This window comes from Selaginella moellendorffii, unplaced genomic scaffold (assembly GCF_000143415.4).
Source record: "Selaginella moellendorffii unplaced genomic scaffold, v1.0 SELMOscaffold_73, whole genome shotgun sequence".
Lineage (NCBI taxonomy): Eukaryota > Viridiplantae > Streptophyta > Lycopodiopsida > Selaginellales > Selaginellaceae > Selaginella > Selaginella moellendorffii.
This window is the reverse complement of record NW_003314334.1, coordinates 628,037-761,462: the sequence shown is the minus strand read 5'-3', so window position 1 is coordinate 761,462 and position 133,426 is coordinate 628,037. Positions and strand designations below refer to the sequence as shown.

General features: G+C 44.2%; 19 protein-coding genes, 4 long non-coding RNA genes and 1 pseudogene across 43 annotated transcripts; 9 read left to right on the top strand and 15 right to left on the bottom strand.

The window, feature by feature from the left end:
• Positions 1-5,100: 5,100 nt before the first annotated feature.
• Positions 5,101-9,271, top strand: LOC9649201. Of its 12 annotated transcripts, XR_002990360.1 has the most exons (21): positions 5,101-5,263; positions 5,321-5,362; positions 5,434-5,645; positions 5,703-5,785; positions 5,837-5,966; positions 6,014-6,118; positions 6,197-6,257; positions 6,326-6,422; positions 6,469-6,553; positions 6,608-6,720; positions 6,786-6,849; positions 6,895-7,007; positions 7,054-7,457; positions 7,512-7,696; positions 7,752-8,073; positions 8,122-8,265; positions 8,344-8,445; positions 8,505-8,721; positions 8,806-8,886; positions 8,959-9,025; positions 9,076-9,271. It is a non-coding gene; the product is annotated as an uncharacterized LOC9649201 (long non-coding RNA). The 12 variants fall into 12 exon arrangements; XR_002990359.1 differs by lacking the exons at positions 8,959-9,025; positions 9,076-9,271 and having other exon boundaries at positions 7,752-7,874; positions 7,933-8,073; positions 8,806-8,890; XR_002990365.1 differs by lacking the exons at positions 8,959-9,025; positions 9,076-9,271 and having other exon boundaries at positions 8,505-8,536; positions 8,603-8,721; positions 8,806-8,890.
• A 4,809-nt stretch (positions 9,272-14,080) lies between these two features.
• Positions 14,081-14,620, bottom strand: LOC9648900. The gene is made up of 4 exons (XR_002990384.1): positions 14,516-14,620; positions 14,367-14,465; positions 14,229-14,289; positions 14,081-14,160 (listed from the first exon to the last, which is right to left on the bottom strand). It is a non-coding gene; the product is annotated as an uncharacterized LOC9648900 (long non-coding RNA).
• A 4,116-nt stretch (positions 14,621-18,736) lies between these two features.
• On the bottom strand, positions 18,737-19,360 carry LOC112340961 (annotated as a pseudogene).
• Positions 19,361-64,088: 44,728 nt separating this feature from the next.
• LOC9648898 lies at positions 64,089-65,571 on the top strand. Its single transcript, XR_002990383.1, has 7 exons — positions 64,089-64,111; positions 64,197-64,293; positions 64,359-64,565; positions 64,633-64,876; positions 64,942-65,155; positions 65,210-65,394; positions 65,445-65,571. It is a non-coding gene; the product is annotated as an uncharacterized LOC9648898 (long non-coding RNA).
• Positions 65,572-67,541: 1,970 nt separating this feature from the next.
• On the bottom strand, positions 67,542-68,887 carry LOC9648897 (nuclear pore complex protein NUP107). Of its 3 annotated transcripts, XM_024660298.1 has the most exons (9): positions 68,861-68,887; positions 68,749-68,811; positions 68,623-68,692; positions 68,491-68,571; positions 68,419-68,441; positions 68,263-68,362; positions 68,077-68,215; positions 67,921-68,026; positions 67,542-67,772 (listed from the first exon to the last, which is right to left on the bottom strand). In XM_024660298.1, exons 1-6 carry the CDS (start codon positions 68,883-68,885, stop codon positions 68,271-68,273), a joined length of 354 nt encoding a protein of 117 aa, XP_024516066.1. In that variant the 5' UTR covers positions 68,886-68,887; the 3' UTR covers positions 67,542-67,772; positions 67,921-68,026; positions 68,077-68,215; positions 68,263-68,270. The 3 variants fall into 3 exon arrangements, 1 of the variants encoding a protein (XP_024516066.1); XR_002990379.1 differs by adding an exon at positions 67,845-67,863 and having other exon boundaries at positions 68,623-68,874; XR_002990380.1 differs by adding an exon at positions 67,845-67,859 and having other exon boundaries at positions 68,623-68,874.
• Positions 68,888-69,248: 361 nt separating this feature from the next.
• Positions 69,249-70,148, top strand: LOC112340960 (pentatricopeptide repeat-containing protein At1g32415, mitochondrial-like). Its single transcript, XM_024660250.1, has 3 exons — positions 69,249-69,292; positions 69,396-69,617; positions 69,761-70,148. Exons 1-3 carry the CDS (start codon positions 69,249-69,251, stop codon positions 70,146-70,148), a joined length of 654 nt encoding a protein of 217 aa, XP_024516018.1.
• A 5,622-nt stretch (positions 70,149-75,770) lies between these two features.
• Positions 75,771-77,592, bottom strand: LOC9648896 (triosephosphate isomerase, chloroplastic). The gene is made up of 9 exons (XM_002986281.2): positions 77,309-77,592; positions 77,155-77,181; positions 76,994-77,063; positions 76,815-76,938; positions 76,672-76,756; positions 76,474-76,606; positions 76,233-76,406; positions 76,008-76,090; positions 75,771-75,961 (listed from the first exon to the last, which is right to left on the bottom strand). Exons 1-9 carry the CDS (start codon positions 77,528-77,530, stop codon positions 75,905-75,907), a joined length of 975 nt encoding a protein of 324 aa, XP_002986327.2. The 5' UTR covers positions 77,531-77,592; the 3' UTR covers positions 75,771-75,904.
• Positions 77,593-79,521: 1,929 nt separating this feature from the next.
• Positions 79,522-81,272, bottom strand: LOC9649812 (microtubule-associated protein RP/EB family member 1A). The gene is made up of 7 exons (XM_002986280.2): positions 81,055-81,272; positions 80,887-80,955; positions 80,741-80,827; positions 80,586-80,686; positions 80,369-80,532; positions 80,104-80,300; positions 79,522-80,047 (listed from the first exon to the last, which is right to left on the bottom strand). Exons 1-7 carry the CDS (start codon positions 81,163-81,165, stop codon positions 79,628-79,630), a joined length of 1,149 nt encoding a protein of 382 aa, XP_002986326.2. The 5' UTR covers positions 81,166-81,272; the 3' UTR covers positions 79,522-79,627.
• A 1,909-nt stretch (positions 81,273-83,181) lies between these two features.
• LOC9648895 (transcription factor UNE12) lies at positions 83,182-85,236 on the top strand. Of its 2 annotated transcripts, XM_002986372.2 has the most exons (8): positions 83,182-83,288; positions 83,339-83,849; positions 83,950-84,015; positions 84,113-84,250; positions 84,302-84,367; positions 84,486-84,551; positions 84,616-84,687; positions 84,742-85,235. In XM_002986372.2, the coding sequence occupies exons 2-8, from the start codon at positions 83,400-83,402 to the stop codon at positions 85,147-85,149; spliced, it is 1,266 nt and encodes a 421-aa protein (XP_002986418.2). In that variant the 5' UTR covers positions 83,182-83,288; positions 83,339-83,399; the 3' UTR covers positions 85,150-85,235. The 2 variants fall into 2 exon arrangements, with proteins under 2 accessions (XP_002986418.2, XP_024516083.1); XM_024660315.1 differs by having other exon boundaries at positions 83,182-83,849; positions 84,122-84,250; positions 84,742-85,236.
• Positions 85,182-87,508, bottom strand: LOC9648894 (4-coumarate--CoA ligase-like 7). Its single transcript, XM_002986279.2, has 7 exons — positions 86,438-87,508; positions 86,262-86,384; positions 86,016-86,208; positions 85,800-85,945; positions 85,643-85,710; positions 85,448-85,550; positions 85,182-85,380 (listed from the first exon to the last, which is right to left on the bottom strand). The coding sequence occupies exons 1-7, from the start codon at positions 87,506-87,508 to the stop codon at positions 85,279-85,281; spliced, it is 1,806 nt and encodes a 601-aa protein (XP_002986325.2). The 3' UTR covers positions 85,182-85,278.
• Positions 87,509-92,371: 4,863 nt separating this feature from the next.
• LOC9648893 (BTB/POZ domain-containing protein At3g05675) lies at positions 92,372-94,648 on the bottom strand. 4 transcript variants are annotated; one of them, XR_002990390.1, is made up of 4 exons: positions 93,275-94,648; positions 93,128-93,218; positions 92,922-93,024; positions 92,372-92,811 (listed from the first exon to the last, which is right to left on the bottom strand). XR_002990390.1 is itself a non-coding variant. In XM_002986278.2 (2 exons), exon 1 carries the CDS (start codon positions 94,547-94,549, stop codon positions 93,308-93,310), a length of 1,242 nt encoding a protein of 413 aa, XP_002986324.1. In that variant the 5' UTR covers positions 94,550-94,648; the 3' UTR covers positions 93,082-93,218; positions 93,275-93,307. The 4 variants fall into 4 exon arrangements, 1 of the variants encoding a protein (XP_002986324.1); XR_002990389.1 differs by having other exon boundaries at positions 92,372-93,024; XR_002990391.1 differs by lacking the exon at positions 92,372-92,811 and having other exon boundaries at positions 93,016-93,080.
• A 147-nt stretch (positions 94,649-94,795) lies between these two features.
• On the bottom strand, positions 94,796-98,697 carry LOC9649811. 2 transcript variants are annotated; one of them, XM_024660303.1, is made up of 6 exons: positions 98,523-98,697; positions 97,745-98,414; positions 96,841-97,677; positions 96,347-96,772; positions 96,104-96,293; positions 94,796-96,031 (listed from the first exon to the last, which is right to left on the bottom strand). In XM_024660303.1, the coding sequence occupies exons 2-6, from the start codon at positions 98,171-98,173 to the stop codon at positions 95,013-95,015; spliced, it is 2,901 nt and encodes a 966-aa protein (XP_024516071.1). In that variant the 5' UTR covers positions 98,174-98,414; positions 98,523-98,697; the 3' UTR covers positions 94,796-95,012. The 2 variants fall into 2 exon arrangements, with proteins under 2 accessions (XP_024516071.1, XP_024516070.1); XM_024660302.1 differs by having other exon boundaries at positions 97,745-98,697.
• Positions 98,698-99,248: 551 nt separating this feature from the next.
• LOC9648892 lies at positions 99,249-101,335 on the top strand. The gene is made up of 8 exons (XR_002990378.1): positions 99,249-99,324; positions 99,391-99,461; positions 99,537-99,904; positions 99,959-100,123; positions 100,178-100,478; positions 100,528-100,722; positions 100,773-100,953; positions 101,003-101,335. It is a non-coding gene; the product is annotated as an uncharacterized LOC9648892 (long non-coding RNA).
• Positions 101,298-102,138, bottom strand: LOC9648891 (protein YLS3). The gene is made up of 3 exons (XM_002986276.2): positions 101,796-102,138; positions 101,618-101,731; positions 101,298-101,564 (listed from the first exon to the last, which is right to left on the bottom strand). Exons 1-3 carry the CDS (start codon positions 102,130-102,132, stop codon positions 101,458-101,460), a joined length of 558 nt encoding a protein of 185 aa, XP_002986322.2. The 5' UTR covers positions 102,133-102,138; the 3' UTR covers positions 101,298-101,457.
• An 18-nt stretch (positions 102,139-102,156) lies between these two features.
• On the bottom strand, positions 102,157-103,642 carry LOC9649810 (putative uncharacterized protein YDL057W). 2 transcript variants are annotated; one of them, XM_024660292.1, is made up of 7 exons: positions 103,330-103,642; positions 103,176-103,258; positions 103,002-103,123; positions 102,781-102,945; positions 102,635-102,722; positions 102,365-102,566; positions 102,157-102,296 (listed from the first exon to the last, which is right to left on the bottom strand). In XM_024660292.1, the coding sequence occupies exons 1-6, from the start codon at positions 103,603-103,605 to the stop codon at positions 102,368-102,370; spliced, it is 933 nt and encodes a 310-aa protein (XP_024516060.1). In that variant the 5' UTR covers positions 103,606-103,642; the 3' UTR covers positions 102,157-102,296; positions 102,365-102,367. The 2 variants fall into 2 exon arrangements, with proteins under 2 accessions (XP_024516060.1, XP_002986321.2); XM_002986275.2 differs by having other exon boundaries at positions 102,157-102,299; positions 103,330-103,640.
• LOC9648890 (ubiquitin) lies at positions 103,595-104,244 on the top strand. Its single transcript, XM_002986370.2, has 4 exons — positions 103,595-103,643; positions 103,702-103,887; positions 103,958-104,000; positions 104,071-104,244. The coding sequence occupies exons 1-4, from the start codon at positions 103,641-103,643 to the stop codon at positions 104,142-104,144; spliced, it is 306 nt and encodes a 101-aa protein (XP_002986416.2). The 5' UTR covers positions 103,595-103,640; the 3' UTR covers positions 104,145-104,244.
• A 48-nt stretch (positions 104,245-104,292) lies between these two features.
• Positions 104,293-107,050, top strand: LOC112340974 (pentatricopeptide repeat-containing protein At1g10910, chloroplastic-like). The gene is made up of 9 exons (XM_024660290.1): positions 104,293-104,835; positions 104,903-104,987; positions 105,044-105,304; positions 105,361-105,663; positions 105,719-105,823; positions 105,870-105,969; positions 106,031-106,353; positions 106,417-106,707; positions 106,784-107,050. Exons 1-9 carry the CDS (start codon positions 104,324-104,326, stop codon positions 106,958-106,960), a joined length of 2,157 nt encoding a protein of 718 aa, XP_024516058.1. The 5' UTR covers positions 104,293-104,323; the 3' UTR covers positions 106,961-107,050.
• Positions 107,051-107,188: 138 nt separating this feature from the next.
• On the bottom strand, positions 107,189-111,822 carry LOC9648889 (nuclear pore complex protein NUP107). The gene is made up of 25 exons (XM_024660288.1): positions 111,626-111,822; positions 111,411-111,573; positions 111,284-111,359; positions 111,165-111,234; positions 110,998-111,113; positions 110,926-110,948; positions 110,746-110,871; positions 110,539-110,694; positions 110,396-110,488; positions 110,181-110,336; positions 110,035-110,133; positions 109,820-109,986; positions 109,709-109,766; positions 109,573-109,661; positions 109,396-109,527; positions 109,221-109,343; positions 109,074-109,169; positions 108,833-109,015; positions 108,608-108,782; positions 108,412-108,547; positions 108,169-108,365; positions 107,973-108,114; positions 107,757-107,914; positions 107,580-107,696; positions 107,189-107,521 (listed from the first exon to the last, which is right to left on the bottom strand). Exons 1-25 carry the CDS (start codon positions 111,754-111,756, stop codon positions 107,423-107,425), a joined length of 3,081 nt encoding a protein of 1,026 aa, XP_024516056.1. The 5' UTR covers positions 111,757-111,822; the 3' UTR covers positions 107,189-107,422.
• On the bottom strand, positions 111,781-113,634 carry LOC112340959 (pentatricopeptide repeat-containing protein At4g02750-like). Its single transcript, XM_024660249.1, has one exon. It carries the CDS (start codon positions 113,632-113,634, stop codon positions 111,781-111,783), a length of 1,854 nt encoding a protein of 617 aa, XP_024516017.1.
• A 24-nt stretch (positions 113,635-113,658) lies between these two features.
• LOC9648888 (ketol-acid reductoisomerase, chloroplastic) lies at positions 113,659-116,202 on the bottom strand. The gene is made up of 11 exons (XM_002986273.2): positions 115,844-116,202; positions 115,689-115,781; positions 115,558-115,623; positions 115,358-115,498; positions 115,078-115,305; positions 114,899-115,016; positions 114,705-114,844; positions 114,476-114,643; positions 114,251-114,406; positions 114,005-114,196; positions 113,659-113,943 (listed from the first exon to the last, which is right to left on the bottom strand). Exons 1-11 carry the CDS (start codon positions 116,129-116,131, stop codon positions 113,776-113,778), a joined length of 1,758 nt encoding a protein of 585 aa, XP_002986319.2. The 5' UTR covers positions 116,132-116,202; the 3' UTR covers positions 113,659-113,775.
• Positions 116,203-116,254: 52 nt separating this feature from the next.
• Positions 116,255-118,908, top strand: LOC112340975 (auxin transporter-like protein 2). The gene is made up of 8 exons (XM_024660291.1): positions 116,255-116,811; positions 117,010-117,201; positions 117,359-117,471; positions 117,563-117,746; positions 117,801-117,898; positions 117,960-118,167; positions 118,252-118,506; positions 118,567-118,908. The coding sequence occupies exons 1-8, from the start codon at positions 116,587-116,589 to the stop codon at positions 118,750-118,752; spliced, it is 1,461 nt and encodes a 486-aa protein (XP_024516059.1). The 5' UTR covers positions 116,255-116,586; the 3' UTR covers positions 118,753-118,908.
• LOC9648887 (isoflavone reductase homolog IRL1) lies at positions 118,836-120,231 on the bottom strand. The gene is made up of 5 exons (XM_024660293.1): positions 119,959-120,231; positions 119,764-119,898; positions 119,413-119,653; positions 119,148-119,351; positions 118,836-119,080 (listed from the first exon to the last, which is right to left on the bottom strand). Exons 1-5 carry the CDS (start codon positions 120,133-120,135, stop codon positions 118,926-118,928), a joined length of 912 nt encoding a protein of 303 aa, XP_024516061.1. The 5' UTR covers positions 120,136-120,231; the 3' UTR covers positions 118,836-118,925.
• Positions 120,232-120,427: 196 nt separating this feature from the next.
• Positions 120,428-123,958, bottom strand: LOC9649809 (vacuolar protein sorting-associated protein 52 A). Of its 2 annotated transcripts, XM_002986271.2 has the most exons (20): positions 123,690-123,957; positions 123,524-123,618; positions 123,409-123,466; positions 123,259-123,354; positions 123,100-123,201; positions 122,966-123,049; positions 122,835-122,915; positions 122,612-122,755; positions 122,465-122,556; positions 122,297-122,378; positions 122,069-122,248; positions 121,899-122,014; positions 121,795-121,853; positions 121,637-121,737; positions 121,540-121,590; positions 121,311-121,490; positions 121,123-121,257; positions 120,998-121,072; positions 120,885-120,942; positions 120,428-120,834 (listed from the first exon to the last, which is right to left on the bottom strand). In XM_002986271.2, exons 1-20 carry the CDS (start codon positions 123,891-123,893, stop codon positions 120,518-120,520), a joined length of 2,310 nt encoding a protein of 769 aa, XP_002986317.1. In that variant the 5' UTR covers positions 123,894-123,957; the 3' UTR covers positions 120,428-120,517. The 2 variants fall into 2 exon arrangements, with proteins under 2 accessions (XP_002986317.1, XP_024516057.1); XM_024660289.1 differs by having other exon boundaries at positions 123,100-123,354; positions 123,690-123,958.
• Positions 123,959-124,041: 83 nt separating this feature from the next.
• On the top strand, positions 124,042-125,422 carry LOC9649808 (cilia- and flagella-associated protein 73). The gene is made up of 7 exons (XM_024660248.1): positions 124,042-124,175; positions 124,228-124,321; positions 124,394-124,462; positions 124,528-124,688; positions 124,741-124,993; positions 125,049-125,216; positions 125,381-125,422. Exons 1-7 carry the CDS (start codon positions 124,042-124,044, stop codon positions 125,420-125,422), a joined length of 921 nt encoding a protein of 306 aa, XP_024516016.1.
• Positions 125,423-133,426: the final 8,004 nt, after the last annotated feature.

Sequence of the window (133,426 nt, the reverse complement as noted above, 5' to 3'; positions counted from 1 at the left end):
AGACATACCGATGGTTGAGTGCCGAGCAGTGTTGTAGGCAAACTCCGCGAATGTGATCCACTTTGTCCATGAGCCCAGCTGGTCCGCCACGTATCCCTCAGAATGTCTCCAATCGTCCGTCCCGTCTGACCAAAACTGGCTGAGAAACCTGGTGTCTCGGTTGGAGACGATTTCGCTTGGAAACGCCATGGAACCTCACCACCTCCCTCCAGAAGATCTCTGCCACCTTCTTTGAAGCTTGAGGACGAGAGCTGGCGCTGATGGAGAAGGTAAATGCTTGAGAAGACCAATCTCTGGACACTCCCTGATCCAAGTGCGTAATCTCACACTCCATTCCTTTCCACACGACCCCCGGATGCCCCGCGAAAATGCCTTGGTGAAGATGATCTTGCGGAACTCGAGTAGAATCCTTCCTTTCTTCTAGAGCAAGCCATCATGGAAGGAAATCTTCGCGTCGCTGAAGTTGTTGTCTCCTTCGAGTGGTCATCGTTGGATTAGCCCTCTATGATATCTGGTGTGACAACTGACCTCCGGCTTTTCAAACATCCTTGAGAGCGCATCCGGGACGACGTTTGTTTTCCCTGGCTTATACTCAATCGTGAAATCGAGTGATTGAAGCTGCCTCTGCTTTTTGTTAAGGCGAGGCTGCTCGAGTAGAAATTTCATACTGAAGTGATCCGTGCGACCTCGCAGTGCCTCCACTTTGTCAATCATACGCCGGCTGGCGAGACTCCACTTCCAAGAATCTTTTGCTCTCGAACTTCAAGATCGCTCCCACTCCTGCATCCGAGGCATCGTCTCCACGATGAACTGCTTCTCATCTGGAAGTTGAAGAATCCGAGCCGAAAAGTTCGAACGTTGACTGTGCGTTCTCGTCCCACGAAAACCTGCCTGCACGAATGATGTCCGTCAGAGGCGACGCAACGGAAGCATAGTGCTCCACAGACTTCCAGAGGTAGTTGCAGAGCCTGAGAAAAGCATGGAGCTACTTCATGGTGGTGAGAGACCTCTCATCGCCTCCATTTTTGTTGGATAGGCTCACATTTGGCCCGCTCGTATCCGGAAGCCTAAGTACTTCGCTTCTTGCTTGGCAAAGCAGCATGTTGAGAGTTTGACGATCAGCGCATGATCCTCTAGCACTTGCAAAACCTCGTCGATGTGTGTAAGGTGTTCTTCCCAGGATCGACTGTAGACGAGGATGTCGTCGAAAAATACAATGACCGATCTTGTTCATGAGAGACTGAAAGGTGGCCAGGATGGTGAGCCCTCACCTTAAACTGGTTAAACCCTCTGTGAGTCTGAAATGCTGTCGTGATCCTGTCCTTCTCTGCCATGGATATTTGATAATATGCAGATCGCAAATCTAGCTCGGAGAAATACGCTGCTTCACCGAGTTCATCAATTAAGTCCTCAATCCGTGGGATGGGGAGTGACGTTGTTGAGCTGTCTGTAATCAGCGCACAGTCTCCACGAGCAGTCACGTTTTAGCACCAAGATTATTGGTGCCGTGTAAGGACTGAAACTGTCCTCTTTAAGAGATTGTCCATGAGCTCCTTGATCATCTTATCCACCTCCGCTCGCTCCACATGCCTCAGCTGAATGAACAGTCGTGACGATCCCTTTCTCGAGTTGGATCTTGTGCGTGATTGCTTCATGAGCACATACTCGATTGAGGAAGACCCTTGAATGCTTCCTTGCAACCTCACGAATGGCTTCCGTGGTGTACTGCTTCCTCCAACGACCTGGTTCTCTCTGGCTCCCCCTCCCCTGTGACTGGTTCTGGAGATGTCGGAACTTGGTACAAGCATTCAGTTAACCAAATGCACTGATCCTCCTGGTTGGACCTTGCAGCCGATTGAAGGAGAGACGATGCTCATCAAAGTTGACGAGAATGTCCCCAAAGAGGCGAAGTGTTTCGATGCCGAGTACTACGTCCATCGCTCCCGTCTCCAGGATGAAGAACTCTCCTTTCACTTGGTGACCACCAATGAGCATCGAGCATGAGACCCGGGCAGACGCCTCGATGACTCCCTCGTCCGCTATCTCCACCTCTAGAGGAGTCTTCTGTGGACGCGCTGCAAGCTGCAGCTTAGATAGAGAATGTTGGTTGACGGTGTCACTCCCGAGTCAATTAATGCAAAAATCGTTCCTTTGTCTCCGAAACAAGTACCCGCAGCTTTTCCCATAAAGGTCGGATAGGAGATGCATGCCTTCGCCACAGAAAGTTCTCCCTCAAGCCCCGCGTCCTCCTCTTCTCGCTGCTCCTGAGGCCAATGTGGTACATCCGTCTACAGGACTAACAATCCTTGTCATCTTTTGCATTCTCCCAAGTGCACGGAATGAGGTCCCCCTTGTCCGAGACGTGGAATTGCATCACCACGAACTTTGTTTTCGACGTCGGTTGTCCTCTACGCGCCTTGCAAACTTCCCAATGAACATTTCCCAAGCTTGAGGTCATCGCTTCCCTTTACTTGCATTGCTTCCGCTGATCGGGAGTTGGCATACCACTCTGGGTGGCTCCGGCCCTCGTTGTCTCCTTTGGTGGCCCTTGCCTCCATCGGCCGGAAAGACGAGCTTCCCACTCGTGGAACTTGAGATCCGTGTTTAATGCTAATGCCATCGGGACCGAGCGAGGAGATAGCTGAGCTATTTCGGTTGCCATTGCGATGCTAGGTAACGTTGCATCAAAGCATCCTCCGGGATGTTCCACGTCTCGTTGAATTCCTGGGCGTCTGGGACTTAAATCTGTACACCATTCCGCAGAGTTTGTTGAAGGGAAGCTCTCCCACGGACGTGATGATAAAATGCTCCCGAATCCTTTGCTTGAACTCCTCCCAACTTGGAAGCCTGGTTTTACAGTCTCGAGCAAGAAGGGACTCGGAGGCCAGGCTTTCAAGTGGAGAGCCGGCTACCTTGTGCGAATCGCGATGACCACGGCAAAGAAACCACCTCTTCAACTTGCGCAGCCATGACTCCCAGACTCCCTACTAGTTCTCGTGGATTGGAATGGATTCCCCCCACCCGCCCCACCTGTTGTCCTGCCCACTCTGCCTCTCCGGGAAGGACCATTACACGGAAACTCTCGCTCTTGAACCGGCCCTTATCCCGCTGAAAGCTGGCGCCGCTGTGAAGAATCCCCGAGTCTGCATGGGTGCTAAACGATACAGAGGATTACTTTGTATCGGCTCGCTGACCGTCGACCTGTTGGAGAACTGCTCCCCCGCGCATTGGAATGGGAAACTCTGAAGCTGTTGTCCCAAAAGTGAAGGCTTACTCCCCTACCGTGCTCCCGCTGAATGGTGGTACTTGGAACTCGAAAGGTCGGCCCTCCTCTTTCCGGAGTCCCCCATCGGCCTGGTCACTGCAGCTCCTAAGACCCGCAAGCTGTCGTCCAGATCTTCCTGCCGATCGGATATGCACCTTATCATCTTGCGAAAACATCAAGACTAAACCTTGGTAAATCCCCTGAAATCGCCGCCTTCGGCCGCCTCTATGGTGCCGCCATTGCCCGCCTCACACCAAGGAAGAACAAGGGTATATGAATACCTCCCTTTATGCACGACCAGTCCAGAGAAGATCGGTCAACAAAAACTGTGAAAGTGAAACGAAACATTCCGGCCGCTTTACCTGATAGCCGACCTCCAACGACTGGTCTCCTTCACGACGCTCGAGCGTGTGTCCCAGACGAAGTGGCTACGATACCACTGTTATCGAGCAAGGGATAGGGAAAAGAGATCCGAAGGAAAGCTCCAGCTACTCGCCGAGCATGAGATGGGGAGATGTGAGCCTGAGAGCGGGGAGGAAGGACTGCAGGGAGATAAGATGAGAAAGACAGTAATATATCCTCCGTACTCTTTCCCTCTGTTCCCCTGTCCATACGTGTTCAAGTTCACAAACAGCTACCTAAAGCTGAATTTCCCTTTAACATCGACATTTACCATGGGTTAGTGTTGAAGATCGATTGTGAGAACTTTGGAACGTCTGCATGAAGAAAAGCAAACGAATGAGGAACAAAAACTGATCGAGTTTTTCAAAATATCATTAGCTCGGTCCTCAAGAAAAACAAGGAAGAAAAAATAAATAAATCTTGACTCCATATTTCCTGGAAGCTAAGTTCTTCAGGGCAAACTTCGATGTTTAGGGGAAATTCATGTGAACTTTGTATAAAGATGCTTTTAAAACTGCATCCACTATGGACGTGGGAACAGAGGGAAAGAGTACGGAGGATATATTACTGTCTTTATCTCTGTGCAGTCCTTCCTCACCGTTCTCACGCTCACATCTCCCCATCCCATGCTCGCAAGTAGCTGGAGCTTTCCTTCGGATTCTTGCAAACTAAGCCAAGTATGTTGAGTTAAATAGACATTTATTCCTTTTTTATGCTTGTGCAGTATGTGAAGTCTAATTTAGTAACACTTAACAAAAAACAATATCAAAGTTGATTTTTTGCCATTGTGGCATCCAAAATATGCAACCTAGCTTGAATAAAGAAATCATAGGATATCCGATAAACCATGAGTGATTTGAGATGTATAAGCTTGCTAATGTACTAACTATTCTACTAACCAGCATACAGTTAATAACTCCAATAATAATTGGAAAAACACATTAGTAATTTCTATACAAATAATAAAACAGTCTAAGCTATGAAAATTTGATATTATAGATTTATAATTTATGCGTAGATTTATAAACTTGATTATTTCTAGTGACAATTCCAGTTAATTGTAATTTTATAGCTGCTTACATGTAGATAAGTGTATAGACAAGAGCTTCTAAAGTAATTTTAATAGCAAGCATCTTGCTCCGAGTTCCAATCCCAAGAAAAAAGTTTGATTTAGCTTATAAGCCCAGAAAAGATGTTTTGCCCTGTTTGATTATATAAATTATTTATTGTTGCCCTTCAAACGTATTTTGGAAAATAACAGTAAAATAGCGGAACTTATTAATTATTTGATTTGTGGAAGTGCGTTTGAACGGCAGTGGATCGTAAAGTTGGAGGTGGACATTCCGATCCGGCCGCTAACAGCTCTTGTTAGCCTAACCAGACGCGCTCTTACTGGCTTAACTAACCAGACGCTCAAAACCATGAGATTTTTACTTGTAAAGAGGGTTTTTGGTGGCATTGCCGGCGATACAGGTATGTTTTTCTCGTTCTCTCTTCTTCCTGTGAGAATGCTGGTGAAATGCGTCCCGAGCCAAAGATTCCTAGCTTTTCTGAAGAGCCCAAGAGTCCCCATTTGCTGCTCCACGAATCAAAGAGGTGTGGTTTTGGTTTTTGGTGCTAAGTTCTCTCTTTTCACCCGTATCTGGTCTCTAGGAACCAGATAAGATTCATTTGAGCGCTTTGCTTCTGGCGTGGGTACGTGGCTACCCGGTTTACCACTTTTGTTTCTCAAGCCATACAACTCGGCTTATGTTTTTCTTTGACAGGCATCACGTCTCTGCCCGAGCTCTTGAGCGAGTTTGGCCGGGATCTAGCGGAAATGAAACGATTTGTTGAGGACGACTGGAAGTTTAGCGGCTTTTTCTTTACAGAGACGAGGCAGCCATCGAGCTGTAAAAGACAGGGCTACGTCAGAAGGCTCAATTGCAAACTTCCGAGTCTTCATCATGGGTTTTTCATTGGCATTTGTATGGAAAAGGTAGCATCGCTTATTACGTTTCAGTGGGACTGACTTTATTGTTTTTTGAAAGCGCAGTCCGGGTTTACAGGAAACGATCAGACTTGTCTTTGTCTTGTCTCGAGAGTTTGGCGTCCAAGGAATTGGATTTAGAAAAAAAGGTAAAACTCTTGCATGGAGTATATTCGTGTCTACAAATGTTATCGCTACAGGAAGGCGGGCCTATACCCTCAGAAGCTAGGCTCGTGCGATAACACGGGCTATCAAAAAAAATATCGGAACTCACTATGTTCGACATTTGGATCTTGATGCTCCAACTCCAGGTTGCATCCCGAAGATCAGGTACTACGCTCTTACGGGTCTTCTTACGTGTATCGTATTTGTCGCAGAAACTGGAACATAATCTTTTAGAGATGTGCGGAATCTCATCCGAGCTGGAAGAAACGCAGAAGTGCAGGACCTGTGTCCAACAGGGATTACTCTTCGTTGCTCAGGTACATGAAACAAATGTTTCTAGAATTTCTTCAGCAAGCAGTGTTCTAAAACTTTCTTTGTTTTTCTTGTGATACTAGAGTAGAGAAGCCAACTTCAAAACAAGATAAAGCACTCGCGCTGCTCAAATCCAAGCTCCTGGTGATTCTCGAGCAAAAACCAGTTTCTTATTTTCTTGAATTAATGACACAGCTATCTTGCACTATCAGGCGTGGAGAGCTGGCTGCATGACTGCTCATTCCTTTAGACGCTACAGGGCTTGATGGAGGGAGGATACGGAAATGGGCTTGCTTTTGTGCTTCCGAGGTATGGGCTTGAACTTGTGTTTGAGTTTCCAAACAAGGTGTTCCAGAAAATAGCGTCAAGTGAAGGGGGGGAGATACGAGAGTCCCGTTTTTGCTGCAATGTAAACCACGTGTGTTGACGCCAACTGCGAGGTATTGTGCTGTGATTCTAATCTGAAAAAAAGCCAACGTGTTCGCTCTTGTAAGGTCATGGAGAGCTTTCTCACCGCCATCTTTTAAGCGCGATCGATTTATCTTCCACTTGTGCCGAGCCTGTTGCCTTGTGATTTTATCAACTTGTTTCAAAAGCTCTACTCTGGGTACACATTTTGTCTCATCATGACTTGGGAATCTGGTTGTGAGACGCAGCTGTTGTGTTGGACAGATGCACCTCGTGGTCTCTGATATGGCAGCGGTACTGGAAATGTAGACGACAGTTCTAACGTCAAGTACGTAGGCTTTGATCATTGTGCGTTAAGCTGAGTTTCTCTCAGGGCCACACAGGCATCCTCAAATGATTCGTTTCGCCGCACATCTGGTTCTGCGGAAGGATTGAAGGACAATACGGGGACAGGCTTGAATTGGCTGGAGATTGAATCCTGAGCACGTATGATCGATTTCACTTCCACTTATTGTTTATGTTATTCTTTTAGGTACGTGAGGTTTGTATTCACGCAACACAAGGAAGAGCTCGTTGGCCCTCATCCCTCTCAGATCTTTACGTGGATATGATGGAGCTGCGGCAGCCTCCCGTTGTATGGCAGAATTCCAACAGCGTTTGGTTTTCCGAGAGATCTCGCTAACGCCGCTATGGTGCAGTGTTGAGATTTCGGAAGGAAAAAGCAGAGCCATTAAAAAAAAGAACGTTGCTGCCTGTTTTTTTTTTTTTGTTTTTTTTTTCCCGGGACTTCGTTTTTTCAGCAAGAATACGTTTCTTGTGACGCACATTATCGAAGCTGGCTATCAACAATTGAGAACTGCATTTCACCTGAAGAAAGAGCAAGGTCCTTTGCTACTGCAAAACAAGCTCTTGACACAGCTACTGCTTTTCTTCACAGTAAGCTATCTTATTTTGCTTCTTCCTATTTTGTTTTCACATTTTCGTTTTCAGGTAGCGAATGAAAGTGGCTTCTCACCAACGATGAGGCCTTCCAATCCGTGGAACTATTTTCCACTGTCGTTTTATGGAGATCATCGGATCCTTGATTTGCTCCAGATCCTACAGTTTGCACTGCTCCGAACAGCGCATTGCATTTTTGCTCGGGAGAGTTGGCTTCCATTCAACGCAACTTAACGGTAAAGAGAACTTCTATCTGGCGTTTTTTGTAACCTTACGACTTGAGTGAAACAGGTGAATGTGGCTGTCAATCCTCAGAACAATATGTTACTGGATATAGAGCTCAAATGTGCGGCTCTTGAAGGGGAAGGCATTGAATCACTTGTAACAAGTGATGGTGGATTTTTGTCATTGAAGGTTTACTTTTCGCCCTGGACATCAGGATTAATTTCTTCTCTTTTTCCTTTTGTTGCAGGAGAACTTCCACATTTTCATCCTGAAGTTTTTCGAATGGATGCGTTTTCTATTCACTCGGATGGTGTACGCCGGGATGCTCCATTCGTGATTTATTTGCCGTCGTTGCTGCTTTCCAGAACTTGTGCTACGATGCATGGAGGTGCGTCAGGTTTAAATTGCAATTTCTTGCTCTGGAGCTTCGTTTCAGATTCGTGGCTGGCTTCCGGTCTTGAAATGACAGCAAGTGATAATCCTGACTGGTTGCGTCGGGAGCTCTTCAGGGACTGTTTAGCGGCAGTCAGCTAGAGGTATGTTTCTCAGGATGTATTTCAGGTTTGGGAAGCAATTTGGTGTAAGTGTTGTTTCATGATCTACATAGTTTGGTCCAGGCGCTAATGAGGCTGAATGCGCTTTTTCCACATTCCTGCAGGAAAGTACCGCGGAAATACTCATGGAGCTCCTCGTCCTTATGCCTCTAATCTAGCTGGTGCGGATCTTTACGTGCATATGATGGAGCACGGCAGAACGACAGGTACATAGTATCTTTGTTTGTCTAAATCAATCTAACCTCAGTGAGATGGTTTTCCTCAGGAATGCCATGCTACGTCCGTTACGGCTATTTGGTAATGTGATGCTTTTCTAGTTTCTTTGAGAAGTCTCGTGAACTCAAAACATCCGTTAATTGAAAGCTGAAGATACAGAGAGAGTGGAACTTACAGACAGGACATTCTGTGCACTAAATGGACTTTACTTCTCGAGCAGGTCTACCAGATTCGGATACAGTTGCGTGCTCTCTTGACAAACACAGGTATATCGTTGATAATGAAATACTGCTGTTGATTTCCTTGTCGTTCTTGGTCACTAACGTCACTACTTTCTGGACATCTTTCAGAGCTTAAAGAAGTAGTAGACTTACGAAACTGTACTTCTGCCTGAGGACTATCAGGCTTTCTTTTAAGGTTCTCGAGATCTGGTCAGTCTGCTGCCTCAAAGTTTGTGCTTATTTAATCCCAGCACTGTTCTTGCATCTTGTTCTTCTTCTTAGATCATTTCCTGCAATAGAAGAGAGCTTGCTGCGTTCCAGAACTTCTGGTGCGATTGCGATCATTCAGGTAGGCGTGTCATGACAATTCCTTGTACAGATTCGTGACAATCTGTTCAGTCGGGAGCTCGCAGGGACTGTTTCAGCGCAACTAGAGGTATTGTCACATTTTCCACAAGCTTCATAGATGTGCACAGAATGGAGGCTGGAGGCCGGAGAAAGCCACTGGATTTGTGAAAGCCTGAGCAAAAAGCTACATTCTTTTCTACGAAGCCACTCCAAGATATCAAAGAAGGACGCTCTTATTCTTTTTTGAGATCTTGGTCGGTTCTAGGACATATGAGGGTGTGTGTTCTTAAACGCGAAGATCTTGTGCCATTCTCCAAGACCTAATGGAGCTGCGAGGAGCAAGACGCGGTCTGGAGCTGCGGGGAGCAAGACGCGGTCGGCTTGGAGCTGTGGGCGTGATTGCATTTGGGCTCGTGGTCTGGATCCTCTGGAGCAAGATATACTTCCCCACACCGCCAGTGCCAGCATTCTTGGATCCGTTCCAGCATCAGGCACACAAGGTTCCTACAGACGCGATTCCTGCCGAGGAGATCACCAAATCACGAATCTTCTGGCTAGGATTTTTGTCAATGCTGTCTTCTCTAGTGGCTTCGATAGCGCTAGCAGCGTTTTGCCATGGAGTGGATCCAGCGCGCGGTGGTGTTCTGGGCGTGGATCCAGCGCGCGGTGGTGTTCTGGGCGATGGCGCGGCTCAAATTGGTGGCCAAGAGGCGACTAGGATCTTTGTGGATGTGGGAGACGCTGGCGTTGCAAATGTGCTGGAGGGAGACGCCGGTGGCATGCCGGAGGAAGACGCTGGTGTTGCAAATGTGCTGGAGGGAGCCGCCGCTGCCATGCCGGAGGGAGACGCTACCAACATCGTTGTGGATATGCCGGAGCAAGACGCTGCTGCTGGTCCAACTGAGGGAAACGCTGCTGCAGGTGAGCGAGACACTGGTGCACAGGACGAGTGCGAGGGTGAAGGAGATGTCCATCCAGGTGAAGATTTCACGGGGATCATTGTGACGGAGGGAGATGTGCCACGGGAGACAAGATTGTTGAGACGGCTCAGGGAGGAGATAGCGTGTCCATGGGAGACACACCTGCTGAGGGAGATGCTGGTGTGATGGCTCATGAGGGAGACCCTGGTGTGGCTGCTGCTGTGCCACTTGCGGGAGCTGGTGCTGTGCTACTTGCTGCTACTGGCGGCAATGCCCAGGCAGGTGATGCTCAAGCTCGAGGATCTTCAGGTGACGATATGCTGAGGTCGTTGTCCCCTCTCTTGGCTCTCCTGGCACTTTCCACCCTCAACGCGGTTGCTATGGTGGAGAAGTGGAACAGGGATCGCATAGACTACCACCACTTGGCTATCATGTCGGCCTTCGTCGCTGCATTCTCAGGTTTCTTCTGTGTGTTTGGGCTGCTTACGGTGATTGCCAAGCTGCCTGCTGGACGGGGACGAGGAGTCGCGATACTGTGTTCTTCGATGGTGCTCAGTCTTGCGTCTCCTGGGTTTTCGCTCGCGTTTCAGCACCAGCCGCCACGCATCTGGGTCACAGCGGGAATCTACGTCGTAGCATCAGCCTTTCCTCTTGGCCTGCGTGGAGTTCTTCGGCTTGGTTTCCCACGGTCATTTCTGTACTTCGGGTTCTCACTGTTTTCTCTTGTGTCAGCTTTGCTGTGGGGAATTTTCTCCCATTGGGAGACGGACTACGCCCATCTCACGGGAGCCGTTACAACTGGGTTTGCAAATGTAGCTTTCTTCGTTGCCTTCTTTCGCAAGAAATAGAAGATAGAAAGCAGCTCTTCTTGTATGTTTTTTTCTTGCTAAATGCACTCTAGTTTTTTTGTCTATGCAAGTGATTGAAAGCTGGCTAGACGAGGTGTCTTCAATGCCACGGCTGCGAGCAATTCCGAAGTACAATGAAGCTTTCTGCACTATTAGGTGTCCAACCGCGCAGAAAAACATCAAAGACTTGACAAGCCCCATGGACGAGCCTTTGATGCCAAGACTGTAGGACGAAATGCTTGAGCTCCATGTATGCCAATGCTCTTAGGCAAGTCTGAGCTGAGAGCTAGCAAGACAAACAAGAATAAGAGAACAACTAACATGTCTCCACTCGCAAGTAATTCTCAAAGCAATCGTATCCAGCAAATGCAGATGTCCAGTGTCTGAATTATCAACAAAGACACAAGAAAGTTATAAGAGTTTCTAGCAATAATTCTTTTACCTGCACTAACATCCATCAAATGGTGACTGGAGGATGCATCCATCCTCTAGCATTTCCTGGTAGTGTCAACCAGTGACCTGCAAAGATGGCTCACCACCTCTAACAAAGCCTCCACAATCTCTACGTACAGGAAAGCAAAGTTCTCTTTCAAGTATCATCACATCTTGGAGACCAACCGCTTCGGAAAATCCGTGTTGTATGTGTGACTGCAGAAAGAAGCCAAAACGTTTATGCCTTTACTCTTTGAGGAAGTACAAAGCAGTACCTGGCTCGCTCACATTGATTCCAACACCATTGACCTCGTACTGACAAGTGCCTGATGGAACACAATAAACTCGAGGTGAATCCATGATCAAAGCGAATAGCTCTCAGCCTCATCATCCACATCCTTTTCTTGTTATTTATAGGATTACATATTAGGGCTTGATAGGTTGGGTATGGAGATTACTAGTACGAGTGTTCCATTGTGGTGGTTCTTCTTACCTGTTTCAATTATTATGACTTGGGCAATTAGTTTTTATGTTTTCACCATCTATATCACATTTTATCCTCCAAAGTGGAATTGCCCAAATGGTGTTCTTTATTGTCAAAGAGACTGCAATGCACTAAGCCCTAGCTACCATTGGGGTTTTACATCATATTACGTGGCCTATGCAAAAATTGGGCCAAAATACTCTGCCATAAGATATTGGCAACTTGTTTGCTTCACTCGTCATGTATATATATTTCTATCAGTAGGCTATATTATTGGAGGTAATATTAGAACAGTTGTATAAAATGCTATTGCTAAACTGATTTTACAGTTATTATTGGAATCGTTACTCTCTTCCACTACAGGTGCTCTATGCTGGTTAGTATTTTTATTGGAGCAGCTAGTGCATTAGCCAGCACATATGTCTCTAATCGCTCCTGGTTTATTATTTGGCAAGTTTTGTCTGCAATAGCACATTCTTGTGCAGGAACATCAGCTGTAATGAGATGGTTCATGGAAACACCCTGTTTTATTAGTTGGAAAAGATGGCTTTTTCCAAATCATGGATTTGCCGACTGTCTGAGGGAAGATGACAATGTTATATGTGAAGTAATTGGTACATATCCTATAGGTTCTCTTTGTGTGCCAAGTTGCATACCTATCACTTTTGTGTGTAAACATTTATATCCAGACTGGAGGTGGGGAAATAGGATGGTGTGTGTCATGGACTCTATTGTTGTTGTGGTGTTAGTGGGGGAAATGTTAGGACGAGTTCTGATGAACAAAAGAAACAGTGGGAGAGTAGCAAATGTTTCCAATTAAGTTTGTAATATTAAAGTGATCAAGAGAACTTTGGGCTGGTTGAAACTAGAATTCATGTGCCACCACAGATAATGCGAGTATTCAGAGAGTGTGGATTTTTTAATATATAGCAGCATAGACTTCTGCGGTGACATTACGACTTTGCCAGTCATACACAAGAGAGAGAGAGAGAGAGAGAGAGAGAGAGAGAGAGAGAGAGAGAGAGAGAGAGAGAGAGAGAGAGAGAGTTTAGGGTTTAGAGTTGGAATATCAACTTAGACTGTTTCATTATGCTAATGTGTTTTTCCAATTATTATTAGAGTTATTATTACTCTCTTACATTGTATGCTGGTTAGTATTTTTATTGGAGTACATTAGCAAGCATATATGTCTCAAATATGGTTTATCATTTTGTCTGCAACAGCACATTCTTGTGAAGGAAGATCAGCCATAATGAGGTAGTTCATAGAAGCACCTTGTTTTCTTTTCCAAATCATAGGTTTGCAGGCGCCCAGGGGATGATCACAACAATATATGTGAAGTGATTGGTGGACATCCTATAGTTTCTTTATGCGAGCCAGGTTGCATACCTTGTGTAGACGTCTAGGGAAATAGGATGGTCTGCGTTGTGGACTATATTGCTGTTGTGGTGTTAATGAACAAAAGATATATTGCAATCCAATGAGCAATTGAACGAATTAAGCACTTTGAGCTACAATGTTCCCGATCGTCTTCTTTAATTCACACTTTCCTGACAAGCGCAGTTGCAGGGGATCGAACCCCAGTTGTCCGCGTCACACTATACTACAACTTAAGGAAAAGAAGGAATAAGCCTAAACTTGTGCCAACGATTAGCACCAATTCTGTGTTTTCGGATCCTCAAAGCGACACTTGAACAGTTTCTAGAGCTTTTTTCAAACAATAGTTTGTTGAGAATTTTGGTCCTGAACAAGCGAATCGATTTTCTTTCTGAGGGTAAACTTAAGAAAGTGCCGACTGAAGAACGCACCGCTTATAGGTCCCTCAAAAGAAAAAGAGAAAAAAGGCATTTGAAACACATAAAATCTTACGGGTGGAAGCTTGACAATAAGCACAGGGCATTCAGCGTGCTGTGCAGCATAGCCACTCACGCTTCCCAGGAACGTCCTGTCTAAATCCACGGTTTGATTGAAAACAAAGAGCCCATCCTATCATTATCCATACAAAAAATTTCCAAGAAAACATCTCTAGCTATGGATTTCCTAACTACAAGGAATGGAAACTAGAGCTTTTTGGCGATCCTTTTCACCATTCCGAGGCCTCGGCTTCCCAGTATTAACATTGTTGGAGGGAACTCGTTGACAGTCTCTAGCAGCTTTTCTCGGGCATCCCCTTTCTTGGATACAATCATGCAAGGTATCTGTTTTGTAGAAAAAGAAATCACGAGCTAGTCAAAAGTTTATCACAAAGTACCTTAACGGGACTCTCGTATCTCTCCCCTTCACTTGACCCTATTTTCTGGAACACCTTGTTTGGAAACACAAACACAAGTTCAAGTCCATACCTCGGAAGCACAAAAGCAAGCCCACTTCTATATCCTCCTTCCTCCATCAAGCTCTGTAGCGTCTAAAGCGCGCTCGTTGAATGAGCAGTCATGCAGCCAGCTCTCCACGCCTGATAATGAAAGATAGCTGTGTCATTAATTCAAGAAAATAAGCAACTGGTTTTTGCTCGAGAATCACCAGGAGCTTGGATTTGAGCAGCGCGAGTGCTTTATCTTGTTTTGAAGTTGGCTTCTCTCCTCTAGTATCACAAGAAAAACGAAGAAAGTTTTAGAACACTGCTTGCTTAAGATGTCTAGAAACATTTGTTTCATGTACCTGAGCAACGAAGAGCAATCCCTGTTGGACACAGGTCCTGCGCCTTTGCGTTTCTTCCAGCTAGATTCCGCACATCTCTAAAAGATTATGTTCCAGTTTCTGCGATAAATACGATACACGTAAGAAGAGGACCCGTAAGAGCGTAGTACCTGATCTTCGGGATGCAACCTGGAGTTGGAGCATCAGAATCCAAATGTCGAACATAGTGAGTTCCGATATGTTTTTGATAGCCCGTGTTATCGAACGAGCTTCTGAGTGCATAGGCCCGCCTTCCTGTAGTGATAACATTTGTAGACACGGATATACTCCATGCAAGAGTTTTACCTTCTTTTCTAAATCCAATTCCTTGGACGCCAGACTCTCGAGACAAGACGAAGACAAGTTTGAGCAGTCTCATCGTTTCTTGTAAAGCCGGACTGCGCTTTCAAAAAGCAATAAAGTCAGTCCCGTTGAAACGTAAGAAGCGATGCTACCGTTTCCATACAAATGCCAAAGAAGCACCCATGATGAAGACTCGGAAGTTTGCAATTGCGCCTTCTGACGGAGCCCTGTCTTTTACAACTCGATGCTTCTCAGCTGCCTCGTCTCCGTAAAGAAAGAGCCGCTCAACTTCCAGTCGTCCTCAACAAATCGTTTCACCTGACTGCCTCCGCAAGATCCCGGCTAAACTCGCTCAAGGGCTTGGGCAGAGACGTGAAGCCTGTCAAAGAAAAACGTAAGTCGAGTTGTATAGCTTGAGAAACAAAATTGGTAAACCGGGTAACACCAGAAGCAAAGCACTCAAATGAATCTTCTCCAGCGTATCTGGTTCCTAGAGACCAGATACGGGTGAAAAGAGAGAACTTAGCACCAAAAACCAAAACCACACCTCTTTGATTCGTGGAGCAGAAAATGGGGACTCTTGGGCTCTTCAGGAAAGCTAGGAATCTTTGGCTCGGAACGCATTTCACCAGCATTCTCACAGGAAGAAGAGAGAACGAGAAAAACATACAAGTAAAAATCTCATGGTTTTGAGCGTCTGGTTAGTTAAGCCAGTAAGAGCGCGTCTGGTTAGACTAACAAGAGCTGTTAGCGGCCGGATCGGAATGTCCACCTCCAACTTTATGATCCACTGCGGTTCAAACGCAAAAATCTCACTTCCACAAATCAAATAACTTAATAAGTTCCGCTATTTTACTGTTATTTTCCAAAACACGTTTGAAGGGCAACAATAAATAATTAATATAATCAAACAGGGCAAAACCTTTTCTGGGCTTATAAGCTAAATCAGACTTTTTTCTTGGGAGCAAGATGCTTGCTATTAGAATTACTTTAGAAGCTCTTGTCTGTACACTTATCTACATGTAAACATTACTAATCTATAAAATTACAATTAACTGGAATTGTCACTAGAAATAATCAAGTTTCAAAAATATAAATCTATGCATAAATTACAAATCTATAATATCAAATTTTCATAGCTTAGACTGCTTTATTATTTGTATAGAAATTACTCATTAGCAAGCATATACATCTCAAATCACTCATGGTTTATCATTTTGTTTACAACAGCACATGCTTGTGAAGGAAAATCATCTATAATGAGGTGGTTCATAAAAGCACTTTGTTTTCTTGGCTGCAAACGATGGCTTTTTCCAAATCATGGGTTTGCAGGTGGAGGGGATTTTTGTTAAGCTAATGAAAAATAGAGTAACATAAAATTAACAAACTAAGCCAAGTATGTTGAGTTAAATAGACACTTATTCCTTCTTTATGCTTGTGCAGTAAAATACAAATGTTAAGTCTAATTTAGTAACACTTAACAAAAAACACTAGATCAAAGTTGATCTTCTACCATTGTGGCATCGTCTACACAAAATATGCAACCTCGCTCGCATAAAGAAATCATAGGATATCCACCAATCACCTTATACATATATATTGTAACATTGAGCCTAAGCTTGCCAATTGGGTGTGTTTTCATATGGGTTGCTTAAGCTTTATGCGTTTGTTTTATTAATATGGTTTTGTAATTAATTTTTTAATTAGCGCTCCACCTCCATTTTCTCCTGCTGAAGCTGGCAAAGCTGGAGAATCAGTGGAGACAGACCTATAGTGCTTCAATCATGACTATGGTGCTTGCTATTTTGCTAGCCAGCACAAGGGCCGTGCTACCTGGATCAAAAAAGAAATGAGCTAAGCTATCTACTCTTCCTTGCGTGTAGCCAACACTCCTGCTGCACATCCTCCTCACATAAGAAAAGCAACCGTTATGGTACAAAAAATCTCAACTCACTATATTGACAATGCCAGCCTCTCTATTCACAATGCTAGACCAGCTGAAGAAAAAGAAAAAAAGAAAAAAACAACAACAATCTAATGTACCACTAGATCACTTACCACAGATGATCCCTCAGACTGACGAGCCATTACTGGATCATCATGGAAAGAGAAGCAACTCTCCTCTGCGGCTGAAGCGGGTAATGGATAAACTAGTACTGATAGGTGATAAAAGAATAATCAGACTGCATGTTCGGATAACAATCATGTGGCTTTTCTTGCCCATTTGCGCAGGATCATAGCCGATCGTCATCAGGAATCCGCGCATGCTAGGTCGCGATCTTGGTTCTTTATTTTCTTGTGCTGCCATGAGAATCAGTCTTATTTCCAAAGGACCAACTCTTAAAAAGTTTTTGAAGTTTAGATGTGGTATGGTCTGGGAAAGACTCTATCCGAGCAAGCAGCACTCGAGTTTGGGAAAGAAAGTGGCATAGATGTGATCACAATCGCTCCCAGCTTAATCGCTGGAGAACTTCTCTCGTCCAGGGCCACCGCGCTCCAAGGCAAGCCTTTCTATATCGGAAGAAAAAAAACGGGACGTTTTTGAGATTCCAAACTCATTGCAGGAGCCAAGCAGTGGATAGATCACGCTGGATACGTCCATCTCGACGACGTTGCTCAAGCTCACCTCAGGATTAAGGTCCGGTCGCCGGCAAATTTCAAGGGATTCAGCTCCAGAAAGCTTCAGGACGACCTTGGGATCCAATTCAAGTCGCTGGAGCAAATGTTCGACGATTGCGTTGAGAGCCTGGAACGCAAAGGCCTCTTAACTTGAGTTTGATAGTTTACTTCCAATAAAGTGCTATGGAAATAACACGAGCACCTTGAATCAGTCAAGCTTCCAATAAAAAACAAAGAAGATAGAAGTGCAAGAGTAGAATATCTTTCTCTGCATTTACAAGACATTCTGGGGAATTTACCCTCAATCACCCATTCAAACCAGAACTCGCACGTCTTCAATGCCAAATTCGTCCCGATTGTCTGGTCTACTTTCTTTATGCGTTTGATTGAGTTTGCTGGATGCATCAACTTTGTCTTTGCATAATTGCATAATTGCATTACCTCTGTTTGATCTTGGTCTTGCTGACTTCGCTCCATTGTTTAATTTTTCTTGGTCCGGGGTTTGTCTCCTGAGATCATGGGATTTGGGCAAGTTAGACCGAAGAAATCGATATTGGAAAAATAGAGAATCTAGTGAGGATGGCAACTGAGTCTTCCTAGATCTCCAAATCCATAATCGTCAGCAAGCCACGAAGCCGGTTCACAACGTCCTTCTTGCTAGAGGATTGGCTGTAATTGTAAATTGTATTAAGCTTTGACTCGACAAAAGAGCTCCACACCGATTCATCCAAGACGTCATCGGGCTTGAAGTCGTTCCTCACGCGAACAGCAGCCACGGCTGACGTGCACACCACTCGCTTGACTGTCGTGGATCTCTTGCAGGCATTGAGCACCTTTAGAGTTCCAAGCAAGCATGGATCAACAATCTCGGCCTGGAAGAAGAACCGAAAGCAAAAACAACCAGTAAAAGTGATACAAGGTTAGACCGAATCGAAGGAGTCAAGCAAAGTTACCTGTGGATCCTCCTTGTAGCTGATAGTCATGGCAGCCGCGACATGGAATACTCCATCGCAGCCTTGAACAATATCGTCAAAGGCCCCTTGCGTGACAAGGTCGGCCTTCTTGAGCTCCAGCCTCTACTGGAAGCTCCCACAGGTGGGAAGTCTCGCTCGCATCGTCTAGTACCACAAACAAGAGAATTAGACTATGTTTCTTCTCGTTTCTATGTACCTGGATCGCGCACAGTCCCGACGACGTGATATCCCTCCTCCAATAGCCGCTTCACGAGCCAAGATGCCAGGAAGCCAGAAGCGCCGGTGACACACACCTTCTCCTCGTTCGCCATAATGATCCTAAAGTTTGACCACGGCTCTCACTCACACAAGAACGATCAAATACTACTTTCAAACCTTGTCAATGCTGGACAATGTATAGAACTTCGCTTGAGCGATGATCTTCCAGAGATTTTCTATCAACCTGTGATAGAAAAAGCTTCCTAGAGCTTGAGAAACACGAACTCCTCCACCGCCGGGATGGCCCTGACCCTGTGCAGCACTTCCTTGCTCGGCTCCTCATCCACGCCAATCGCCATCACCGCCTGCTTCCTGGGCGAAGTCCTCCCCACGCTCATGAAGCTCACGTTCACGTTCCCGTCGCCCAGCAGCCCGCCAACTTTCCCGATGATCCCCAGCTGATCCACCTGTTTGGACAGGATGACCGATGCCTCCAGGCTCACTTCCATGCTAAACTCCCCGACCTGCGAGAGGTGTGGAAGCACGTCCTTGATACTGCCCGCCACCGCCACCGCCACCCTTCCACCTTCGGAGACTGCACTGGAGAACTTGGACTCGAAGTTGGAGATCTTCACTGCGAAGCTCTCCAGCGGCTGGGCCTGCGTGCTCCCCCCCTTCCTGATCCGGATGCCACACTACTTTTCGACGTAGTCCATGTTCACGAGGTTGATGAAGGTGTCCGACACTGGCTCCACCAGGTCCTTGACGATCATTGCAGGTGTCTAGATCGTCCAGGGACCGGGCGGACGTGTAGCTGTGTGCCAAAGTTATTAATGTGCCTTTAGCAACTGGCCATTGTAGTGGAGCACGACTGAATATCATTTATATAGAACCAAAATGTTTAGATGCTATATCATGTTATGCTTGGTGCCATTGTATTTTTTGGAATTGACTTCTTACAATGTCTGTGTTTTGCTTTAAGCCATCCTATGCATGTATCACGTTTATCTTTCCCAACACATCGTAAAGCCCAGAATGAGTCATCAATGTCCTTCTCCACAATGTTCACTACACCCAAGTTTGGATCTCTAATTTGTGTTGTTGTGGTTTCAGTATTGGCAAAGTTTAAATTCTTTCTGGATGAGTAGTCTTGAACTGATGGTGTCCAGTTTATGTATATCATCATTCCCAACTATATATAAAGCTATTGTTGCCTACTTTCTAGAATTTATTTTTTATTTTTCTCTACAGGCACTTGGATTTGACATAATGCCAATCTACCTAGCTTGTATGTTAAAGTTAAGCATATCAACCACCCATTTCTGTGCACTACTAGGTGTGCCACTTTTTCTTGCATAGACTTCTTACTAGCCTAATTTCAAACTAACATACCTTCCTTCTTAGAACTGTTTATAGATGATGCATTGTTCAAATAGCTCTTCACAATAAGCATTATACAAACTTGTTTTTGTTTTGAAACCCCTTCTAGCCAGTTAATTTATATGTTTAATCCCATAATGGTTTATGTTTGGTATGAATGTTGCTTCTTCAATCACCTTATTCTGCAGTGAACAATTAAAAATTCCACCATTCAAAAATTAGTAGGGGCTGAACCTTGAAAATGATTGTGCAAAGATAAAAATTGATGGTATAAAGAGGAGTTTTGCTGCTAAGAAACTTATGATTCCTTTTATTGATGATTTATTTCCTGTGAAGATGTTTCATGTTGGAATGCTTTTTGATGTGATGAAGAAGATCAGGATTCATTATGACAACAAACCTCTCTTTGTTCCTCTTTTTTTGATGCTATTTAATGAGGTTGTGCAAAAAGTTTTTATTCTAAATGAGAAGATGGTTAACAAATTTTATCTTGAAAGCTATCTTCATAAAAAGGATAAGTTCACAAAACAGTTGCAACAAACCACTTATGTTATAAAGAAATCAAGGCTAAATGAGAATAATGTTGGGTAAACAAGAATAACGAATTTGAGAGAGAGCTAGATCATAATTAAAATTAAAGTTGGCTCAAGGGCATTATATTCCATGTATGGGATGGGAACAATTGGTTAAAAGTTTAGAATATTGTGATTAATCATTTCTTTGCTTTTAACAAGAAGAAATATGTCCAAGTTGAGGTGTTATTCATCAACACGAAACACAAAGATGCACTACAATTATATTAAATTATGCATCATGTGAATAAGTAAACCCCCTTTTCTTTTTTGTCTCTGTTCTCATAAAAAATTTCAAGTTTGTTGGTCACTAAATGGAATTTAACCCTTATATACTTATGCCAAGAGCAATAGAGCAAGACCCAAGTAAATAATATTTTATATTAGTCGGCCATACCTATCCTACCCACTTTCTCTATTATACATTTGGAACCCTTATAGAACCCCTACTATATATAAAAAATATATTTAGAGCTTTCGCCCAATCTTTAGGACAATCTAGAAAACTTATTAAATATTGAATGATACGAGATTGTGAATTTGAATATATGAATAAAACTATTATATTAAGGATAATCTTTACATTCTGTAAATATGCTAATAGATCTAAATACCACATTTTACACTTCCAATTTGTAACACATATAGTTTTAACCCTTTATCCTATGGTGATGTACCATAGGATAACCATGAAGTGGAACTTAACCCTCCATATACTATGTGTCACATGCTATATGTTTAAGGACAGTGGTGTGGAACTCGAGTTTCATGGCCCTATGCCACTGAATAAAAGAACAAAGCCAAACTCCCAAGCTTTGCAGTCAAAGAGTGAAAGTACTAGAGCACAGAGTGATTCCTAAGTATTCAGCTCAAGGAGCGAAGGGACAGGAGCACAAAGTGACATAGGAACTATTTTAAAGCATCCAGCATCCCAATGCGAGGATCAACATACAAAATGAAGTCAAACAAAGTTTGGTGTTATTTCAACATACCAATAGCCTAACGTGAGGATATAGGTATTCCACCAATTAGCATGGTGTGGAATTTGGGCTTAAACTCAAGCCAGAATAGAACAAGTACAAACACACAAGTCGGAGGTAGATTATGCTTTAGATTGGTCAACCATACCCAACTTACCCACTATCCCTACTATACATTTGGAATCCCACAACTCCACAAAACACTTTCCATAAATAACAATTGAAATCAAATGGTACTAACATAAGGTACATGATAGCAAAGGTGTTTGGCAAACACGGTAAGGTATCATTTGGCAATATTGAGGGATTAATCTCAATATGTGAAGGTTTTTATCAAGCCAATGCAAGATAGAGCAAAAAGAAACTAAGAGCCAATATCCAAACATGTAGTTTGTATTATTCTTTTATCACCGATCAATACTAGTTTAATCTATTAACCCACTCCAAGCCGCAAGAGGAGAAGTTGCTACTTCTTCATGATGATCCAAGTAATGGCTTAATTCAAGTTTGAGGGATTCATGTGTGGGTAAGTGGATCTAGTGGTACATTAGATTATTGTTGTTTTTTTTTTTTTTTCTTTTCCTTCAGCTAGTCCAGCATTGTGAATAGAGAGGCTATCAATATAGTGAGTTGAGATTCTTTGTACCATAACAATTGCTTTTCTTATGTGACGAGGATGTGCAACAAGAGTGTTGGCTACACGCAAGTAAGAGTAGATAGCTTACCTCATTTCTTTTTTGATCTAGGTAGCACGGCCCTAGTGTTGGCTAGCAAAATAGCGAGCACCATAGTCATGATTGAAGCACTGGTCCGTCTCCACTGATTCTCCAGCTTTGCCAGCTTCAACAAGAGAAAATGGAGGTGGAGCGCTAATTAAAAAATTAATTACAAAACCATATTAATAAAACAAACCTATAAACCCACATGAAAACACACCCAATTGGCAAGCTTAGGATCAATGTTGAGGGGATTTTTGTTAAGCTAATGAAAAATAGAGCAACATAAAATTAACAAACTAAGCCAAGTATGTTGAGTTAAATAGACATTTATTCCTTCTTTATGCTTGTGTAGTAAAGTACAGATGTTAAGTCTAATTTAGTAACACTTAATAAAAAACACTAGATCAAAGTTGATCTTCTGCCATTGTGGCATCGTCTACACAAAATATGTAAACTAGCTCACATAAAGAAATCATAGGATATCCACCAATCACCTTATACATATATATTGTTGCCTGCAAACCCATGATTTGGAAAAAGCCATCGTTTGCAGCCAAGAAAACAAAGTGCTTTTATGAACCACCTCACTATAGATGATTTTCCTTCACAAGCATGTGCTATTGTAAACTAAATGATAAACCATGAGTGATTTGAGATGTATATGCTTACTAACTATTCCTTGCTCCAAGTTCCAGTCCCAAGAAAAAAGTTTGATTTAGCTTATAAGCCCAGAAAAGGTTTTGCCCTGTTTGATTATATAAATTATTTATTGTTGCCCTTCAAACGTGTTTTGGAAAATAACAGGAACTTATAAAGTTATTTGATTTGTGGAAGTGAGATTTTTGCGTTTGAACCGCAGTGGATCATAAAGTTGGAGGTGGACATTCCGATCCAGCCGTAGCCTAACCAGACGCGCTCCTACTGGCTTAACTAACCAGACGGTCAAAACCATGAGATTTTTACTTGTGAAGAGGGTTTTTGGTGGCATTGCGGGCGAGACAGGTATGTTTTTCTCGTTCTCTCTTCTTCCTGTGAGAATGCTGGTGAAATGCGTCCCGAGCCAAAGATTCCTAGCTTTCCTGAAGAGCCCAAGAGTCCCCATTTGCTGCTCCACGAATCAAAGATGTGGAGAAGTGGAACAGCGATCGCATAGACTACCACCACTTGGTTATCGTGTCGGCCTTCGTCGCTGCATTCTCAGGTTTCTTCTGTGTGTTTGGGCTGTTCACGGTGATTGCCAAGCTGCCTGCTGAACGGGGACGAGGAGTCGCGATACTGTGTTCTTCGCTGGTGCTCAGTCTTGCGTCTCCTGGGTTTTCGCTCGCGTTTCAGCACCAGCCGCCACGCATCTGGGTCACAGCGGGAATCTACGTCGTAGCATCAGCCTTTCCTCTTGGCCTGCGCGGAGTTCTTCGGCTTGGTTTCCCACGGTCACCTCTGTACGTCGTGTTCTCCGTGTGTTCTCTAATTTCTGCTTTGTTTTGGGGAGTTTTCTCCCATTGGGAGAAGGACTATGCCCATGCAGGAGGAGCTGTGAGTGCTATGTTCGCGAATACGGTCTTCTTCTTCTTCTAGTACAAGAATATAAAGTAGAAAGTCTTCTTGTATCTTTTTCTAATACAAATGACTTGGATTTGAGAGAATTGGCTACTTCCCTGCTTTTTGCAAGTGACTGCAAACACCGATTCTGAAGTAGAATAGAACTTCTGCACTCTCAGATTGTCCACGAACCACGTCAACCGCTGCTAGGACAATCTGCTCTCCGCAAGCTACAGTGTTTTGCATCAAGCGCTCGTGTCACGTCTTCGATGTTTTCTGGCTCGCAGTCCATGTACGCCATGCTCTTAGGCAGGCCAGATGGCAACACGAACAGAAAAAGCAACAAGCCATGTAGACTAACAGCAAACTAACGTGACTGGACTCGCAAGTAATTGTCAGAGCAATCGTACCCAGCATAATCCGAATCAATCCAGTGTCTGGATTAGCAACAAAGACACAAGAAGTTTCTAGCAACAGCTCTCTTACCTGCGGTACCGTCCTTGATAGAGGGCGCCCATCCTGCTAATCCCCATTTCCTGGGAGCGTAAACCAGCGACAACAGCTGAAAAAGATTGCTCGCGAACAAAGCCTCTACAATAAGTTCTCTAACAAACCGGTCTTGGAGACCAGTCGCTTCAGGGAAATCCGTGTTATTGCTCCAGGTATGAGTGACTGCAGAAAGCAGCAAGAAAATTTTGTTTTACTATTTCAGTACAAGCATGAACAGAGGCTTGCGTACCATTGACTTCTTTACCCGTACATACAAAGTCTCTCAAAGAATACATTAAACTCAAGGTGAGTGTAACTGTGATAGCTGGCAGCCTATGAGAAAAAAACAAAACGGTGAGGAAGGACTGCAGACAGATAAAGACAGTAATATATCCTTCGTACTCTTTCCCTCTGTTCCCCCGTCCATACGTGTTCTGATGCAATTTTAAAAGCATCTTTATTCAAAGTTCACAAACAGCTAGCTAAAGCTGAATTTCCCCTTTAACATCGAAATCTGGAAAAGAAATTTAAAGTCTTTGGTTGGAAGCAAATTAAGAGTTTCCACCATGGTTTAGTGTTGAAGATCGATTGTGAGAACTTTGGAACGTTTGCATGGAAGAAAAGCAAACGAATGAGGAACAAAAACTGACCGAGTCTTTCAAAATACCATTAGCTCGGGCCTCAAGAAAAACAAGGAAGAAACAAAAAAAAATCATGGCTCCATATTTCCTGAAAGCTAAAACTTGACACGTTAGGCACTGGATAAGCTTTCGATGTTAAAGGGGAAATTCAGTTTCAGTTAGCTGTTTGTACTTTTAAAACTGGGAACAGAGGGAAAGAGTATATTACTGTCTTTCTCATCTTATCTCCCTGCAGTCCTTCCTCACCGCTCTCACGCTCACATCTCCCCATCTCATGCTCGGCGTGGAGCTTTCCTTCGGATCTCTTTTCCCTCTCCCTTGCTCGATAACAGTGGTATCGTGGGACACACGCTCGAGGTCGTGAAGGAGACCAGTCGTTGGAGGTCGGCTATCAGGTAAAGCGGCCGGGATGTTTCGTTTCGCTTTCACAGTTTTTGGTGCTCTGGACTGGTCGTGGATAATGGGAGGGAGGGAATTTATATACCCTTGTTCTTCCTTGGTGTGAGGCGGGCAATGGCAGCACCATAGAGGAGGCCGAAGGTGGCGATTTCAGGGGATTTACCAAGGTTTAGTCTTGATGTTTTATCAGCACAAGAGAAGATGATAAGGTGCATATCCGATCGGCAGGAAGATATGGACGACAGCTTGCGGGTCTTGGGAGCTGCAGTGACCAGGTCGAGGGAGTTATGCGCCGACCTTTCGAGTTCCAAGTACCACCATTCAACGGGAGCAGTGTTGCCTACAACACTGCTCGGCACTCAACCATCGGTATGTCTCCATACCAGGCGCTTTATGGACGTGCAGTAGCTTCCCCGATCTTGATGACAACTCCCATTTCATCAAACGACGTCAGTGACCAAGTGGAAGCCATCAGGAAGATGCAGCAGCTGATTGGGCAACGGTTGGAATCTCCTAGTGTAGTCACAGCTCCATCCCAGATTCTTCGGCCCACTCAGGATACTCGAAAAGATCAACGAGCTCGCCTATATGTTGGCATTACCACCGAGGTCGCACCTACATAACGTTTTAGATCTCAAGCTTTTGCGGACCAGCTCCCGGAGTTTTTTCCTGCGCCGGAGTTTGTCTCCTCCGACAGGCAGCCTATGCTGCAACCGAAAGCACACTAGGAGATACAAGGTCAGGTGGCACGGAACGGATGACGAACAGGAACGAACCAGAGCTCCTCGAAACAGACCTGTTAGGACGTACTATAAGCGCATGAGAGTACGGAGGATTTATTACCATCTTCATATCTCTTCTCTCACATCTTACCTTCTCTCCCCACATCCATCAGTTTAAGGAATTTAAGCACTGTCGGGATGATGGATGTCGAGTTTTGGCCTGGCACCTGGGTTAAAAATTCACTCGCTCTCGCGATCACCTTGATGATAGACTATGGAGTTACGCATCAGAAGAACTTTATCAACGCTCGAGATACACTAAAAAGACTTGCCATATACAACATTGCAGATCAACTTCAAGCAAGTGATGAGGTTGATCACTTGCAAGTTTTCCGTCAGTTTACTTTGGATATTCCCCTACTCTAAATCTCCAGCGCCATGGATGCTTGCATCGCGACTGGGAATCCCGCGGTATTCAGCAAATCCTCACGTCCCGCTCTAAGCTGAGCTGGCATTCTTGTGATTGAGCAATATTTCTTCACAGAGGCTGTGAATTTCTGGATGGCGAATCAGCTGTGTGGGACGACGATGCCGTGCCAGCTGCTCACGATATCGCCAGGTTTTGGTGTGCGGGATCCTCGTCTTTGATTTCACTCAGAAGATTTTCCTTGCTTCCAAGCCGGAGAATTGTTTGTACAAGAATCTATTCAATGACAGCAGCTGAAAGACACTGTCCGGTGAGTGTTTCCACGTTCTCTTGACATCGATTTTGCTTCAATCGTTGTGGAAGTGTTTAACCCCGGTAAAGGGATTCTTGTGCTTAAATTCCTTTCTTTTTGCATAGGATCTATTAGGGCTTGAGAGGTTGGGTATGGAAATTACTAGTAAGAGTGTTCCATTGTGGTGGTTCTTCTTACCTATTTCAATTATTATGACTTGGGCCATTACTTTCTATGATTTCACCGTTTACATCACTTTTTATCCTCCAAAGTGGCACTGCCCAAGTGGTGTTCTCTATTGTAGAAGAGACTGCAATGCACTAAACCTTGGCTACCATTGGGGTTTTACGTCAGATTACTTGGCTTATGTAACAATTGGGCCAAAGTACTCTGCGATTCGATATTGGCAGCTTGTTTGCTTCACTGACCACATATATACTTTTTTATCAGTGGGTTATATTATTGGAGGTAAGACAGTCTCATAAATATTATTTCTAAGATGTTTTTTACAGCTATTATTGGAATCGTTTCTCTGATGCACTCCAGGTGCTGTATGCTGGTTAGTATTTTTATTGGAGCAGTGAGTGCATTAGCAAGCACATATGTCTCAAATCGCTCCTGGTTTATCGTTTGGCAAGTTTTGTCTGCAATAGCACATTCTTGTGCAGGAACATCAACCATAATGAGATGGTTCATAGAAACACCCCGTTTTCTTGGCTGGAAAAGATGGCTTTTTCCAAATCATGGATTTGCTGACCGCCAAGGGCAAGATCATTACCACATATGTGAGGTGATTGGTGGATATCCTATACTTTCTTTATGTGAGCCATGTTGCATACCTATAATTTATGTCTGTAAACGTCTATATCCAGACTGGAGGTGGGGAAACAGGATGGTGTGCGTCATGGACTCTATTGTTGTTGTGGTGTTAATGGGGGAAATGGTAGCACGGGTTCTGATGAAAAAAAGAGGCAGTGGGAGAGTAGCAAATGTTTCCGATTAAGAAAGAAATATGGCTTCTTTTGTGTAATATTATGTGGTTAATGCGAAAGTTTGTAAAGGATTTGAAGTACTGTCAAAGTGCGAGGGGGACATGGGGAAAATCCTTGCCACTTCTCCCAGTGAGCCTGATATTATTGTAGTTTAAAACACAAATAAGGTGGCCAAATCCCACTCCGTTGGCGAGCCCTGTCTGAGTCTTCCAGGAATCCATTCTGGGCGTAGCACAGCAGTAGATTCGTCCATGACACGAGATCCTTGGCCGGCATTCTCCCTGGTGCGCGAGCTCCGTGATCATCGAGTTCCCTGTCACTCTGAGACGCGATCGAACATAGCCTGGCAGTCGCGGATCCGGGAGGCTGCCACATATACGAGACAAGATCGCGGAACGCCATCCCATCAAACGTGTTCTTGGCGAGCGCAAGATGCCCGGACTGAGCATACAGTGTAATGAGCGAGTTCCAAGAGACCACGGTGATCCGGCATGGAAACGAAGATCTTCTTCACTTGGCCGAGATTGGAGCTCCGGATGTAGGATCGTTGCAGGACACGAGATTCCACTGTGGCATAGGAGGCTCTTGGATTGCTCCCTGGCAAAGCGTCGCGATGGGGCATTCGATCGAAGAGCCGGGATGAACTAAGACCTCGGCGGCATTGGATGGATTTCGGCGATCCATCTCTTGTATTCCACCAATCCGCCGATGGGAGAGGGCAGGCAGGCACGAAAGACATCGTCTCGAGCAAACTCTCGGCGTCGCAAAGCCTTCCGATCTCTCGAGAGTAGTGATCCCATTGGAACGATGCCATAGTCAGCGATCATAGGCGACCATAGACACGAACTGATCGCGGGCGATTGGGATCTTGCAGGCCGAGAGGACGGTGATGAACGAGACGAGATCGATCCTCACTCCGCCATCGAGCGTGGTCGTGGATGGCTTCCCTGTAATGCGCTTTTTGGGCATATGTTTCCATCATCAAGTTCCAGGCAGCAAGATCTCTCGTGCGCATTGCGGCAAGAACAGCTCGAGCCTCGATCACACGGCCATTGCGAGCGTAAGCGTGCATCAAACTCGTCCAGCACTGGCAATTCACTATCTCGTCCGGGATGCTGTCAAACGACATTGGATGGCGTAGCCCGAGAGGATCGCGTTCCAGGTAAAAACGTTCCATATCTCGGCATTTTGTGCTGGATCATGAGCGCGTCCTCCATTCTCCCAGCCTGGCCGAGCATCGCGACGAGCATATCAAGTCCCTTGCGGGCATTTGCTGGTGGATCCCGTGGGCATAGGCGGCGGCGATTGATGTAGGCAATTCCAGGACACGAGAGTCCGGCATCCGGAAAAACATCCTCTTGACCTCTTCTACAAGGCATAGCCAAGTTCCTCGTCGCCATCGTCTCAAACCTCCACCAAATTCCGGATTTGCACGAAATCTCCGACAGCACGAGACCTTTCTCGGTCGTAAAAAGCCTTAATTATACCCATTTGCCTCATCTTGGCAATGGCTGGGATTACAGCTAGGCATTTGATCGAATAGAAATTTACAAACGCTTCAATGAAAAGAATACAATAAATTCCTTTTAGCATATGCCCTGCTTGGCATATCCTCTGGTCCAATACTCATCCTCAGTGCAATGTCTATAGAATCAATGAGCGAGATTATGGATACGACATATGTTACTAACACTTGGTTTTTAACCAAAGCTGCTAAAGTAAAAAGTTACTAGAGCATCAGAATATTTTTATATATCCAATATCCATTATCAACATAACCATATGATAAATACCGGATCAAGGGTAAAAAGTAAATATACCTGATATGAAACATATGGTATAGATTCGTCCTCAGTGCATTCCTGTATCTCTATCTACACCTCATAATTTGATGATGTCCCTGCATAAGCATGTGCTACTTGTAAAGCAATGAATGTAAAACATATGTGAGCTCCTCCAATAGCAAAGCTAACTAGCATGGATAACTTGTATTTGAAGTAAGTAGCAGACAACTGAAACAAATTGCTTAACAATTATCCATAAATAAATCTAGCTTACCTCCAGCCACATAGCCCAGTGATAGCAAAGTATATAGATATGGAGTGAAGCAAGGAAGTTGCCAATATTAAATTGCAGAATAATTTAGCCCTCGGAAAAAAGAAAGAGCCAAACAAACAGAAGTGGTAAACCAAGTAGCCATGTATCTACGCCAGAAGAAAAGCGCTCAAATGAATCTTCTCCAGCATGTGAAAAGAGAGAATTACCCTAGCACCAAAAACCAAAACCACACCAGTACATAGAAGTCCTTAGCAGTGAGGTTGTCTTTGGAAGATATCTTTTGAAGAACTTCTTAAGGCATAAAGCACTGGTGTTCTAGACTGGGTGACTCTCTCTCTCTCTCTCTCTCTCTCTCTCTCTCTCTCTCTCTCTCTCATTTTCATTTAGAGGGTGTGCAATGTTTAATGTTTAGAGGTGATTTCTTGTCTATGCTGCTATATGTTAAAAAAAACCTGTGAACACTTTCATTATCTGTGGTGGCACGTGAATTCTCATTTTAACCAGCCCAAAGTTCAAACTCTTTAATATTACACACTTAATTGGAAACATTTGCTACTCTCCCACTGTTTCTTTTGTTCATCAAAACTCGTCCTAACATTTCTCCCACTAACACCACAACAACAATAGAGTCCATGACACACACCATCCTGTTTCCCCACCTCCAGTCTGGATATAGATGTTTACATACAAAAGTGATAGGTATGCAACCTGGCACACAAATAGACCATATAGGATATTCACCAATTACTTCACCTATAAGGTTGTAATCTCCCCCCTGGCAGTCGGCAAACCCATGATTTGGAAAAAGCCATCTTTTCCAACCAATAAAATAAGGTGATTCCATGAACCATCTCATTACGGCTGATGTTCCTGCACAAGAATGTGCTGTTGCAGATAAAACTTGCCAAATGATAAACCAGGAGCAATTTGAGACATATGTGCTAGCTAATGCACTAGCTGCTCCAATAAAAATACTAACTAGCATAAAGCACCTGTAGTGGAAGAGAGTAACGATTCCAACAATAACTGTAAAATCAGTTTAGCAATAATATTTTATACAGCTGTTCTAATATTACCTCCAGTAATATAGCCCACTGATAAAAAAGTATATACATGATGAGTGAAGCAAACAAGCTGCCAATATCGGATGGCAGAGTATTTTGGCCCAATTTTCACATAGGCCATGTAATTTGATGTAACACCCCAATGGTAGCCAGGGTTTAGTGCATTGCAGTCTCTTTGACAATAAAGAACACCACTTGGGCAATTCCACTTTGGAGGATAAAATGTGATATAAGTGGTGAAGTCATAGAAACTAATTGCCCAGGTCATGATAATTGACAGGTAAGAAGAACCACCACAATGGAATGCTCCTACTAGTAATCTCCATACCCAAGCTGTCAAGCCCTAATAGGTAATCCTATATAGGTTATTTAAATAACATGAAAAGGAAGGAGTGTTGAACTTTTTGGGCTGCCAGATCCAGTCAATTGCAGCCGTCTGATTGGGGATTAATTGTAAAAAGGTTATTTCTTTAACCACATCTTAGCAATAATCTGTCAAGCCCTAATAGGTAATCCTATATAGGTTATTTAAATAACATGAAAAGGAAGGAGTGCTGAACTTTTTGGGCTGCCAGATCCAGTCAATTGCAGCCGTCTGATGGGGGTTAATTGTAGAAAGGTTATTTCTTTAACCACATCTTAGCAATAATCATGTTGATGTTTGCTCTGGAGGCAGCCATTTGCCTGAGGCGAGAGAAAAAAGTGTTGCAACACGTGTCACATGCAAAATGTTAACTGAACTGCATATGAATGGAGCACCCTCCACAATTGCAAGTCTGGAGGTGGCACACAAAGCATGATAACAATCCCAACTGTCAAGCTACACGTTTTTGAGATGGATGCTGCACTTAAAGAGAATACGGTAGTGGTATATCAAGTTCTCTTTTCTTTTCTTTATTATGCTGGTAAACTAAATATTTTCTATGTAGCTGAGCTATGATGACAAGACCGAGTCCCTTCTCGCTTGAGACTGTAAAACCAGGCTTCCAAGTTGGGAGGAGTTCAAGCAAAGGATTCCGGAGCATTATCATCAAGTCCGTGGGGGAGCTTCCCTTCAACAAACTCTGCGGAATGGTGTACAGATTCAAGTCCCAGACGCTCAGGAATTCAACGAGACGTGGCTTAAGGCGAGATACGAGGTGACCAACATCCCGGAGGATGCTTTGATGCAACGTTACCTAGCATCGCAATGGCAACCGAAATAGCTCAGCTATCTCCTCGCTCGGTCCAGCAAGCGATGGCATTAGCATTAAACACGGATCTCAAGTTCCACGAGTGGGAAGCTCGTCTTTCCGGCCGATGGAGGCAAGGGCCACCAAAGGAGACAACGAGGGCCGGAGCCACCCCAGAGTGGTATGCCAACCCCCGATCAGCGGAAACAATGCAAGTAAAGGGAAGCGATGACCTCAAGCTTGGGAAATGTTCATTGGGAAGTTTGCAAGGCGCATAGAGGACAACTGACGTCGAAAACAAAGTTCGTGGTGATGCAATTCCAGGTCTCGGACAAGGGGGACCTCATTCCGTGCACTTGGGAGAATGCAAAAGATGACAAGGATATCTTAGTCCTGTAGACGGATGTACCACATTGGCCTCAGGAGCAGCGAGAAGAGGAGGACGCGGGGCTTGAGGGAGAACTTTCTGTGGCGAAGCCATGCATCTCCTATCCGGCCTTTATGGGAAAAGCTGCGGGTACTTGTTTCCGAGTCAAAGGAACGATTAGCAGGAAGCATTCGCATTAATTGACTCGGGAGTGACACCGTCAACCAACATTCTCTATCTAAGCTGCAGCTCGCAGCGCGTCCACAGAAGACTCCTCTAGAGGTGGAGATAGCGGACAAGGGAGTCATCGAGGCGTCTGCCCGGGTCTCATGCTCGATGCTCATTGGTGGTCACCAAGTGAAAGGAGAGTTCTTCATCCTGGGCATCGAAACACCTCGCCTCTTTGGGGACATTCTCGTCAACTTTGATGAGCATCGTCTCTCCTTCAATCACCAGGGGAGGAAGATCGTCTGGAGGGGGGAGTGGACATTGGAAAGAAGACACGGGCAACCGCTGGACAATGCCGGGGGTTGATCGCGAGAGGAGGATGTCCCATGGCGTATGATTCAGAAACAGGGATTCTTCTTCCAATGGATGGGAACCAGAAGAGATCCTTTCGAAACGACATCTTCAGCTTTCTCAGGCCTAGCTGCAAGGTCCAACCATGTACCAAGTTCCGACTTCTCCAGTCACAGGGGAGGGGAACCAGAGAGAACCAGGTCGTTGGAGGAAGCAGTACACCACGGAAGCCATTCGTGAGGTGGCAAGGAAGTATTCAAGGGTCTTCCTCAACCGAGTTTGTGCTCATGAAGCAATCACGCACAAGATCCAACTCGAGCAAGGGATCGTCACGACTTTCATTCAGGTGAGCCATGTAGAGCGACCGGAGGTGGATAAGATGATCAAGGAGCTCATGGACAATCTCTTAAAGAGGACAGTTTCAGTCCTTACACGGCACCAATAATCTTGGTGCTAAAACGTGACGGCACTGTGCGTTGATTACAGACAGCTCAACAACGTCACTCCCCATCCCAACTTATTTCTCCGAGCTAGATTTGCGATCTGCATATTATAAAATATCCATGGCAGAGAAAACAGGATGAAGACAGCATTTCAGACTCACAGAGGGGTTTTACCAGTTTAAGGTGAGGGCTCACCATCCTGGCCACCTTTCAGTCTGTCATGAACAAGATCGGTCATTGTATTTTTCGACGACATCCTCGTCTACAGTCGATCCTGGGAAGAACACCTTACACACATCGACGAGGTTTTGCAAGTGCTAGAGGATCATGCGCTGATCGTCAAACTCTCAAAATGCTGCTTTGCCAAGCAAGAAGCGAAGTACTTAGGCTTCCGGATACGAGCGGGCCAAATGCGAGCCGATCCAACAAAAATGGAGGCGATGAGAGGTCTCTCACCACCATGAAGTAGCTCCATGCTTTTCTCAGGCTCTGCAACTACCTCTGGAAGTCTGTGGAGCACTATGCTTCCGTTGCGTCGCCTCTGACGGACATCATTCGTGCAGGCAGGTTTTCGTGGGACGAGAACGCACAGTCATCGTTCGAACTTTTCGGCTCCGATTCTTCAACTTCCAGACTTTGAGAAGCAGTTCATCGTGGAGACGATGCCTCGGATGCAGGAGTGGGAGCGATCTTGAAGTTCGAGAGCAAAAGATTCTTGGAAGTGGAGTCTCGCCAGCCGGCGTATGATTGACAAAGTGGAGGCGCGAGGTCGCACGGATCACTTCAGTATGAAATTTCTTCTCGAGCAGCCTCGCCTTAACAAAAAGCAGAGGCAGCTTCAATCACTCGATTTCACGATTGAGTATAAGCCAGGGAAAACAAACGTCGTCCCTGATGCGCTCTCAAGGATGTTTGAAAAGCCGGAGGCCAGTTGTCACACCAGAAATCATAGAGGGCTAATCCAACGATGACCACTCGAAGGAGACAACAACTTCAACGATGCGAAGACTTCCTTCCATGACGGCTTGCTCTAGAAGAAAGGAAGGATTCTACTCGAGTTCCGCAAGATCATCTTCACCAAGGCATTCTCGCGGGGCATCCGGGGTCGTGTGGAAAGGAATGGAGTGTGAGATACGCACTTGGATCAGGGAGTGTCCAGAGATAGTCGCAACACCTGGTCTTCTCAAGCATTTACCTTCTCCATCAGCGCCAGCTCTCGTCCTCAGCTTCAAAGAAGGTGGTAGAGATCTTCTGGAGGGAGGTGGTGAGGTTCCATGGCGTTCCAAGCGAAATCGTCTCCAACCGAGACACCAGGTTTCTCAGCCAGTTTTGAAAAGACCTTTTCACAACGTTAGGGACAACACTGAGCTTCAGCACCGCCTACCATCCCCAGACAGATGGTCAGACGGGACGGACGATTTGAGACATTGGGGATACGTGTGGACCAGCTGGGAACATTCGCGGAGTTTGCCTACAACACTGCTCGGCACTCAACCATCAGTATGTCTCCATACCAGTAGCTTCCGATCTTGATGACAACTCCCACTTCATCAAACGACGTCAGTGACCAAGTGGAAGCCATCAGGAAGATGCAGCGGCTGATTGGGCAACGGTTGGAATCTCCTCGTGTAGTCACAGCTCCATCCCAGATTCTTCGGCCCACTCAGGATACTCGAAAAGATCAAGGAGCTCGCCTATAAGTTGGCATTACCACCGGGGTCGCACCTACATAACGTTTTCGACGTGTCGGATCTCAAGCTTTTGCGGACCAGCTCCCGGAGTTTTTTCCTGCGCCGGAGTTTGTCTCCTCCGACAGGCAGCCTATGCTGCAACCGAAAGCACACTGGGAGATACAAGGTCAGGTGGCACGGAACGGATGAGGAACAGGAACGGACCAGAGCTCCTCGAAACAGACCTGTTAGGACGTACTATAAGCTCATGAGAGTACGGAGGATTTGTTACCATCTGCCTCATATCTCTTCTCTCACATCTTACCTTCTCTCCCCACATCCATCAGTTTAAGGAATTTAAGCACTGTCGGGATGATGGATGTCGAGTCTTGGCCTGGCACCTGGGTTAAAAATTCACTCGCTCTCGCGATCACCTTGATGATAGACTATGGAGTTACGAGGCATCAGAAGAACTTTATCAACACTCGAGATACACTGCAGATCAATGTTGATTGTTGATCGCTTACAAGTTTTCCGTCAGTTTACTTTGGATATTCCCCTACTCTAAATCTCCAGCGCCATGCCGTGCCAGCTGCTCACGATATCGCCAGGTTTTGGTGTGCGGGATCGTCGTCTTTGATTTCACTCAGAAGATTTTCCTTGCTTCCAAGCCGGAGCATTGTTTCTACAAGAATCTATTCAATGACAGCAGCTGAAAGACACTGTCCGGTGAGTGTTTCCACGTTCTCTTGACATCGATTTTGCTTCAATCGTTGTGGAAGTAAGTTCCATCGAATTGGCAGATGTTTACCCCTGGTAAAGGGATTCTTGTGCTTAAATTCTGCATAGGATCTATTAGGGCTTGAAAGGTTGGGTATGGAAATTACTAGTAAAAGCGTTCCATTGTGGTGGTTCTTCTTACCTGTTTCAATAATTATGACTTGGGCCATTACTTTCTATGTTTTCACCATTTACATCACTTTTTATCCTCCAAAGTGGCACTGCCCAAGTGGTGTTCTCTATTGTCGAAGAGACTGCAATGCACTAAACCTTGGCTACCATTGGGGTTTTACGTCGGATTACTTGGCTTATGTAACAATTGGGCCAAAGTACGCTGCCATTCGATATTGGCAGCTTGTTTGCTTCACTCACCACATATATACTTTTTTATCAGTGGGCTATATTATTGGAGGTAAGACAGTCTCATAAAATATTATTTCTAAGATGTTTTTACAGCTATTATTGGAATCGTTACTCTCTTGCACTCCAGGTGCTGTATGCTGGTTAGTATTTTTATTGGAGCAGCGAGTGCATTAGCAAGCACATATGTCTCAACTCGCTCCTGGTTTATCGTTTGGCAAGTTTTGTCTGCAATAGCACATTCTTGTGCAGGAACATCCGCCATAATGAGATGGTTCATAGAAACACCCCGTTTTCTTGGCTGGAAAAGATGGCTTTTTCCAAATCATGGATTTGCTGACCGCCAAGGGCAAGATCATTACCACATATATGAGGTGATTGGTGGATATCCTATACTTTCTTTATGCGAGCCAGGTTGCATACCTATAATTTATGTCTGTAAACGTCTATATCCAGACTGGAGGTGGGGAAACAGGATGGTGTGCGTCATGGACTCTATTGTTGTTGTGGTGTTAATGGGGGAAATGGTAGCACGGGTTCTGATGAAAAAAAGAGGCAGTGGGAGAGTAGCAAATGTTTCCGATTAAGAAAGAAATATGGCTTCTTTTGTGTAATATTATGTGGTTGATGCGAAAGTTTGTAAAGGATTTGAAGTGCTGTCAGAGTGCGAGGGGGCATGGGGAAAATCCTTGCCACTTCTCCCAGTGAGCCTGATATTATTGTAGTTTAAAACACAAATAAAGTGGCCAAATCCCACTGCGTTGGCGAGCGCTGTCTGAGTCTTCCAGAAATCCATTCTGGGCGTAGCACAGCAGTAGATTCGTCCATGACACGAGATCCTTGGCCGGCATTCTCCGATCATCGAGTTCCGTGTCACTCTGAGACGCGATCGAACATAGCCTGGCAGTCGCGAATCCGGGAGGCTGTCACATATACGAGACAAGATCGCGGAACGCCTTCCCGTCAAACGTGTTATTGGCAAGCGCAAGATGCCCGGACTGAGCATACAGTGTAATGAGCGAGTTCCAAGAGACCACGGTGATCCGGCATGGATCTTCTTCGCTCGGCCGAGATTGGAGCTCCGGATGTAGGATTGCACGACCTCGTTGCAGGACACGAGATTCCACTGTGGCATAGGAGGCTCTTGGATTGCTCCCTGGCAAAGCGTCGCGATGGGGCATTCGATCGAAGAGCCGGGATGATCGAAGAGCTCGGCGGCATTGGAGGGATTTCGGCGATCCATCTCTTGTATTCCACCAATCCGCCGATGGGAGAGGGCAGGCAGGCACGAAAGACATCGTCTCGAGCAAACTCTCGGCGTCGCAAAGCCTTCCGATCTCTCGAGAGTAGTGATCCCATTGGAACGATGCCATAGTCAGCGATCATAGGCGACCATAGACACGAACTGATCGCGGGCGATTAGGATCTTGCAAGCCGAGAGGACGGTGATGAACGAGACGAGATCGATCCTCACTCCGCCATCGAGCGTGGTCGTGGATGGCTTCCCTGTAATGCGCTTTTTGGGCATATGTTTCCATCATCAAGTTCCAGGCCGCAAGATCTCTCGTGCGCATTGCGGCAAGAACAGCTCGAGCCTCAATCACACGGCCATTGCGAGTGTAAGCGTGCATCAAGTTCGTCCAGCACTGGCAATTCACTATCTCGTCCGGGATGCTGTCAAACGACATTGATGGCGTAGCCCGAGAGGATCGCGTTCCAGGTGAAAACGTTCCATCTCGGCATTTTGTGCTGGATCATGAGCGCGTCCTCCATTCTCCCAGCCTGGCCGAGCATCGCGACGCATATCAAGTCCCTTGCGGGCATTTGCTGGTGGATCCCGCTGGGCATAGGCGGCGGTGATTGATGTAGGCAACGATGTTTCTGCGTTCCAGGACACGAGAGTCCGGCATCCGGAAAAACATCCTCTTGACCTCTTCTACAAGGCATAGCCAAGTTCTTCGTCGCCATCGTCTCAAACCTCCACCAAATTCCCGATTTGCACGAAAGCTCCGACAGCACGAGATCTTTCTCGGGCTCAGTGTCTTAATTATACCCATTTGCCTCATCTTGGCAGATGCTGGGATTACAGCTAGGCATTTGATCGAATAGAAATTTACAAAGGCTTCAATGAAAAGAATACAATAAATTCCTTTTAGCATATGCCCTGCTTGGCATATCCTCTGGTCCAATACTCATCCTCAGTGAAATGTCTATAGAATCAATGAGCGAGATTATGGATACGACATATGTTACTAACACTTGGTTTTTAACCAAAGCTGCTAAAGCAAAAAGTTACTAGAGCATCAGAATATTTTTATATATCCAATATCCATTATCAACATAACCATATGATAAATACCGGATCAAGGGTAAAAAGTAAATATACCTGATATGAAACATATGGTATAGATTCGTCCTCAGTGCATTCCTGTGTATCTCTATCCACCACCTCATAATTTGATGATGTCCCTGCATAAGCATGTGCCACTTGTAAAGCAATGAATGTAAAACATATGTGAGCTCCTCCAATAGCAAAGCTAACTAGCATGGATAACTTGTATTTGGAGTGAGTAGCAGACAACTGAAACAAATTATTAAGCAATTATCCATAAATAAATCTAGCTTACCTCCAGCCAGATAGCCCTATATAGATATGGAGCGAAGCAAGGAAGTTGCCAATATCAAATTGCAGAATAATTTAGCCCAAACTTCCCAGTTCCAATGTAGCATGAATAGAAACCCCAGTGGTATTTAGGTGAGAAACACCTCTTTAAAGGGCTATAATTTAAATACACTAGTGTTTGGTTTTCTTTCATCTTAGAACAAATAGCTTTTCAGAAAAGATCTCGGAGACAGTGAAGGCTGTTTTCGTTCTCGAATCCATATAGCTAGAAACGCAATAGCGACCACAAATCTTTTAGTGATATTTAAAGATAAAACCAAGCGCGAACTTTTTGTAATGGTCGGCAAGCAGCTCGCGCGCAGATTGAGCTGACTGGACACATCGCCTCTCAAATGATGTATATATCCTTTTTCCAATCTAGCTTTATTTGTGGAGATCTTGGCCGTTTTCGATCTAGTAGCTACGTCTTGGAGCAGCTCAAGAGCCGGGAGCTTGAGCTGCACAGGAAGTGTTCCTGCCATTTTTCCTTCCATTCCTTTGAGTTTTGTTATACCAGAAGGAAGGGAGCTGAAGCTCTAAAGGTAGGCTTTCGCTTCTCCTTTTTTCTGATCATTCTTTTTGTTGTTTCTGCATGTGATGGAACCGGTTAGCATCTCTCACGGTTATAGATACCACCACCTTGGATACAGACTTGATAGCCGAGTGGCAATCCCCACACACCCGCAAGTTCCTCAGCGACGAGATCAATCCAAAAGCCACAGCCATCTTTTTGCAACAGCTCCTCCTTTTGCTCCTCGCCAACGTCATGAAAGATCTCCTCCGTGTCGGGAACGTAGCATCAGCCTTTCCTCTTGGCCTGCGTGGAGTTCTTCAGCTTGATTTTCCACGTTCACATCTGTACTTCGGGTTCTCACTGTTTTCTCTTGTGTCATCTTTGCTTTGGGGAATTTTCTCCCATTGGGAGACGGACTACGCCCATCTCACGGGAGCCATTACTACTGCGTGTGCAAATGTAGCTTTCTTCATTGCCTTCTTTAGCAAGAAGTAGAAAGATAGAAAGCAGCTCTTCTTGTATGTTTTTCTTGCTAAATGCAAACTCTAGTTTTTTATCTATGCAAGTGATTGAAAGCTGGCTATATAAGGTGTCTTCAATGCCACGGCTGCGAGCAATTCCGAAGTACAATGAAGCTTTCTGCACTATTAGGTATCCAACCGTGTCAAGCATTTTGTCCTACAGTCTTCGCATCAAAGGCTCGTCCATTGGGCTTGTCAAGGCTTTGATGTTTTTCTGGCTCCATGTATGCCAATGCTTTTAGGCAAGTCTGAGCTGAGAGCTAGCAAGACAAACAAGAATAAGAGAACAACTAACATGTCTCCACTCGCAAGTAATTCTCAGAGCAATCGTATCCAGCAAACGCGGATGTCCAGTGTCTGGAAATTCAAAAAAGACACAAGAAAGTTATAAGAGTTTCTAGCAATAATTCTTTTACCTGCACTAACATCCATCAAATGGTGACTGGAGGATGCCTCCATCCTCTAGCATTTCCCGGTAGCGTCAACCAGTGACCTGCAAAAGATGGCTCACACTTAAATAAGGACCTCTAACAAAGCCTCCACAATCTCTATGACCATCACGTCTTGGAGACCAGCCGCTTCAGGAAATCCGTGTTGTATGAGTGACTGCACAAAGAAGCCAAAGCGTTTATGCCGTTACTCTTTGAGGAAGTACAAAGCAGTAGCACCATGACTTCTTTTACTCGTACCGACAAGTGCCTCATGGAACACAATAAACCCGAGGTGAATCCATGAGACTGTCTGAGTGTAACTTTCAGTTCAAAGCGAATAGCTCTCAGCCAGTTAGAAAACAAAATGAATCTAGGGAATTAGCAGGCTCAATCATGAAAAAAAATCACGATCATCAAGTCAAAAGACTTCATTAAGCATCTTATCTTCATCCACAATACTAACTTGCTCCTTGAACTTAAAATCCGTTAACAGGGAAGAAAGAATAAGAGCTGGTTACAATCTACCTCTGAGCACACATCTAACTTCTCAAGGGGGCATAGTTACTGGGTAATAACAAATTTCCCTAGGATGCCATTATAAGACTTTTTAGCTTACTTTCTATCAAAACGTTGAGTTCTTGCTTCCCATTTAATGTTGAAAGCTTGCTAAATCCCCATCCAGGATAAACTGTGTTCCTGGTCCCCAGAGTTATTGCCTCAAATCTATCTAGCTCTTGACTCTAGAAAGATTTCAAAGTCAAATCTCAACTGCCAAATTGTCAGGATGCACTGAAAAGCTTTACCTCATAACACTTGTCTAGCATATGCTGTGCTATTAGTAAAATATTATTTTGATTTTTTAATATATTAAAAAATAAATTGGAATAGTATCAAAATAATGTGAGTGCTTGAAATATAGAAAGGGAATACATAAAATGTGCCTCTCAATTAACCCAAAAATCCTAACTTATATACAAGAGCGAATGGTCCGGATTGAAACCAATTCGACAGCTACCAAAATCCCACTACGCTAATATTAGCATACGGCATCGTAGCCGTACACTTGGCCCTCACATCATCCCCTCATCTCGGAATAATGGAAGACCATCAGGGTTCTCTTGTAGACAGGCCGGGATCTGGAGGAACGTTAGGAGGAGGCATCGGCGGATTTGTAGGTGGTATTAACTACTCATGATCCTTTGTATGAAACATTTCAACTGCTACACATGTACAACCTCTGGAGGATCGGCCTACTGGACATTATGCTGAACCTCATAAACTTGTGGTCCAACTTGCCACAACACTTGATATGGTCCTTTCTACTGTGCAAGGAGCCCCTTAGATAAACTATGTACCATAAGATAGAGAAAACATACTAACACCAAATCATCCACTTTGTATTCCGCAGGTGGACGGTGATGGGAGTTGTACCGCCATTGTTGTCCTACTTGTATGTGGCCTAAGTATTCGGCAGACTCCACTCGAACAAGTGGAAGAATGCTCGTCAAATACTAATCCCATGACCTAGCATCCGCAGCTCGTGGCAATCGCAAAGGTAAACCCAGCTTCGTTAGTAATATTGGATCATGACCATATAGAAGTTTATATGGTGAAGCACCAATAGAACTCTACACCCCTGTGACATATGCATACCGAATAGACGGCAAATAACCATCCCAATCCGAATGCTAAAAGTTCACATACTTTGCAATCATCCCTTTGAATGTCCGAACGAGCCGTTCCACCAGACCATATGATTGTGGATGATAAACACTCGTGAAAGTGTGGCATATCCCCAACCGAGACGTCAAAACATGAAATGCCTCAGCCATAAATGCGGGACCATTATCCAAAAGAATCCGCTTTGGACAAGAATGCTGGAGCACCACTCGATTAAGGAGGAAGTATTTAACAGCAGTTGCAGAGGCGCTAGCAAGAGCATCAACTTCCACCCAACAAGTCAAGTAGTTAAAAGCAATAATAACATACTCATTGCTAGCAGTTAACTGTGGAAAAGGTCACATAAGATCAAACGCCACCAACTCAAATGGACGGGAAATTGCAATTGACTCCAACTGTCCTTCTGCAGCTCGAGGGGGAGTATTACGAGCTTGGCACCAAATGCAACTATACACATACCGAATAATATCACGTTGCATCTCCGGCTAATAGAAAGACCTGTGTAGCTTCTTGGTTACACAACGATGTCCCATATGCCCACTTAGAATAGGAGAATCATGGTAGGCATGGAGAAACTGTGGAATAAAGATAGAAGGCACCACCATCCGTAAATGATCATCATGATCCATCCTCATAAAATAAAGAAGGCCGTCTTCAAGGCGATATTAAGAATGTAAATGCCGGAAAGGCAAGTCATTAGTAAGTGATGTAGGATTCTTAAACCCATCTCGAAGCCTTTGAATCCACGGCTCAATATTTTGAGCCTTGCGAACCTCATGAAGAGAAGGTAAATCTTGCTCTGCGCCTTGTGGACACTGAATGTCAAGTACAACAACCGCCGACAGCACAGAATCCTCGTCTAGAAAATCCACAAAGGCTGGAACAACAGGCTCGTCAGAAACATGAGAAGAGAATGGAGAAGGAAGAGGAGCTCAAGAAAGGGCATCAGCATCAGCCATAGAACTCCCTAAGCGATGAACAACATCAAAATCATATATCTGAAGTTTCAAAGCCCATCGAGTAGTACGACCAACCAAGTTCTTCTGCTTCAATAATGAAGTAACAGCAACATGATCATCTTCAAGTAACGTCCAAGAACCATGTAAATATGTATGAAGTTTTTCGAAACCCCAAACTGTTGCTAAACACTCTTTCTCTGTAGTAGAGTAGTTCATTTCCGCTGGTTGTAATGTACGGCTTATATACGCAATGGGATGGCGCTGACTAAGCACACTTGAGCTCTCTTGCATCAACACACCTCCAAAACCAATGTCAGAAGCATCCATGTGCAAAATAAAAGGTTGAGTGTAGTTAGGATATACCAAAACCGAAGAAGTTGTTAACAACTCTTTGAGATCCCCAAACGCCTGCTCACAATCCAGAGACTAAATGAAAAATGATGTTGATGACTTCAGCAATGCTCGCAATGGTGCAGTAAGATCAGAAAGATGATCCACAAAACGACCGAGATACTGCACCTTGCCCAAGAAGCGCTGCACATCATTCACACATTTCGGAGTAGGGAACTTTAGAACAGCCACAAGTTTGTCAAGATCAACTTACAAACCCTCACGAGAAATACGGTACCTAAGATAAGTTGTATCCTTGGACCCAAACACGCACTTCAACCGCTTCAGCTTTAAACCAATATCGCGTAGCCAATCCAACGCTTTACAAACATCACGAACGTGCTCCTCCCACGTCTCCTCCGAGTGGATCAAGACATCATGAATGAAGTCAGTAGTCACTTTCGGCATATCGCAAAGAACCTTGTCCATTATCTTCTGGAAAGTTGCTAGAGTATTATTCAAACCAAACGGCATCACCAAGAACTTATACAAACCAAATGGTGTATGAAAGGCAATCTTAGGAATATCTTCTTCGGCCATCAATACTTGCCAGTACCCAGAAGCAAGATCTAGCTTGGTGAACCAACGACTTCGCCCCAGACAATCCAAGAAATCAGCAGTGTGAGGAAGAGGGTACACATTTGGGATAGTCACTTCGTTTAACGGACGATAGTCAATGTAGAAATGAATACTCCCATTAGGCTTCGTCACAAGATGAGGTTCACATGCCCAAGGACTCCGCAACTTCCAAATAACACCCTTCTCCAACATCTCCTTGACATTTGCACGTAAAATCCGAATCTCCTTGGGTGACTAACGACGAACAGGAACCTTGATTGGACGAGCATCCCCGATTGGAATTGGATGACGTGTGGCAATTTTGGCCCCAGATGATAGATCAAATTCAAAGAGATCAAAATACTCCTTCATGAGCTGGTCTACCGCTGCAACACAAAGATCGTTGGAGGGATTGGAAAAAGGAAGAGAAAAACAAGATGGAAATATAGGAGGAAATAGTGGGGGAATAAAAGTAATGGAAGCAAAGGTAAAAATAGAGGGATAAAGAAAAGGAATGGATGAAATATAAGAAAGTATGAGACAAGGGGGAGAAGCCTCAAAATCACACTTTGACAATATAAACTTTTGGAAGTAATTACATGGCATGATTGCGCTACAATCAATCCATACCAAGAATGAGGTCAAAAGCTTGACTCGGCACCACCCACAATGACTGCAACTCAAGCTCGAGATCGCTCATACGCACAACTAGGTCCACCTCATCTAGTGCACATGCATGTGTACGGCTGTTGCTATAAAGAATGTAAACTGGTTCCGCCATACGACACAAGTGTAGACAGCAATGTGTGGCAACAGGTCGAGCAATAGAAGATAAACTCGAACCTGTATCAATCAACACGGAGAGAATAATAGGAGATCTCTTGTTATAAAAACGAGCTTGGAAAGTAAACATTGGATGAACCGGTGCCGAGTGAACCCCTTGATGATACTCCCGAAAGAAAGATGGAGGGGTCCCTGACTTATTCACGCAATGTCCCTCCGTTACTCGTGTGACTCTTCGTTTCCCGAATGTATCTCGGTGTCCAAACCATTCACTGCAGCAGCACCAACGGGACGTTGCTGACGCCAAGGTCTCCACCCAGGAAATGGAGGTTACCAATCCGAAAACCGCCGACAATGCCGATAAGTATGACCAACTTTATCACACGCCCAGCAGCGAACATCATGGCCACGACCACGTCCTCGACCTTGTCCTTGGACTCGAGCAGCAGCAGCATCAACCTCCATTGGAACAAGACCATCAAAGGAAGTGAAGCTGAAGGACGTGCAGCGAGAAGTGGAAGAGGCGACATCTCATAACGTTGTGCCAAGCGAAGAGCATCGTCAAGGGTGGTGGGAGCAAGTGCATGCACAAGTCCAACAAGATCTTGACGAAGTGCTGGCCACAACATTCTTAGCTTGATCCGCTCCGACATATTTGGCTCCGCACGAAGTAAAAAACTTCGGAAACGAATGCCAAATTGCATCATCGACTCAGAGGGCCTTGGCAAAGACGATGCAATTGTTGGAAGGCATCATCACAGCCATCGGCATGTCTGAAGGCACGTTTGAAGACGTTTGGGAGAACACTCCAATCCTCACGAGTGGTTGTGCGCAGACTATTGTACCATTGCAACACCGTCCCTTGGAGACATGTGGGAAACTCATGCAAACGTCGAGCATCATCCCAAGAATGATATGTGGCAATCACTATGAAGTGATCAAACCAATGGTACACATCATCCCCAGGATTCCCGTGAAAGAACTCTAGCCAAACGTGAGGGTTAGCACCAAAAACAAGATGAGTTGTACCACGTGCCGTGAATACTGCCATCAACTGAGTTTGGTTGTTCAATTGCAAATGCATAACATCAAGCAATTGTACCAACTACTGCTCCAAAGTCAAAGGAGGAGATTGTTGATCTGCCATGAAGACAGACGAAGAAAGAGCAAAAAGAAGAGAAACGACAAAAAGCGAGAAGGAAATGGGAGATCTAGACAATGCAAAAAGCTAGATCTAAACCAAAATCCCAAATTCAAGCACTCCTCAGGGACAATCAAAGCTGCCCTTCACTTCCACCAATGTGAGTGCTTGGAATATAGAAAGGGAATACAGAAAATGTGCCTCTCAATTAGCCCAAAAACCTTAGCTTATATACAAGAGTGAGTGGTTTAGATTGAAACCAATCCGACGGCTACTAAAATCCTACTACGCTAATAATAATATACGGCATCGTAGCTATACACTTGGCCCTCACAATAATAAATATTGTATTCCATTTTGAAAGAAGAATTGAGGGAATTATGCAAAAAAATGCTAGATTAATACAAAATCTAATCTTGTAAATTTGATAATATAAATATCTAGAATAAAATATATTCCTAAGCATAAGTAAGAATAAATATTTATTAATAAAATATAAAATACAAATTAATATTTGGAAATATAAATATATGTTGAAAAATACCTGACCCAGCAAAAAGTATAAATGAATTTTCTATTATTAATAATATGTTATATAAAAATTATATTTTTACTTGGGATAAACTTAACTTAAGATTTTATCAAACAAAAGAGAATAATTACTGCAAGACATTACTTAATTATGCATTTTACTTAGAATATAAAATAATAAGTTTTTATGAACATTAATATATTACTACTTGTGAGGGCCAAGTGTATGGCTATGATGCCATATACTAATATTAGCGTAACGGGATTTTGGTAGCCGTCAGATTAGTTTCAATCCGGACCGCTCGCTCTTTGTCGCGAATGTGACTTTGGGTATCGAAAGTTAGGCTAGTCCTTTCGGATATTCTTTCCTTACTGCCACGACGGCAGGAAGTCGGTATTGTTGGACCCGTTATCAGTTTCCCACTTGAGCTAGTTGAGAAACTGGTCAATGACCATGCACTTATATTAGATAAACATAAGGTAGAAACCCTATGTGTTTGTTGTTGAGCATACTCGGGCTGGTTTGAGAAACTTGAGTCATTGGCTTGCACTTGCTAGTATCAAGAACCCCCGCGATATTAAGATTGGTCCCTCAATATTCGCTAGATGATAGTTTACCGTGTTTGCCAAACACCCTCGCTATCATGCCCTTTGTGTTAGTCTCATTTTGGTCCCAAATGCTAATTATGGAAAGTGTCTAGATTTGCTTATTTGGCATATCTACGGAATGTAGAGATTGGTCTAAACACAATGGTGTTCGTCCCGTGTCTAAATTTGCATTCTAGCACCATTCCATATTTAGTAAGTTTTAAGCTTGTCCCAGAGACTAACTCTTGATACTAAGGGAGGCTTGGGGTGAAAGCCTAAAGCATGTGTTCCTCAAGTGGGGGGGGGTAGGGGACTCCAAATATATAGTAGGGATAGTAGGTAGGTTGGGCATGACCAACCAAACCTAAGGCATAGTCTAGCTCCCGCTTACGTGCCTATCCTTGTTCTACATCCAGCTTGGGTCTAAGCCCAAGCTCCACACCATACTAGCTGGTGGAGTACCCATGTCCTCACGTTAGGCCACCGATATGCTGAAATAACACTAGACTCCATATGGCTCCGTTTTACGTGCTAGTCCTGGCATTGGGATGTTGGTTGCTCTAGGACTATTCCAAGTTGCTCCGGGCTTCTATCCCTTTGCTCCTTGGGCTTTATGTTCGGGAGTTGCTCCGTGGTTCGGTTCCATCACTGCTTAGCTCCATGCTTGGGAGTTTGGCACCATTCCTTTATTCAATGGCCCAAGGCCCTGAACCTCGAGTTCCGCACCACATTCCTTTGGACACGTGGCATGTGACACATGGCATCTGTCATGTAGCACAAAGAGGGTTTAGGTTCCGCTTTGTGGTGTTATCCTATGGTAAATCACCATAGGATAAAGGGTCAAAACCACGTGCGCTACACTCTTGTATATAAGCTAGGTTTTTTGGGCTAATTGATATATATATTTTCTATATTCCCTTTCTATATTCCAAGCACTCACATTGGTGGAGGTGAGGGGCAGCTTTGATTGTCCCTGAGGAGTGCTTGAATTTGGGATTTTGGTTTAAATCTAGCTTTTGCATCGTCTAAATTTAGCTTTTTCCATTCCCTTTCTTTTATTCTTCCCTTTCAGTATTTTAGTTTAGATCTAACTCTTTGCATTGTCTAGATTTACCATTTCCTTGTAGCTTTTTATCATTTTTCTTTTTTTGCTCTTTCTTTTCCATTCATCTTCATAGTAGATCAACAATCTCCTCCTTTGACTCTTGTAGTACACGTGGTTTTTACCTTTTATCCTATGGTGATTTACCATAGGATAACACCATGAAGCGGAACCTAAACCTTCCATGTGCCATGTGTTATATGCCACATGTCACATGCCATGTGTCCAAAGGACAGTGGTGTGGAACCCGAGTTTCGAGGCCTTGGGCCACTGAACAAAGGAACAATGCTAAACTCCCAAGCATGGAGCCAGGGAATGATGGAATTGAACCATAGAGCAACTCCTGAGCATACAGCCCAAGAAGCAAAGGGACAGAAGCCCGGAGCAACTTAGAATAGTCCTAGAGCAACTAGCATCCCAATGCCAGGACTAGCACGTAAAATAGAGCCATATGGAATCTGGTGCTATTTCAGCATACCGGTGGCCTAATGCGAGGACATGGGTACTCCACCAGCTAGCATGGTGTGGAGCTTGGGCTTAAACCCAAGCCAGATGCAGAACAAGGACAAGCACACAAGCGGGAGCTAGACGATGCCTCAGGTTAGTTAGCCATGCCCAACCTATCCACTATCCCTACTATACATTTGGAACCCCCATATCCCCCCCCCTTCAGGAACACATACTTTGGGCTTTCACCTCAAGCCTCCCTTAGTACCAAGAGTTATTCTCTGGGACAAGCTAGAAACTTACTAAATATGGAATGACGTTAGATTGTGAATTTGGACACGGGATGAACACCATTGTATTCAGGTCAATCTCTACATTCCGTAGATATGCCAAATGAGCAAATCTAAATACTTTCCATAAATAGCATTTAGGACTGAAATGAGACTAACACAAAGGGCATGATAGTGAGAGTGTTTGGCAGACACGGTAAGCTATCATCTAGTGATATTGAGGGACCAAGCTCAAGATCACGAGGGTTCTTGATACTAGCAACTGCAAGCCAATGACAGGAGTTTCTCAAACTAGGCCGAGTATGCTCAGCGAAAAACACATAAGAGTTCTTACCTTATGTTTATCCTATATAAGTGCACGGTCAATGACCAGTTTCTCAACTAGCTCAAGTGGGAACTGATAACGGGTCTAGCAATACCGACCTCCTGCCATCGTGGTAGTAAGGAAAGAATATCCAAAAGGACTAACCGACAGGTAACTATTGATACCCGAAGTCACATTTGCGACAACTCTGGAGCAGCAGTTGGTACAATTGCTTGATGCTATGCGCTTACAATTGAACAACCAAACTCAGTTGATGGTGGCATTCACGGCACGTGGTACAACTCCTCCTGCTCTTGGTGCCAATCCTCGTGTTCAGCCGGAGTTCTTTTGCAAGATCTACAAAGCAAGATCTACCTTCTCTTGATGAGGTTTGTGATGCTCAAAAGATTGAGCCATAGATTCAAAGGCTTCGAGATGGGTTTGAGAATTTTGCATCACTTGCTGATGACTTGCCTTTCCGGCATTTACATTCTTAATATCACCTTGAAAACGGCCTTCTTTATTTTATGGAGATGGATCATGATGATCATTTACGGATGGTGGTGCCTTCTCTCTTTATTCTGCAGTTTCTCCATGCCTACCATGATTCTCCTATTCTAAGTGGGCATATGGGACATCGTCGTGTAACCAAGAAGCTACGCAAGTCTTTCTATTAACCGGAGATGCAACGTAATATTATCCGGTATGTGCATAGCTGCGTTTGGTGCCAAGCTCGTAATACTCCCCCTTGGGCTGCGGAAGGACAGTTGGAGTCAATTGCAATTTCCCGTCCATTTGAGTTGGTGGCGTTTGATCTTATGGGACCTTTTCCACAGTCAACTGCTAGCAATGAGTATGTTATTATTGCTTCTAACTACTTGACTTGTTGGGTAGAAGTTGGTGCTCTTGCTAGCGCCTCTGCAACTACTATTGGATACTTCCTCCTCAATCGAGTGGTGTTCCAGCATTCTTGTCCAAAGTGGATTCTTTTGGATAATAGTCCCGCATTTATGGCTGAGGCATTTCATGTTTTGACGTCTCGGTTGGGGATACGCCACACTTTCACGAGTGTTTATCATCCACAATCAGATAGTATGGTGGAACGACTCGTTCGGACATTCAAGGGGATGATTGCGAAGTATGTGAACTTTCAGCATTCGGATTGGGATGGTTATTTGCTGTCTCTTCGGTATGCATATGTCACAGGGGTGCAGAGTTCTATTGGTGCTTCACCATATAAACTCTTATATGGTCGTGATCCAATATTACCAACGGAGCTGGGTTTACCTTCGCGATTGCCACGAGCTGCCGATGCTAGATTGTGGGATCAATATTAGACGAGCATTCTTCCACTTGTCCGAGCGGAGTCTACTGAACACTTCGGCCGCATACAAGTAGGACAACAACAGTGGTACAACTCCCATCACGTCCACCTATAGAGTACAAAGTGGATGATTTCGTGTTAGTCCATTTTCCCCATTTTACAGTATGTGGTTTATCTAAGGGGCTCCTTGCACAGTGGAAAGGACCATATCGGGTGTTGCGGCAAGTTGGACCACAAGTTTATGAGGTTTGGCATGACATCTAGCAAGCCGATCCTCCAGAGATTGTGCATGTGGAGCGGTTGAAATGCTTCATACAAAGGGATCAGGAGCAATTAATACCACCTATAGATCCGCTGATGCCTCCTCCTAACGTTCCTCCAGATCCCGGCCTATCTACAAGAGAACCCTGATGGTCTTCCATTATTCTGAGAGGAGGGGATAATGTGAGGGCCAATTGTATGGCTACGATGCTGTATACTAAATATTAGCATAGTGGGATTTTGGTAGCCATCGGATTGGTTTCAATTTGGACCACTCACTCTTGTATATAAGCTAAGGTTTTTGGGCTAATTGAGATGCACATTTTCTGTATTCCCTTTCTATATTCCAAGAACTCACAACAGTATTTTAAATTTTTTTTCCTAATTGCAAATATAAGTTATTAGTACATGATTCTATGGAATATAATATTTGAATTTATAGTTTCTATAACATATATATGTACAAATAATTATTTTCTTGACTGAATCTGGGTATATGAGTGCTTGGAATATGGAAAGGGAATACAGAAAATGTGAATATCAATTAGCCCAAAAACTCTAGCTTATATACAAGAGCGAGTGGTCTGAATTGAAACCAATCCGATGGCTACTAAAATCCCATGACACTAATATTAGTATATGGCATCGTAGCCGTACACTTGGCCCTCACATCATCCCCTCCTCTCGGAATAATGAAAGACCATCAAGGTTCTTTTGTAGACAGGCCGAGATCTGGAGGAATGTCAAGTGGAGGCATTGGTGGATTTGTAGGTGGTATTAACTGCTCATGATCCCTTTGTATGAAGCATTTCAACTGCTACACATGCACAAACTCCGGAGGATTGGCTTGCTGGATGTCATGCCGAACCTCATAAACTTGTGGTCCAACTTGCCGCAACACCCGATACGGTCCTTTCCACTGTGCAAGGAGCCCCTTAGATAAACCACGTACCGTAAAATGGGGAAAATGGACTAACACGAAATCATCCACTTTGTACTCTGTAGATGGACGTGATGGGAGTTGTACCACTGTTGTTGTCCTACTTGTATGCGGCCTAAGTGTTCGGTAGACTCTGCTCGGACAAGTGGAAGAATGTTTGTCAAATACTGATCCCATAACTTAGCATTCGTAGCTCGTGGCAATCACAAAGGTAAACCCAGCTCCGTTAGTAATATTGGATCATGACCATATAAGAGTTTATATGGTGAAGCATCAATAGAACTCTGCACCCCTGTGACATATGCATACCGAAGAGACGGCAAATAACCATCCCAATTCGAATGCTAAAAGTTCACATACTTCGCAATCATCCCCTTGAATGTCCGAACGAGCCGTTCCACCAGACTGTCTGATTGTGGATAATAAACACTCGTGAAAGTGTGGCGTATCCCCAACCGAGACATCAAAACATGAAATGCCTCAGCCATAAATGTGGGACTATTATCCAAAAGAATCCGCTCTAGACAAAAATGCTGGAACACCACTCGATTGAGGAAGAAGTATTCAATAGCAGTTGCAGAGGCACTAGCAAAAGCACCAACTTCCACCCAACAAGTCAAGTAGTCAGAAGCAATAATAACATACTTATTGCCAGTAGTTGACCGTGGAAAAGGTCCCATAAGATCAAACGCCACCAACTCAAATAGACGGGAAATTGCAATTGACTCCAACTGTCCTTCCGCAGCTCGAGGGGGAGTATTACGAGCTTGGCACCAAATGCAGCTACGCACATACCGGATAATATTACGTTGCATCTCCGGTCAATAGAAAGACCTATAGCTTCTCGGTTACACGACGATGTCCTATATGCCCACCTAGAACAGAAGAATCATGGTAGGCATGGAGAAACCGCGGAATAAAGATAGAAGGCACCACCATCCGTAAATGATCATTAGGATCTGTCCCCACAAAATAATGAAGGCCATCTTCAAAGCGATATTGAGAATGTAAATGCGGAAAAGGCAAGTCATCAGCAAGTGATGCAGGATTCTCAAACACATCTCGACAATCTTTTGAGCCTCGCGAACCTCATGAAGAGAAGGTAAATCTTGCTCTGTGCCTTGTGGACACTGAACGTCAAGTATAGCAACCGCCGACAGCACAGAATCCTCGTCTAGAAAATCCATAGAGGTTGGAACAACAGGCTCATCAGAAACATGAGAAGAGAATAGAGAAGGAAGAGGAGCTCGAGAAAGGGCATCAGCATCAGCCATAGAACTCCCTAAGCGATGAACAACATCAAAATCATATATTTGAAGTTTCAAAGCCCATCGAGTAGTACGACCAACCAGGTTCTTCCACTTCAATAATGAAGTAATAGCAACATGATCACCTTCAAGTAACGTCTGAGAACCATGTAGATATGCATGAAGTTTTTCGAAACCCCAAACTATTGCTAAACACTCCTTCTCTGTCATAGAGTAGTTCATTTCCGCTAGTTGTAATGTACGGCTTATATACGCAATAGGATGGCGCTGACCAGGTACACTCAAGCTCTCTTGCATCAACACACCTCCAAGACCACTGTCAGAAGCATCCACGCGCAAAATAAAAGGTCGAGTGTAGTTAGGATATGCCAAAACCGAAAGAGTCGTCAACAGCTCTTTGAGATCCCTAAACACCCGCTCATAATCCGAAGATCAGATGAAAGATGATGTTGATGACTTCAGCAATGCTCGCAACAATGTAGTGCGATCAGAAAAATGATCCACAAAATGACTGAGATACTGCACCTTGCCCAAGAAGCACTGCACATCATTCACACACTTCGGAGTAGGGAACTTTAGAACAGCCACAAGTTTGTCAGGATCAACCTGCAAACCCTCGCGAGAAATACGGTACCCAAGATAAGTTGTATCCTTGGACCCAAACATGCACTTCAACCATTTCAACTTTAAACCAACATCACGTAGCCGATCCAAAGCTTTACAAACATCACGAACGTGCTCCTTCCACGTTCCCTCCGAGTGGATCAAGACATCATCAATGAAGTCAGTAGTCACCTCTGGCATATCACAAAGAACCTCGTCCATCATCCGCTGGAAAGTTGCTGGAGAATTGTTCAAACCAAACGGCATCACCAAGAACTTGTACAAACCAAATGGTGTATGAAAGGCAATCTTAGGAATATCTTCTTCGGCCATCGGTACTTGCCAGTACCCAGAAGCAAGATCTAGCTTGGTGAACTAACGACTTTGCCCCAGACGATCTAAGAAATCAGCAGTGTGAGGAAGAGGGTACACATCTGGGATCGTCACTTTGTTTAACGGACGATAATCGATGCAGAAACAAATATTCCCATCAGGCTTCATCACAAGATGAGGTTCACATGCCCAAGGACTCCGCGACTTCCAAATAACACCCTTCTCCAACATCTCCTTGACATTTGCATGTAAAATCCAGATCTCCTTGGGTAACCGATGACGAATGGGAACCTTGATTGGACGAGCATCCCTGGTTGGAATTGGATGACATGTGGCAATCTTGGCCCTAGAAGATAGGTCAAATTCAAAGAGATCAAAATACTCCTTCATGAGCTGGTCCACTATTGCAACACAAAGATCATTGGAGGGATTGGAAAAAATAAGAGCAAAACAAGATGGAAACATAGGAGGAAATAGTGGGGGAACAAAAGTAACGGAAGCAGAGGTAGAAATAGAGGGATAAAGAGGTACAGAAGTAAGAGGAATGGATGAAATATAAGGAAGTATGAGACAAGGGGGAAAAGCCTCAAAATCACATTTGGCATGATTGCGCTACAACCAATCTATACCAAGAATGAGGTCAAAAGCTTGACTCGGCACCACCCGCAATGACTGCAACTCAAGCTCAAGATCGCCCACACACACAACTAGGTCCACCTCATCTAGTGCACATGCATGTGTACGGCCGTTGCCATAAAGAATGAAAACTGGTTCCGCCGCACGACACAAGTGTAGACAGCAATGTATGGCAACAGATCGAGCAATAGAAGATAAACTCGAACCTGTATCAATCAACACGGAGAGAATAATAGGAGATCTCTTGTTATAAAAACGAGTTTGGAAAGTAAACACTGGATGAACCGGTGCCGAGTGAACCCCTTGATGATACTCCTAAAAGAAAGATGGAGGGGTCACTAACTTATTCACGCAAGGTCTTTCCGTTACTCGTGGGACTCCTCGTTTCCCAGATGTATCTTGGTGTCCAAACCGTCCACTACAGCAGCACCAACGGGACGTTGTTGATGCCAAGGTCTCCACCCAAGAAATGGAGGTTGCCAATTCGGAAACCGCCAACAATGCCAATAAGTATGACCAACTTCATCACATGCCCAATAGCGAACATCACGGCCACAACCACGTCCTCGACCTTGTCCTTGGACTCGAGCAGCAGCAGCATCAACCTCCATTGGAACAGGACCATCACCCAAAGGAAGTGAAGTTGAAGGACGTGTAGTGAGAAGTGGAAGAGGCGACGTTTCATAACATTGTGCCAAGCAAAGAGCATTGTCAAGGGTGGCAGGAGCAAGTGCATGCACAAGTCCAACAAGATCTTGACGAAGTGCTGGCCACAACATTCCTAGCTTGATCCGCTCCGACATATTTGGTTCCGCACGAAGCAAAAGACTTCAGAAACAAACGCCAAATTGCATCACCGACTCAGAGGGCCCTTGGCAAAGATGATGCAATTGTTGGAAGGCATCATCACAGTCGTCGGCATGTCTGAAGGCGCGTTTGAAGACTTCTGGGAGAACACTCCAATCCTCACGAGTGGTTGTGCGCAGACCATTGTACCATTGCAATGCCGTCCCTTGGAGACACATGGGAAACTCACGCAAATGTCGAGCATCATCCCAAGAATGATATGTGGCAATCACCGTGAAGTGATCAAACCAATGATACACATCATCCTCAGGATTCCCGCAAAAGAACTCTAGCCAAACGCGAAGATTAGCACCAAGAGCAGGAGGAGTTGTACCACGTGCCATGAACGCCGCCATCAACTAAGTTTAGTTGTTCAATTGCAACACATAGCATCAAGAAATTGTACAAACTACTGCTCTAGAATCAAAGGAGGAGATTGCTGATCTACCATGAAGATGGACGAAGAAAGAGCAAAAAGAAGAGAAATGACAAAAAGCGAGAAGGAAATGGGAGATCTAGACAATACAAAAAGCTAGATCTAAACTAAAATCCTAAAAGGGAAGAATAAAAGAAAGGAAATGGAAAAAAACTAGATCTAAACGATGCAAAACCAAAATCCCAAATTTAAGCACTCCTTAGAGACAATCAAAGTTGCCCCTCACCAATATGAGTGCTTGGAATATAGAAAAAAATGTGTATATTAATTAGCCCAAAAACCCTAACTTATATACAAGAAAGAATGGTTTGGATTGAAACCAATCCGACAACTACCAAAATCCCACTACCCTAATAATAATATACGGCATCGTAGTCGTACACTTGACCCTCACAGACTATTAAATTGTGGTAGCATTTTACTTATTTATTGTGACTTAGTCTTTATATCACAAGAAAATTGCCCAAATGGTCTTTATTGTCAAAGAGATTGCAATGCATTAAACCCTAGTTGAGGTTTTATGATGGATTTACTGGCTTATGCAAAAATTAGGCCAAAATTCTTTGCAATTCAATTGTTTTGTTCACTCACCATATATATTCAGTGGGATATATTATTGAAGGTAATATTACACTATCATAAAATATTATTCCATTATTGGAATTCGTTGATTGAGCCAGAAGCCATGCCACGATCCTCAACCGAAGCTTTTCCCCATGATACTAACATACGAGGAACCTTTGCATTGCATTCTGGAACAAAGTTGAGGCCATGGAAATTCGGAGTCACAGAACGATGGAAAGCAGCATCCACAGCTTACAATTGGACTATTACAAGGGATGTGCTGGGAGGTGAAGAAGACTTATTACCTCATAAAAGTAAGGATAGTGGCGCTTTATGGCGCTGAGATATGGGGCCAGGAAGGAGTAGGACAAAGTCGAGGCTGTGCAACGAAGTTTCATTTGGGAAGAATTCAGCATCAACCTTATGCCATATGTGATCATGGAAACAGGCCTCTTTTCCCTACAAATACTCGCCTGGCGGCACACAATCATCTACATCTGAAAGAGCAGAAGTTGGCAGTCACAGGACAGCAACTCGACCAATCACAGACAGGCTGCTGGTGGCATGACATGAAACAGGACCAAAAGAGTCGGTCTGAATCTCAACATCACAGAACGATTCCATGAAGATCTTGAATTCTGGACACACATCGTGCTAATAAGATGGATCCAAGCCCAGAAGAACCACTCAAAATACAAGCTCTATGTGGAGGAGATCAACCCAAACGAACAGGTGGGAACGGCTCTTTATGATCAGCTCTTTCCCTGGCGACAGAAACTCCTTGCACGTTACAGAACAGGTGATCATAGACTACTCGTGGAACTAGGACGAAGAACAAGACCAGCAAAGATTCCGCGACATCTACAGCTTTGCCCAGTGTGTGGCATGTCCGTCGAGACAGTAACACATACGGTCAAGGAATGCTCAGGATACGATGAGTTCCGACTCAGGCCGATCCCATGGGATATGCCTGTAGCTAACATCCTTGGGACACCTGAAAACGCAGCGGAGATAACCAGGTTCCTGGAATAGATGGAGGTCCAGAGGCAAACACTTGTCAATGAAAGCATACACGTGTTGTTGGAGCTGGAAAATGAAAGGAAACAACAGAACAGATGACACCAAACTTGCAGGGCCATACTCCAATCACCACAAACAAGCAACACAACAGATGGGAGTGGGAACAATGATAAATGGGCAACAATCCGTGGCAGAAGAGGCAGCAGGCTCCCAGCAGCGACATCCAGATCACCATGTCTGGAAGGAATGGCATCGAGTTGATGAACTCCTTCGTTCTTCATGAAGCAATAGCGCTCTCTCCTCGGCACCATCTCAAAGTCTCGGCTGATTGAGACGAAGTGCTCCCAGCCCTTGGCAATGGCTGCACGAAGTTAAAACGCTCCGGAACGTCACCTTGTCCAGCTTGACGCCCTCGAGATTCATAAGATGGAAGACTTCCACTGCTCGATCGTAGTGCCCGTCGTCCCAAGCTGAGCATCTTCATGCTCTTAATCACACTCCTGGTGGTGCCGAGATCGCCCAAATTGACGTAAACTTTCATGAGAGCTGTCCAGCAGACGATGGTCTTGTGTGGGATCTCGTGGAAGAACCTCACGGCCCCGTCAAAGTGCCCATTCTCGGCATACGCGAGAAGCAGCTCCACGAGACTAGATTCTTCTCCGACACTTGATCAAAGATGTTCTTCGTCCTTGGTGGCAGTAAGCCTGCACCATCGCCCACCACGTCCTGATCCGGCATGGAATCAAAGATCTATCTTGCGTTGGCAAAATCTCCTCTTTGGGTATTCTCGTAGTTGTAGTTCTTGCCACTGCGTTGGTGAAGGGGAGCCGATGGAACGCCCTGTCCAATTTTTCCAGGAATCATTCTGCGCGTAGCACAGCAGTAGATTCGTCCACGACACGGCCGGCATTCTGTCAAAAATCGATTTTGCTGCCTCGTTTTGCCCCTGCGCGAACGCAGTGATCATTGAGTTCCATATCACGGCCTGGCGCTCTGGGACACGATCGATCATCGCCTGACAGTGGATGCTGCCACATATCCAGCGATCATCGAGTTCCACGAGACAAGATCACGAAACTCAATTCCATGCAGCCGATTCAACTTGATCTCGTGAGGGCTGCTGGGAACCGGCTGATTCTTCCATGGACGAGATCCACCGGGAAATGCCGCTCTCTAGCCCTGTGATCGCCCGACATTGGTCTCTGGGAAGAACCCAAAGTTTTGGTTCTTGCGATCATAGGCGACCATTGATCGCGGGCGATTTGGATCGTCCCCAGATGGCTGCAAGCCGAGAGGATGGTGATGAACGACACAGGATCGATCCTCACTCCACCATCGAGCGTGGCCTCGTGGAAGAGATGGATGTCTTGCTCAGTTTGGGCATATGCTTCCATCACGCAAGATGCGATCGTTTGACAGCGTCCCGCAGGAGAAGTTCTGGACGAGTTTGATGCACGATTACGCTCGCAATGGCCGCGTGATCGAGGCTCGAGCTGTGCCCGCCGCAATGCCCACGAGAGTGGATCTCTCCCGCATAGCCGGAGAGGATCGCGTTCCAGGTGAAAAAGTTCCATCTCGGCATTTGCTGCCGGATCTTGAGGGCGTCCTCCATTCTTCCGGCCTGGCCGAGCATTGCGACAAGCATATCAAGTCCCTTGTGGACATTTGGTGGTGGATCGCCATCGACATGCCCGTCCTGGGCATAGGCGGCAGCGATTGATGTAGGCAACTGTGGCATTCGATCAAACAGCAGCCTTCGCTCTGTCCAGGATGCCGTTTTCCATCAGCCCATTCCAAGGCACGAGATTCTACTGGGGCATCCGTCTTCTTGGCCTCTTCTACAAGGCATAGCCCGACACTATTGTTGTCCACGAATCCAAGTCCCTCGTCACCATTGTCTCAAACACACCTCGAGCCTCCACCAAATTCCCGATTTGCATGAAAGCTCTCACCAACGCAGTTGATAGTATTGAGGTCATGGGCTTTCTTTTTCCTTTGATTTTGGCTTCCTTGCCCAAGTCCCTCCGAGCTTGCTTGCTTCCTTACAGACAAGAAGCATCGAGCTGTAGAAGACAGGGTTCTATGCCAAAAGAGCTCAATTGCTACATTCCGAGGCTTCATCATGGGCACTTCTGTGGCATTTGTGTGGAAAAGGTGGCAGTGTTTCTTAGAGGATAGAATGGAAGACAATCAGGTAGTCTGAGTTTGTAAGAAATGATAGGACTGCTCAAACATGTCCAAGGAATTGGATTTAGAAAAGAAGGTCATTTGAGTATATGCGTGTCTACAAATGTTATCCTTACTGAGGAAGGCATGGAATGTGGACTCCTACACTCAGAAGCTAAACAAAACATGCAATCAAGATCAAATATCAGAACTCGCTATGTTCTACATTTGGATCCTGATGCTCCAACTCGAGAAGGCTTACAGTTGCATCCTGAAGATCAGGTACTACGCTCTTACTGGTCCTCTTCTTACATGTATCATATTTATCACAGAAACTGGAAGATGGTCTTTTGGAAAGCTGGAAGAAAAACAGAAGCACAGGACCTGAGTCCAACAGGGATTAGGTAATGAAAACGTTTATAGACATCTTCAGCAAGAAGTGCTCTAAAACTTTTTCGTGTTTCTTGTGATACTAGAGGAAAGAATCCAACTTCAAACAAGATAAAAGCAATCGCACTACTCAAATCCAAGCTCCTGGTGGTTCTCTTGTATTGAATTAGTGACACAGCTATCTTTCATTCTCAGGCGTGGAAAGCTGGTTGCATGACTGCATGCTCACCTCATTTAACGAGCGCGCTTTAGACGTCAGAGCTTGGTGGAGGGCTTGGACGCCAAAGGAGGCGGGTTCGTTTTTGTGCTTCTGAGGTATGGACTTGAGCTTGTGTTTGTGTTTCTTAATAAGGTATTCCAGAAAAGAAGTGGGGATGATATTAGACTCCCGCTTTTGCTGCTCAGTGTAGCAATGTAAACCATGTGTTACCGGTTTACACTGACTGGGAGTCTAGTCTGAAGAAAGCCAACGTGCTTTTGGAGTCGGCTTATTTTGCTCATATTCTTGTATCTGGTGCTGGGCCGCACTAGATAAGCCTCTGAAACTCCTCTAATGTAAGTTGACTACAGGTTTATGCTCACTGAGTCCTCAAAGTGATTTTGGTTTTCGTGAAACTCGGAAAAAACGCTTTGGTCAGGACACATGGCCCAGATCAATTTGCTTGGGGAGTTTTCTCTTGGCAGTAAACATTCTGTGGAAGTTCCATATTTACGCTACAAGGAACACACCATCTTTATGACTTAAACATGCTTTAGTGCTATGTCCACTATGCTTGACAATTTTTCTCGAAGTACAAAGACAGCAAGCAAAGATGGTGCAGTGTACCAGGGCGATTGACAGTGCTCATGATGACCACCCCCGAGGCAAGGCGGCAATTGGCTTATAAGGCTGTTGCTCAACATTTGAACTATTGCAATAATTTTAGATATTATGTAGAGAATTTATAATAATTTCCAGTGCATCAACGTTTGGTTTGTTATTTCTAATCCACTTGATCAATAAATAATAAACATGTTTGTAATTTATAAAAACAAAATAGAATAAAACAGAATATACTAGAAAGTGTTTAGAAAAATTTATAAATTATTAACATGTTTATAAATTAATAGATGCAATATTAATTTAAATTAATAACAACATTAGTATCTTAGAATATCCATGCATATTCTAGGTATATTCACTTGTAAATCTACCCTGACCTTAATGTTAACTATAACTAATATCACCATAATACAAATGTATACAAGAAGACTATTTCTGAGAACATACCCCAAAATGATATGGAAGAAGTTATTGGATATGGTTGTTCTCTGAGTTTCTTTAGCTCTAAATACCACCTTATAACTGATGATGTCCCTGCACATGAATGTGTTACCGCAGAGATCACTTGTAAAGCAATGAACCATCACCGATATAAAACATATGTGCTTGTAAACGCAGTAGCTCTCCAATAAGAAAGCTAATCAACATGCATAACTTGTATTGGAATTGAGTACGGATTCCTATGGCAACTGGAACAAATTGTTATAAAGGTTCATAAATAAATCTAGCTTCTCCAGCCACATAGCGAATTGATAGAATGGCATATAGATATGGAGTAAAGCACAGTATCTAATTGCAGAACAGTTTGGCCCAATTTTTCTAGTTCTGATGTAAGGAGAATAAAAACCCCAATGGTAAGTAGGATGTAGTGCATTACAGCTCTTCTGACAATGAGAAACACCACATAAACGCTAATTCCAATGAAATTAGTATGAAATTATTGGTGTTTGTCATAAACCTTAACCTTATAAGAAGATCTTTTTATAAGCTTTAGGGAGATGGAGGGATGTGAGTGCGGGATGGAGGGAGCGAGAAGACCCTGACAACAAACTTACAAACTTGTTTGCACAGTCTCATGTTTCTTGTTGGGCACCCCATGACTGCCAAAACAGAATATTCAATTCAATTCAAGTTAGTGCTCATCTTTTTTCTGTCTTTTCAAATATTTCTTCCTTGTTCTGTTATGAAGGTTGAAAGGACGATAATTGATGCTCTCAGAAGTAAGACCAATTACACAGGCCATTAGGACGTTTTTGGTTATTTGCATGCAAGTCTTCCCTCAATTTTGTTCTTTCTTACTTGACGCAGCCTGTTCACGATTCCTCAAGCTCATATTCAAGTGCCAAGGGCAGGACTATCAAGTAAAGAAATTAGCCTCTCAAACTAATGAAGCTGACCACAGATTTTTTGAACTTAAGCTGGTTTTCGTGTTGGAAATTATCAATGTCTAACGCGTCCTTTTCAGGATGGCGATCAGTTTGCTTAGGAATCAATTTGCCATCAGGACGTTTTTGGTCATACATGTAAGTCTTCTCTCGATTTTGTTCTTTATTACTTGATACAGCCTGCCAAGTAAAGCAAATTAGCCTAAAATTGACTACAGGTTTTTGAACTTCTGCTTGCCAAGCCAGCAAAGTGATTCAAGTCGTTTTTGTGGAGTTGGAAATTATTGACGTCTAATGCTCCTCTTTTACAACACATAACATGCGAGAAGACCATCCAATATACACCTATGTATCAAGCTATCAACCAGGTCTGCTATGGTTATTGCTATTCAAGATCAAGTAAGATTCTTAGGGAATAGAGCCTTTTGTTCGTGTCTGGACGGTGTATCAGGGCTTAGAGTGCTCATGTTTCAGCTGAAGCCACTAAAAGAGATCAAAGGTGATGATAGACTACTTCTAAGCTCTCAATCCAAATGCTTACATGCTTTCCTGTGGCAAAGACCTTGTACTTTGGGATATAGGCAGTTGGCAGCTAACACTCTTAGCGAGATGCTAGGTTTTTCGAAATGAAATGATCTCTTGACTTGCATCATCTATTTTCACACAACAAAGAACTCATTTTATCCACAACTGGAAGAAACAAGCAAAGAAACATTTGATTTCCACGGCAAACAGATGTTAGTTCTTTCAAGGAAAGAGTGCATATAGACCTGAAAGATCATAATATAGTTCATAGAGAAACTTTAAATTTTTGCTCACCTCCATAGCAAGTAAAGACTATCTTGGAAAAACTTGTGAAGCAAAGTAGCTGAACTGTGATAGTTAGAAATGCTCCAATGAGATGTAAGAGCTGAAACTAGACAATCCAGCTAAAAATCAACCACACATCTCATTTCTTGGCTTGTCTTCCAAACTTCCCATATTGCAATGGATTGAGCTAGGAGCAAGATAGGATTGATTTTCCACAAACTTCAGTTAATATATCCACTAATTGTAGATTCTAAAATATTTACAAACAGAATTTACTATGTTACAATTCGTTAGCTATTCTTCCATTGTTACTTCTAATATTAACTATAATTAATACCACCATTTCCACCACCAGCATCATGGTAAGAAATGAGTCCATAATAAATATCAGCCTATTTCCCCACCTCCAGTCAGAATACATATGAATACATATTGGGACCAAGGGTAGAAAGAGTAATTCAATGAATATAGCCACTAACGATATGGCATAAGTTCTTTTATATGGTTCTTCGCTGCGCTTCTTTATCTCTATGCACCACCTTATAGCTGATGATGTCCCTGCGTAGGAATGTGCTACCGCAGAGATCACTTGTACAGCAATAAACCATGACCGATGTGAAACATATGTGCTTGTAAGCGCACTAGCTCCTCCAATAACAAAGCTAACCAACATACATAACTTGTATTGGAAGCGTGCAGCAAATCCCATGGCAACTGAAATAAATTGTTAAGTGTATTCTTAAATAAATCTAGCTTACCTCCAGCCACATAGCCCAGTGATAGCAAAGTATATAGATGTGGAATGAAGCAAGGAAGTTGCCAATATCGAATTGCAGAATAATTTAGCCCAATCCTCGCAGCTCCGATGTAGCAAGAATAGAAATCCCAATGATAATTAGGATGTAGTGCATTACAGCTCTTTTTGCAATGAGAAACACCATGTGGGCAATCCCATTTTGGAGGGTAAAGAGTGATAACTATGGTGTATACATAAAAGCTAATTGCCCAAGTCGAGAAAATTGAAATAAGAACGAAATACCACCAGAAGTTTGCCATCCTTATTAAAGGGATATAATCTAAGATCTATTTATAGGGTTTTCGGCATAATCCTCCTTTTGGAAATTGTCTATAACTTTTCAAAAAAGATCTCGGTTTTTCCAAAAGAAGCGCGAACTTTTTGTAGGGTTAGGGTTTCGGCTCGGCCAGTCTCGAAAGGTATGGCGCCGCAGATTGAGCAATACATCGCCTCTCGAATGGTCTCTAAATCCTTTTCCAATCTAGCTTTATTTATGGAGATGGCTGTTTTCGATTTAGTAGCTATGTGATTACTATAACTGTAAAGGTACTGTGAGGCTGTTTCTTTTCTTTTTTTTCCTTTATTGTGATGCTGTAGACAGCCGTCTAAGTTTCTGACGATACTGTGGCAGCATGTCTTCTCTGCAGACCTCGGAGCTAAGAAGTCTTGTACGAGGTAGACTTGATCTTTTTCGCAGTTGAGATTCGACTTCGAAAAGCAAGAGCATGGTATGAAATTTAATTTTCTGTGCTTATTGTAGATCCAGAGGTATTGATGATGGCTTTGAATCCAGTGTCAAAGGAGGCCAAGGCGTCCAAGACAAGGTTGGTCTTTTTCTCTTTTCCCGACTTAAGACGATGGGACTGAGCTTGAGAAGAGAGGTCGTACCGTCGTTTGCACGAATCCTTCTTCACACGTCCCTGGGACGTCAAATGCTGAGACCGGTGCTGCGCTCGGAGATCGGACATTGCGTGGCATGACGACCAAGCTCGGGATCCCAGTAAGGAGTTTTTGCTCTTTTTTTTTCTTCTTTCTCGTGAGATGATCTTTGTTGTCGTCTATTCTAGTGGAGGGTTTCATGGATGCCGAAATGGATCACAAGCTTATGGTATCCTCTCCCGCATGAAGGAAATTATGGGTGATAAGTTTTGACTTGAGCTTCTCTATGACTACAGTGATCACTTCTTGTATCAGACTCTAATACGCTTCGCCAAGAGCAAAAGGTATAATTTGACCCGCAGTCTTGAGACAGTGCCGTGGTTTAGGTGAATCTAACCTGACATTATTGGTTGTTGTTATGTACCGATCCGGGTAAGCTATTCTTTTTTCTCTTGATTTCCACAACACTGACAGTTTATTATGAGGAGCTTAACCAGTGTTGCGAGAAGGAACCTGGAACCAGAGCAAAGGCATATTAAAACACGATTCCGGGCATAGCTGACATTGTCGCCAGAGTAGCGCTTGGACGATTTGTCATTTTCGTTTGTACATCATCACGCAAGTCATTTGATCATATTCTCTTGATAAATGCTTTAGAGCTCTTTCAAGACGATCACATCATCTTGTGAAAGGTACGCACGGACATGAAAGGTGAGTCTGATTAGCGCACTACTTTGTTGGCGAGTTCTCATTTCTTACTTACAGAATGCCGCTTCGATTCGGCCGTCACGTCGTAACAGGAAGAGCCGACGCTTCGATTAAGCTGCATTTGGTCTTTTTTAGTGTTCATCTTTTTTCCTCATCTTGACCTGCTCGTTCGGACGAGGACGATGCACCAGAGTCTTCCACCTTGTTTATTTAATCTCAGGACATCTCTCGATTTCACTCAAGTAAGCAAATTAGCCTTTGAAACTCCTCTAATGTGAATTGATGACTACAGGCACTTGCCGAGCTGTCAAAGTGATTCAAGTAAGCTGGTTTTCGTGGAACTTGGACAGTGGTTTTCCTTTTCAGGATGGGGAGTTTTTTCTTGCTGGTAAGGAAGTTCTAAGTTCACGCTAATAGGATACACGCTTCAGTGGTATGGAAGCATTCTCAACCAGGTGCGCTATGCTTGATATTTCTGTGTTACAGCAAGCAAGTTCGGGATGGAAAATTTTCAGATGAAGCCACAAGAAAAGATCAGAGACTACTTCTTGCTGGCCACTTTGGGATGTAGGCAGCGAATCAAACGTTAAACCAGTACTCTGCACTCACAGCGAAAAACGATCATCCAGATCCAGTGACGCCTTGTTTCCACTACAATTGTCTTTTACTTCTTTTAAAGCATGATTGATTGTTCCTTCTCGTTCAACACAGTGCGCACAGGCCTGTTAATTCAAAGATCGCGATATAGAAACAAGAGAGTTTTCGGATTTGCTCACCTCCATAGCACTTTGAAACGAAGCTTACAAAGTAGATGACCTGAACTGCAACAGCCAAACAAGCTCCCACGATATGGAGAATTTGGTACTCGACGATGGAGCTAAAAATCAACCACGCAACTCCAGAGAGCAACGAGCAAGCAGAAGCTATCACCGTGGAGGCCTCATGAGTGAACAGGAGGAGACATATCACCCTCATCACGAAAGGAACTACAGCTGAGACCGTGTAAACAGCTGTTGTGGCCCAGCCCTTCTTTCGTTTCAAACGACGACATGCGAGGCCCATGAAAGGGTAGAAGAACGCGATGAGAGCTGTGAGCAGTATCGTCATACACCCTTTCCTCCGCTGCTTCTCGATGTGTCCAAGCCCTACCAGGAATGAATGCAGGAAACAAAAGGCCGATGCGGCACAGATCGCGGTGGCAATGAGAGCGAGATCGTGCCCGTCTTGTGTCCACTTTTGACACATCGAGATGGCATTTGCCAGTGACAAGAAGGAAGTAAGCAGTGCGAGTGCCCTCTGAGATTGTGAAGGGCTGGCAGGGATTACCTCCGCTTGGGACTGTGCTGTTGCGGCCTGGTCCATCTCCACTGCCACCAATCCTCCAGCTATGGCTTGGGGCTCCTCCCCCGTCTCTAGCTCCTCATTCGTGGCCGCCGTTGTGCCATGCTTGCGCCTCCTCAGAATGTTCCTTGCCTGAGCTGTTGCCCTCGCAATGCAGCTCTCCACAGCTAGTTGTCTGGCACGCAGCCATAGCTGGATTGCCGCTACCGTGCTCTCAACCCAACTGGACAAAACGATCACAGAAGACGAGAGAAACGTAAATCCTGATGCAGCAAGACCGAGAAGGAACCACCGCGAAGATGTGATCTTGTCATCGCTGATGCTAGATCTCGCCTCATGGGCAAAGACATCCAGATCCACAGGCGAGGAGAATCCAGGAGAGAATCTAGGTAGAAACTAGCCATGGCCACAAGCGAGAGGAGGAGCGTCTTTGCTAAAACCCCCATCCTGCGATACCTAGGAAATGCTGTGTAACCTCGGAACTGCGTGTTATGTTTCTGTGAAGAAACGCACTAGATCAGCGCGAGTGTTTGCAGCTCATCCAATCTGCAAGAAACCTCCACTCCATCAAGCAAATCCACGCTAGCAGAGCTTATTTTTTCTGCAGCAAAAGACCTTTGCTTGTTCTTCATGTCGCTGGAGTTTTCATTTGTTGATAGTGTGTGTGAAAAGAACAAAGTTTCAATGACTGTGAAGAATTGAGAGGCAGGCAGCAACGTACCCAATCAAGAAAAATCTTGGTAGTTGCAGTTCTCGGGCAGTACTGCAGAAGTACAGAGCTGCTGTTGCTAAGCATCCAAAAAGCGAGAGAGATCCGGCCTTTTTGTCCGCCACGACGTGGACAAAATGCTATTGCAGGAGGACGAGAAAAATCAAGATCAGTATTGTCTTTCATGAAAGATATAACTGTGTAGCTCTATCTCGTTAGCTCCAAATCTCGTAGGATCATCCTCGTATCCGAGGCACTGCACGGAAGTGATCAGCGTCTTCTTCCAGGATCTCTCCTTCTATTGGTGGCCTGAGGAGTAAAGAACAGAAAGTTGCTGGATGCGAAGGCAAACACAATATGTTATCCAGTTAAATAAACACAAACTTTGAGGCACAGGCACCAAAGTACAGTATCTTAACGTGTCTAATAAAAAAAGTCTTCATTTCAGATATCTGCAGAAGTTCAGTCTGCTGCTTCATTTAATGACTGCTTCAGGTGTCCAAAAAGTGCTTCCACACCTCCCGGAATGTCTACGCCATAGTGACGTTAATTCTCGCTATGGACTTCTTACTGCCAAGAACAACAAAAAAATCGACAGCAGTAATTAATGATCGTGACCTGCTTGAGGAGTAAAGCACATACATTGCAGAGAATGTCCTGTCTGTATGTTTCCAGTGTGAGACAGGGAAGTAAGATGTCTAGAAACGTTTTCATGTACCTGAGCAACGAAGAGCAATCCCTGTTGGACACGGGTCCTGCGCTTCTCCTTTTCTTCCAGCTCGGATGAGCTTCCACGCATCTTCCAAAAGACTATCTTCCAGTTTCTGCGATAAATATGATACATGTAAGAAGAGGACCAGTAAGAGCGTAGTACCTGATCTTCAGGATGCAACTGTAAGCCTTCTCGAGTTGGAGCATCAGTGTCGAACAGAGTGAGTTCCAATATTTTTTTGATAGCCTGTTTTGTTTGATCCCACAAGCCTAGCCTCTAAGCCCGCATCCTATCCCCTCCTCTGTAACGATAACATTTGCACACATATACTCAATCGAAGAGCATTACCTTCTTTTCTAAATCCAATTCCTTGGACGCCAGACTCTCGAGACAAGACGAGGGCATGTTTGAGCAGTTGCACCGGTTCTTATAAACGCGTGGTTGCTTTCTGCCAAACATTTTTTCTTAGGTGAAACCACAAAAGGAAGAGAACATAGAAAATACCTGATTCTCTTCCGTGATATCCTCTAAGAAACAGTAAAGTCAGTCCCGTTGAAACTTAATAAGCGACGCTACCTTTTCCATACAAATGGAAGTGCGCATGACTGAAGTAGAGCCCTGTCTTCTATAGCTCGATGCTTCGTAGTTGCCTCGTCTCTGTAAAGAAAAAGCTGCTGAGTTCCAGTCGTTCCCAGAAAATTGTTTCACCTGACTGCCTGCGCTAGATCCCGGCAAATGTCTTCAAACTCGCTCAAGAGCTCGGGCAGAGACGCGAAGCCTGCCAAAGAAAAACACAAGCAGAGTTGTATGACTTGAGAAACGAAAGTGGTAGACCGGGTAGACATGTATCCACGCCAGAAGCAGAGCGCTCAAATGAATCTTGGAAGATGCCGTGTCCTGTGGATTGTCGCATTTCACATTCTCAGAGAGGACGAGAAAAACATACCTGTATCCCCGAGATTTTTGTCCATCCTAAAAGCCCTAAATCCTAGATTTACTCTTATTTTCCCGTTTGCAGCAATATCATGATTTTAAACGGAAGAAAACAGAGAATTTCTGGGAAAACCCTTATTCAGTATAAGCTAGCTAAAAGAATTTATAATTTAAAACATTTTAATTATTTATTTAATGCGAAATATTTTTTCAAATTAGAAAAATAAATTAAATTGTATTAAAACTGTAATTCTCTGAAATGCTTATAGAATTATATATTGTTTTAATATTTTAAATTAACCTCTTTGATCGAATGCACCACTGGAATCTCGTGTAACGTGGACGTGAAATCCTATATCCGGAGCTCCAATATCGGGCAGGACAAGAAGATCTTCAATTCCATGGCGGATCATGACATCGTCTCTTGGAAATCGCCAATTACACTGTATGCCCAGTTCGGGCAACTTGAGCTTGCCAAGACACGTTTGACGGGATGGAGTTTCATGATCTTGTCTCGTGGAACTCGATGATCGCTGGATATGTGGCAGCATCCACTGTCAGGCGATGATCGATCGTGTCCCAGAGCGCCAGGCCGTGATATGGAACTCAATGATCACTGCGCTCGCGCAGGGGCAAAACGAGGCAGCAAAATCGATCTTTGATAGAATGCCGGCCGTGTCGTGGACGAATCTACTGCTGTGCTACGCGCAGAATGATTCCTGGAAAAATTGGACAGGGCGTTCCATCGGCTCCCCTTCACCAACGCAGTGGCAAGAACTATGAGAATACCCAAAGAGGAGATTTTGCCAACGCAAGAGAGATCTTTGATTCCATGCCGGATCAGGACGTGGTGGCATGGACGGCGATGGTGCAGGCTTACTGCCACCAAGGACGAAGAACATCTTTGATCAAGTGTTGGAGAAGAATCTAGTCTCGTGGAGCTGCTTCTCGCGTATGCCGAGAATGGGCACTTTGACGGGGCAGTGAGGTTCTTCCACGAGATCCCGCACAAGACCATCGTCTGCTGGACAGCTCTCATGCAAATTTACGTCAATTTGGGCCATCTCGGCACCGCCAGGAGTGTGATTAAGAGCATGAAGATGCTCAGCTTGGGACGACGGGCACTACGATCGAGCAGTGGAAGTCTTCCATCTTATGAATCTCGAGGGCGTCAAGCTGGACAAGGTGACGTTCCGGAGCGTTTTAACTTCGTGCAGCCATTGCCAAGGGCTGGGAGCACTTCGTCTCAATCAGCCGAGACTTTGAGATGGTGCCGAGGAGAGAACGCTATTGCTGCATGAAGAACTCTGAGTGCGAAGGAGCTCATCAACTCGATGCCATTCCTTCCAGACATGGTGATCTGGATGTCGCTGCTGGGAGCTTGCTGCCTCTTCTGCCGCGGATTGTTGCCCATTTATCATTGTTCCCACTCCCATCTGTTGTGTTGCTTGTTTGTGGTGATTGGAGTATGGCCCTGCAAGTTTGGTGTCATCTGTTCTGTTGTTTCCTTTCATTTTCCAGCTCCAACAACACAAGTATGCTTTCATTGACAAGTGTTCGCCTCTGGACCTCCATCTATTCCAGGAACCTGGTTATCTCCGCTGCGTTTTCAGGTGTCCCAAGGATGTTAGCTACAGGCATATCCCATGGGATCGGCCTGAGTCGGAACTCATCGTATCCTGAGCATTCCTTGACCGTATGTGTTACTGTCTCGACGGACATGCCACACACTGGGCAAAGCTGTAGATGTCGCGGAATCTTTGCTGCTCTTGTTCTTCGTCCTAGTTCCACGAGTAGTCTATGATCACCTGTTCTGTAACGTGCAAGGAGTTTCTGTCGCCAGGGAAAGAGCTGATCATAAAGAGCCGTTCCCACCTGTTCGTTTGGGTTGATCGCCTCCACATAGAGCTTGTATTTTGTGTGGTTCTTCTGGGCTTGGATCCATCTTATTAGCACGATGTGTGTCCAGAATTCAAGATCTTCATGGAATCGTTCTGTGATGTTGAGATTCAGACCGACTCTTTTGGTCCTGTTTCATGTCATGCCACCAGCCGCCTGTCTGTCCTGTGACTGCCAACTTCTGCTCTTTCAGATGTAGATGATCGTGCGAGTATTTCTAGGGAAAAGAGGCCTGTCTCCATGGTCACATATGGCACAAGGTTGATGCTAAATTCTTCCCAAATGAAACTTCGTTGCACAGCCTCGACTTTGTCCTACTCCTTCGCTAGCAGGCCTGGCCCCATATCTCAGCGCCATAAAGCGCCACTATCCTTACTTTTATGGTCTTCTTCACAGCACATCCCTTGTAATAGTCCAATTGTAAGCTGTGGATGCTGCTTTCCATCGTTCTGTGACTCCGAATTTCCATGGCCTCAACTTTGTTCCAGAATGCAATGCAAAGGTTCCTCATATGTTAGTGTCATGGGGAAAAGCTTTGGTGGAGGGCTATACTTGATGATCGTGGCTCAATCAACAAATTTCAATAATGGAATAATATTTTATGATAGTGTAATATTACCTTCAATAATATATCCCTGAGTGAACAAAACAAATTGACAATATTGAATTGCAAAGAATTTTGGCCCAATTTTTGCATAAGCCAGGAAATCCATTATAAAACCCTAGCCAAGGTGCAATCTCTTTGACAATAAAAACCATTTGGGCAATTTTCTTGTGATGTAGATGGTAAAAACATAAAGACTAAGTCAAAAAGCTACCACAATTTAATAGTCTTATTTGTCAACCCTTAATTATAGAGATCTTATATTAATATATAGAGTTTTTGTAGGGCTAAGGTTTGTAAACCCTAGGGCATTAAATCTGAATTTGCATATACATTGAGTTGAAAATGATATAAATGGTAGTTTTTGTTTTTAAAATAATTTTTTCTACTATAAGATGTGTTTTGTTAAACCAATATATATTTTATATTCTTGTTTTACTGTTTCTTTCTTTTTTTAAAAATTAAGTTTTGTTTTTCTAAAAGCTGCATGATCCCTTGGAATATTGGATATAAGCTTGAAATACTTAAAATTTTAAGTTCAATTAGTTCTTGGAATTCAACTATTGAGTTTTTATTTTATTTTTTATATATCTTAACTATTTTGTCTTATCTAATTTCTTCAATCAAATTGATATCAGTGCTAATATATGATGGGTAAATGCTTGTGCACGTTATTTAAATATTACATTTGTTTATACAAGAACTAACGTCAACACTATATTACAAAAAGGAAGATAAATTTTTTATTTTTTATTTTATTTTATTGCAATGTCATTTATAAATCTCAAAGTTTGAACATCATGTGAAAGCATCCATTTACCTAAATATTGCCACCATAAATTGTAATAGATAACACACTATTATATTTTACAAGTGGCATAACAACAACAAAAATTTTCTTCATAAGTCATTAAATGAATATTTCCGTTAATTAATTAATCTATCATTTCTTTTAAGGCTACACTATTTCTTTTTCAAGCCAACTCAATGATCTTATCTCATTAAACACTAACATTTATTGTTGCATACAATTATATAATAATTTTGGTGAAATTTTTTCTTTATGATAAACATTTCCTTCACAAAAAAATTTATTGTATACATTAATATGTCACTCACTTGCATCCCTTTGTGGCATTATTAGTAGTGTTTCCCTCTAGCATATTTACAATAATTTTAACACTTTTTAATATATTTATAAAGATTTTAACATTATCCAGATTGATTTTGGTTGCTTATTGACTATTAATTTGAGCTTTGTGATACCCCTAAATACCATTGCATACTAAATTTACTCTATAGCAAAATATTGCTAGCGCCATAAAAATAACAAATGAGGAGAGCATTGAAAGAAATCATAACCAGAAGATTCATGTTTCAGTGTTTTCATTGTTAAAAAATATATGTGTTTAGTGTTGAAATAGATCAAAAAAATTGTTAATATCAATGGTATATAAAAATATAATTTACTCAAATAATATAATGAAAATTGTAAATGCAATCATACCCACTCTCTCTTTTAATTTTAACATTTCAATTAAATATGATAGAAAAAATAATTTGAAAAACATGAAAACCATCATTTATATCATTTTTTAATTCAATTTACATATAAATCATATTTAAAAGTGTGCATTAAATATTGCAATAATGAACACAAATCCGCTAGCCTACAAAACTCCATATATTAGTATATTATGAAATATGAGTTCTTTCACGTTTTTTTTCCAGTTATTTAAATTATTTATAATTAAAACTTTAAAAGTTGGGTAATAGGACTTTTAGATTTTTTTTCACTATTCACATCAAAAGTGGTCTTAACAAGGAATATAGTATTATGATTCTTCATCCTCATTTAGCAAAAAACTTGGCAATCACTTTGAAGAGCCCAAAAACAAAAAAAAAACTTTAAAAAATAATAATTAAGTGGTAAAAATTATTATAATCACTACTCCACTTCACTATGATAATCGAATTGAGAGTGGAAAGTCCTAAGAGTATCAAAAGAGGGGGATAAAGGATTCACTAAATTATCACTTATAAATCATAAAATTTAAACATATATATGAAGAGTATCACTTACTTAAACATTGGCACCATCAGTAACAATAAATAACATATCACTATTTTTTGCAAGTGGTATAACAACAATAAATGTTTCCCTCATAAAATATTTCCCTTTATTAATTAATCCTTTTTTTTTATGGTTGCACTATCTTCTTCACTATCTCTTTGAGCCACGTTATCTCATTGAGTAATTAAATAATAAAAATCAATAACACTATTATTAAGTAAATTAAATGTTGTTGAATGTAATCATATAACAATTTTAGTGAATTTTTTATGTTTTGATGGATATTTCTTTCACAAAAAAACTCATTACATATATTAGTGTATCATTTATTTGCATCTTTTAGTGGCACCGTCATCTCCCTTTAGCACATCCACAATAATTTTAACACTATTGAATATATTTATAATGATATTTTCCTAAAAATCCAAGAATGAAATTGAATTCATCTTTAGAGAAAACTATTATTCATCTTTACAAGTATTTTAATTAAATTGTTTTCATTATTTCTTTTAATAACTTGATTGAATACATTTAGTACTAGATATGAGTTTGATATATGTAAGTTTTAAAATTCAAATAGTTCTTGGTTTATCCTTCAAGTTTTTAATTATATATATATATATAAACAATACTTTTATATATAGTTTAGTTTCTTGCTAAGCACTTATAAATCTGAATGGTATGATAAATTTTTCCAAAGATGATTTCAACCTGAATTTTGCAAGAAAGTACTATAAAAGTACTTATAAAAATTAGTAATAACAACAATTCATAAACTTATAACTAAAGTTAACTTATGTTTTGCAATTAATCCAAGCTAGATACTTAAATAAAGTTGGAACTTTCTCATTGTCATCCTTGAAGCACAATTGATTCATCTTCAACTTGGCTTAAACTTGCTATTGTCTTATAATTTTATTAATAATTTTTAAAACTCTACTTTGGGTATATATCTTGTTTCATCATGAATTGAATTATCAACTAAATAATCTAGTTTCTTATTTACTATATGTTATTATTATTTTGTGTTAGATTGATATAACTGGAAATGTGGATTTTTCTTAGTTGAAACACATTAGGAGATGGACTATGCAATGTCATAGAAGTTATTACTATTGCATTTGCAAATGTACTTCTCTTCATTATCTTCTTTTTAGAAAGTAGCTCTAATGTTATCTCTAGTTTAGGAGTGTTTAGCTTCTGAGTGTAGGAGTCCACATCCCATGCCTTCCTCAGTAAGGATAACAATTGTAGACACGCATATACTCAAATGACCTTCTTTTCTAAATCCAATTCCTTGGACCCCGAGCTCTTTTGGCATAGAACCCTGTCTTCTACAGCTCGATGCTTCGTGTCTGTAAGGACACAAGCAAGCTCGGAGGGACTTGGGCAAGGAAGCCAAAATCAAAGAAAAAAGAAAGCCAATGACCTCAATACTATCAACTGCGTTGGTGAGAGCTTTCATGCAAATCGGGAATTTGGTGGAGGCTCGAGGTGTGTTTGAGACAATGGTGACGAGGGACTTGGATTCGTGGACAACAATAGTGTCGGGCACAGCTCGAGCCTCGATCACGCGGCCATTGCGAGCGTAATCGTGCATCAAACTCGTCCAGAACTTCTCCTGCGGGACGCTGTCAAACGATCGCATCTTGCGTGATGGAAGCATATGCCCAAACTGAGCAAGACATCCATCTCTTCCACGAGGCCACGCTCGATGGTGGAGTGAGGATCGATCCTGTGTCGTTCATCACCATCCTCTCGGCTTGCAGCCATCTGGGAAAGATCCAAATCGCCCGCGCAATGTCGGGCGATCACAGGGCTAGAGAGCGGCATTTCCCGGTGGATCTCGTGAGGGCTGCGCGGCCTATTTTCTTCGATCGAATGTGCCCGACGTGAGGGAGGGATTCCCAATACTTTGGCTTTGGTGTTGGAAACAACATGACATTAATATAATATACATATAATCTCACTTCTTATATAGATAAGTTAAATATAATCTCTAAAATTAGCTAATAATATCTTACCTGTATATATTTATGGTTTTACTTTTATTGGATTTTTCATTTTCTTGTAATTCAATGCCTTTTGTGAAAATATTTTAGATACTAAATTATACATAGTGACTTAATAGAAACACAATACTAATTTATGATTAAATAGATAGATAGATAGCTGTTTATATTATAAATATCAGGGAATACAAATGAATAAATTCAGTCATGATTACAAGTGATAGGTGCACAATTCTTATGCAGGGACACCATCAGTTATGAGGTGAGAAATGCAGTAATGGTCTTTTTACCCTATTTCCATAGCACTTCAAATTTTGAAGGTCATAAACGAGTATATAAGTATTCTCAATTTGATTTTATTTATTATAGTCTTTGGTAAGTGCATTGGTTTACCTTCTTTCGTTCTTGGGGTCTCTGCTGGGGTGAAGAAGGCAAACCGAGAAACAAAATCCCCTCCATTCGATTGCCTCACACGGTCACTTTCTTTGCCGTGACAGAGTTTATGATCGTTGCAAACTCAGCCCCCTGCAAGAAGTAAAGATAATTGTCACCACTTTCACAAAGCTCATACCTTTAGAGAAGCGCCCCCTACAAGGAATCCATCAATGTCCGCCTGCTTTGCCAATTCGCTGGAGTTGGCTCCATTCACGGAGCCTGTCAAGAAATTAAATAATGGATCAATCAATCGCCCAAAAGTGAAATGGACATCTTTCAATCATGCAAGCTTGGAAAAACTCACATCAATCATGCAACCTTGGAGAAAACAAGATAAGCTTGGGCAAGAGAATTCACGTACCTCCGTAGATAATGCGGGTCTTCGAAGCAACTTCAGTGGATGCGTTGTCCGTGAGCCATTTTCTAATGGCAGCATGGACTTCCTGCGCTTGCTGCGGTGTTGCGACTTTGCCGGTACCGATAGCCCATACAGGCTCGTACGCAATGACCACGTTGTCCCAGCCAGAAATCGCCTCTACAAGAGAGTAACGTTGCAAAACAAAAGCTTCAGCGAAACAAACAAAAGAAACAAGTTTTCATACCAGCGAAAGCTTTGAGCTGCTCAAAGACCACATCAAATGTCTTTCCAGCCTCGCGCTCTTCCAGTTTCTCTCCGACGCATGCGATCACTCCGAGGCCCTTTTCCAGAGCATAAGCGCTCTTCTTGCCAATAAACTACACAGGAAAACACGATGACCAAGTCAATCCAAAACAAAAAAACAAGTTAAACAAAGACTTACGTCGTTTGCCTCGCCAAGGATGTGACGCCTTTCAGAGTGACCATGGATGACCCACTTGCAGCCGATGTCACTCAATTGCTCGGCACTACCAGGCAAGAAAAATTAATACAGGAACAACAAGATAAAATCGCTTTCCTGCCTACCTGATCTCTCCAGTGAACGCTCCTCCTTTTCCAATCCACGAGTTCTGGCCAGAGACCTCAATGCCATTGGAAATGGACCCGATAACTTGGTCGAGATAGACAAATGGAGGTGACACAACCACATCTAAAAAATATATCGAGTTACAACCTGATTGATCGAGATAAACAACAGTACTCACCAACATCGCTTTCAAGCTTTGCACTATTTAGCTCGGACACGAGCTTGGCAATGGACTCCTTGGTACCGTTCTAGAAAAGCCAATAAAGAAAACGTTAAGACCCACAGTGGATAGACACGAAGCACCAGAAAAAAAAACGCAAAAAAGAAAAAGCTACTTACGCATTTCCAGTTTCCTCCAACGAAGAACTGTCAAGGAAAGAAGAACGCATCGAATCAGAACGAGCAAAATCGAAGAAGAAATCTACTAATGTAAGATCCATGAGCCTAAATTTCATCCAAAAAGCAAAAGAGGGATCCATGCACGCATGCTTGCCTTTCCGGATCCGGCCATGGACACAACGCCTCTGGTCGAGGATGTAGAAGCTCCACACGCGATTGATTGCTGGACGAGGCGGAATCCCAAATCGGCGCACTGAGAGGACGCGCTCCGGAATGCAAGGCGCTGGACGCCGAGTCCGCAATGCCGAGGGCACGAGAAGACGCCGCTAGAAACCCTAAGCTTGGCAGCCTGAGATAGAGTGGGAGCTGCCGCCATAGCCTATCTAAGAGCTAAAAAACTTCTCGTCTTAGCTCTCTAAGCTTTTTCCGGGGCGTCAGGTGGACCTTATGTTTGAGAATCGCGGCGCATCTCCACCGCAAGACGGGGAGAATGCACGGCCCCGCCTTGGAATCTCCATCGTCCATCCTGTCGCGTTATGGACAGCCACCAGATACACCCATTCCTCTCAACTATCGGTCAAGGAAATCGTTTTTAAACTTTCTTACCAATGCCATGGTTCTTCATTTTCACCTGGGTGATAACAGACTTACCGAAGTAATCCCGGGGAAATGCGACCCATCCTGGCCATTGACAAGCTCGGGGAAGGGCCGATCAACGGTCCAGCCGGTCGCGATGGAATAGTGTGGAGGATCGCTTGGGCACGATGAAGATAGCGAAGGCTCTGGAAGAGGAAATATGTCGCCAATCCAAGACCCTCTCGAGCAGCTGGGGGACGCTGAAATATTTTATCCTCACCTCTATGGGAAGATCGAAAAAATCATTAGCCGCCTGCAAGGTCAATCACCGGATTTGAGTCCCGCTTGTGCCTCTACTAGCAAAGTCGGGATTCCACGCTTAAAATGTTTGCTACTCAATCAACCATAATCTAGCGATCATGAGAAGAGGAGGAGCTTAGACATTCTCTTGCAAAACCATTCAACGAGACATGGATCGCTAAGATAGCTTCGAGAGCTTCTACACCTACAGTTGCGGTCACTTCCTGCATTGTGAAGACGCTGCACACTTTTGGTTGCCATGCAAAAGCCTGATCATTATTAGCTATATGCTAACTTCTTGCTCTTGTGAACTGTTCAACAATTGAGTGCCAGTGTCCATGACATAAGCAATGCGATCTTTTTGCTTCTTCATCCAGTTTCTCTGCTCTCAACTGCCTGCATAGAGGGTTCCTTGCCTGTGAACTCTCAAGTTCTCACACACTCCTCAATTTATTAGTTTCTTTTTTATAATATTTTCTTTTATAAACATAAACTATTTAGCTTTTCTAAAAATTATATTATTCTAAATTTCATGCTCCTCAAAAGATGTCCTTTTCTCAATATTGTTGATCTCTTTTTCTATTATTTGAAGTTATATTTCTTCAACAACTATCTTTTAATATTTTTGGTAAAAACATATGACCAATTTTTTTTTCATGTCTACATACTATATTCTTCCATTATTAGTATATTTAATACAGCCATACATGTGTTATTTGATTTTGACATTGCTCATATCAAAATTAGTCTTACTCATCTTTATAAATGTAAGGTTTCTAAACTTCCTTTCATAAAGGGATTTATAAGTAAAGTTTGATAAATAATGTAGATCCTTTTTATTTTCTTGCAGTTCAATTAGGGAATACAATTGTCAAGTACCTATAATTAGACCATACTTCCACAGATATTTGTGTAGTCAGAATTGAATATTCTAATAATATTTATATGTAAATATGGCAATTATTTGGTTTAGTATCTAATCAAGTTCAGGCTAAATATAATTTGTCATTTCAAATGTTTAATATTAATCCTTCCTATAATAAAAAACAGGATTTACTACCACTTACTTTAACAAAAAATCGTTAATCTCTTTTTCCTTATAAGATTAAGCTTTGTTTAGCCCTAAAATCGAAACAATGTGCTTCTTGAAAGCACATAAAACAATAGCCACAAAATTTTCCGGTTCCCTCAGTTTGTGCAAAAAGCTTTCAATTAAACTTGCAAACCTAATTCCTGAATTTCTCTCTTGTGACCAAGAAAAGGTTCCCAGGTTTCTTTAGCGCTTGTGATTTTATGTTTAATGCTATACCACTATCAAAATTTTACATTTCCGTCATTAATGAAAATGATGTTGATAAAAACTATTATTCGAATCTCTATCTTGCTAATTCATGTTGTGAATTGGTCAATGCTGTCAAATGTTTGCTGATTGTACGGCACCTACATGGACGACTTGGCATCCTCGTTTTTAGCAAAGCTCCGCTTTATTGATTTTTCCGCCTGGTCAGAGAAGTCTGCAAAGTACAGACTTCCTTATTTCAGAAGAGTTCTAAAAACTCCTAGCAAGAAAATGAATTTTTCCTCGTTTTTTCTCGTGCTACCAGACGCTTACTGGCGATCCCATCTGTAAGAACTCGGTGGAGCACGAGAGTTGTGGCCTCTGGGGAGATAGCAGCGACGACGACGAGTCTTCCAGCTGATAGATCGAGTCGTCAAGATCGAATATTGAACTCCGCCGCTCTTCCTGTCTTGTTTGAGGAGTTTTTGATGCATCGTCGAGTTGCAAAGCTGACTCCATCGAAGCGTGTCTCCTCTCGGCGTCGTCATCGTCTTCATCCGGACCTCCTGCCTCGGACGCTGGCGCCGACGACTGATTGTCGACGCTCTCGCTTCTAGGAGTTTGCAGTGGTCCAGCCGGAGCTGTCGAGTGCTGCTGCGGGATCATGGCTTGAGCCTGAGCGATCACCGAGGGACCATCGTCTTCCGAGTAGAGAACCTTTTGGACAGCCATCACCACCTGCGAACGTTGATCATAAAAGGTCTCTAGAGACGAGAGGAAACTGAAAACCTTACCGGGGTGTTTGCAAGGCTTGGAGTTTGAGACAGTATCTCAATATCGCGAAGCTTTGAGAAGTAGAAATCTCTCTCCTTTTCGAGCGTCTCCATTGTAAGCTTGAGCTCCGTTATTTGCTCGTGGAACGCATGGACTTGAGCTGTTAATGGCGGTGGCGTTGGTGCCGGTGTAGATGCTGGCCTGTAAGGCTTCGTTGCTGCACACAAAAGATTCACAAGTTTGTGAAGTCCCATTTTATGGGTTTTGGAATGATGATCAACTTACCAGAGTTTTGGAGACTCTCCAGTTTTCGGATTGCACTAGCCGGTGTTTTCGCGAGGTTATTAGATGATTTCGAGGTAGCTAGATTAGATGAACTGGAAGAAAGAGTTTTTCGATTCGCTTCCTTCCCTCCCTTCGCCATCTCTCGTCTCTCCGCGGCGTTATAGCTGAAAAATCTTGTTTTTGAGCTGATGAAAAATCTCTAAGCGATTGTACGTACCTTGGTCTTCCATGGACAGAATCGCAGTAACGTTTCAGCCATTGCATAAACTCCAAATTGTCCAGCGGTCGTCCCTTCATCAACTTTGCCACCTCGATATGCTGTAGATAAAAGCTCCAGAGTGAACTCCCGAATACTCGAGCATGAGAACCAACCTTGCTTATCTTAAGCTTGTTGAAAACCTCTTGGAGAACTTTGTAGTTCTGTATCATCTCATACTCGTTCTTCGCATCAAAATTCACCTAGATCACAAAAAGAAGATAAATCCAATCCATTCCTCGTAGCAAATAGTAAAACAAACCTTATGCATTGCTACAACTCCAGGGTGCGTGGCATCTATCAGCTGGCAATACACAGCACCTGACGAAGCCTATAACAAAGAGAAATTAAAATAATGACCTACACTATCTCCAGTTCCTTCATCAATCATCAATCAACCAATCGATTCGAGAGAGAGCGGAGCTCTTACCTCTTCCACTTTGCTGAGATTGAGCTGCAGAATCGAATTCACCCATCCCAGGATCTCGTTCCGCCCCACGAAATAGGCGCCATCCATCATGCCAATGCTCGCTGCCGCCATCTCGCCTCCGATCGATCGAGAGAGCAGAGAAAAAATCGCCCCTGAAATGGATCACAGCGCCGCCGCGAGCTAGGATTGGAATCGATTAGGGCTTTGCCTTTCCCTCTCCTCGCCTCCCTCCCTCCCCTATATCCTGGCGCCCCGCCTTCCCATTAAAAAAATTAAACTCTTTGTTAATTCAAAGGGCGAGCCGTTGGGCAACGGCCAGTACAGGGGATCCTGTCTTCGATTCCTGGCACCGCCTGAAAATATTCCAGTAAAAAGTAGATTCGTTTAGGTTAATCCAGGTTAATAGGGCTAGTAATGTTTAGGATTTAAGGTTAGTTTAAGTAATCTCTTAACCAAATTCCCTGGATTTGGAGATGAAATGATAAGACACCACTACAAGCTAGAGCTCCCTGGGGAATCTCTGGAGGCCAAATTTTTACTCAAATCCATGAAGTCTATGCTTTTTGGGAGGGAGTGGAGTTTTCTTCCTTCTCTGTCCTCTCTTCCCTTCTTTCTTCCATGCCTAAAGATCTGATCTTTGGAATCATGGGGAATGAGTGTGGAAGAGTGGTCCTTCCTTTCTTTTCTAGCCTAAAGTTCTTGTAGCTTATGGTGTTGCCACTGCCAACATGACACATAAAAAATTCGGGGCATTGAAAGCTTGCCACCCCAAAATCCATTGAAATTGATATTGATTGATGAGTTTTCTCCTCTTTCCCTCTGGGAATGTATTGTATATGGAGCTTCTTGCAAGACAAAATCATGGTGTAGAGGACTTGTAGACATGACCTGATGAACAGAGAGGGTACGCGCAACAAGAATTTTGAGCCGTGGGACCTTGCAAAGTCCAGGAGAGTGATTGATTTTTCCGTAGTTTTTTAGAGTTTTTTTATGCTAAGTTCTGCTAAGGACTGATGGATCTATCTTGCAAACACCAGGATTGCACCCATTGGAACACCTGAAAGAAATAACTACAAAAGTTGATGGACTAGTAAAAAACTCACAAATAAAAAGAGGGCTTCTTGAGCATGTCACAAGCCAATTGATATCTCCAGCCCTTCTCAATGATGCAAGAACACAGAAGCAGCAGGAAGCAAAATAATGCCAAAAAAAAAAAAAAAAAAAAAAAGTGAGAGAAATTTGCACAATCTTGTGTGAGCGAGCAAGATACATACATATGACAAGGAATGAACAACTCCTTCAGGGAGTGGCCGACCACCATCTGTCCAAGCTTAAAAAATTCCATGCACAACACTCTACTCAATTCCCACTATCAGATCAAACACAACCCAAGAACAAAAACAATGGCGGATTTTTTTCTTGGTTCTAAGTATCAAACATTCAATCCCGGAAGTTAAAATTTTTCCGTGTCGAGGGCCGAGGTTTTTAGTGTCGGTGGAAGCATTTTGTTTGGGTGTCTTGGTTCCAGCCACACAAGAACTAGGTTCTTGCTCCCCAAGTTCTTTGTTTGTTTTGAGTTGCGAGGCTTCTTCTTGTGTTTTTTTTTTGGTTTCTCTCGACAGTTCTAGCTAAGCGTCGTGCGATCGAGAGAAAAAGAAAGAATGGCTGCTCTGACGGGAGGAATTGGAGTTTTAGTTCTTCTTAAAAAGATCTCCCGATAGAAAGAGAGAGAGAGAGAGAGAGAGAGGGAGAGATCGATCAAACGAGGAGGAGGAAATGATAAAAAATCTCCTTTGTGGACCCTTTTGCATGGGTCCGGCGTGCCCGCTTTTGGTGTTAAAGCGTGCATACAGTTGTTTGTATGTTGCGGGGGAGCCGGGGAAAAGCGTTGGAGCTGGGCTGGAACAACGAGAAAGAAGAAAAGAAGTTATTCGCCACTAGACAAGGTACTTACATTCTTTGGAAGAAGATCTATTAAAGCATTTGCCTGGTAGAAGAAGAACTCTCTTATAGTTCCTTAGCTTAACTTCAATGGAGCGTTAGAAACGACCGTCAAAACTCTCTTTTTTTCCTGTGCGTGCGCGACTGTGTGTTCTTCGTCTTGGCTACGGACTTGGTCTTCTAAAAGCGTGTGTGTGTGTAGTCTTTGGTGTTCTATAGTTAAGTTTTTCTCTCGCGCACTTGGTGGTGATTGATCGTTGGTTTTTTTTCTCTCCTTTTTTCTCATCTGGCTGGTCTGGAATTCTTTTGTTTATATCGCTCATGACTAAGAATTTCTATGCAGCCTGGCGATCCCAGTGCCGACACAAATGATACGAGCTTAAAAATCGGGGGTCGATGATGCGATGATGCTCGACTACTACACTCCAAGCGCCAAGAAGAACAGAAGCAGCAGTAGCAGCAGCAGCATCCCGGATCACAGCTCTTCTTCCATGGACGAGTTCCTAGAGAACATCATCTCGATCCCATCCTGGCCCGATCAAGACGGTGTTGCTGGAAGGAGCTGGGATCACGACGAGCAGCAGCAGCAACTGAGCAACGAGATGCTCGTTGCTGCTTCGTTCCAAAACCAGGTGGGAGGAGGGGGAGCTGCTAGCACTAGTCAAGCTGGATCAAGAAACCACCAAGGATTGGCAGCTACATTGGATCACAGCGACAACACCGGTCAAGTTTCTTCGTGGAGTCACCACTTCGTTCCTGGTAATGCTCTGAGCTTTGCGAAACTCGGCGATGGGGGAGCGAGCAGCGATCCAAATTCTGTCAAGAAACGATATAGAGACGAAGAACTCCAACAGGTACACAACAAAGTTCCTCTTTTCCTCCATCGTTTGGATAAAAAACTAGCTTTTGCTTAAAAACTTCGGAGGAAGCACTGAAAATTCTCGTTTTTTGCAGATGTATGGAGCAGCGGGACAAATGCAAATCGATCAGCAGCAGAAGCACCAGCAAGATCAGCAGCAGGTTCGTTTAATTCAGTCGAGTTTCTACAGATTTTCTTTTGGTTCTCTCTAGTTCATGTCTCGCATTTCTTTTGTCTCTCTCTTGCAATGCTGTTTAGAGGTCTCAGGCTCCACTAGCTTACGATTCGAATGCTCCAGTTGCCCCTGTAAATCCTCCTCCTGCGGGAATCTCTGCGAGACCACGAGTGCGAGCTCGCCGTGGTCAAGCCACCGATCCCCACAGCATCGCCGAGAGAGTAAGAAGCTTCTTCCACTTTAAGTGATCGATTCACCTGTTTTGATCGCAGCTTCGCCGAGAGAAGATTGCCGAGAGAATGAAAGCTCTCCAGGAACTTGTCCCAAACGCGAACAAGGTAAGATCATATCCCATCCATCACCAGTTTTGGTTTTTAGTTCTTAAATTTTTTGCTTTCTTTATATGATCATTTGGATGACTTCCACTGAGCTCTGATATACTCGCGTGATAAACAGACTGATAAAGCCTCGATGCTCGACGAAATCATCGACTACGTAAAGTTTTTGCAGCTCCAAGTCAAGGTAAGTGATATACTTCCCTTGTTCTTCCAGGAACTAAGACTAAAAAACCACCTTTCTTTGACAGGTATTGAGCATGAGCAGACTTGGCGGCGCTGGAGCAACCATGGCTCCACTCGTCGCAGACTTGCCTCTAGAGGTATCAAAACAGTTTTTATCCAAGTTCTATTCTATAACTTTTTGTTTCTTCAAGGGTGCTGGGCAAGAACTAGTATCTTCTTCACAACTTTGTCGACAAATCTCCGTGAATCTTTCTCCGCAAGATGGTATCGCTCTCACAGAGCACCAGGTTGCTCGTCTCATGGAGGACGACATGGGCTCAGCGATGCAATACCTCCAGAGCAAAGGCCTGTGCTTGATGCCGATATCTCTCGCGACTTCGATCTCGTCGTGCTCCACCAAAGTTCCCACAACCATGTCACTTGCAGCAACAGCAGCAGCAGCAGCAGCAGCAGGATCATCTCCCACGACCGCAGCCATCGCCGGAGCTCTCCAGCACGCAACACTGTCCGACTCGGAAGCTAGCGCGATGGAAGGGTGCAATGGACGAGCAGCGACCAAGGATTTCCCGGAGCAAAGCGAAGAACAATGGCTCAAGTGATGCCAATCCATCTCCGGCTCGGTATACATAAATAAGTCTGGATTTTGCGAGAGTTTTCGTGTAAAAAAGCTTATAGATCCCAGCAAAGGGATGAAAAGAGAGAAAGCATTGCAAGTACTTGCTTAACTTTTAGAGTTGCTTTACGAGCTCTTTTCTTAGGATTTTTCCAGACGCTGTTTTGGGAATGGCGTTTGTGAATGCTACTCTCCTCACTCGCTTGTAAGGCGCAACCTTTAGAAGATAGAAAAGACGAGAAAGTGCTATAGTGAAATTATAAGTTTATATAGTCGTGACTTACGTGCTCGGCAACGAAAGCTTTCACTTGGTCCTCTGTCAAGTTGCCATCCAGCGAAGGGACGATAAAAGCCATTGGAATTTCACCAGTTTCCTTGCTCTTGTACCTATAAAGAAAAAGGTATTTTGTTCTCAGACTGTGTTAATCTGTTCCCGGTGATGATAGAACAAAGAAGAACTTAGGAAAGAAATCACATACGGTATCACAGCAGCGTCCAAGATCTGAGGATGTGACAATAGCAGTGCTTCAAGCTCCGCGGGAGCAACCTGTTAAAACAAGAAAAAAGAGTTTTTTCTTGAAGGATAGCCAAGAACTTGGGACTTAGACTTGGAACTAGATCTGAGAGATCACACACCTGGAGAGCTTTGTACTTGATGAGTTCCTTGATCCTGTCAACGACGAACAAGTTCCCGAGCTCGTCGAAGTAGACGAGATCTCCTGTACGAAGCCAGCCTTGAGGATTCATGGTAGAGCTCGTTGCTTGAGGATCGTTCATGTAGCCTGCGAGAGAGCTTTGTAGATTTGTATTGATCAATTAGTGGTTTTCAGCGAGCTTGTGAAGCAATATTACCGATCATTGTTGTTGGACCTCGAACCAGGAGCTCTCCTTTGTGATTTGGAGGCAAAGGCTCGCTGTTTTCCACGTCCACGACTTTGGCCTCCATGTCCGAGAGCATCGTTCCCACGGAAGCTGCTAGATTCTCATTTTGTCTAGAATCCTTGATCAGCGTGAGAGCTCCAGTGACTTCTGTGAGACCATATATCTGAAATGAGAGATTTCTTTGTGATTTCAAGATTTCTCAAGATCATAGTGTACTTGCGAGAAGGACGTGTTTGGAAGGTATTTGTAGCACGTCTCGATCAATTCCTTGCCTAGTGGAGCAGCTCCACAGAGAATGTTTTGCAAAGAGGAGAGATCATATCTTAAGCTTCCATTGTTCTGCAAGAACACGAACATCTATTCAAGTAGCAACTTGAAAAAAGCTTGCAAACCTTTTGGAGAGTTTTAGCGAGAGCCAAGACCACCGGAGGAACTACATAGATGTGAGAAATATGGTAGCGTTCGATCGCAGCAAGCATCCCTGAAAGCTCAAATCCTCGAAGAACTACCGTTTGGTTTCCACGGTAGAGCTGCTGGAGCGTGATCACCACCGAGCCAAATATGTGAGACATTGGCAAAGCGCAGAGATGGACCTCCTGCTCGATGATGTTTCCATGATCTGGGCCTTGATGATGGCAAGAACTGGCAAGCTGCATGATTTGCGAGCAAATGTTTGCATGAGAGAGCACCACTGCTTTGCTCATGCCAGTGGTTCCAGACGAGTAGAGCACGGCTGCTGGATCATGGAGGCTCCGGTTCTTCTTGCCAGAGTTTAAGGAGGAGAGCGATGAAACTTTCTCCAGGATCGTCGAAAGTAGCACAACGCTGGGTTGTTCTTCGCCATGATCAGAGGAAGAAGCATCGTTGTTATAGTCGATGACAATCGCTGGGAGACTCAAGCCTTCGATCTTAAACAGGAGATCCCGCGTGGACATGACCAGCTTCACGCTCGTGAGCATCGCTTGGTGCCGGACATCGTCGGGAGTTCCCAGAGGATTGGGAGTAGCAGCGAGAGCTCCGATGGAAGAAATAGCGAGCAGCGCAACAGGATAGTAGAGCGAGTTTGGAGCCAGGAGCATGACAACGTCGCCGTGCTCCACACCAAGATCAACGAGTCCCTCCGCGAGCTTGAAGACGAGCCTCTCGAGCTCGCCATACGTGAGCTCTCGCCCGGAAACTCCATCGATCAGCGACACTCTGGATGAGAAGCTCTTCTTCTTTGAGAAGACGAAGCTCGCAATGTCAGTGATACCATCATTCCTTGAGAAGTCCAAGCTTGGCCTTTGGCTGTGGAAGATCCTCGACTGCTCGTCATAGCATTTGGAGCTCGATCGTGCTGACAGACCTCGTCGTGTGGACCTGTGATCGTAGTACGAGCCTTTCCATCGCTCTTGACGAGCGAAAAGCCTGGAGAAATTCAAATGCCCGTGACTGCTCATGATCATAAATGTCGAGCTCGCCATGACCGCCCTCTCTCGCCCATTCAAAAACTATTATAAGGGTTTAGAGAGCCCGTGAAAGTGGAGTAGATCGATCTGATGCGGCGTCTCAAATGGTCTGACACACCTAGAAATGACTTTTTTTTCACGTGAGGCTTGTGTAGCTCTCAGTTTGGGTGTCGAAATAGACTGGAGTTACCATACAAAACCTTTATGTTTGCCTTTTCAGCTTCTTGATTTTCTCGCCCAAGTTGTTACTCAGGATAAAGTTTTCCCAGGCAATATCATCTACGACGAAATACTTCACATAAGTTCCCTTTGTTTGTAAAGTCATTACCTCAATACTATAGCCTAGCTTGATAGCAATCTTCTTTTTGTTGTGAGTTTCAATCACAGTGAACCTTGTCAAGTCTAAAACAGAGCTAGAGCACTAGAGTAAAATCGGTGCCGTTGTGAAAACCACACACGACCTTCCTGCATAATGCGATGAGTGTGATGAGTGTGAGATTTGCAACGAAGTTTTTATAGAACAATCGTGATCTGGGACTCTATAACCTATCCCTCTCTCTCTCACTCACCATAAGAACTGTTCACCGCAGACATTGACTTTCCAAGCGTAGAAAATTACGACGACAAGGAATATTCGGCATGGAAGAATCAATGACAGGGCTCTCTAGAAAACGAGAGAACATAGTTTATAAAGGTATTGTATTAAACTATCTCGGTCACAAAAGTGGTAATCAAATTCATCCGGCAAAAGTGTGTCATCTCTTCGGCGGTTCAATCTAGCTCCACATAACAAGCCCTGCTAAACATCACAGCAAGGGAAAAGGGGTTGTAGAAAGCAATGCAATTTTTGTCCAGCAAGCTGCACTAGAATCTAGAGTGGCACTAGATGGAGAACTCTGTAAATGATGATGCTGAGGAGGAGGATGACCCAGAGCAAAACGCAAGAAGAACTGCAAGGAGAGAAGAGAGAGTGAGTAGCCTAGATTAGATCCTCTGGCTACAAATGTCCAAGATAAACCAAGTCCTTGATCCCAAAATAACTACCCCGGCTAGGGTTCTTGATAAGGTGGAGGTGTTATGTAAGAAGTGGAAACAGAGTGCTGAATTTGAAAATGCAGCTTTACAATATTCTTCAAGATTTGGATAGTTATCATATAAGAACTTATCATAGATCTTAGTTCCCCCTGTATAAATGTGGAGTTGCAAGGCGAGCTAATCTGTCATGCTGTGATCAATGGTAGAAATGGGGTGAATATTTTGCCTGAGGAGACATGGCAAAAGTTCAATCTTTTAGAACCAATTCCAGTGCCATTTATGGTTAAAATGGCAAACTAGAGATATGTCCAGCCAAGAGGAATCATGACCAGTGTTCACACTCAGATTGTTGGTTTAGTTTTCCACTTTGATTTTGTGGTCTTGAAGATGAAGGAGGGCATGTTGGGCTATCCACTTCTGCTCAGACGTCCTTGGGCTATCCACTTCTGCCCTCCTTCATCTTTAAGACCACAAAATCGATGTGGAAAACTAAACCAACAATTTGAGTGTGAACACTAGTCACTATTCCTCTTGCTCTGGTTTGCCATTTTAACCATAAATGGCACTAGAATTGGTTCTAAGAGATTGAACTTTTGCTATGTCTCCTCAGGCAAAATATTCACCCGCAATCACAAAATGGATCTTACATTCTCTCTCTCATTTCTACCATTGATCACAGCGTGATAGATCAACTTGCCTTGCAGCTCCACATCTATACAGGGGGAACTAAGATCTGTGATAAGTGGCTACTTCTTGATGTCCCTTTATAGCCACAGCCAACACCTTCCTCATGCCTAGAGCCAATTGCATGAGCTGAGTGAATGTGATGTTCGGGTGTTGATTGTCTAAGTCTTGAAGAATATTGTAGGGCTGCATTTTCAGATTTAACACTCCGTTTCCACTTCTTTTATAGCACCTTGGAGACTCCCTGGCCCTTATCAAGAACCTTAGCTGGAGTAGTTATTTTAGGATTAGAGACTGGTATATCGTGGTCATTTGTAGCCGGAGGATCTGATCTGGGCTGCTCACTGCCCAACATGCATCTTGGCTTTTCCAAATGCAAGCTGCTCATGACTATATGACTAGTACTCTAGTGGTGGAAGATGATAATCATCAATATCAGATGATCATCTTGTTTGATATCAATGCACTTGACTATGACTTTTCTTACATGTTGAAAGTCTAGAAGGCTTCAAAGTTAAAAAGCAAAGATGGTAACCTAAAGAGGCCAATGTTATGATCCAGCGTGAAAAGACAAAAATCTAGTCTCCCTAGACTACGCAACACCTCCAGTATCAAAGGCAACATACAAGGATCATAATATGTTGGAGTCATCAACAACAGCCAATTCGAATCATGGATGGACCTCAAGAGCTAGATGGTTGTCAGCTTTCAGTGGATATAGTGCCGAAAGTTGATTCAGATTATTTTGGGAAGCAACCCTAGACACAAGTTGTTTTTATGGTGATGAGCAATGTGAGTTACTAATGGGACACCAACTCATTAAGGGGGAGATGGAGATTGTCAACTATTTTTGGAGTTTCAATATATGTTCGCATGGAGCTATGCTAAACTTGCTAAAGTAGATCCTGAGCTGGTGCAATATAGGATTCCCAAGCTTCTTGATGCACTATAGGCTTATAGAGTTGCTTCCAAAGTAACTACATGGTTCTCACCATTCCAATTGGTTTATGAGGTTCCTTCTTTACAGACAGCAGTAGCTCACAATTATGATTGGGATGAAGCTGTTCAGCAGTGGCTGAAGCAGTTGGAGAAGCTGGATGAGACTTGCCTCCTTGCCTTCCAAGCTTGTGAAGCTCTCCAACATCCAGGATAAGGATGGGATACGGAAAACCTGCTATACTTGCAGCTCTTGATATGTAAACTAAACATTCAAATCCTCTAGCATATCCCATATGTTGGACTCGTGAGATAGCATAAAACTTGTGTGTGGTTTCACAACACTGATATCCTTCTGGTGCACTCTCGCAGTTTACAATCCATTTTACACTTGACAATGTTCACTGTGATTGACAAAACTTCTCGCACTACACTGTCCACTGTCTGCAACCTGGCTAGAACCGAATCATCGCCGGAGCAAATGTCTGCGGACAGTGCTTGTAACATCTCCTCCTCAGGAAGGAGATGTTTCCACCGTCTAGAAACTCGAAGCATTTCTCAACGATAGCCTCGCACCCCAGCTCCATGGCCACTTTCACCACACTGATGGTTCATGTTGCAGCATTCGTCTGTCACGATTGCGCAGGAGAAATCCTCCTGCATGTGCCGCCAGGTAGCTGCTGCGAGGCTAGAGCACTGCCGAGTGAGCATAAAAGCTATAATCCCTAGCATGTGTCCCAACGCACACAACCCCGTGGCTAGTGTTGTGATCCCCAAGCTTAAAAATATCTCTGTCCCGGGACCTCCTGTCCCCATCTTGATCTTCACATATTTTGATAGATTTGACGATCTAGAGGTCCTTGTTGCGCGCAATCAGCCGAACCACGCGCATAAACCCAGAAATGTAGTCAAACGAGAGGGATATTCTTGCTATATATTTTAAATGGACGTAAGCAACCAAGGTTTTGTGGTCTAAAACAGGAAAAACATGTTGAACTGTAAGTATTCCATCCTTTAAAGTTGGAGATGAGGATGAATGAATAATACAAATCAAATTCTTACCAACGTCGCATGAAGTATCCCAAAACCTTATCGAGAAAGATGATCATCAAAAGTATAACTTCATATTCATGATAAAAAAAAAGTCCATTTTCATGACCTTGAAGTTGAGGATTTTGTTATTGGCGATCATATGTATGCTTACTATTGATGCACCATGTGGCTTAAATTTGCAAGTGATTGATAGAGATTCTTGCTGAAAGATTCTGCCAAAGAACTTCTGATGATAGAGTATACTCTGGTATAATCATCTTGAGAAAACCTTAATCCAATTGATTATTTATTAGATTACGAAAGTCTCAAAATTCTCTTGTAATCGTCACCGAATCACCTTGCCAAAATATAAGATGTGAGTATATAGGCTGGAATTTTATGCATAAAATAATTTGAAAACACTTGAGCAACAAGCTAGCTTGATTGAAGCAAAGGACTCAGTACCTGCGGGGCACACTGCATAGCTCACACACGAAAGTGAGTGGGAATCCATTGTCTTGCAAGAGCGCTAGCGCCTAACTTAAAGAGCTTGCTCTGTTAAACTTCTCAACTGTCAGACCTTAGCAAATCGACAAATGATAGTGATTAAGATTTTAAACCATAAGTGTTGGGTAAAAAATAGGTTGATTTGTTATTTTAATTTGGTAAGTTTTCTGATCAATCAATCAATTATCAGTTCATGAGGTGAGTTAGAAATCCTTCTTCACTAGGAATCCTCCATTTTTTTGCATTTATCCTTGTTTCCCTTTCATTGATTCATCAAAGCACTTGTATAAATTGAACCAGATCATGTGCAGCTGCATCGTGAGAACTAGAGAAGGTTGTGGAGGAATGGTACTCAGTGTGGTCTAGCTTCCATGGCTAAAGAAGAAGAGCAAAATGAGACAATCAATAGTCAATAATTATATGATGCTAACTTAAAGAGGTGGCAGAAAATTTTGTCGGAGAATCCAGCTCCCTTTTCCCAATCCCTGTAGCTAGATTAAAGCCTGGCAATTCCTACACGGATTCAAGCTGCTCATGTTGCTGGAGCTGACAAAGCTCAAGCAACACTGGCGGATAATTGGGGTAAGTTCTCCTATTAGTTTATAAAAGTTTATAAATTAGAAACATGTTTATATAATCTAATATATATTAACAGTTATAAATTTTTATATTTATAAATTACTATTAAGCAAACCAACATGATTTTATTTCAAACTCTGCTTGTAAATACTGCTGGAGCCCAATGAAAAGAATTTGGACAAGGCAGCTACCACGTTCCACACAAAACCTTTATCTATTTCCTCTTCTTCTTGGTGAGACAGGGTGCCACTCCTGATTTTCTCGCCCAAGTCGTTACTCAAGATAAAGTTTTTCCAGGCAATATCATCTACTTCGAAATACTTCACATTTTCCTTTACATCCTGCATCCTTATGTACAAACCTGTTGATAATCTCCCCTTGTTTGTACAAGCCATTACCTCAATACTGTAGCCTAGCTTGATAGCGATCTTCTTCTTCTTGTGGGCTTCAATCACAGTGAACTTTGTCGAGTCTAAAACAGAGCGTACACTGCGATAGAGCATTAGAGTAAAATCGGTGTTGTTGTGAAACCACACACGAGCTTCCTGCATCTTGCGATGAGTGTGAGATTTGCAAATCACTCCCTCACAAAAATACGAAGTGTTTATAGAACAATCGTGCTCATCTGAGACGCTATAACCTTTTCCTCACTCACCATAAGAAGGGGTTTGAGAGACTGAGAGAGCTCGCGATTGAGGTGCCGCCGCTGCAATCCCTACTGTTCACCGCAGACATTGACTTTCCAAGCGTAGAAAAGTCTGAAGTAGATGACGACGAGGATTAATCGGCGTGGAAGAATCGATGACAGGACTCTCTAGAAAACGAAAGAAAAGGTATTGTATTAAACTACGTAATGCTTACCTCCTCAATCAAACTCATCCGGCGAGGGCGTGTCATCTCTCCGGAAAAGTGTCGGCGAATGCGGTTTACTAGCTCCACGTAACAAGCTCCGCTAAAAATCACAGGACGCTTCTTAGCATTAGAGAACGAGAGAAAATGGCAGCATACCTGCAAGCCGTCGAGAGAAGCCAATAGTCCTTTCTAGCCGCAACTGAGTCTGCGTTTGGCTGCTTTACTCCGGAAGCACCACACCTCAAACGCTTCGCTTAGGTCGGGATAGCTCGCCCTCTCGTTCTTGAGCCACTCGGCCAAGATCACGCCTTGATCGTCCGACGGCAGTGACAAAACGAGGGAGTTTATGGCGGCCTCGATGCTGTTGTAAAGCAGCATCGTCTCTTCCACGCACTCGGCTTCCAGCAGCACCATCTTCATGTCTCTCACGAAAGGAAGCCAAGCTTTCACGAGCCCAGTCCTTTGAGTTGGCGGTATCAAAACGTTGCCATAGCCGACGGCTTCCAAAACCTTTGAGGTGATCTCCATCACCTTGAGTTTGATCCCACTGCTCAAGGCTGGGTCCTGGAAGACGAACACGATCTCCGGGGAGAAGTCCGACCAGGCCAAAACAAGTTCGTCGAGCGAGCCAAGCCTCGACAGAACACGCGAGGCCCAAGCAACGTCCGCTAGCTTTTCCAGAATAGCGTCTTCGAAGGTTTCAGCACCACCGCCCTCGATCGTGATCACGTCCTTGAAACGATGGAAGAGCTCGCAGAATTTTTCCCGGAACGCCAACTTGATCTGGCTGTCGGAAGTGATGAGCGGAGCGTCGTCGTCTTCCACCAGCATGTACTCGATTTGCTCCTGCGCGGAAACTTTGCGCTTGATCGAGACGCCGGCATCGCTCTCCCGGGTAGCAGCGATGATCGCCGAGAGAAAAACTTCTCGCACCACAGCACTGTCCACTGTCCGCAACCTGGCTAGAACCGGATCATCGCTGGAGCAAATGCCCGCGGACAATGCCTGTAACATCTCCTCCTCCTCACCCTCGTTCCATGGAATTCCCTCTAGAAACTTGAAGCATTTCTCGACGATGGCCTCGCACCCCAGCTCCGTGGCAACTTTCGCCACGCCGATGGTCGCCTTCACGTTGCAGCATTCCTCTGCCACGATCCCGCAGGAACCAGAGGAGAAATCCTCCTGCATTGCATAGAAAATCCGGAGAAGAATCACGTAGTAGTCGAAATCTTCCTCGCAGCACCCCAGCAGGATGGAATCGCTGCCCTTGGCAAGATTTGCCGCCAAGCAGCTGCTGCGAGGCCGGAGCACCGCCGAGTGAGCGTAGAAGCTACAATCCCTGCCGGGAGTCCCGACGCGCACAATCACGTCGCTAGTGCTGCGATCCCCGAGCTTGAGAATCTCCCTCTCCCCGGCGCCTCCTATTCCCATCTCGATCTCCACATATTTCGACCGATTCGACGATCTAGAGGCCCCTGCTGCGCGCGATCGGCCGGGCCAGAGACGCCATACCTTGCTCCCTTCGTTCGCTCGCGCGTAAACCCTAGGTAGTTCGCTAGGATAAAATGAGCTTTAAAATGGTCAAGAGGTCAACGGCCTAAAATTGTCAACGTATATTAGTCAACAGAGGGATATTCTTGTTCAAAGGCTGGAAAAGTCAATGAGTCAACGCATTTATACTGGGCCAGTCAACGAGCGGGATGGTTTTGTTCTTGTGAAATTCAATACAAGACCACTGCCTCGATTCTTCCAACCAGTTTTTAGTCGGCAAGTAGACCACTGGTCTTTAATGCTAGCTTCTCTCTCTCTCCCTCCCTCTCTTTTTTTCTCCTTCCTTTTGTCTTCCTATCGATCTCGTTGTCGTTGAATCTTTGTAGAACGAGCTCAGCTCTCCTCAAACCTTGGAGAAATCAAAGGACTTCTTGACGAACTTCGAGGCCATGGAATGGCAGCGATAGCCCAGCGCGGTGGCGAGCACATTCGTGTTCGTCAAGTGCTGGAGACCCTGCGGCACCGGCGGCGACTTGGACGACTTTGTGAACATCACCCGGAGATTGGCCTCGAAATCCACCACCGCCTTAAAGCCTCCACCGCTGCTCGGCGATGACGACGAGTCCCTGCTCTCTTCTTCGTCCGCCTCGATTTGCTCTTGCTTTGCCGGCTTGATGAGCAGTAGCTTGAGGAAATCCAGCACTGGCTCCGCGGTCCTGTCCACGAGGTCGTCCTGCAGGCCCTCTCCTCCGGCCTTGAACAGTTCCACCAGGTAGCCAAACTCTTCCTCGTACATCTCCACCTCGGGAGCTTCCACCGCGTGGAGCTTGCTCTGGTGCGAGACCACCTGGACGAACGCCTCAAACGAGGACTTCATGATGTGCTTGACTAGCCGGTCCCGGAGCCAGTCGGAGCTCGACTCCGCCACCTTCAAGAGCTGCGTGTTGAGATAGTCGATGGCCGGCTTGATCCTGTAGTGCTTGCTGCTGTACATCACCTCCCAGTGCTTGTCTCGCATGTCGCAAAAGACCGTCTGGTACGCGATGAACTCGCAGAGCTTCTGGATGCCGTTTTGACAGTAGTGCCGGGCCCCCGAGAACTTGACGTCTTCGTTTGCTTCTAGTTTGGTGCCGCTTGTCAGCTCCTGCCACCCGTAGCGGATCTTCTTCTCCAGGAACTCCATCTGTGTCTCGATGTAGTAAAGCGTGTTCATGCGCACGCACAGGTGCTCCACATCTGTCGCGGCGATGTCGTCACCCGCATCAGCCTCGTTTAGCTGCGGCCAAACTTTGTTCCTGTACAGTGTCAGTGTCTCCGATCTCTTCTTCCAAACTTCGCCGACTCTGTTGAGTAGCGACGATGACTTGAGGAGCGACGGCGTCAGGATTTTCCGTTCCGAGAATAAATTAACCTCCTTTGGCTCTAGAATGTAACAAAAGACAAGAGTGAGCTTGACAAATTTGACAGCGCTAGAAAACAAAAGAGCAGTCTTACCGCATCCGGCCACTGTTAAAAATGCGTAGCGCTCCAGAACCGAGCTTACTCCAGAGATAAGATTCCGAAGAAAGTTCGGGTTCTCATATACTGGAAGCGCAAAAAATGCGTCTAGTAAGTCCTCCACCATTCGTAATACTTCCACTCCAGACATCGCATAGTGTTCTCGCAAAGCGTCGGAACTCCAATCCTGTAAAAGCATTATCGTCAGGCCACTGCACAAGACAAAAAAAAACGACTTGCCTCTTGCTGGACATTCCGGTGCACCCATTCCGCTAGCTTTTGTAGATTCTCCTCGAGCCAGTCACTTACCAGCTTGTCAATTGCCGCATCTGCAGCAATTGAGCTACCGTGAGTGAACTCGCCAGAATTCAAGCTGCTTTCCGAGCACATCCGCATTAGTTTCTTCTCCAGCATGGCGGCCGATTCCAGAGCTCGCAGCACATCCTTCGTCGGCTCAGTAGACTTCGACATGAAATACTTTAGCTCTCGGGTATAGCAAGTGTGCAATGTAGACGCGGCCAGCCTTGCTGGACACGGATGCCACTGCTTAAATATAGGCGAGAAGTTCTCCTCTTCATCCGAAGCAAGCTGAGCTACATTCTTTGCGAGCTCGACTAGTGCAGTAGAGCAAACTTGGCCACATTCGCCCAGCACATTATTGTACACCTGAATCAAAACAGAAAACGATAAGAAACTTTTATGTCGGCCGAAAAGTCAGCATGATTGAGACTTACATGAGTGAAGCATGCTTGTACAGATCCTTGGATATATTCATCTGATCGAAGTCTTGCTATATGGCTATTGATCTCTCCGGCTTCCTGTAGAACGTGCTCATTAAGCACTTCGTCCACGAGAATAGAGAGTGACGCCAAACCGTCCATCGCCCTCACTTCCTTCTTTGTAAAGTGTACGTGATAGGAAAGTAGCCTCATCTCGGACCACCCCTGTATGCTTGTGAGTACCGACGAAAGAAGATCCGATTGCAAGGACGGCTCTCCGGGATGAGATCTCCTGGCCTCTCTCAACTCCACCTCTGCTGTTCTCAGCAGCTCGGCTTCCACCTGACCCGTTAGAATGAACTGCCGGAAGAGAACCCACATGAAGCACACATGGTGCAAAAACTCTGTAATCCCCAGAATTCCCCAAGTCTTCTTTACCAGGTCCATCATCTGGTCGATCTCAAAAATAAAGGAGCCTTCTTCCAAGCTGTCGAACAGAGATCTGAGTAGCATATCGTAGAGGTGAACGTTGAGTGGAAAACCACTCGCCCAGTGGCATTCATCACCCTCTGCCAACCCCGTAGATGCCGCTCGCAAAGCCTGTATACCTTCCTTGAGCTTTGAGCCTCTGGACTGTCTATCTCTAATGTCAGACACCGCCTTTCGAAACTGCGCTGCGAAAGCATCAGAGCTCTCGTGAACTCTAGCCGGATAAACCAAAAGACCAGCCTCAAGCACCGTCAGCTGACGCTTCTGCCACTTTCGGTACTCTTGGGAGTTTGAAAAATCGGAGGAGCTGAGGTTGGCCAGGAGCTCCAGAGGAACCAGCAGAGCTTCAAGACGATTTCCCGACTGATTCAAGAAGAAAAAGCAAACTTTGCATCAGTCAAGCAATATTTGTCAAAGGACCAAGTCTTACATGCTCAGCCGCTCTCGAGAGTGCCTTCCTGATGCGTCCATCCCTGCGCTCGGAGATCTCCATTTGGGACCTTGCGATGTCGAGGTCCCTGGAATGCGAATCCACCCCTCCTCTTCTTCTCGATTTGATTGTCAGTGCCTTTTTGAGGCGGCGCACCGCGAAGTGAGCGGGCGAGTGTGGCGATCCAGGTGACTTCGAACCAGCAGCAGCACTAATGGCCTCGTTCACCACAGTCGCACATACGAGTACTTCATAGGCAGTCTCTCGAAGATCACTGGCAGACAAATCCACTTCGAGGCCTGGAAATGGGGACTCAACTTCGTCCACGGACACGAGCCCCTCCTCCCTGCTTCTCATACTTGACCATGTTCTTGATCTCATGCTGCCCCCAGGCTCCCCCTCCGACCATCTGTCCGAATCCATAGCCATAGCGAGCGCTTCCCGGTCGAGGACGCCGAATTGCCTAGAGAACCTGAATCATCATCGCCCAAGAACGCTCATCCCGGATCGAGGGAGCCTGGGCTGGACGGGCGGAGACGAATCCGGAGGATCTTTAGCCAGGGAAACAAAAATATTTCTCAGCGGCAGCGCTGCCCGTCGGGGCGATCGATCCTCGTCGCGGCCAAGGGATGACACATTCAGCCAAGAATGCCCCTAGGCAATGCCGCCGCTGCGTAGAGCCAAAGATCAAAGATCAGCCATGGAACAGTTACCGTTGAAGATCAACACGGCAGTGCCGCATATGTGACCGATTCTTCCACCGCAACAGTGGCAGCACCTTGTTGTCAACCCTGGGATCAATCACAGGACGCAAGCGCGCCGATCCTGCGCCGCTGCCGACGATCCGGAAGGGATATTACCCTCGCTGATGCAAGGATCGACGCCATCGCGATCGATCACGCTCCTCCTCCGCGCCGCTTCATCCCAGCCAAGAGCCCTAGCTTTAGGCCTCGAGAGAGCGTGGACAAAACAACAAAGGATGGTCACACAAAACAGCATAGGAAGAGCGTGTTTGACGGCTGCCCGTCACTTCCCGTCAAAAGCCCACGTGGCCACATGGCAACGGTCAGATGTGCCAGATAGGACGCGCGGGCCGGAAAAGTCGGCCGGATATTCTCGAGTAAAAGCCAAACGGGCGGCTGGCGTGTCCGCGTCTTAGCCGTCCGATCGCCATGGCATTTGGTACTTTTCCGCGTGTGAAAACGTCAACGCCCGGCACGGCATTTACGTGCCCGTCAAGTTGGCTATGGCGGAGTGGATATACCCTGTGCAAATCACTCAATCCGGGGAATATTTCTCTATATAATAACTACCTGGCATGGCGATGGCCACGCTTTGTATCAGCTGACACATTAGCTAGGCTTTGTCCCCCAGTTCTTACACAATGGGTGATTTTTAAAGGATTTCTAAGGCTTGCTCGATCATAGCGTACTCCACTCTACAATAATAAGATAGCGTGATGACGTTGACAGGGTTGTTTCTACATTACAATGGTAAAGATAGAGAAAGGTGAAAAGGTTTAGGGTATCCCTTTCGATATGGAGGAGAAGAGCGATGGCGCTCGGCGACAATGATGCTTTGTAAGTGGCAATGCGGAGGATTTTCTCGTAGATTTATCGTTCCAGTGATTGAGAGCGTTGTTTCAGGCCGCTGGGATTCGACATGCGTGGTGCATTGAACAAGAGCGGCTATGGCGATTCAGCGATTCGATTTGGATGTAGGTGTTGGTTTTTCAAGGAAAATCCTTGCCTTGTTCACGATCGAGACGCTCATCCTTCTTTGATTTCTACAGAGAACTTCCGACCAGATAAATGCTCGACGCGTCCGATCTCGTTCGTTTTCCTGTCAATGAAGCAGTAAAGTTTGAGACGCTTGCATCTCATGTTCTCACAAGTGGTCTTTGGACCACATTGAGAAGTCCCAGGTACTTTAAGTAGCATTACTTCACAGCATTGGTTTCCAAGGTGGAAGAAATTCTTGGGAGGTCCAAAGAAGCCACGTTGAGTTCTACACTAAATCTGAGTGCTGGAAGCCGGGTTTGCGTAGCTGGATGGTTTTTCGTTTAAGCTCGCTAGCAGCAGCGTCGAGAATTTGGAACGAACTCTCGCTGGTGATATATGTCGGTATCAGATGTTTGAGGAGGTGTTGCAGTGCATTAAGGTATGCTTTCTTTCACTATGAATACTTCACTTTACCGACTTTGTGGACTGTCAGGGGCTCTGGACGGATGGAGCAGATGTTGAAACTCGTAGTGTTTCATTGCAAATCCGAACGATGTTTGCTTATTTGAATAACTCTCAAGTGAAAGCCGTATCGAGTACGGTTGCGGCACTTGAGGCGAACGGAGAGCCTTACGTGGGCTAATACAAGGACCACCGGGTACGGGTGTTGTTAGCTGTTTTACTCTCGGTGTTCTAAAATTCGGGAAGGCAGGTATTAATTTGGTGCTCCCACCGATGCTGGAAGTTAGTTCACGCTTTGTGAAGGTGAACGGCAGCTCCTGAACTACTATTTGACAGGCATGGTAGATTCTCGCGACGTTTTCTAGACTTCGTGCGGAGGAGTTTGATAACCTCGGACACGAACTACTTGGGACTATTGAGCTTTTTATACAATGATCTGCCGAGAATCGAAAATGCTATTACGAAGCTTACAGGACTTATCAGCACCAATGCCGGGTCGTTTTTGGTCCCACAAAAGTAACCAACTGTTACCTCCTACTGTAATCAGCAAGGTATGCTTTGTGCATTGATATCGTGTTATAAAAGCTTGGGTCTCCGCAGAGTCACAGAATGCTAGATATAGTGGGCTGTTCCAGAGACTCCACGGCCATCTACAGGTTCTCGAACTATAGTTTTACCTGCGGAAAGTTCAAGATGGCCCGAATGTCATCTTGAGTTCTGCCATACAAGTTCACAGCGATAGGCAAACGAGGGAACTCTTTAAATCCTGCCGAAGTCTTTCCAAAGTGAAAAGAGGTACGAATCTTCTTGTAAGCTGGTTGACGTTCTAATGCGAGCTTTTACAGAAACTACTGCAATCTTGAGGTTGGAATAATCTCACATATAAAAGTCAAGTACATGCATAAATGCTCGCCTAGATTTCCTTTTCAGAGGCTGAAACTGTGGACGAAATGGATATAGTGATTTATCCATTGTGCTTTTTGGAAGATTATCGACGTCTGAAAGTCGCGATAACTCGAGCAAAAGGTACTACATTCCGGTTTACGTATACCGGTCTTAAACTGTTCCTAAGCAGGCGGACGTCGGCCCTGCGGTGCTCCAGAGCTTACGTCTTTTGCTTCGTCCCGGATCCTCCATTTTGGACTTACTTCCACGGGTGTTTGAAAGCGTTGATGGCTTGCTCTCAAGGAAGACTTGCCACGGGTCATGACTTTAACGGAAGATCCTTTCGTGATAAGCAGTGCTACTGCTGAACGACGACGGCAGCGAGCAGACAAAGAGCTCGGGTTTCCTGTTTCAGCAGAAAACGATGGAAAACCTGGGAAGAACATCTGTATTATATCAAAGACAGGATGGTCGAACAAGTAGGATTTGATCGAGTGGTAAGAAACTAGTTTTATTTCGACGATTTAGCATTTCTACACTCTAACATGTTTGTGTTTGAAGAAAAGCAATAGTGCCTGCGTAGAGTAGAGCTCTTGGGGGATTGTTCTTTCATCAGAACAGAAACGAAAAAAAAATAGACCTTCTCTACGCTACGTACGTGAGGATCGCTGGTAGAACGAGTGCTACTGCCAGATGATAAAGCTTTGGGATCGTCATGGAGGTGGAGGATGGTGTAGGCGCTGGGGGAGCGTCTGCAAAGCAAAAGCCTTGAGGAAGAAAAGAAGGAAAACTAGAGGGACTTTACCTCCTCCTGGAATCATCGGTGGCATTCCTGGCATCCATGGCATCGGCGGCATCTCACCTCCCGGTACCATTCCTGGCATTGGTGCCATTCCAGTCCCTGGAAATCCTGGAAAGCCTGCGAGAAGAGAAAGCAAAAAAAAAAACTTTGTCAAAGAGCTTACTTGTGTTTCCACACTTACCATCACACTTGTGGACGTCCGCCTTGAGATTACAGAGCGCTGGGAGCTGCAAAGCAACAGTAGCGTTGATGTTTGGATCGTTTCTCTGCGCAGCGTCCGCGGCAACATAGCACAGGCAGATGGGATCGTCCTTCAAAAGCTCCGCGATCGCACTGCAGCACTGAGGAGTGGGAGGACTCCCGCTTCCCTTCACCGCTGGCATGCATGGAAGCAACGCGATTATGTCCGGAGCGCATTGCTTGGCATAGTCTGGAGCTTGAGCCACCTCCTCGGCCGCGGTCACTGCAGAAAGAAACGTTACGATCGCTGTGACAATCACCAGGCCTGTGACTTCCATCTCTGGGAAATGAAATGAAGATGGTCGGTCTCAAAGCTTCGGATCTTATTACCGCGGTAAAGGACAGCGTCGTCACCTTGGACGGTCCGTCACAATGCCGGTTTTCTCTATGCTGAGAACATATAGGATGAAATTATAATACGCGTGAAGGAACCAGCTCGCTCCTACTGGCAAGAAGGAAAAAAACAGTGAATTAGTTTGTAAGATCTGCAAAGATGGCTACGACTACTACCTTTTACATCAAGGCCCGGCCCTGGCAGCTTTCACCTTGGACGAACTCCAGCACGGTTTGTTTTAGTTCCGAGTGATGAGAACTATAACCGTGATCAGCTCCCTCCACGATTCTGAGAGTGTGATTTGGTACGTGCTTGTCAAACTCGTATGCATCTTCCACGGTCACAACCTCGTCCTCCGAGCCATGTATCGTTAGCACTCTGTGAAGCGGTGGAAGCCAAAAGATTAAAACCAAAGAAAGGAAGAACGAAGGCAAACTTTTGAGTACCTGCAGTTGCTTGGGATTTTTCCCACCTCGCCAAACATATCGATGGAGAGTCTTTGCATAAGGTTCTCCTTTGTGACATTGAAGTCGCCTGAAAAAAGCAATACATAGATGAAACCATGCATTTTGATAGTTCGAGGAGATCTTACCTTGTTTATCTCTAACGGTGACGAAACCTTCACGATCCAGGCGCCCCATAAAGTCACTTCCAAGCCGTGACTTGAGGCCTCTCTTGAGCAAACCACGTCCACTGCAATTCACGACGAGAGGAACATCGCCATACTTGGAAGAATATAGCAACACCGCATTGCCACCTACACGGCCAAGATCATCAAAACTCGAGAGCCAAAAGAGAGAGAAACACACACACCTTTGCTGTGACCGATTATACAATTCACGAGCCGGGTATGAGCCCTCCAGTGAAGAACCACAGCACGAAGATCTTCTACTTCTTGCCAGTATCCTCCATAAGAAAACTCACCCTCGCTTTCCCTGTGACGAAGAACAAACAATCTCGTGAAAAATCTCATTGCAATCGGCTCACCCATTGCCAGAAAAATCGAATCGGTACGTGCTTAAGCCGGCTTCCGCTAGAGCATTGGCTAGAACAACCAAACCAGTAGACTCCTGAGATAAAAAGAGGCCAAAAGAGGCCAATCTCTCGCTCTTGTGAAGAAGCAATCGAATCGAAAGCATACCTTGCTCGATCGCAGTCCATGGCAGAGAATGCAGAGGTCTGGAGATCCAGTATCATCCAAAATACCTACGAGCTTCTTGCCCTGGAAGTTGGGAACCACCACTCGCGATTTGCGAGAAGAGAGCCCCGATTCGACTGCTGGAGTTGCCATTGCGACGGTGGCGCCAAGGATCCGGCGATCGGCTGCGCGGTGGAGTGGAAAAGCTCCCGGGGCGCTAGCAAAAGATCCCTTGTTAAGCAGGCTAGCATTCATCGTGTTTAGGGTTCTTAGTCTCATTCTTGAGAAGGCGGCGATTCGCGAAGCCGCGCGCCATGGTAAGATTTCCTCTCGAAATCTCGCTCTCTTGCGATCGGATTTCTTTGCTTCTTCCAGTCGATGTTCATCCGAGTGAAGCGCAAGAAGACGACTTACTTCCTGCATTGCGATCCTTCCGAGACCGTGCTGGAGATCAAGCAGAAGCTACAGGCACTGAGCGAGAACCATGTCGATGATCAGCGCCTCATCTTGATCGCCAACAAGCTCGTGCTGGAGGATCACAAAACTCTCGCTGATCAGAAGGTTCGCTTGCAAATATTTCCCTCCCTTGTAGAATTTCGATCCAAATTTCTCCGTGATTTCTCTTAACCAGGTGGAGAACGATGCGATCGTTGCGATGACTCTCAAGATTCGTGGTAAGAAACTAAGCTAGTTTTTTTTTTCCTTTCTTCTTTTCTTTCTCACGAGAATCGCTGCTGTGTTTAGAAACTGGTGATTGGGAGGAAGTCGCGATTGACAAGCCCGGCGAGCATCCAAAGCCAGACACCGATGCGAGCTGAAAAAAGCAAAGCAACTGTATAGTTCTTCCTCACTCATCAGGTCACCACTCGAGGTTTTTGTAAATCTCTTTCAATTGGAAGCTTTGAGGTTCTTGGTATATACGCTGGCTTTCGTCTGCTCTGTTCCTAGGGGTTTCTAATCCTCTGTAATGCAGTGATTCTTAAGAGTAGAGGAGACAATGGTACTCCTGCTGCTGCCTGGAGCAGCAGCAGTGCTTCAGTCGTGCTGCTCGCAGCTCCAGTTTCAATCCAGGTATCCATTCACTTCCCAGAGTCAGAGAGAAGTTTCGTTTTTGGGAGGTCTAGGACAGTGGGAAGGAACAGGATGTAGAACTAGTTCTAGTGGTAGTAGTAGTAGTAGCAGGGTCTCGTGCTCCGAAGGATTTGTGAATGGAACAGAGGTACCGGTTGGGACTCTTAGTGTGGATAATGACAATGGCGGTGATAGGAATTCATTGGTAGCTGAGGAGCAGTGCTCTAGCTCTCCAGGGGCCGAGAAAGATAATCCTTGGTTAGAATTGACGAAGGCTAAACCGGGTACTGAGGTGAGGAAGAGTACGAATACTCTGAGCAGTGCTTTCAAGAAGTTTTTGTTCGTCACTGGGGACTCGAAGCAGCCAAAGTGGGCGGATAGGCGAACTGCGGTGCTCGTCGTTCAGAATGCCAGCAATTTGGACTCCGCGCTAACGAGGTACATACAGATCCTTTTTGTTTTCATTTGCAAAGCAAAAATGCTAACACTTCGAAATGGATAGCAGAGTGGGTGATAAACTGGAGGTTTCGGATTTAAATCTGCTGTTGCGGAGATTTGGAAACCACGGACGTTGGGACGATGCTTGCGAAGTAACTATTCTTTCCTCTTTACCTTTCTTTCTCCCTTGCTTAAACGTTTCATGTAGTTGTTCGAGTGGATGGAGAAGGCAGGCAAGTGTTCTGGGGCTTCGTATTCCACTTTCATCATCTTGCTTGGTAAAGTGGGAAGGACCCAGAAGGCCTTATACGTATACAATTCTCTGAGCGAAGAGCTTAAGCTGAATCCTTTTATTGCCAACTCCATCTTAAGTACGCTTGTCAACAACTGGAAGGTCACAAGGGCTTTCAGGTTGTTTCGCAAGATGAAGGAATCGGGATTTCATCCAGACAGCATTACATATTCCACGGTAAGCTAATTTAGCTGTGTTCTCCGTTGCTCATCATCCTACATTTTATTTTTCAGATATTTTGCGCCTGTTTGAAGATCCACAATGGTTATGAAAGGTCTCAAGAATTACTCGAGGAGATGAAAGCCAGGGGACTGAAGCCTGATGCCTACGCATACGGCTCGCTGTTGCGCGTCTACTGTGCTACTGAAATGGAAGACAAGGCCAAGGCGCTCGTGGAAGAGATGCGGTCTGAAGGTGTAACATTGACGCTGTACCACTACAGCTACCTTATCAACCTCTACGCACGCAAGAGAAAGCCAGCAGAGGCGGAGAAGATTTTTGCAGCTATCAAAGAGTCGGGTCTAGAACCAAACGAGGTACGCATGTTCGATTCGATGGTTCATGTCATGCATACTTCCCTCTATTTTACAGATTGTTTATCGCTCGCTGCTTAACGTTTACGGTCGTAGCGGTCTTCTCGAGAAAGCTAGAAAGACAATTGCTGAAATTCAAGCTTCAGGAATGCACCCTGACATGGTATGTATTCTGCAAAACTTTTTATTACCTTCTCATCATCCTGCAGATTATGTACTCGTGTGTGATGGATGCGTACGTCAGTTTGGGGAAAGTATACGAGGCTCACGAGATCCTTGTTGACATGAGTCGTAAAGGAGTTAGGCCAGGTAAGTTCTAGTTTCTTTGTTTTGGACAGAACAATTGTTTCAAGATCTGTGCTTATTCCAGGTGGTAACGCGTATAGTATATTGATATGGGGCTACGGAAGCATTGGCGACTTGGACATGGTGGACAAACTGGCCGCCGAGAGCCAGACTAGACGGAAAGGCAAACAAGACGTGAGACTCTTTAACTCGCTCTTAAAAGCGTACTCCAAACTCCAGCATGACGATGGCATCACAAACACACTGGAGAAAATGGACGACGAAGGGATAATGCCGAACAAAGGCAGCTTCAACATCTTGATTGAGCACCTTTGCGAGAGAAGAATGTTCGGCCTGGCGTTACGAACGTACAGGGACATGAAAAACAGGGGTCTCAGACCAAATGCCGTAAGCTCGTCAGCTTCTGTGCTTTGAAAACTCTCACACACTTTTCTTTTGTGGCTTGCTCAGGGAACGTATTCGAGGCTCTTGTCCGGGCTGACGAACGCGGCGCACCTAGAACAGGATCGTCCTCAGTCACACCTCTCGGAAATCCTCTCAGCAGCCGAGCACCGACACGAAAAAGGCGTCGATCTGCTGTCCGAGGCCTACAGGATTTTCAAAGAGATGCAAACTTCGGAGGTTTACTGCCATGAGCCAGCACTGGAGCAATTCATAGAGGCCAACGCGGTAGCCAAGAACTGGCCAGTGGCCGTGGAGGCACTCGGCGAGATGAGGAAAGCTCGCCTCAAACCCAGCAAGGTTTGTATCAATGCGTTTGTTCTTGTTTGTTGAAGTTCGGTAGTTTCGTGATCTTTTTGCTCTCTCTCCTGTGTAGGTGCTCCTGGAATTCCTCTTGTCTAAAGCGGCGGAGGACAAACACTATGGAGCGATGAGCGAATTGCTGAGGCATGTCAAATCTCAGGGCTGCGCTCTAAATCCCGAGCTTTTGGAGATGGTGAAGCAGAAATTTGTGGAGCTGGATCAAGTAAAAGGAGTTCTTGACAACTTGTAAGAAAAATGAGAAGCACAATTGTATTGTATTGTATGTTCTGATTTAGACCTTGCAGCATAAGAGAGAGTCTATGACATTTCGACTTTATAATTCTTTTCTAGAAAAGGTGTCTGGGCTGATGCTGAAAACTTCCAGTCAAGTGTACGCTTTCATAATTTTGTAAGCCGAGTTTCTGGGATCTGGCTTCTAGTAAGATTTCGCAAGTAACTAAAATACTTTTGAGATAAAAACTTTTGTTAAGACATGTTTTCTTTTTATTTCAAATTTTACTTTTTACTTCTCGATGCTGATAATTAAATCAGCCTCTGCAAATTTGACTGGACATGATAACATGTCGATTTAGTTTCAGTAAATACTGCATGACGCTGAACAGGTCGACGGTTTCAACCGCATTCCTGCAGAGAAGTACACTTCTCGAAAAAACGGGCTCAAGAATACTTTCCCATCTCCCCAAGAGCTGCGTTACTCATGCAGCATATCCTCGGCCTCTGAAACCCGTGGCTCGTCTTCTCCAGCCTCCATTCTCCGCAAAACAATCTCCCGTTCTAGCAACAAAAACTCCTGCACATTGTACAAAGCTTCCCTGTAATGTAATCTGTTTGGACAAATGCGATAATACCTCTAGCTGACTGCCGCTAAACAGTCCCTGAAGAGCTCCTGACGCAACCAGTTGTATTAGATCGTCCTCAGGATCATCACTAGCTGCCATTTCAGAGACCGGAAGCCAGGCACGAATCTGAAACAAGTTCCAGGATGAGCACGATGGGCAAGGAATTGCAAATTAAATTTGACGCACCTGCATGCATCGTAGCACAAGTTCTGGAAGGCAGCAACGACGGCAAATACCCCGCGCCACGAATGGAGCATCCCGGCGTACACCATCCGAGTGAATAGAAAACGCATCCATTCGAAGAACTTCTATCGCAACACCAGGATGGAAATGTGGAAGTTCTCCTGCAATGAAAGAAAAAAACAAGGAAATAAATCCTGATGGCCAGTTTGAAAAGTAAACCTTTAATGCCAGCAGCCATGATTGCTGACAGAAATCCACCATCACTTGATACAAGTGATTCAATGCCTTCCCCTTCAAGAGCCGCACATTTGAGCTCTATGTCCAGTAACATATTGTTCTGAGGATTGACAGCCACATTCACCTGTTTCACTCGAGTCGTAAGATTACAGACACACGAGATAAGAGTTCTTTTTACCGTCAAGTTACGTTGACTGGAAGCCAGCTCTCCCATGCACAAATACAATGCGCTGTTCAGAGCAGTGCAAACTGTAGGGTCTGGAACAAAGTAAGGATCCGATGGTCTCGATAAAACGACAGTGGCAAAAAGTTCCACGGATTCGAAGGCTTCATCGTTAATGACTTCAGATCCCAGAAGCCACTTTCCTTCGCTATCTGGAAACAAAAATGTGAGAACAACATAGGCTGAAGGATAACTTACTGTGAAGAAAAGCAGTGGCTGTGTCAAGGGCTTGTCTCGCAGTAGCAAAAGACTTTGCTCTTTCTTCGGGTGAACTGAAGTTCTCAATTGTTGATAGCCAGCTTCGATAATGTGCGTCGCAAGAAAAGTATTCTTGCTGAAAGAACAACTTTTATACATACCAGGAAAGAAAAAAAAAAGCCAGGCAGCAGCGTACCCAATCAAGAAACTCTTGGTAGTTTTCTTTTGTGTCGTAGTTCTCGTGCAGAAGTACAGAATCTGCTTCTTCTTTTAATGGTGCCGCAAGATGTCCAAAAAGTGCTTGCGAGCCTTCCGGAATCTCAACACTACGCCATAGTGACGTTAGTGAGATCTCTCGCAACAAAATGTTACTGCACATGACAGGAAAATCAATAGCAGTATTCAAATATCACACATATACCTGTGCTGTAAAGCAAGAGCAAGTAACTCTATCCTCATTAGCTCTGAATCTGGTAGACCTGCTCGAGGAGTAAAGCACATCCATTGCACAGAATGTCCTTTCTGTAAGTTTTCCACCCTCTCCGAGTCTTCAGCTTTCACATTACTAACGGATGGTTTGAGTTCACGCGACTTATCCAAGAAACTATAAAGTAGCAGATAGTTAGACTGGTGAGCAATATTTACAAAAAGAGTCAGATTACCTCTTACATATAGCCGACACGGATCCCTTTTTTCCGTCATCGTAGAATGGCAGATATTCCATTGCTGAGGAGAACAATTTACGTTTTACCATCTCGCTGATGAAAATGCAGGTCAGATTGAATTTAACAAACAGATAAACCACTTACCTGTCATTCTGCCGTAGCTCCATCATATGCACGTAAAGGTCCACGCACAAGTGCGGGGCTAGATGAGAGGCATAAGGGCCAACGAGCTCTTCCTTCTGTTGCGTGAACAGAAAAATCACGTACCTAAAAGAATAACAACCATAAACAAGTAAACGGAAGTGAAAATCGATCATACGTGTTCAGGATTAAATCTCCAACCAATTCAAGCCTGTCAGCGTATTGCTCCTTCAATCCTTCCGGAAGAATCGACCGCAGCACCAGAACCAGATGTGCGGCGAAACGGATCATTTGAGGATGCCCGTGTGGCCTAAGAGAAACTCAGCTTAACGCAAAATGATCAAAGCGTACGTACTTGATGTTAGAACTGTCGTCTCGACTGGGAAGAATCCACGTTTTCAGCATTTCCAGTAACGCTGCTATATCAGAGACCACAACGTGCATCTGTACAACGCAAAATCAATTACAACGTAAAGTAACAAGAAACTTGCCTGTATAAGTCGATGTTGTTCCTTACAGCTCCGTCTCACACTTTCACTAACCAGATTACTGAGAGACACATAAAAGGTCAGCACGGATTCATGATAAGACAAGATGTGTACCCAGAGTACAGCTTTTGAAACAAGTTGATAAAATCACGAGGTTGCTGCTCAACAACAGGGTCGGGCCAAGTGGAAGATGAATCGATCGTGCTTGAAGGATGTCGGTCAGAAAGCTCCAACTCGATTTGAGTATCTAGCCAAGACCTCACAAGAGCCCAAAATGCCGACTGCAAAAACACGATGGCTTGCTTCAGATTAGAAACACAGCACAATACCTCCCAGTCGGCGCAAACAGGTAACATATGGTTTACATTGCCACACTGAGCAGCAAAAACGGCACTCTCATATCTCCCCCCTTCACTTGACGCTATTTTCTGAAACACCTTGTTAGAAAACACGAACACAAGCTCAAAGTCCATACCTCGGAAGCACAAAAACAAGCCCATTTCCAAAGCTTCCTTTGGCGTCCAAGTCCTCCATCAAGCTCTATAGCTTCTAAAGCTCGCTCGTTGAATGCATTTTGCATTGTAGATGAGTAACCAGTCAAGCAGCCACCTAGGCTTGCAGCTCTCCACGCCTGAGAATGAAAAATAGCTGTAATTAATTCAATAAATAAGCGCATGGTTTTTGCTTCACCTGTCCAGACGTGCGGCACAGGTCCTGCGCTTCTGTGATTCTTCCAGCTCGGATGAGCTTCCACACATCTTCTAAAAGACCATCTTCCAGTTTCTGCGATAAATACGATATACGCAAGAAGAGGACCCGTAAGAACGAAGTACCTGATCTTCGGGATGCAACTGTAAGCCTTCTCGAGTTGGAGCATCAGGATCCAAATGTCGAACATAGTGAGTTCCAATATTTTTCTTGATTGCACGTTTTGTTTGATCCCACAGGCCTAACTTTTGAGTGTATGATCCCGCATACCATCCCTTCCTCTGTAACGATAAGGTCTGTAGACACGCATATACTCCATAGAAGAGCTTTACCTTCTTTTCTAAATCCAATTCCTTGGACGCCAGACTCTCGAGCCACTGAACAAGACGAAGACATGTTTGAGCAGTCTCATCGTTTCTTACAAACTCGGACGCGACTTGGGCTGATGTGCTTGCTTTCTGCCATAAAAAATATGTTTATCAGGTGAAACCAGAAGACATGCATACAAATACCTGATTGTCTTCCATGCTATCCTCTAAGAAACAATAAAGTCAGTCCCGTTGAAACGTAATAAGCGATGTTACCTTTTCCATACAAATGCCACAGAAGTGCCCATGATGAAGCCTCGGAATGTAGCAATTGAGCCTTCTGACGTAGAACCCTGTCTTCTACAGCTCGATGCTTCTCAGCTGCCTCGTCTCTGTAAAGAAAAAGCTGCTAACTTCCAGTCGTTTTCAGCAAGTTGTTTCACCTGACTGCCTCCGCTAGGTCCCGGCAAATGTCTTCAAACTCGCTCAAGAGCTCGGAAAGAGACGTGAAGCCTGTCAAAGAAAAACATAAGTGTATGACTAGAAAACAAAAGTGGTGAACCGTGTAGCCATGTATCCACGCCAGAAGCAAAGCGCTCAAATGAATCTTCTCCAGCGTCAGATGGCTGATCTGGTTCCTAGAGACCAATGCGGGTGAGAAGAGAGAAGAGTAGCAGCAAGAACCACACCTCTTTGACATGTTTGATTCGTGGTACAGCAACCGGGGACTCTTGCTTGTCCATCACTGGCTCTTCGGGAAAGCTAGGAAGCTCTGGCTCGGGACGCCGCTCCACTTTGGCTGGAATTTGCAAGTCTTTGGCAAGCTGCGACGTGCTTGGAAGATGCCGCGTCCTGTGCCATTGCTGCATTTCACCAGCATTCTCACAGGAAGAGAAACACATACCTGTATCGCCGAAATTTCTGCCTCTCCTTGCCAATCTCCCAGCGATCAATGTCGTCAAACGAGAAATCCTCGTCCATGGCGTCGTCGCCACCGTGCCAGTGCAACGCCGCTGGCGCTGGAGAGCCTTCCATTCTTCCCTCCTCTTCTCTAAAACCCTAAATCCCGAGAACCCTATAATTCGCGATGTGGACATACGCCGCTCCCTCCCCCTGGCAGGAATCGAGAGCCCCAGCGCCGCGATGATCCACATTCTTTGAGCTGGAATACGATCGCAGCAAGCACATCCAATCGAAGGAATCTGGCTCAAAGGGCATGCTCCGGATCATCTCCTCGATCTCCTCAGCGGCGCCGCCACGGCTGAGAAGATCGATCAGGCACGAGTAGTGCTGCTTCGTCGCCCTCATCCCATAATCCACGCTCATGCTCGCGAAGCACGCCTTCCCGGCGCTCGTCATGCCCGAGTGACTGCTCGCGATCAAATAGCAGAGGAAACAGCCCGGATCCACGGCATCGATCGTTCTTGCGGCGTCGAAGAGATCAAACACAGCGCTGGAGTGGCCGCCGTGCGCGTAGCCGGCGAGGAGCGCGCCCCAGGAGACAATGTCGCGCTCTGGCATTCGATCAAACAAAACCCTAGCCTGGCGCAAATGCCCCTTTTGGGCATATGAAGAGAGAAGAGAGTTCCAAGAGATTAAATCTCGCCATGGCATTTGAAAGAAAATTTGGACGGCTCGACGGAGCTCGCCGGACTGGGCATATCCGGCCAGCAAAGAATTCCACGTCACAAGATTCTTCTCTGGCATGAAATCAAAGACTTGCTCAGCTAGAAGAATATACCCGGCTTGGGCATATTCGCCAACAAGAGTGTTCCACGATACCACATTGTGCTCTGGCATTGTCTCGAGAATCATTTTGGTGTGCTCCAATTGCCCATTGCGAGCATATGCCGACAACATAGCGTTCCATGTAAAGAGATTCCGCTGTGGAACATTCTCGAACATGGCTTCCGCTTCTTCCAGATGCCCTGACTGGGCATATGCGTCCAGCATGGCAGTGCAAGCCACCACATTGTGCTGTGGCATATTCTGAAACGTTCGCTTTGCCTCTAAAAATGCGCTGGCGTCCACGTAAGCTGCCAGCATGGCACTCCACGACACAACGTTTCTCTGTGGCATATTCGCAAACAATGCCTTTGCCAATGATAAAAGCCCGGTTTTGGCATATGCTGCCAGCATTGCCGTCCACGACACTAAGCTATGCTCCGGCATAAAATCGAATATTTCCTTGGCTTTGCTAAGATTCTTCCCTTGTAAGAATGCCGTCAAAAGAGCCGTCCAGGCAATCAAGTTCCACAGCGGCATAGCGTCGAAGAGATTCTTTGCGTCCTCCAGATTCCCGTTTTGGGCATAAGCATCGATCATGGCCGTCCAGGTTATCAAGTTCCTTTCCGGAATTTGCTGGAAGATGGACGTCGCAGATGCGAGATTTCCAGAATTGGCATAGCAGTCTAGCATCGTCGTCCAAGATACAAGGTCCACCACTGGCATTCGCGCGAAAGAAATCTCCGCCAACTCCAAGTACCCATTCTGGGCAAATGTTAACAAGAGAGTATTCCACGAAACCATGTCTCGCTTTGTCATGCTATGAAAGAGTTTTTGGGCTTTGATCACGTCTTGGTTTTGGGCATAGGCCGATAGCATGATATTTTGCGTGACGAGAGATATCTCCTGGATTCGATCGAAGAATTCCTCCGCTTCGTCAACTTGGGCATTTCGAGTGAGCGCGCACAACATAAAATCCCACGAGAAGTTATCCTTGTGGTCGATGCTATCGAAAACTTCTCTCGCGTCTTCCACGCTCCCGCATTTCCCATACATCTCAATGAGCTTGTTGTGCATGAAAACATCGCTCCTTTGGAGCGTGGGCCGGATCGCGGCATGGATTTCTCTCGCGCGAGACAATACCCTGCACGATTCCACGAGACGGAGGCTAGAGTTTCGATCATTCATCTAAAAGTTTATACACAAGCTCTAAACTTGGTGATAGTTCTTCCATTTTATTTCACACAAAACTTTGGAGTACCTGGTAGATGTTCTTGCTTCACACAACAAAACCTTGCAAAGTACCGTCTTTCTTTTCTTCTTCTCGATCTAGTGCCTTAGTTCTTGCCTCACGTAATCCGCGGTAGCAGTCACGGAGATATCGACCGTGGGCCGCAGCTCCGAGCACACCTGCATTGCCTGGTGGACCGGATCCGATAAAAACTTGTCGAAGAGTTCCTTGTCGAGTGGAGCTCCAGCATCAACAGATACGAAAGCCTGTGAAAGCGAGATTTGCAAAAGTAAGACGAGGAAGAACGAGAATCTAGATCCAAGTTACCTGTTGAGTGAGGATATAGTCGAATCTGGGAGCCCATTTCCTGGAGCCCAGACGCGCTGTTGTCGAGCAATTGTCCACCATGAACGACACTCCCCGTGCGTGCATGAATGGATTCAAAGAGTCCACCGCCTCGATGATGCTCTCGTTCACCATCTCGGAGTAAGAATGTCCTTTGTTTCTTAGAATCTCGATCTGCGTAAACAAATGTTAGTGATACATGTGCTCTGCGGCTGTATTTTCGCGAACCTGTGCCATCATGACTGCAACATAAACACCAGCAGTGAATGGGTGCAGTGGACCCAAATCTCCTTCAGGCCTTGCAGCACGGACTTTCTCTCCGACCTTCCACATGTGCGTCTGATCGATCGTTCCCATTGGAAAAGCTGGAAGTCCACCTCTAGCCTAGAAAACATTACGGTAAGAAGTAGCAGTCAGGACGAGAGAAAACTAAAGAACGCTGAAAATACTTACAGAAAATCGCCGTCCCGCTAAAACCACGCTTCGGATCTCATTTCCAGAAGACACCTCGTCATAGATTTCGTAGAGCACGTCCATTGCAGGATAGTATGATGCGCAGAACGCAGCCTCGAATTCTTTCTTGCCTTCATCGCTCAAGGAGCGATATAGAGAAACCATACCCTGCCAAGGCCGAATGCTTATGGTTAATATTCTAAGAGAAAGAAGAAAGCGTATTACGAACCTTGGAAGAGATGGTCTTTGAAATTGTGCCAGTAACGCTCTCTACAGTGTTCTTGTACGCTGCTTCCTCCGACATTCCATTTCCCGTGTATCTTCTATACAAAGCTTCCACAAGTCCATGCACAGCTCCCAATAAAATTCCTGTGTAAGTAGGCACAATGCTGAGCTATAATTGTGCCGACATACTAGGCATACCTCGTTCGCCGTAGATGTCACTCTTGTACTCGTCTTCCAACGTCGTTACAAATGTAAATGGCGATCCCAGCGCCACGGACCATCCAAGAGCTACATCTGTCGCTCTGCCATCAACATCCTACAAAGCAAAACGTAGTAAAACTCTATGGGGGAAATAAAAAACAGTTTCAACGCAGTACCTGATGCACAGCGAAGCTCGCATTGATTCCAGCACCATTGACTTCTTTGCCCTGTACGTACAAGCGCCTCACGGAAGGTCCCATGCCCTTGGGGCACACCGCGATAACACTGATGTCCTTGGGGAATTTCTCGCCGATAGACTCAAGGTGGCCCAGTAAAAATCCATGAGACAGTCCGAGTATCGCTTTCGGCTTCAACGCAGCGAATATCTCACGGAAATTGTCAGCCTGACAGAAAAAGGGTAAAGTAATCTAGAAAAAAGAAAACAAGAAAACAAACCTGTGCCGCGTCGGAAATAAGCAGCAGAACGAGGTCACTTCCAGCAACAGTCTCAATCACGTCACCCAATGTCCCGTTTTCTTCGGTGAAACCAGCAGCCCTCGCGTCCGCTGCCGATTTTGATCCTTTTCTCAAACCGATCTGTATAGTAGAAAAGCATGAATCACTCCCTCCAAAAAGTAAAAGTAGATTACACTCACCTTCACCACAATGTCCGATTTTACTGCTTCAAGCGAGTCTCGTAGATTTTGAGCTTGTGCCGGTCCCTTTCATGCAGCAGCAAGAAAGCAAAATGAGCGAATCATCGTGAATAAAGTTGATCATAATTTACCTGAGATCCCCATCCAAGAACACCGATCTGCTTTATCCCCTTGAAAGCCTCTGGCAGCTTCTCAAAAAGATGTCTTCCACCACGAACAATGAACTGAAAGGAAACCATAGAAAAAAATTGCCAATCATCCAAATGCATGCCAAAAAATTCCCTACCTCATCTTTCCCTCCCAGCGTCACTTTCTCCTTGGTGAAGACCTTGGTCTCAAACTCCACCTCGGCGCCACGAGTAGCCACCATTTGCGAGAGCGCGCACGTCCCCAGAGACTTTACCCTAGACCCAAAACCCTTGCATCGCCGCACACAAACCCCGCCGCCGAGAAATCGCTGGGCGCCGCCACGCTGCAGGAATGCCGAGGACGAGGATGCGATCCCCTTGCCCTCGGATTGAAATGCAGGGCAAGCTCGTGAGGACGCGATGGAAGAAGCCGCCGCCGCCGCCATTGGGGAGCTCTGTGCAACCAGTGCTAGTAAAATGTAGCCCTAAAATCAAAACCCCGATATTAGGGTTCTTCGATTGTGGCAAAAATTTTAATGTTGGGCAAGATGATTCATTTGATTGGAGATAGTGGAGGAATCCTCTGTTTTTAGGGTTTATCCGAATCGATCCAAAATTTGGGGCTCTGTAGTAATCTCGCCATGTGTTGATCCCTCGTCTCACACGGAAATTCGAGTAGCCTTGGAGTGTGGGCCGCATTTCCACGCCACCAGCGCAGCACAGATCCATCGCTGTCACCGCGCAAAGTTTTTCTTTCTCGCCGCTCGTAGATCCCATCCCAATTCTTCCAGATTTCTCTATTGGGCGCTCGCGGCGCATCTCCCCTCTGGCGTGATTGGAATTCCAGCGCCGCCGTGCGTGTTTCTCTCTCGCGATTGCTAAGAACAGGAGAGTGTGAGCTATGGTGGACATCTATGAGCCGGATAGCCGGCGCCATGCCCAGGGCCACCACGGCCACGAGTTTGGCGACGATCCATATCGCTATGACGGCCAGCGCGCGTGGATCCAGACCAAGCGGGGCTATATCGTGCACAAGTTCAAGCAATGGACGGCCTCTCCATCCGCGAATTTGCTATGGCGGAGCTCCAGCTCCTTCGATGCCTTCTTGATCGCTGCCGCTGCCCAGGTACTGGAAAATTCTCATTGATTCATTGATTGATCTTGGTGTTTGGATTGAATTGGATCTCTTTGGTTTGCTCCATCTTGTGTGATCTTTCTTTCTTCTCACTGGAATTTCCATCTTTGCTTTCCTTCTTCCCCCATTAAGATCTTTGGATCGTTTCACTGCAATTTTTTGTTGGATTGATCCCTTTTTTGGTTCCAGATTGGACAAGCAATCACGCTCTTGCCTCAAACTCTGGCTTTCATGGGATATGGATGGGGTGTGTTCTTCCTCATCCTCTACGCAGCCTTTGGTTCTTGGGCAGTCTTCTTGCTGGTTTGGCTCTATCTTGAGTATAGAATAAGAAATCAAAGAGAGGCCAGGGATGATCTTCAAATGGGCCACATCCTTCAGGTAAATTATTACTATCCATGATTAAAAAGCTTAGTCTCAAATCTTTCTCCTTTCTGCAAATATTATTCGCACTCTTTCACAAATTTGGCTTTGTGTTTTTTATTTATTTATTTTAATGTTTTCTTTACTAACTTAGCTTTGATCTTCATTTTACCAGTACCATGAAGTTATTTACGGTTTAACCGGGAGATACTTGGGAAATTTGACACTCGTGTTTAACATTTTGGCTCTCGCAATGGCTGGTGTTGTTCAGCTCATCTCCTCCGCAAGGTAAGGTTTTTATCTAAAAAAAAATCCTTTTTTTTTATGAATTAAATCTTTGAAAGAGTTCTCGATGAAACTTACGATTGATCTCTTGCAGCAACTTGCATTACCTCAACTCCAACGTGCACAAACGCGAGTGGCAAATCTTGGTTGGAATTCTCTCACTTTTGAGCGTTTTCATGCCCGGTTTTAGCCACTTTCGATTTGCTGCTTTCATTGGTGTCCTCACGACTACGATCACAGCAGTCTATCTCGCGGTGGCTGCTCGAACAAACGGCCAGGTTCTCGGTCAAATTCCAATTCTCAAGCTCAAAAGAACTCTTTTTTCTTTCCAGGAGTTTGGAATCACTCACCGCGGAGCTGGAAACATGAGAGAGTTCTTCACGGGTGCCACAACCATCTTGTTTGCGTTTGGAGGACATGGTATAACTATGTGAGTTCTCGCAATTCTAGAGTTTGTTCTTCTTTATATAGAAACTTACTTGATCTTCCAGAGAGATTTTGGAAGCCATGCATTCGCCGGAGAAGTTTGGATTTGTCTACCCGCTAGCAGTTCTTTACATCCTCGTTCTCTCGATCGCGAGCTCCACCTCGGTCTACTGGGCTTACGGCGACGATCTCTTGGAAGAATCAAACGCTTTCGCCGTGCTGCCACCTTCGCACTGGAAGAGATTTGCAATCTTCTCCATGTTTGTACATCAAGTAAGCCAGCTTTTTTTTTCGATTTCCTCCACAGGTTTCCAAGTTTTACGCGAAACGTTTGCTCGGTCTTTCCTTTCTTTCTAGAGCATTGCCTTCATCATCTATATGTACCCTGTGTTCCTCGTCGCGGAGAAGATGTTTCGCGTCCATACGCGTCGATTCGCCTACAAAGTTTTGGCGAGATTGCCAGTAGTTCTTCTCGTGTGGTTCGTGGCGATGGCGATGCCTTTCTTTGGGACGATAGCTGCCGTGTTTGGATCTTTGCTCGTTTCCATCAGTGTCTACTTCATACCACTTCTCGCGTTCTATCTGGCTTACAGAGACAAAGAAGCCCAAAAGGTGAGAAAGAAAAAAAAGTGCCTCTTTCTCGGATGATTTTAAGCTGTTCTATTCTTTCAGGTGTCTGTCGTCAAGCTCTCTTTGCACTACCCGATTTGGAAGTTTTTGTTCCTCATAAATGCTCTGATCATGGTGTGGATTTTTATCATCGGCTTTTGTGTTGGAGCTTGGGCAACCATGAGTCAATTTATCCGAGACATCCACACCTATGGTTTCTTTGATAAGTGCTACCAGTGTCGACGATAGCATTACCAGAAGAACGCGTTAGATTTTCGTGTAGAAAAAGAGCTTACCAACGTTTCATCGATCACGCGAAGTTTAGAACTCAGTAGAAAGAATAAGTATTATGATAATTATGTATTCCATGAAAAAAAAGATGGAATGAAAGAAATACCACGTACAGTTTTTTCTTTTGTTTCTTACACTAGACGAGACAAGTACTCGTCCACTGTGGTGTATTTCACATCCGGGTAGAGTTTCGCCGTGTCGTACTCGACATCGAATCCGTATTGATCGCCTTGGACGAAAATGCAGTGAGTGATCGCTGAGAAAAGGTTATTGGGGAATGGAGTTTCTGAAAAGAGAAAAAAGATTTTGGTAAACTCGCTCGGACCTCCAGAAAGGAAGAGACATGACTTTACCTTCTATGGTCTTCAAGATAGCTTCCTCTGGCACGTAAGACTTCTCCAGGGTCTTGCCGATCTTCTTCTCCCAGAGCTCCACAATCTCGTTCTGGGACACGATGTTGGCCGGAGGACGGAAGTAAACCACCTGGTTGAGTGTTCTGGGATCCACCGCGGACTTGATAGTGTAAGTTCCAATATCTCCTTCCTCGACGATGACCACTGCCAAAAGTTTTCGATCGATCAAGAACTATGAGAGAGATCCATGATCATGTATACATACATTTGGTGTTTCCATCTCCCCAGATGGTAACTTTGTCTCGTGGCGGCGAGAACTGTCCGGGCTGAGCCAAGTTTGCCAAGAAGTAGCCGGCGAAAGAGTTGGTTGAAACGTATGTGTGAGGGATCCCGGCCTCTTCAATGGTTTTCCGGAGCTGGAGCTTGAGACCAAACATACCCTGTAGAGCCGGGTGGATTTTCTTGGCCACGGCCGGATTGTTTCCAAATTCCGAGGGAAGAAATCTCTGAGCAAAGAAAAAAACCGATCAATTTATGGGAATAGCAAAAAGGGAAAAAAAAAAAACCAAGATCATCGAGCCACAAAGGGGAAAAGAAAGGAAAGGAGATCAATTACCTTTACTGTTCCAGCCTCCTTGATCGCTTCAATGACTTTGTACTGGTCGTGGATCTGTGCGGGGCCGACAGCCGAGATGACAATGTCGACCTGCTTGATCGCGGCTAGGAGACTGGCGTAATCCTCGAGAGACCCCTGGATTCCAAAGGAACGCCATCAAAATCGGGGCGAAATTTCGAGGATTTTCTATCTTACATGCAAGATCGTGGCGCCGGACGCCTTGATCGAGTCGAGGAACTCCGCCTTGGCCTTGTCCTGGCTGGAGGAGGAGCGCACGAAGACGAAGGTAGGGTAGCCGAGCGCGATGCTTGCTTTGGTGATGTACTTGCCAATGTAGCCCGTGGCGCCAAGGATCAAGATCTTCTCCGCCATAGCTAGCAGGAAATTCTCGCGATGGACGAGGAATCAATCGAATCGACCGATCGAACAGCCAAACTATCTCTCTAGGCTACGCGATGACGCAAACATATAAAGCCCTGGCCCTGGCGCTCGATGGTAAAAGAAGTGGAATTTTTACCAGGTCCAAGGGGGATGAACCGGTGAACATGTAAGTAGAACAGTCAACATCTTCCACCTAACGAGCTTCCCTCTCGTGCTCGGTTGGTCAACAGTCAAGGCATCCACCGGTCAACGTCCCTTAGAACCTTCCTCTGGTAGCTACATGGAAACTAAAGGTCAGAAGTTTCACTGACGTTTTTACCCTTAGATAAGATGGAAAAGTCAAACAACGGTAAAAAACTCAGCTTTTACTTGACTAAAACGTCCGAGAGTATTTCTTGATCTCGTGCATGATCGACGCGACCGACACGAGATCCTTGCTCAGCGCTTCGGCGCCATCGATGCGTTTGATGCAATCCGAGAGGCGGGTGTAGTATAGGAGGAGCTGCGTGAGAGCGGCGCGGAGGATTTCCATGCCGCACACCAAGTTGCTGAAGGAGGTGATGAGATCCTTGTGCATGAGCTCGATCGCGGCCTTCCACCGCTCGCCGAAATCCTTGACGAGGGGCTCCACTTCCTGGACGGTCACTGGAGATTGCGGCGGTGTGCTGGAACTCGATTCCTCGCCAAGAACTGGAAATGCACTGGGTAAAGTTACTGAGAAAAACTAATAGTGATCTTACCACCACGCGTTTTGACGAACGATATCAAGGCTTGGAAATGCTCCCGAAGTAAATCTTCCTGCGGAGTGTCTCACGCGATCAGTGCGTAGGATTCATGAAAACGAGGAACTTACCACAAAAACGGTCGTGCTGCTCTTGAGCAGCTCCTCAAACTGTTGCTGCGTTTTGCCACCATCAACACCCACTTCCTAGAGATGACGACGATTATTCTTGTGCAATTTTTTTAAAAAAAACTCACCCTTAACACTGCCAAAACCATGTCGTAGTTATTAATGAGGAACACGGTTTGCTGCTTTTGTTTCTTGAAAACACGAGCCAGTTTCACGAGCAAGTCATCGATGGCAACTCTCAAGCGTTCCAGGTTCAGCTCCAGCTGTTTAGAACGCCGCAAGAGTTAAGAGGCCCAAGAATGCATTAAATTTCAACCTGGGTATCCCCATGTTCAGTGTTGATCTGGAGGAGTGATGCGGTGAATTCTGCGTACCTCCGCATGACATAGTGAGAATGCACGTCATCCTCCCACAGTGTCCTCACGTTTGCGGTCCGAAGGCTCACTAAATGCATATCAAAAACTGCCTTGAACCGTGGCCAGATGAGGATATTCAACTGTTTACAAGTTTGTTACAAAAGGACTAAAAAGAACAGGGCAGCGAACCTTATCAAAATAGGCATCTAGACATGGTACTCGTCTCCGGGACATTATCAGCTGCAAAGTCAAGGTGATCAGTGTATCTTTTATTTAAAAAACTTACCTGATGCTGGTATGTTATTCGTATCATCAATTTTAGCCCAATAGCATCATAGCAATTGATTAGAACCGCATTCATATGATCCTCAATAACGGAGAATGGCCCTGCAAAACATACAACGTCATTATCAAAAACGGCTTTTGAAATGACAATTTACAAACCAGTGAAAATTTCAGAAAAGATAGCATCCTCCCCAAAGAAGTTGCAGCAGAACAGATATCTGCAGTAAATATATTATAAATGAGACTTGAAATAAAACTTTTACTCTGATGTCGCCGTGTCCATGAGAAGCTTGTGAAGGCTGCGAAAAAGAACTTCATATGGAAATTTGGAACCACTGGCTTCTGCAATGTGGGGAATGATTGCCGGTTGATCAATTTCCTACATAAAAAAGCGAAAGTTTAGGCCTTCCACAGAAAGTCTTGACTTACAGACCTTAAGCACGTTAGCACGGTCCCCAAGCGCGAAGACAGCCGATTTGTTTTTCATGTTTTCACGACCGCGGGAAAACATACCAGCCCGCTCTTCAACACCGATTAAATCGTTCCTCGTAGCGATGTCTAGCTGCAGCTTTTCTAGAGACTGAATGTACGTTTTGAAATGCGCACTCAACACCTGCAGGACAGGAACGTGAACAAATAGGAATTCAAAGTTAGCTACAACCTTGTTCATCGTGTCTATGTATGCCGCCCGAATTTCTTGATAAGCCTCCTTTCCATGATCACGTAAAAAAGTAGCCAGATATCTGTAATGCCCCTGAGTATGAGAGTTTTGTAAAACACGTATCAATTCAAGTTAAACGAGCTAAGACAGAGAAAATAAACTACATACTTGTATTTGAGAAGAACGTTTTGCTGCAAGATTTGAATGTTCGTCTTCGGCTTTCGTAAGGCATATATCCTCTGGATAATGTAATCACGACCCTTGAAACAAACGAAATATCAGCTTTTAGAGAAACAAAAATGCATGTTTAGGTACCTTCGCTACGGATCTTAAACGTAGCTTTTCAAATTCAGGTTCAACATCTCGCAGAGCGGCAGAGCCCTTAGCTCCAGGATCCTCGGCGATAAACTGGAGCTTTCTGCTTAAAATCTGAAGATTCCGCACAAACTCTTCATTGACCTGCCAAAATAAAAACCACCAAGGAGAAAGAAATAAGAAACAAAAAAATTATCATAGCTCGCTTATAAAAACAAAATACCTCTCCATCCACAATAGCATCAATCATGTTTGGAGGAAGAACAATCTCTTCCAAGAACCTAGCCAGCTTAACTTCTGCAACCTGTATATGGTACTTCAGACAAAGCACTTAGAATGCAGAGGAAAACCAACCTTTCTGTTTCGTAGCTTAAGTCCCATAGTCATAGATTGCTCCTGGAGACTCCTTATTTCGGAGCTGATGGATCCGAGGTCCTCCTAAAGAATGCGAAATCATGTCTCCAGAGTGTACTGTAACAGTCAAGTACCTGAAAACCTCCAAGAAGCGATTCCATGTGTGTCAAAATGGAGTCACACTCCCGTATTTGAGCGTGGAGAGACATCAGGTTATCACTCTCTTTGATGTAGTCCTGTGAAAGCAAAAAATCATGAAAAAGAGAGCACGAGAAACTAGATGAAAGAAGTACCTGTATAGACTCGAGCTCCACTTGACGAAGCTTTTCCTCCACATCGCGAGCATAAGCTCGTAGTTCGCTTCCTTTTCCTAGTATGTTGACGACCATCTATAAGAACATAGACATAAATCACAGTAATGCGTGGTTTTGTTCTTGGCATACCTCTCGGCCTTGGTAGCTCTCTAGCTCCTCTTGCAAACCCTCTAGCGAAATATCCTCACTGCAATTCATACCATAAGAAGAACAATCCCAGGATCGAAGATTTCCACAAGGATACCTCTCGAAATCCTCGCCAAATGTGAGATCTCCAGCCGTGGCATTGAGATCAGCTGCTTGACTCTGAGGCTCTTCCAAATTCGCAGCCTTCTCATCCTGGAATCAATGCAGATCTATCCATCGATCGCAATAGGGTTGAAATTTCAAGAGAGGAGAGGAGAACTAACCGAAGAAGCGAAGAGCGGTGACGCAAACAGCTTCTCGATCGCGAACTGGGAGAGCTCCTCCGCAGTAGGCATTGGACGATCGGCATCGGCGGAGGACGCCGTGTCAGCGCTCCCTTCCTCGGAATCGTCATCGATCGCCGGCAGCTCGAGCTTGGCGGAAGCTCTCCTCGCTGCCTCTTCCACCACAGCACTCCCGGCCTCCATTGCCTTGCCCTGGATCGAGCTCCTGGAACAAAGATTTCACTTTTCTACCGGGGTTCGATTCTCTCTAGCTGCGACTAATTTGCCCCTCTCTCGCTTTCAAAATTTAGGGTTCTTCGTCTTCCAGGAGAGGGATTTTGATAGATCGACAATGGCGACCGGTGGTGGACAGGTGACTGTGGTGGCGCTGGACAAGGCGCTGCCGGCGACGCGGCTTCTGGAGAAGCGGCGCCTCATGTTCCAAGTCCAGGAGGCGCTGGAGCGGAAGAAAGTGGAGTTTGCGAGGTATTTTCTCTTGATTTTGCGGTGGAATGCATCGAGATTCCTGGCATTGCAGCAAAGAAGACGAATTGACGAGACGAGAAGAAGCCCTCCGGATCAAAGACCGGGAGTTACAGGATTCTCTCATTGGATTCTCCAAGTTCTTGCAGGTACTTCGTTTTTTGTTTTCCTTCCTTTTCCGCCTTCCTTGATCGATCGTTGGCATGTCTGTAAGTTTGCAGGAAAATAATATCAAGCGGATTCGTGCGGAGAAAAAGGCAGCTGATGAGATTCGTTTACAAGCAGAAAAAGTGAGTTACTCTCTTGTCTATCCATGGGAAAAAATGTGTGCTAAACTCTCGTGACACGGTTTTAGGAAGCAGAGATCAGACAAATCGAGACCAAGATAGAGCAGCTCCAGAACGAAAAAGTAGCCACGAAGAACGCTCTGGGAAGAATGATGGCTTATCAAAAGTACCTCGAGACCGTTGTTGAGGTCGCGGAGGAGTATCACGAAGTCAATGATCTTCTACTAAGGTGATCAACATGGCATTTGTTTTCTCCTTGATACTCATCATCTCCTCTCCAGGTACTCTACGTTGCTAAGTACGAACGAAGATCTTCGAACGCATGTTGAGCAATGCACAGATACCATTGAAGCGCTGCGGGCAGAGCTGCAAACGTACTACAAGTCCGCAATCAGCGAGATCCTCAACCTTGAAAACGATGTCACTCTTGCGAAACAAGCGTACGAAAGGAAGAAGCATGAGACGGCTGAGATGGAAAAGAAGATGGATTCGATTTTGCAAATCTCTGCTGCGAAGACACTCGTCCGGGGACAGGTTTGCTCCAGTATTTCGTTCTCTTTCGGCCCTTCTCATTCTGTCTTTCGTGCAGGCTTGCATGGCGGCTGAAAATCTTTTCGGCCGAGTATGCCATAACTCGAGAATAAATCACGTTCCACAGTCAAGCCCTTTGAGGCAACTGGATGTTGTTGGCGACTACGTTTCGGACACCAACGCAATAATCAAGGCTGTTAAAGCTGGTGCGTTGAAGAAGGACGAGGTGTTTTAAACATTCGGTGGCGCGAGGAGAAGTAAGATCTTGTCGTGCTTTGAAACTCTTCTTCATATGTGCTCACACATATGTAACAGGTAGTACACTCACTTCTACAGGAATTTTTCCGTGTAAGTTTCTGTTGATTGGGTTTAACTGTATAAACTGTGCAGCTGGGACATTTTTCTCCTGGTAAATTTTGTGAGCTTAGTTGATCACAGTTGTGCTGCGCTATCCTCGCAACTACATAATTCTTCCAGCTGCCCTGACAATCAGAAGTCGTACTAACACGAGGTTTGTTTTCTAGTCTACAACATCCCATCTAAATTGGATTTCCATTGTCCACTATTGCAGATTTCACTGAAGTTCCTCGCTCAGACAAAAGTTCTCATGTTCTCATGTAAACTCGTCATTCGGTTCTTGAAGGACGGACCGATCCTAGACGGAAGTTTAGCTTGGTTCGTTCATTTTCCCAAAAGGACACACATGCTTTTGTCAAAGCAGAAGTTTGCTTAGTCCTTTCTTTTCTCCATGGACGCAACCACAAGCCAACTCATGCGAGCAGATTCATGCAGATCATTGCGTTTTTAGGGCATTACATGAAGGAACGAACGCTCCCGCCATCAAAATAGTTGCCTCGCCAAATACAATTGGTCGTCCCTCAAGAAGATAACCAATAGTTTCATTGAGCTCCTGCCATGTGGTTGTCGGATTTGAGGATTTCGCCATGGATTATCATTCGAAGTCGCGTCGTTATCGTATAAAGCTAGAGACGCCATCCTTTACGGGATGGATGGCGCTTGCTTACAGGTTTGTATTGACCGTGAATGCCCCGACCTCTTGACTATCATCAAGTATCTGCACGGCTCCTCCTCGACCTAAATTCCGGGAAGGACTCTCCACGCATTCGTCAGTGGATTTCCAACAGCTAAAGCCATAGCCTCGCCGCCAGCCTCGTCCAGATTCTCCAGCCTCCCACACACGAGCCCCAGCACGCACGCCACGAAAACAAACCTGTGTCCCGCTGGACCGACGGAGAAGGAGCCATGATCAAGCTGAACACTGCCCTGGTTATTGAGGAGAGCGTCCACTGAAGGATACAAGAGCAAGGGGTGGCATGGCTCTGGATCTGGATCTGGATGTCCGGCAGTTTTGCGAGCCACAGCTTCCCTGAGGTGTTGCGAGCGTGCAAGGTTGCTTGCAGACGCGCCCGGCTTTAAGGATTATAACTGCTGGCTCGAGGTGAGACAAATATGTCGAGCACCAAAATCGGCCAGAGCATCAAACTCTCCCATGCTCTTGAAACAACAGACTCGTTGCCTATGCATCTCTTCATTCACTCCAATTTTAGTTTTCTTTATCCCTTTTCTCTATGTTGATATACACTAACAATATAATTGTAACTCTTGCTCTTAGATCATACATAATACTGAAAACTTGAAAATTTTCACCATTGTCCCAAAAAACATCCTCCCCTCAAACTACCATGTGTCCAAGATATATGGTAAGTCATATGTAACGCTAAGAATGAATATATATAATGGAAAATATTCAGTTGAATCTCTGTTTATTCCTTGTGGCCACAAGGTACCTCGTGAAAGGCATAAATTTCTAACCATTGGATTGAAGAGGCATATTCTAACATATCCTTAATCCAGTGGCTGAGAGTGAATTGTGGGAGTTCATTGTGAGTAGCTAGATTGTCATACTAACTTCACAATCCTATTCCTGTTGGGACTTCCCAATTGGAGATCCCAACATGAGATTTCTGAACAAGATTTTCTCAATAGATTTGCTTTGATTACATAGCCATGATGTGGCAAGCTAAATTAGCCGGTCCTTCCACAATAGAATGAAATCTTCAACCTGCCAAAATAAGAGTTTTTTTTCCTTCTGATGGGTTGAAATATTTCCCAATAGCTTAATTTTTTTTTTGCCAGAAGGGATGGAAAATTGTCCTGTTGGAAAAATGAACCCCAACAAGGCTGCCCATCAATACTTTTTTTTCCCAATAATATTCTGTTGGGAAGATTTTTCTTCTAATAGAGATCTTATAAAGAAAATTTCCCACCCGAAAAATGCTTTTCCCATTGAAAGTATTTGTGGGGACCTCCCAATAGAAGGATGTTTATTGGGAGAGCTTCCCCAACAAGCTTTTTGTCAAGTCAAAGAAAATTCTAATTTGCAAAGCCCTCAATTTAAACAATAAAACTATTGGCTATGTTTTATATAGCTCATTTACAAATGATTTTAGTAGTTTTTTCCTGGCTATAGGATCAATTAAAAGCAATTTCATTAGTAAATGGTATAAAAGAGTGTCAAATATGCTACTAGTGATCTTGAAATTTGTAGGCCCAAACATTGGTGTCGGAAGATCACGGAATGACTCGAACATGAATGGAGAATCACTCAGACTTCCAGCCTACACAACACAAGTTTTGTTTTCTAGTCTACCAGAATCCAAGCTCCATCGAAACTGGATTGTATTGTCTGGCATTGCAGGTTACTACCTCGCTCAGCACATAAAATTCTCATGCGATAAATCCAGATGATAAAATCATCTCAAAGCTCGTCTCCTTGTGATGACACGCTGATATCAGATGGTCAACCATGTTGAGCTTCGTTTTCTTTTCCAAGAGCACAGGAAGGTAAGCTTCATACGTCTAGTTTTGGGACCACTGCATTCGAGTTCTTTTCGCTTGTCTTGGTTTTCCTTGGCCCCATAGAGTCGCTCTTTACTTTCTTGTCAAAGCAAGAGTTCTGTGATCTCTTTGTCTTTGCATAGTCCTTTCTTTTTCCACTTGTCATTCTTATCATTTCACGAATCTGAGCTGCTTCCCGGTAGATGCAGATTTTTGGCGAGCAAATGCGCGAGGAGGTCATAAGCTTTCCTAGTAACAGCGATGAGAAACTCAATCTGCACGCCAATCTTCTACAAAACAGCCTTAGCAACCGTGAACGAGGATCAGGATGGTTTTCAAGAGAGGAACTCTTCAAAGCCTGACCACTCCAACTTCTTGAAAAGCAACTCTCTCTCCGGGAGTCAGCAGTGGGTGTTCACTTGGTGCGCTCACAACGCCAGCGTCTGCAAGGATCCGGCAAAGTTTCCATCAGGTGGGACGAAGTGCTGCTGGAACAGGTTCTGCATCAACACTAGAGTGGATCCTAGCAATTGTGGAGGATGTAACAAGCCTTGCACGTATGGCTTTAGCTGCTGTCCGGGAAGTGTATAGATTTAGTCGTGATCGAAAGCACTGTCGGAGCTGCGACAATGTTTGCTCCAAGCACAGTCAGTGAGAGTTTGGGCTGTCTGGATATGCGAGCTGGGAGAAGAAGAAGGCTTCTCCAAAGTATCCCTGGTAAGCGTGAAGAACAACGTGAGAACAACACAGCGTGGTAAATTACTTGAAAGATTGGGGGAATCACTTGGAAGAAATAATGCTGGCAGATTTCCAGCCATGAACATGGATGGTCGATGAAAATTCTTATGGAATTTTAGTGCGGAATGTTATCAAGTCTGTGTAATTTTTTCTTTCTTTACAAATGCGGTCTAGAAATGCTCAGAAATTCACATTAGTCTAAAGCTTAATCGGGCGCCAAGATCAGCTGGTCCGGATTAACTATTTGCGGATACTACCGAGCGTAAGGGGTTCTATTGCTGCTTAAGTAGAACTTTAATCTATGATCAAACAGGCGTTCTTGCGCAAAAGGTCTGGGTGTCCACGGTCAAATTCGAAGTGTCAAGCTAAAAAAAACTCTTTTTTCTTTCCAGGAGTTTGGCATCATTCACTGAGGAGCTGGAAACATGAGAGGGTTCTTCACGGGTCCCACAACCATCTTGTTTGATTTTGGAGGACATGGTATAACTATGTGAGTTCTTGCAATTCTAGAGTTTGTTCTTCTTCTAACATATAGAAACTTGATCTTCCAGAGAGATTTTGGAAGCCATGCATTCGCCGGAGAACTTTGGATTTGTCTACCTATTAGCAGTTCTTTACATCCTCGTTCTCTTGATCGTGATCTCCACCCCTCTGTCTACTGGGCTTATGGTGGAAGAATCAAACACTCTCACCATGCTGCCACCTTCGCACTGGAAGAGATTTGCAATCTTCTCCATACAACTTAAGGGTTTTTTTAATTCAGTTTTACGAATCATTCAACGGATATTCAGAGTATATACTTAAACTAATCACCATTTTCCTTTTTATCTTTTTTTATAAAATATTTTTATTTTTTGTTTCCTTTATTAATAATTTTAACAAGAAAATATAATTAATTTATAATATTCTTCTTATTATTAAATTTAATTGGATCTTTTTTCTCCTTGAGAATTATTAAAGCTAGGAACTATGACAATTATTTTTTATTTTTAACAGATATTTTTATTTACAAATGAAAAATGTGTAGAACATCTCGTCCATACATTATATAAACTATGTAGTAAGTTATAATACTTTTTATTGTTATAGTTTAATAACAAATCAGTATGAGAAGGTCCTGTACTAGATATTGCTATATGTAATTGTCCATTATCGAATTGAACAAATCCTCCATGATTATAAGGTGTTACACACTCATCCAATATGATATTATAAGCTTCAACTATATCATCTAGAATCCTTGGATAATATGATGTAACAACAACAGTTACAATTATATTGTTGGTGTAAGAAAATTCTGTATAGCCTGTATTATTCTCCTTCACAAATTCTACAATGTCATATTTAAATTCACAAACATCTTGCTGGTTATAGAATGGATTAACTAGAGGAATACAAGCTTTTATATATGTAGTGCTCATCCCAGATATCTTATTAACCAAATAACAAAACTACTATTAGGAAAAATTTAATTATCATTTTACAGAATTTGCCTATTTTGAAAATAAGAATATGTACACTGACCAGTAGTACATAATTTATTCAGTCATTCATCAACTTTTTATATATAGACCGGAGGATTAAAATATGTTTCTGTCATCAAGCAGCAATAATAGTGTACATATATCTACTTTTAATGGTTTCCACTTGGTGGGATGATATATCTAGGATTTAATACTTATCTAGATCCTATAACTATTCATAAAGTAGCAAAAACGAAACAAACATATTAGAATATTCTGGATGTGAAGCAACTAGGAAACTGCATTTGATAACTAAGTATGTTTGTCTTATTATCCTAACCTAGTGCATAACAATCTTCCCCTCACTAAAGTATAATTGTTTATGATCATCCTCTAGTCATCATGGTCCTTTTCTTGAGTCTACCAAACCTAATTCTCTGTTTAGATCCACTATGAAGTGAGTTTGCCATTTTCCTCCTGTGTTTACTCTAGAGGACGAACATGGGATCAAAGCTCTTATGTATTAAATCTAGAAAGGATATATATATATATAAAATTTAAAAAGTGTTAAATTAGTGAAACATTTTTATATTTAAAAAATATTTTATTTACATATGAGAAATGTGTAGTACAACTTGGCAAACCCAGACAAGAGGAGAAGGCAGGATCTCATTTTGACTCCAGCAGCCACTACCAGGATGCCCTTTGCCAATGCTAGGATAATATCTTTGAGGCCTCCTTGTACTAGCTTATTATTAAATCACAGCAACTTAGGATATAATAACTTATAACATAGATATTATAGTGTGTAATGCTGTTATCTAATTAAATAAATCCTCCATAATTATAAGGATTTAATTAGAATCCTTGGTTAATATTATTGAATAACAATAGCTACAATTATATTGCTGCTAAGAGAAAATTCTTTGTACCTTGTATTACTTTGACTCAAAAAATCTAAAAGGTTATATTTATATTCACAAACATCTGACTGATTATAAAATGAATTAATTTGAGGAAACAAGCTTACACATATCTAGAACTCATTTCAAATAATTTATTAGGATAAAAAAATTATTTAATAATTAATTTTTTTTTCTTAATTTCAATACTTGGTATAATACACATGGGAACTTACTAGTGAAGAAAGAGTAAATGGCAGTAACCAGTCAATATCTCAAGTACTAGGCATTTAGATAAAACCAAGTGTATAAAGTGAAAAGATCACTAAATGATTAACTTGATTTCTCTTTGAGTTGAGATAGAGGTGGATTTCAAGAAGCCTCCCAAACAAGGGATTGATTTATAGCTTCATATCTTCAATTTGTGTTGATGGTGTTTGCAAAAATTAGAATTGATCTAAAAGATTACAAGGAAGATAATAGAGAAATCTGGGAATAATAAGTATAGTATTTTTTTTCAACTGGGTATTTTAGCTTAAGTTGTAAGTGTTTTGAATTCTTGAAACTTCTTAACTGTTTTTCAAATGGTGACTTTTTTAACCTGATATTGTGACATTTTTTTCACCAATTTTAGTTTAAATTTTATGGTTTGTTTTCAAGTTGTATGGTTGATGAGCATTTTAGTGACAAACCATAAGTTAGAAAAGTCATATGCTCAAGTTGTTACAACTTAAAAAACCCAAATTTTAATCCAAAGATGAGGAGAAAGCACAAAAAAAGAAGAAGATCAAGTAAGAGGATAGTACTTTAGAAGAAGTTTTTTCTATATTAGCTTCAACTTTTTAGTTAACATCCATTTCACTCTCTATATCATAATGATTTTTAGGAAATCTAACTCTCACTTCTAAATCTATTTGTTTATAAAGAGACTTAAGGCTAATGCATTGCATCATTTGGCATTTACCTTAGCTTTTGTTGCTAACTAATGTTTTTGAACTGATCAAACCCTTCTAAGGCTCATTGCAATTCACCCCCCACTACTTAATTTATTGCTCAAATCCTAGAGAATCATAAGTAGCTGCTTTCGCAGTTTTTATAACTCTTAGTGACTTCATAGCTTTGATTGATGGTGAAATTTATTATTTTAAAATGATTTTTTTCTATTAATTCCTGATCAACTGAATTAGGATCTAATTTATAAAGGTAGTGGAGGATTAAACATTTGATCCTTCACATTCTTTATTATTGAGTCATTTATTTTTAGTAAAATCCTAAAATAAGCCTTCAACATCCCAAATTCTCTTTCAGTTGCCATCCTTATACCTACATTGCCAACTAAAGCATACCTTCTAAGATATGACCACTTGGAATTCTCTAGAAAATGGTTATAGATGACTAAATTTTTCATTTTATTTTAGTCATTTAACGATGTCTTTGACCACTTGAAGGAGTATCACTCACAACTTTCATCCTTATCCAACTTAAGGGACTTGCTAACCTTTATAGTTGCTCTTAAAGTTAGCCCAAGTGTTCCACATGTCCAATCCCACTATAGATACCCAAAGGTACCTCCAATATATTAATCTATTATGATAAGGCCATACTTATTCACACTTATTTTATTGATAGTCCAAAACCACTCACATAACAGTTTTATCTCTCCAAAACTAGACTATCTATCCATGAGTAGTCCACATTTTAACATCCTTAAGATGCCCTAAAACATGAGGAACATTATCCCCCAATATATATCCCTCTTCGTTTATGGTACTGCTTGCCAACACCACCATTGGCCAAGAGCCTGAAGGCCATTTTGTAATTCCCACCATCCTCACCACATAATTATACCCTTGCTCACCAAACAAAAGGACCACTTTTCTTTTTTCCATGGTGTGGGATTTTGGGATGATATTTTAAAACATTGCAGCTTAATATAAACTTTGTAGGTACTTTCCCCACCTTCTGCCTTTATGGTGCCTTAATTATATGGCTAAAGTGAGGTTTTGACACTTTCACGTATGTGTCATGACACTTGCCATGTGTTAGTCCTTCTTATATCCCTTTCTAAAGACTCATTTATCAATTGTTCATGCTTGTTCCTTGAGCACTTCTTTGGGAGTTCCATTTCTACTCTCGACTTTTCAAGTCATTGGTATTGATCCAAATGTGTTATATTTGTTAAACTTTTACTTTGGCCACTACTACATGACACATTTTCAGCTCCACATTAGGGTTTAAGGATTTGTATTTTACAATAGTCCAATCATGAAGACTTCATATCTAGCCAAAGTTATAATCCTAAATCATACACTTTGCTAAGACAATCATTTAGTAAAGTAAAAACTTTTTCAATTGTGTAAGTGATTAATTTTTCTATTTTATTTTAGTCACTTAACCACACTTGTGAGTACTTGGAAGAGTCTCACTCACAATCTTCATAAACCTTATTCCTAACTTAGGGAATTGCTAGCCCC

Excerpts from the sequence above, each read along its gene's own strand:
- LOC9648887 (XM_024660293.1), bottom strand. The coding sequence starts at position 120,135 with ATGGCGGAGAAGATCTTGATCCTTGGCGCCACGGGCTACATTGGCAAG. Across the intron at positions 119,899-119,958 it reads CCGGCGCCACGATCTTGCAT|GGGTCTCTCGAGGATTACGC; the intron begins GTAAGATAGAAA and ends TTTGGAATCCAG. Across the intron at positions 119,352-119,412 it reads GGGAGATGGAAACACCAAAT|TGGTCATCGTCGAGGAAGGA; the intron begins GTATGTATACAT and ends AACTTTTGGCAG.
- LOC9648891 (XM_002986276.2), bottom strand. The coding sequence starts at position 102,132 with ATGGAAGTCACAGGCCTGGTGATTGTCACAGCGATCGTAACGTTTCTT. Across the intron at positions 101,732-101,795 it reads GGACGTCCACAAGTGTGATG|GCTTTCCAGGATTTCCAGGG; the intron begins GTAAGTGTGGAA and ends CTCTTCTCGCAG. Across the intron at positions 101,565-101,617 it reads ACCGATGATTCCAGGAGGAG|ACGCTCCCCCAGCGCCTACA; the intron begins GTAAAGTCCCTC and ends TTTGCTTTGCAG.
- LOC9648895 (XM_002986372.2), top strand. The coding sequence starts at position 83,400 with ATGATGCTCGACTACTACACTCCAAGCGCCAAGAAGAACAGAAGCAGC. Across the intron at positions 84,552-84,615 it reads TTTTGCAGCTCCAAGTCAAG|GTATTGAGCATGAGCAGACT; the intron begins GTAAGTGATATA and ends TTTCTTTGACAG. Across the intron at positions 84,688-84,741 it reads TCGCAGACTTGCCTCTAGAG|GGTGCTGGGCAAGAACTAGT; the intron begins GTATCAAAACAG and ends TGTTTCTTCAAG.
- LOC9648894 (XM_002986279.2), bottom strand. The coding sequence starts at position 87,508 with ATGGCGAGCTCGACATTTATGATCATGAGCAGTCACGGGCATTTGAAT. Across the intron at positions 85,946-86,015 it reads AGGTCCAACAACAATGATCG|GCTACATGAACGATCCTCAA; the intron begins GTAATATTGCTT and ends GCTCTCTCGCAG. Across the intron at positions 85,711-85,799 it reads TCAAGTACAAAGCTCTCCAG|GTTGCTCCCGCGGAGCTTGA; the intron begins GTGTGTGATCTC and ends TTGTTTTAACAG.
- LOC9649810 (XM_024660292.1), bottom strand. The coding sequence starts at position 103,605 with ATGAGACTAAGAACCCTAAACACGATGAATGCTAGCCTGCTTAACAAG. Across the intron at positions 103,259-103,329 it reads ATGGACTGCGATCGAGCAAG|GAGTCTACTGGTTTGGTTGT; the intron begins GTATGCTTTCGA and ends TTTTTATCTCAG. Across the intron at positions 103,124-103,175 it reads TTCGATTTTTCTGGCAATGG|GGAAAGCGAGGGTGAGTTTT; the intron begins GTGAGCCGATTG and ends TCTTCGTCACAG.
- LOC112340960 (XM_024660250.1), top strand. The coding sequence starts at position 69,249 with ATGGCGGATCATGACATCGTCTCTTGGAAATCGCCAATTACACT. Across the intron at positions 69,293-69,395 it reads TGGAAATCGCCAATTACACT|CATCCACTGTCAGGCGATGA; the intron begins GTATGCCCAGTT and ends GATATGTGGCAG. Across the intron at positions 69,618-69,760 it reads TCCCCTTCACCAACGCAGTG|TGTTGGAGAAGAATCTAGTC; the intron begins GCAAGAACTATG and ends TCTTTGATCAAG.
- LOC112340974 (XM_024660290.1), top strand. The coding sequence starts at position 104,324 with ATGGTACTCCTGCTGCTGCCTGGAGCAGCAGCAGTGCTTCAGTCGTGC. Across the intron at positions 105,305-105,360 it reads ACAGCATTACATATTCCACG|ATATTTTGCGCCTGTTTGAA; the intron begins GTAAGCTAATTT and ends TTTATTTTTCAG. Across the intron at positions 105,970-106,030 it reads TCGTAAAGGAGTTAGGCCAG|GTGGTAACGCGTATAGTATA; the intron begins GTAAGTTCTAGT and ends TGCTTATTCCAG.
- LOC112340975 (XM_024660291.1), top strand. The coding sequence starts at position 116,587 with ATGGTGGACATCTATGAGCCGGATAGCCGGCGCCATGCCCAGGGCCAC. Across the intron at positions 117,747-117,800 it reads CTGCTCGAACAAACGGCCAG|GAGTTTGGAATCACTCACCG; the intron begins GTTCTCGGTCAA and ends TTTTCTTTCCAG. Across the intron at positions 118,507-118,566 it reads GAGACAAAGAAGCCCAAAAG|GTGTCTGTCGTCAAGCTCTC; the intron begins GTGAGAAAGAAA and ends CTATTCTTTCAG.
- LOC9649812 (XM_002986280.2), bottom strand. The coding sequence starts at position 81,165 with ATGGCGGCAGCGAGCATTGGCATGATGGATGGCGCCTATTTCGTGGGG. Across the intron at positions 80,533-80,585 it reads TCTGTCCATGGAAGACCAAG|CTATAACGCCGCGGAGAGAC; the intron begins GTACGTACAATC and ends AAGATTTTTCAG. Across the intron at positions 80,301-80,368 it reads GGAGAGTCTCCAAAACTCTG|CAACGAAGCCTTACAGGCCA; the intron begins GTAAGTTGATCA and ends TTTTGTGTGCAG.
- LOC9648890 (XM_002986370.2), top strand. Across the intron at positions 103,888-103,957 it reads AAACTCTCGCTGATCAGAAG|GTGGAGAACGATGCGATCGT; the intron begins GTTCGCTTGCAA and ends TCTCTTAACCAG. Across the intron at positions 104,001-104,070 it reads GATGACTCTCAAGATTCGTG|AAACTGGTGATTGGGAGGAA; the intron begins GTAAGAAACTAA and ends TGCTGTGTTTAG.
- LOC9648893 (XM_002986278.2), bottom strand. The coding sequence starts at position 94,549 with ATGGGAATAGGAGGCGCCGGGGAGAGGGAGATTCTCAAGCTCGGGGAT.
- LOC9649811 (XM_024660302.1), bottom strand. The coding sequence starts at position 98,173 with ATGGCTATGGATTCGGACAGATGGTCGGAGGGGGAGCCTGGGGGCAGC. Across the intron at positions 96,773-96,840 it reads TACAAGCATGCTTCACTCAT|GTGTACAATAATGTGCTGGG; the intron begins GTAAGTCTCAAT and ends GTTTTGATTCAG. Across the intron at positions 96,032-96,103 it reads TTTAACAGTGGCCGGATGCG|AGCCAAAGGAGGTTAATTTA; the intron begins GTAAGACTGCTC and ends GTTACATTCTAG.
- LOC9648896 (XM_002986281.2), bottom strand. The coding sequence starts at position 77,530 with ATGGCGGCAGCTCCCACTCTATCTCAGGCTGCCAAGCTTAGGGTTTCT. Across the intron at positions 77,182-77,308 it reads CCATGGCCGGATCCGGAAAG|TTCTTCGTTGGAGGAAACTG; the intron begins GCAAGCATGCGT and ends TTTCCTTGACAG. Across the intron at positions 76,939-76,993 it reads AAAGCTTGAAAGCGATGTTG|ATGTGGTTGTGTCACCTCCA; the intron begins GTGAGTACTGTT and ends TATATTTTTTAG.
- LOC112340959 (XM_024660249.1), bottom strand. The coding sequence starts at position 113,634 with ATGAATGATCGAAACTCTAGCCTCCGTCTCGTGGAATCGTGCAGGGTA.
- LOC9649808 (XM_024660248.1), top strand. The coding sequence starts at position 124,042 with ATGGCGACCGGTGGTGGACAGGTGACTGTGGTGGCGCTGGACAAGGCG. Across the intron at positions 124,463-124,527 it reads TTCGTTTACAAGCAGAAAAA|GAAGCAGAGATCAGACAAAT; the intron begins GTGAGTTACTCT and ends ACACGGTTTTAG. Across the intron at positions 124,994-125,048 it reads AGACACTCGTCCGGGGACAG|GCTTGCATGGCGGCTGAAAA; the intron begins GTTTGCTCCAGT and ends TCTTTCGTGCAG.
- LOC9648897 (XM_024660298.1), bottom strand. The coding sequence starts at position 68,885 with ATGGACAAAAATCTCGGGGATACAG. Across the intron at positions 68,812-68,860 it reads CAAAAATCTCGGGGATACAG|GACACGGCATCTTCCAAGAT; the intron begins GTATGTTTTTCT and ends GACAATCCACAG. Across the intron at positions 68,363-68,418 it reads ATATCACGGAAGAGAATCAG|AAAGCAACCACGCGTTTATA; the intron begins GTATTTTCTATG and ends AATGTTTGGCAG.
- LOC9648888 (XM_002986273.2), bottom strand. The coding sequence starts at position 116,131 with ATGGCGGCGGCGGCGGCTTCTTCCATCGCGTCCTCACGAGCTTGCCCT. Across the intron at positions 115,782-115,843 it reads CGCTGGGAGGGAAAGATGAG|TTCATTGTTCGTGGTGGAAG; the intron begins GTAGGGAATTTT and ends GTTTCCTTTCAG. Across the intron at positions 113,944-114,004 it reads ACTATATCCTCACTCAACAG|GCTTTCGTATCTGTTGATGC; the intron begins GTAACTTGGATC and ends TCGCTTTCACAG.
- LOC9649809 (XM_024660289.1), bottom strand. The coding sequence starts at position 123,893 with ATGGAGGCCGGGAGTGCTGTGGTGGAAGAGGCAGCGAGGAGAGCTTCC. Across the intron at positions 122,916-122,965 it reads TTAAGCTACGAAACAGAAAG|GTTGCAGAAGTTAAGCTGGC; the intron begins GTTGGTTTTCCT and ends TACCATATACAG. Across the intron at positions 121,738-121,794 it reads CTTTTCTGAAATTTTCACTG|GGCCATTCTCCGTTATTGAG; the intron begins GTTTGTAAATTG and ends TATGTTTTGCAG.
- LOC9648889 (XM_024660288.1), bottom strand. The coding sequence starts at position 111,756 with ATGGAAGGCTCTCCAGCGCCAGCGGCGTTGCACTGGCACGGTGGCGAC. Across the intron at positions 111,235-111,283 it reads CGTGGATACATGGCTACACG|GCTTCACGTCTCTTTCCGAG; the intron begins GTTCACCACTTT and ends TTTCTTTGACAG. Across the intron at positions 108,366-108,411 it reads AGCCACTGCTTTTCTTCACA|ATAGCGAAGGAAAGTGGCTT; the intron begins GTAAGTTATCCT and ends TTTTGTTTCCAG.